This window comes from Pleurodeles waltl, chromosome 10 (assembly GCF_031143425.1).
Source record: "Pleurodeles waltl isolate 20211129_DDA chromosome 10, aPleWal1.hap1.20221129, whole genome shotgun sequence".
NCBI lineage: Eukaryota > Metazoa > Chordata > Amphibia > Caudata > Salamandridae > Pleurodeles > Pleurodeles waltl.
In genome coordinates this window covers 807088618-807232796 of record NC_090449.1, presented here as the reverse complement: position 1 = coordinate 807232796, position 144179 = coordinate 807088618, and positions in this window count along the sequence as shown.

Here is a 144179-nt window from a genome sequence, read left to right as displayed (position 1 = left end):
TTTTCTGGTATTAGGACTCTACATGCTGATGTTATTGAGTACCACTGACTGTGTGCTCTGCCACTAAAATTGTACTGGTAAAATCAGTTTCATCTAATTAGTCTATTTAATTCTCCTTGTATAGGGTGCAGAAAATGCAATTGTAATTTGGTAATTAAATTGCATATGTGGGCTGACTGTGTAATTACACCTTTCACATATATAAAAACAAATATGCCTTCCAAGAGTACCACTCGGCTCTGGTTAGGCTGCTGTTCACATGAACTGCAGTACCGCATGACAGGGAAAAGTGGCTCTGACATATAAGAAAATCATATTTTTGAACATTAATAGGTCACTCCTAAAGTGCATCCTGCAAGTATACAGGGCAGGGTCCTCATATATAAAGATATGGTATACTGCATTTAGGTGTCAGTTTGCTCTCACAGTAAAATAAAACCTCATAAAACTGAAAGTTTTTTTTTTCTCTTTGTAGGCTTTGTGAGATCTAACCTTGAACAATTCTAAGTGGGATTAAGGCCCTCATTACAACCCTGGTGGTCGTGATAAAGCGGCGGTAATACAGCTAACAGGCCGGCGGCCACAAAAATGGAATTACGACCATGGCGGAAAACGCCAACACAGACAGCCACTTTAACACTCCGACAGCCACTGCGGTAGCAACAAACACCGCGGCGGTAACCGCCAACAGACAGGCGGAAGACAATGTACCGCCCACACTATTACAAGGCACCAATCCGCCAGCTTTTCTGGGGTGGTACCAATGCCATCAAAAGCACAGCGGAAACAGTACTTGGAAGGGAAACCACTCACAGCTCGACACTTAACGAGGAACCAGGACGCCATGGAGCCCGAACTACAGGTGTTACCAATGTTGGTGTATCTTCTCATCTACCAGGAGTATCAACGGCATTGGTGACAACCACAGTGAGTACTGCACCTAGCACACAGGGAGGGGAGGAGGGAAAAGACAGTGACAAACACATGCAAAATGCAACACCCCCACCCCTCACCCACAACAACACACACACACATATCCAATAACATTACAGATACACTAGCCCGTCACCCCCTGGAAGACTGCAAGGACGAAACAAAATGAGTTTAACTGGTGTAATATTCAAACAATCAGATAGCTCAAGAGAACGGTAAATAATCAGTATACACAAATATTTACAGCAAGTACACAAGTCCGTACACTGTCCCATGAAATGTCCGTGGACCAGTGGTCCCAAAAAGCACGGGCGAAGCCCACAGATGACACCTGCCTCAAAACGGAGAGAACACTGCAGGGGCATCAGATCGAAAAAAAAACAGGCACCTCAGGGGGAAGGGGAGGGGGGACACCTCATCCAGATGATGGTACGACGCCACTGCTCCTCGAGGGGGCTCCATGCCCACTGCCTGGTCCTGGGAATGCAAAGCCACAGTTTCTCAAGTCTCTCAAGTGGGTACACTGCCCACTGCTTGGTCCTGGGGAGTACAAAGCCACAGTCTCTCAAGTGGGTGGTTTGCCCACTGCTTGGTCCTGGGGAGTGTAAAGCCACAGTCTCTCAAGTGGGTGGTTTGCCCACTGCTTGGTCCTTGGGAGTACAAAGCCACAGTCTCTCAAGTATGTGGTTTGCCCACTGCTTGGTCCTGGGGAGTGCAAAGCCACAGTCTCTCAAGTCTCTCAAGTTGGTAGTTTGCCCACTGCTTGGTCCTGTGGAGTACAGAGCCACAGTCTCTCAAGTCTCTCATGTGGGTGGTTTGCCCACTGCTTGGTCCTGGGGAGTGCAAAGCCATAGTCTCTCAAGTGGGTGGCATCTTCCACTGGTTCTGGAGGGGGCTTTGTGCCCAGAGTGCTTCATCCTGCCAAGGACTGTGTTAGTGGATGCTTTTCTCCACTGGTTATGGAGGGGGCTTTGTGCCCAGAGTGCTTCATCCTGCCAAGGACTGGGTTAGTAGATACTTTTCTCCACTGGCTCTGGAGGGGGCTTTGTGCCCAGTGATGCAGTTCCTGGCGTGTGGCATGTTGACTTTGTCTCACCTGTGTGTCACAGCAACACGATGTACCCGGAACAGGTAGCATGATACTCCATGGAGGCAGAACCACTCTGTCAGTGCTGGAGGTGGTGTCTGAAGTGGCGTGTCCAGGGTCCAGGACGTCCCCTTCAGATTCTGACAGCTGCACACTGGGGATGGGGCCGACATCCGACAGAGTGGCATCGGCTGTGCACGTGGCAACGCTGATGGTGGTGCAGGCGGCGGTGGCTGCCGCGGAGATGCTGCCGGTGCTGGCCGTGGTGCAAGTGACTGTTGGGGTGGATGGCTGATCCTTGGGGAGGATGCTGCAGACTGACGTGGCAGCGCTGGTGAAGGTGGCGGTGCAGGTGGCGGAGCAGGTGGCGGTGCAGGTGGCAGTCGGAGTGGCGGTGGTGACTGGGGTGCATGTGGCTGCCATCCCTGATGATTTGGTGGTCACCAGCCCCTCCCCAGGTGACATCGTGCCCAGAGGTGATGTGCCCTTTGGCTTGTGGCCCTTCCCCATCTTGACAGTCGCTGCAGGGACCTTAGCACTATCCACTCTGTGATTGTGCGAGGCCTTGCTGGGTGGGTGGTGTGACTGTCCCCTGCTTGCAGCAGGTACCTTTTTGAGCTTTGCAGATGGTGGAATAGTGTGATCCTTCTTTTCCGTCGGTGGCACACTGGCAGTTCTGACGGGTGCCACCTTTGACCGCACTGGAGTAGGAGGTGACCACAGCAGATGCAGATTTGGTGGCTGAGGTTCTGGGCTGGCATCCAGACATCCTGGCCCTAGGAGAAGGACAGGGGGGGAGGTGTAGGGAAGAGCTCAAGGTTAGCAAGGTAAATTTTTTTGGACACACTAGGATGGGAAGATGGAGGGGGTTTGGGAGTGGAGGAAGAGGTAGTGGCTGTAGGAGGTGTACGTCTGCTGAGTTTGGTTGAAGGTGCATGGGTTGGAGGCTGTTGTGAGGTGGATGGCTGTTGACTGGGTGTGTGCCTGCGTTTGTGTACTTTGGGAGGAGGGCTCAAAGACACACTGGGAGAGGACACAGGGGATGTGTGAATGGTAGTGGGGGTGGTGATTGCACGTGAGTGGTGTGTAGTGACGGGCGTGCTTGTGATGGAGGTAGTGGCTGAGGATGTAGTGCATGCAGGTGTGAGTGGAGACGAGACAGGGAGGGAGGTGGAGGACATGGAGGACGGGGACACAGTGGAGGCAGCTGATGTTGCTGTGTCTGCATGAGTATGGTGCTTGTGCGAGTGCCTGTGGGATGTGTGGTGCTTATGTTTGCCTGAGCCACTTTTTTATGTGTTGATGTGTGTGCTTGCTGGTCTGATAGTGTGCTTGGGATAGGCTGAGGTAGAGGGGATTGGGACTGGGTAGTGGAAGCTGGGGGGGAGACTGGACACAGGGACAATGGCTGCCATCAGTGCTGAGGCCAGAGCCTGAAATGCTCTGTTGGGCCGCCATGCCAGAATGAATGCCCTCAAGGTATGCATTTGTTTGCTGCAAATGCCTCTCCACACTCTGGATGGCATTCAAAATGGTTGACTGCCCAACAGTGAGGGATCTCAGGAGGTCAATCGCCTCCTCACTGAGGGCAGCAAGGCTGACTGGGGCAGGGCCTGATGTGCCCGGGACGAAGGAGATGCCCACCGTCCTGGGTGAGCGGGCATGGGAAACACACTGAGGGGCTGCTGGGAGGGCGGTGCTGGTAGGGAGGATGCCGGCTGTACATGTTGTTGCGTGGGCACAGAGGTGCCCGCCACCGCAATGGAGCTCCCATCAGACGAGGAGTCGCTGTCGCTGTTGTCCCCTCCTGTCCCCCTCGTGGAGCTCCCCTCGCCCTCCATCCCACTGGTGCCTTCAGACTCCATAGATTCACCCTCATGGGTTCTGTGGGATGCAACTCCCTCCGTCTCCGGTGCCTCTGCTCTTCTGCCGGATGATGCTAATGCACACAAGGACAGGGGCCATCCCCAGCTGGGCGTCCGCCATCTTCTTGCTCCAGCGGCACAGGTCCTCCGTTCTCTTGCGGAAGTGGGTGCTCTGTCTATGATAGACCCCCAGGGTCCACACTTCCTTGGCGATGGCACGCCAAATACCCTTCTTCTGGTGGATGCTGACCTAGAGGAAAGGTATAGGATGAAAAGAAATTACTCCCCAGTCCGGTTCGTCATACTCATTGCCCACCAGTTCCCACCCATGCCCTGACACACATACACACACCATCCTCACATGCAGGCCTCAGCCCCCACCCCCCACATGTATCTTCCATCCACACCACTCCATACATTCATGGCTCACACGCATCATGCTCACAGTGTACTCACCTGTTTGTTTGGAGGACCGTAGAGTAGCGTGTACTGGGGAGTACCCCATCCACTAGCCTCTCCAACTCCTCCAAAGTGAAGACAGGGGCAATTTCCCCAGACACTCGAGCCATTGTCGCTTCCAGACACAGGTCACACCAGCACTTGAAGTGTAGGTCCTCTCCTGTTGAAGGTCAGGTATCAAGTGAGTGAACAGATAGAAAATGGCGGTCACGTCCACGGCGGTGCATACCGTTACCGTCTGCGTACAACATCATTGGCTCCTAGAACCCATAGGGCCCAATGATAACCAATGCTGAATTGCGTGGCAGTCTTTGACTGCCTACTGTGACACTGCACAACGCCAGCGCAGTTACCTAATTTCCACTTGTCCCTCCTTACAGGTCAGGCAGCCGCCATTTCAGGGTGGCACATGGCATGGCACCTAACTGCGTCACAGCACAATTGGGTAGAAATACGGACAGACAACGCCACACACGGATTTACTCACATTACGGCAAAAACACTTGTGCAACCTATGTGGTACATGACCCTCTGCTCACCATTCTCCTCCATAGGGCACATCCGTTGGGGCAGTTGATGAGATGGCGTCATCCTCCGGTGTACAGACCCCTGGTGGACCTGTTGACAATGGAAGACAGACACATCATTATCACCTACAGACTTGATTGTGCCACAATCCAAGAACTGTGTGCCCAATTGGAGCCTGACCTGATGTCAGCTATCCGCCATCCCACAGGAATTCCCCCTCTAGTGCCTGTCCTGTCAGTGCTCCATTTCCTGGCAAGTGGCTCCTTTCAAACTACAGTGGCCATGGCATCAGGGATGTCTCAGCCAATGTTTTCTAACATGTTGACCAGAGTGTTGTCTGCCCTGCTGAAACACATGCGCAGCTACATTGTATTCCCCCAGGTGGAGGATTTGCCCACAGTGAAAGCTGACTTCTATGCCGTGGGACATATCCCTAACATTATTGGTGCCATTGATGGTACACATGTTGCATTTTTCCCCACGCAGAAATGAACAGGTGTACAGAAATCGAAAAAGCTACCATTCAATGAATGTGCAGATGGTGTGTTTGGTGGACCAGCACATCTCCCATATGAATGCCAAGTATCCTTGCTCTGTGCATGACGCTTACATTTTGAGGAACAACAGCATCCCTTATGTGATGGGCCAACTCCACAGGCACCGTGCGTGGCTAATAGGTGAGACCAAGGTCCCCACACATTATGAATAGGTGTCTGGGTATGGGGTAGTCCCTAAGAGTTAGTGTGTGTCTAACAGATTTCCCTTGACATTTGCAGGTGACTATGGTTACCCCAGCCTCTCATGGCTACTGACCTCAGTGAGGAATGCCAGGACAAGGGCAAAGGACCTCTACAATGAGGCGCATGGGCGAACTAGGCGTATTATTGAGCGGACTTTCGGCCTCCTGAAGGCCAGATTCCGGTGCCTCCATCTAACAGGTGGTAACCCTATACTACTCACCGAAGAAGGTGTGCCAGATAATTGTGGCATGCTGCATGTTGCACAACCTGGCTTTTCGATGCCTTTTCTGCAGGAGGATGGGCATGATGATGGTCTTGTGGCAGCTGTGGAACCTGTGGACAGTGATGAAGAGGAGGCAGAGGAAGAACATATTGACAACAGAAATAACATCATCATGCAGTACTTCCAGTGAGACACAGGTAAGAGACTGACACTGCTCATCTCATATCTTTCTACTGTAGGACATTATGGGGGTCATTCTGACCCCGGCGGACCGCCGGGGCCGGGGTCGGCGGTAGCACCACCAACAGGCTGGCGGTGCTCTGCCGGGCATTCTGACCGCGGTGTACCGCCGACTTTCCGCTGCCCAAGCTGCCGCCATGGGGATTCCGACCCCCTCACCGCCATCCTGTTCCTGGCGGTTCCGCCCGCCAGGAACAGGATGGCGGTGAGGGGTGACGTGGGGCCCCTGGGGGCCCCTGCAGTGCCCATGCCAATGGCATGGGCACTGCAGGGGCCCCCGTTAGAAGGCCCCACTTTGAATTTCAGTGTCTGCTCAGCAGACACTGAAATTCGCGACGGGTGCTACTGCACCCGTCGCACATCCTCCACTCCGCCGGCTCCATTCGGAGCCGGCATCCTCATGGAGGGGTGTTTCCCACTGGGCTGGCGGGCGGCCTTTTGGCGGTCGCCCGCCAGCCCAGTGGGAAACCCAGAATACCCGCGGCGGTCTTTTGACCGCGCAGCGGTATGCTGGCGGTTCCCTCCAGGCGGCCGCCGCCCGCCGGGGTCAGAATGACCCCCTATATAAGTCAGCCTCTTAACCTCTGTGTATGGACACTGACAGTTCATTTTGGCTTTCCATTTCACAGATCTGTGTATCTCATTCTGCCTTCTGCTATGTTTACTGCTGCCCAACAACTGTCATACATTGGTGTGTGCAATTGAACATTCACATTGATATTTGTCGAAGAAGTTGTCATTATACATTTGTGAAAGTACAGACTGACTCCAGATTGTTTTGTGATTTAAGGGTGTTTATTGATGTGCTAATGTGTATAGGGGTATGTGGAAGGGGTGGGGGTGATGGTGATGGTGGAGGAATGTCCAGGATAGAGTCCAGTCTCTTGGTATCACAGGCGCAGTGTCCAAGGGGCATAGGAAGTGGAGTAATGGCAGTTAAAGGTGGACAGGGTGACATAGTGGGACAGGAGGGTGACAATCAGGAGAGTCTTATTTCCTGGCGGGGGTCTTGGCAATGTTCTCTGTCTTCTGCCTGGATCGCAGAGACCGTTTGCGTGGTGGTTCTCCTTCTGAAGGGGGTGGGGTGCTGGTGGCATGTTGGTCTTGTGGTGGGGCCTCCTGTCCACTAGCACCGGTGGACATGGAAGGCTGTTTATCGTTTGTGCTGGTGTCAGGGGCCCGGTGGTATGCCACTGTCTCCCTCATCGTATTGGCCATGTCTGCCAGCACCCTCGCAATAGTGACCAGGGTGGTGTTGATGGACTTCAAGACCTCCCTGATCCCCAGGTATTGTCCCTCCTGCAGCCGCTGGGTCTCGTGAAACTTGGCCAGTACCGTGCCCATGGTCTCCTGGGAATGGTGGTATGCTCCCCTTATGTTTGAGAGTGCCTCGTGGAGAATGGGTTCCCTGGGCCTGTCCTCGCCCCTGTCGCACAGCAGTCCTCTCAGCTTCCCTGTTATCCTGTGCCTCTGTCCCCTGAACCGTGTGCCCACTGCCACTGACCCCAGGTCCCTGATTGTCCTGGGTTAGTGGGGTTGCCTGGGGTCTCTGTAGTGGTGGACACACTGCTGATTGACGTGTCCTGGGGACAGTGGCATGGGCCCGCTGGGTGGGTGCTGTGGTGGTGTTTCCTGAGGGGGGGTTCTGTGGTGGTTTGCGACTGTGGCAGGGGAAATGACTGTCCAGAGGTCCCTGATGGGCCTGGCTGGTCATCTTGATCCAGTTGTGCAGAGCTGCTGTTGTCACTGTAGGCCTCTTCTGTGGGAGGGCTGGATATGTCTGGCACCTCCTGTCCGGTGACATTGTGTAGGGGTCCTGTTTGGGTGTAAATGCATTGTTATTGTATCTGTATGTGCCATCTTGTGCAATGGGTGTGTTTCCCTCTACTACTGTGCTTGCAATATTGCCTTGGCCCTTGTGTGAGTGGTGATTGTGTGCCCTGGGTGAGTCTCTCCCTTGGACATGCTTTGGTGATGGGTGTCCATGCAGGTTTGTGATGGGTGTCCATGCATTGGTGTAACATGCAGGGCTTGGTATTGGGATGTGTGGGTTGTGATAGTGGGGTATATGTGAGGTGGTGGAGTGATGGGTGTGAGGGTAGGGGTTGTTGTTTGTGATAACATGCAGGTAGGGTGGGAGGGATATAATAGTAAAGATATGACTTACCAGAGTCCAGTCCTCCTGCTACTCCTGCGAGGCCCTCAGGAACCCACACCATTACGCCAACAGGAATACGCCCACACTATCATGACCCACAAATCCACGCGGCGGTCTTTCAACCGCGGTATTCCATTGGCGGTACACACCGCCGCGCTCAAAATACACACACATTTACAAAATACAACCACATTGGACAATTCCAAATATAGACACCTGATACACATACACACATCACTACCACACACCCAATACAATATAAAACACACACCCACATCACCCACAAACCCCTACAACAACAATTGCGACTGAAGGCCAGAGAGAGACACCACCATCTACAAACGAGCATCCACAAGCACTCAATACCATCACCCAAATAACATCCACGCACCTCACACAACACACCACTAAATATCACCCCACACATCACAACACACACCACCCCACATATCACTCACACCACCCCATGGCACCGCAAAGACACCCCAGGTTCTCTGAGGAGGAGCTCAGGGTCAATGGTGAAGGAAATCATCTGGGTAGAGCCACAGCTATTCGGATCACAGGTGCAGAACACCTCCATAGCTAGGAAGATGGAGCTATGGTGAAGAATCGTGGACAGGGTCAACACAGTGGGACAGCACCCAAGAACACAGGATGACATCAGGAAGAGATGGAACAACCTACAGGGGAAGGTGCATTCCGTGGTCTCCAGACATCACATTGCGGTACAGAGGACTGGCGGCGGACCCCCACCTCCTCCCCCACAACTAACAACATGGGAGGAGCTGGTCTTGGCTATTCTGCATCCTGAGGGCCTCGCAGGAGTAGCTGGAGGAATGGACTCTGGTAAGTCAAATCTTTCACTGCTTCATCCCCCACCCTACCTGCATGCTATCACATACCCCACCCTCGCCCTCACCCCCATCACTCCTACTGCTCACACATGTCCCAATATCACAAACCACCCATCCCAACACCAAGCCCTGCATGGACACCCATCACCAAAGCATGGCCACTGCACATACCCATATACCCAACTAAACCATCATCACACAAGGTCCTACACAGGAATGCAAGCACTGGGGTACACGGTCACCCGCCCATTGCACACCATGGCACACACAGATGCAATAATCATGCTTTTACACCCCTGCAGGACTCCTACCCAACGTCACCAGACAGAAGGGTCCAGACATGTCCACTCCACCCACAGAAGAGGCCCACAGTGATGACAGCATCTCTGTCCAACTGGATCTAGACGACCAGCCCGGCCCATCTGGGACCTCGGGACAGTCGGTTTCCCTCACACTGGCACAAGCCACTACAGGGCTTCCCCCCTCTGGAAACACCAGCACAGCGCCCACCCAGCAGGCCCATACCTCTGTCCCCAGGACACGTCAATCAGCAGTGTGTCCACCACTACAGGGAACCCAGGCTAACCCACCACCCCAACAACAACAGGGACCTGGGGGCAGTGGCAGTGGGCACACGGTTCAGGGGACAGAGGCCCAGGAACACAGGGGAACTGGGAGGGCTGCTGTGCGGCAGGGGGAGGACAGGCCCATGGAACCCACTCTCCACGAGGCCCTCTCCAACATCATGGGAGCCTACCACCATTCCCAGGAGACCATGGCAACGGTACTGGCCAAGTTTCAGGAGACCCAGCGGCTGCAGGAGGAACAGTATTTGGGCTTCAGGGAGGAACTCAAATCCATCAATTCCACTCTGGGCACCATTGTAGGGGTGCTGAAGGAACTCGTCAACACCAGGAGGGACACTGTGGCACAACAAAGGGCCCCTGACACTAGCCTGGGCGATTAACTGCCCACCACCTCCGCCGGCGCTAGTGGACAGGAGGCACCACCACTGGACCACCACACCAGCACCTCACCCCCTGCAGAGGGAGAACCACCCCGCAAACGGTCCCTGAGATCCAGGACAAAGACAGAGAACGATGCCAAGACCCCCGCCAAGAAATGAGACCACCCTGATAGTCATCCATTTGTCCCACCTTGTCACCCTGTCCATCCTTAAACTGCCCCAGCTCCACTTCCTATGCCCCTTTGGACAATGCACCTGTGAGACTAATAGACTGGACTCTGCCATGGACATTCCTCCACCATCACCCCTCACCATTTTATAACCCCCTCCAATATTGAGCACTTAAATAAACTCCCTTAAAGCACAAAACAATCTGGAGTCTGTCTGTGATTTCGAAATAGAGTATCATCAATTACAGTGCCAAAATGCTCTTTCAAATGTACGGTCAACATACCTATGTCACACAGCTATAGTCCATGAGGAAACAAAGCAGATGTCACACAGTGGTACCCACATCTGTGAAATCGTAAGGGAAAGTGACAACTCAGTGACCATACACTGGGTGAAAATGACAGACAGTAGAGAGGTAATAGATTTAAATTAGATGTAGCAGGCAGTGTTGTCTTCTTACCTGTGTCCTCTTCTTCTGCTTCCTCGTCTTCACTGTCCACAGGCTCCACAGCTGCCACAACACCTCCATTTGGACCATCCTCCTGCAGAAAAGGCACCTGTCATCGCAAAGCCAAGTTGTGAAGCATATAGCAGGCCATGATGATCTGGCATACCTTCTTTGGTGAGTAGAATAGGGAATCACCTGTCATATGGAGGCACCGGAACCTGGCCTTCAGGAGGCCGAAGGTCCGCTCTATAATCCGTCTAGTTCGCCCATGGGCCTCATTGTAGCGTTCCTCTGCCCTTGTCCTGGGATTCCTCACTGGGGTCAGTAGCCATGACAGGTTGGGGTAACCAGAGTCACCTGCAAATGGCGAGGGTCAACTGTTAGACACACACTAACTCTTAGGGACATCCCCAGACACCTACTCACACTGTATTGGGTCCATGTCCTCACCTAATAGCCACACCCGGTGCCTCTGTAGTTGCCCCATCACATAAGGGATGCTGCTATTCCGCAGGATGTAAGCGTCATGCACTGAGCCAGGGAATTTTGCATTAACATGGGATATGTACTGGTCTGCCAAACACACCATCGGCACATTCATGTAATGGTAACTCTTCCGGTTTCTGTACACCTGTTCACTCCTGCGGGGGGTACCAAGGCCACATGCCCCCCCATCAATGGCAACTATGATGTTGGGGATATGTCCCAGGGCATAGAAGTCACCTTTCACTGTAGGCAAATCCTCCACCTGAGGGAAAACGATGTAGCTCCGCATGTGTTTTAGCAGGGCAGACAACACTCTGGACAACACGTTGGAAAACATAGGCTGGGACATCCCTGATGCTATGGCCACTGTTGTTTGAAAAGACCCACATGCAAGGAAATGGAGTACTGACAGGACCTGCACTTGAGGGGGGATTCCTGTGGGATGGCGGATAGCTGACATCAGGTCTGGCTCCAACTGGGCACACAGTTCCTGGATTGTGGCACGATCAAGCCTGTAGGTGATGATCACATGTCTTTCCTCCATTGTGGACAGATCCACCAGTGGTCTGTACACCAGATGATGCCGCCATCTCCTCACATGCCCCAGCAGACGGTGCCTATGGAGGAGAACAGCGAGCACAGAGTCAACCAACTCTGAGGTACGTAAACACAGCTTACTCTGAAAATATTCATAATTCGAAATTTGCCTGTGTGAGTGTTTAGGCAAGACCTAGGTATGTGTGACGCAGTCAAAAATAATGCCATGTGGGCCCCTGAAATGGCGGCTGCTGACCTGTAAGGTGGGACAAGGGGATATAAGGTAACTGCGCTGGTGTTGTACACCATCGCGGTAGGAGGGCGAAGACTGCGGCGCAATTCTGCATTGGTTAACATTGGACCCTATGGGTCCCAGGAGCCAATGACGATGTACGCCGGCGGTGACGGTACGCACTGCCGTGGACGTGACCGCCATTTTCTCTCTGTTCAATCACTCGATACCTGATCGTCTGGAAGAGACGATGGCTCGTGTGTCTGGGGAAAGGGCCCCTGCCTTCAGCACGGAGGAGTTGGAGAAACTCGTGGATGGGGTCCTTCCCCAGTACACGCTACTCTACGGTCCTCCAGACAAACAGGTAAGTACACTGTGAGCATGCTGTATGGGCAATGCCTCTGTGGAGTGGGGTGGATGAAAGATAGGGGGGTGAGAATGAGGCGTGCATGAAACGACAGTGAGTGCATGTGTGTCATGGCATGGGTAGGGATGCGGGTCAATGACTGTGTCGGTGCAATTGGTAATTACTTCTCTTTTTCCCCTGCACAATTCCTATAGGTCAGCGCCCACCAGAAGAAGGACATCTGGTGTGCCATCGCCAAGGAAGTCCAGACCTTGGGGCTCTACCACAGACGGATCACCCACTGCCGGAAAAGATGGGAGGGAATTCGCCGCTGGAGCAAGAAGACGGCGGAGGCCCAGCTGGGGATGGCCTCCCAACGTGGGAGGGGTGCCCGTCGCACCATGACCCCCCTGATGTTCAGGATCCTGGCAGTGGCATACCCGGAGTTGGATGGGCGCTTGAGGGCATCACAGCAGCAACAAGGGGGTGAGTACACTCTCATTCTGCTGATTCAGTGCGCATTGTAGGTGTCTGGGTGGGGGAGGTGGGCTGTGGGTTCCCCTAGGCCAGGGCGAGTTTGGTAGTTAAGTTCCCTTCTTCAGGCAGGCCCTGTGGCACCCCACCCCACCTGTGTAAAGTGCCAACTACACCTAGTCAGGCTCCTGTGACATCCATGTGTGCATAAATTGGCCATAGCCTTGTAAGCCATGTCCCAGGGATTGAATAGTGGACCCCAAGTGCGCAGCGTAGTGCAGGGGGCTTCTGTGTCTGTCGTGTCCGCCAACGGTAGCGGTATTGCAGGCACTGAACATGTTTTTCTTCTGTCTTACCCCCCCTTTTTGTGGTCTCCCTGTTCTTGTGTGCACTTGCATCATCAGGGGGAGGAGCAGTGGCACCGGAGCAGGAGGGAGCTGCATCCCACAGGCCCTGGAGGGCGACACTACGGACTCCGAATTCACCAGTGGGGCGGAGGGCGAGGGGAGCTCCACGGCGGGGACAGGAGCTGACATCAGCGATATGGACTCCTCCTCTGATGGGAGCTCCCTTGCGGTGGTGGCCCCATCTGTGCCCCCCGCATCTACAGGTACAGCCGACACCCCCCCTACCAGCACAGCCCTCCCAGCAGCCCCTCAGCGTTTGCCCCGTGCCCGCTCACCCAGGAGGGTGGGCATCACCTTCGCCCCAGGCACCTCAGGCCCTGCCCCAGTCACCCCTGCTGCCCTCAGTGAAGAGGCCATTGACCTCCTCAGGTCCCTCACTGTTGGGCAGTCTACCATTTTGAATGCCATCCAGGGTGTTGAGAGGCAGTTGCAACAAACCAATGCATACCTGGACGGCATTCACTCTGGTCAGGCAGCCCTTCAGCAAGCTTTTCAGACTGTGGCCTGAGCACTGATGGCAGCAATGTCCCTGTCTCTAGCCTCCCCCCTCCAACTTCCTCCACCCAGACCCACACCCCTGTACCTCAGCCTATCCCAAGCACACCATCAGACCAGCATGCACACACCTCAACACATAAGGGAAGCTCTGGCAAACATAAGTACCACACCTCCCACAGGCACTCACGCAAGCATCACACACATGCAGACACAACAACATCCACTGCCTCTACTGTGTCCCCCTCCTCCTCGTCTCCCTCCCAGTCTTGTCTCCACTCACACCTGCATGCACTACATCCTCAGCCACTACGTCCATCACCAGCACACACACCACCACACCCGCTCACGTGCATCCCCGTGTCCTCTCCCAGTGTGTCTGTGAGGCCACCTCCCAAGGTACACAAACGCAGCCACAAACCCACCCAACAGCCATCCACCTCACGACAGCCTCTAGCCCATGCACCTTCACCCAAAGTCAGCAAACGTACACCTCCTACAACCACAACCTCTTCCTCCACTCCCAAACCCCCTCCAGCTACCCATCCCAGTGTTCCTAAGAAACGTTTCCTGTCCAACCTTGACCTCTTTCCCTCACCTCCCCCACCCCTTCAGTCTCCTAGGGCCCGACACTCCAGGTCCCAACCTAGCACCTCAGCCACAACATCGGCGGGACCAGTGGTGCCACTAGTCACTGAAATATGGAGTGCACCAGGGCAGCCAGTGTGGCAAGGAGCCACAGCACGGATAGTACCCCACCTGTCAAGCATAAAAAGTTGGACAGTGCCCAGCGGGAGAGGGGAAAGAGATCAGCCACCAAAGACGCTCCCATGGGTACAGTTGGGAGTGTGGAGACAGCTGTGACACCATCCAAGGTGGGGAAGTGATACAGTAAAACCGGCAAGTTGGGAAGATCAGCACGGCGGACAAGACCGCCAGCAGCCCCGCTGCCCAGGAGACGACTGCCAGCAGCCCTGCTGCCAAAGACAGGACCGCCAGCAGCAGCCCCGCTGCCCAGGAGATGACCGCCAGCAGCCCCGCTGCCAAAGACAGGACCGCCAGCAGCAGCCCCGCTGCCCAGGAGCAAACCGCCAGCAGCCCCGCTGCCAAAGACAGGACCGCCAGCAGCAGCCCCGCTGCCCAAGAGACAACCACCAGCAGCCCAGCTGCCAAAGACAGGACCGCCAGCAGCAGCCCCGGTGCCCAAGAGGCAACCGCCAGCAGCCCCGCTGCCAAAGACAGGATCGCCATCAGCTGAACCGCTGCCCAGGACACTGCCGCCAGCTGCACCGCAGGCCAGGACAAGACCGCCACCAGCTGAACCACTGCCCAAGACAGGACTGCCAACAGCTGAACCGCTGCCCAGGACACCGCCACCAGCTGATCCGCTGCCCAGGACACCGCCGCCAGCAGCACCACAGGCCAGGACAAGACCGTCACCAGCTGAACCGCTGCCCAGGACACCGCCGCCAGCAGCACCGCAGGCCAGTGAGCGCCAATGATTCCGGCGCTACTGAGTCCGCCATGGCCAGGATGAAGCACTCTGGGCACAAAGCCCCCTCCAGAACCAGTGGAGTATCACATCCACTACCTCAGTCCTTGGCAGGATGAAGCACTCTGGGCACAAAGCCCCCTTCAGAACCAGTGGAGAAAGGCATCCGCTACCTCTGTCCTTGGCAGGATGAAGCACTCTGGGCACAAAGCCCCCTCCAGAACCAGTGGAGTATCACATCCACTACCTCTGTCCTTGGCAGGATGAAGCACTCTGGCCACAAAGCCCCCTCCAGAACCAGTGGAAAAAGGCATCCACTACCTCAGTCCTTGGCAGGATGAAGCACTCTGGGCACAATGCCCCCTCCAGAACCAGTGGAGAAAGGCATCCACTACCTCTGTCCTTGGCAGGATGAAGCACTCTGGGCACAAAGCCCCCTCCAGAACCAGTGGGGTATCACATCCACTACCTCTGTCCTTGGCAGGATGAAGCACTCTGGGCACAAAGCCACCTCCAGAACCAGTGGAGAAAGGCATCCACTACCTCAGTCCTTGGCAGGATGAAGCACTCTGGGCACAAAGCCCCCTCCAGAACCATTGGAGAAAGGCATTCACTACCTCAGAGAGACTGTGGCTTTACACTCCCCAGGATAAAGCAGTGGGCAAACCACCCACTGTAGAGACTTGAGAGACTGTGGCTTTTCACTCCCCAGGATTGAACAGTGGGAAAACCACCCACTGTAGAGACTTGTGAGACTGTGGCTTTGCACTCCCCCGGACTGAACAGTGGGCAAACCACCCACTGTAGAGACTTGTGAGACTGTGGCTTTGCACTCCCCAGGATTGAACAGTGGGCAAACCACCCACTGTAGAGACTTGTGATACTGTGGCTTTGCACTCCCCAGGATTGAACTGTGGGCATGGAGCCCCCTCGTGGATCTGGCGTCATGCACTCATCTGGCTGAGGTGCCCCACCCTTCCCCCTGAGGTGCCTGTTTTATTTCTAACTGATGCCCCTGCAGTGTTCTCTCCGTCTTGTTCAGGCATTGAGTGTGGGCCTCGCCCATGCCTTTTGGGCCCAGTGATCCACGGACTATGATGGTGGAATCCCTTGGACTTGTGTTCTTGGTGTATATAATTGTCTATGGTATAAATGTATATATTTGTAAATATTTTTGATATATGTAATTGAATATATCACAATTATTCGATTCATTTCCTTTTGTCCTTGCATTCTTCCAGGGGGGCTTGGGGGGTGTAACTGTTATGTATCAATATGTATTAGCGTGTGTGTTGTAGTGGGTGAGGGTGGGGGTGGGGGTGTTGCATGTGTGTGTCACTGTTTTTTCCCTCCCCTGTGTCGTAGGTGCAGTACTAACCGTGGTCTTCGTCGCTGGCGTTCGTGCTCCTGGTAGAGGAGCAGGAAGATAAAGGCTGGAAGAATCTGGAGCTCGGGTTCCATGGCGTCCTGATTCCTCGTGGGGTGTGTAGAGGTGAGCGTTTTCCTTTCGAAGTCCTGTTTCAGCTGTGTTTTTGTTCACGGTGAATCTGCCCTGGAAAAGGTGGCGGATTGGTGGGTTGTAATAGTGTGGGCGGTACATTGTCCTCCACCTGTCTGTTGGCGGTAACCGCCGCGGTGTTTGTTTGTACCGCTGTGGCGGTCGAAGTGTTAAAGTGGCTGTCTATGTTGGCAGTTTCCGCCACGGTCGTGATTCCATTTTTTTTTCGACGGCCTGTTGGTGGTTTTACCAGTGCTTTAACACCGACCGCCAGGGTTGTAATGACCACCTATATCCCTTCTGGACACCCTTAACGCCACATTGCAGAACAGGAGCTGTTATCTGTTTAATGCCTGCTCCTTTCAGATACCCATTGGTAGGGTAGTCCAGAATAAAGAGGTCCTGTCTTTCACCTTCTCCCAGTAACCACATATTTTCGGCCATTCCCATAATGTGCGGATCAAAGTTTCCATCTGCCCACATCTCTTTCGACAATGGTCATTATCCATCTGTCCCATCTGGTATAGGTGGTTCTTGTGTGGTATGTCCTATGAAGTAGTTTCAGCGCACCAGCAGCAAAGTACACTCAAATAGCTACCTCTTGGGGATATTTGTAGGTTCCCCCCAATTGTCATCCTCCAACCTCCCCAAATCAGTTTCCCACTTAGTACATAGGGCATCAAGGGGAGTCAAACTATACATCATGAGGGAGGCATATATTTGTGATACTGCATGCTCATGTGGCGGGGCACAGTACTTTCCATTTCAGTGGTGTTTCTTTATCAATATCCAGAAGGAGCTCAGCATAGCCCGAAAGGATATGTTTTACATGTTGGTATTGAAGATATTGTCCCCCTGTCAGTCGGTATTGTGCCTGAAGTTCAGGAAATGTAATCATCACCCCGTCCTTTCAGGCATCTCCCACTTTGGATATTGCCAGCATATTCCACCTCCTATGTCCCGCCACACTTTTCACGGCTGCCAACAGCACCAAGTCCCAAATAGGGGTCTCCAGCATTGCTCAACTCTTACCACCTGGGCCGTGGGGCCTGGAAGTAAGTTCCACCTGCCTGCACCAGATAGCCAACTAAGATATTTCCCAGGATCCATTGCCCTCCCATCATTATATATTGCTGCATGTGAAAGCCCAATCATTTATGGCCTGCATTTGGGCCACCCAATAGTACAACTTTAGGTTTGGGAGTGCTACCCATCTGTTCTCTGGCTTCCGAATCAATACGGATAGAGCAATCCTCAGTGTGCCCCCATCCCAAATCATTTGTTGGGTTGTTGCCTCTACATCTCTGAAGAAATTGGGAACCTAAATGTTCTAAAATCTATATGGAAACATAGTAAGAAATATCATTTGTAGAGAGCTGTATAGCTTGTAATCGGAAGCCTCCTCCAGTAGGCCACTGTCCCTTTATAATCATGCAAAAAATGCTGCAAGTTCTCCCGAAAGAAGTTGTCCAGCCTCGTGGTTACATAAATGCCCAGGTACCTGAACCTCGCCTATTCCCAACTCAAGGGACAACTTCCCTTACTAGGTGGGATTGATTCTGTCAAGGGGAAAGCTACATATTTGTTTCAATTATTACGGATCCCATCATGTGCCCCAAACACCTCAAGGATGTGTGACATCCAGACCATCAAGCTTTCCAAGTCAGCCACATTTATTAGGATATCATCTGTGTAAAGTGATATCACATCATCCCATGAGTCCCATCTTAAGCCCCTCAGCTGTATGTCACCTCGGATCCAAGTCACCAGAGGCTCGATCACCAGAGAGAACTAGGGTGATAGGGGGCATCCTTGTCTGGTGCCCCTGCTGATTATAAATTCCCCTGACCTTGTCCCATTTACATGGACCCAGGCAAGTGGACCCCTTTCATGAGCCAAGAGGCAAGCACCTTGTCCAGGATTTTAGTTTTTATATTCATTTGGAAAATAGACCTGTAGGAGGCACAGTACTCTCTCTGCTTCCCTTCCTTGTGGATAAGAACTATGTTGGCTTGCCTCAAATTCTTGGGTAGCATCGCTTCCTGCAGTGCTTCTACAAACATCACTTTCATGTGGCCCACTATATGGGATTTTCCACACCTAAAGAACTCCCACAGGAAACCTTTCAGGCCAGGGGCCATTCGGCACCTAAGCTGGGCCATCGCTTTGAGAATTTCTACTTCAGTCATTTCCATCTCCAGGGCCCTGCTCACCTCCTCTTGGAGGTGAGAACCAGAAGGTGCCTAACAAACTTCTCCCTGTCAGGTAGAGACCTCTCCAGTTGGTCTGTGAAGGCCTGTGCTATTTCATCCAGGGTCTCCACTAGGGCACCCGCCCACCTAGAGTGAACACTCCATGGACCCATCCTTGGCTCTCCTCATTTTTTGCCAACCAATCCAGCATTATCCAGCTTTAATTCCCCTCCCCTTTTATAAAGGATCCGCTATTTATTTATGAAAATTTGCTTCACATCCTATTGGGCCATACTCCGATACTCCTCCCTCAGTGCCTCGAGCCCTTTCCCACATAGTGTGGGACAAACACTTCACATCTCCTCGCATCTACTCATCCTCCAGTTTCCAACATAGTTTCTCTCTTTCTCAATTTTTCTATGACATGGGCTATGAGGTTCCCACCTCAATACTGTTTTATATACCTCCTAAATTGTCATGCTGGAGCTCACTGACCCCACATTGTTCCTAAAATAATGTTTGTTGCTTTGCCTTAACATGTCACATGTGTTCTTTGCCGTCAGTTACCAGGAATATAATCTACAGCCCCTCTCTGGGTGTTCTCGTCTGGAGTGTCATCACCAGTGGGGGGTGGTCTGAGATCCCTCTGGGTAGGTACTCCATCTTCCCGATGGCTCCCACTAGATTGTGCATCACCAACACATAGACCAACGTAGACATTGACTGTATGGAATTCAAAGCATATGACTACTGTCGTCTTTGGCGATTATATGTACTCTATAAATTGGCCATTCTGGTCACAGCCAAAAAAACTCCCAATCGAGTATCCTTCTTTCAGGGATCCCAGAACTAATCAGTCGGTCCATGTCCCCCTTATGAGTCAGATTAAGCTCTCCCCCCACCAGTGGCAGGCCATTTGGAGAATTTATTATCCATTCTCTGAGCCTAGCCAACCCTTTCCCTTCCAGTCCCAGTGGTAGGTACAAGGAGGCAACGCCCAACCCCATGACATTCGACCACCACACAGCAACCCTGGGGGACCATCCTTGTTTTATTTACCTGCAGAGGCAGTGATTTCAGCACCAATACACCCACTTCCCTCGATCCTCTGGATAAGCCTACATGGGCCAGGAGCCAATAGTAATCCTGGCTGAGAAACCTGCAGTTGTTTCTCACCAAGTGCATCTCTTGCAACAAAATAATGTCTGGATCATGCTTGGCCGGGTATTTGGAAACTATTTCCCACTTTAATTTGCTCCTTAGACCATTGCAGAACTTTAACAGGTAGCCCCTCACTGACTCAATGTGTCTTCAGATCAGCCATTACCTGTTTTTGGGAGTTGCCCTTCTCTGTGAGTTCCCTGAAGGCAGTAGCTCTCCCTGTGTACATCGTGCCCTTCTCCCTCAATATCCCACAGGAACTCCCCCTCCCTTCACTCTTGTGCTGCAGGCCTAAAGCTACCTGCTTCCCTGGCTGCCAAGGTGTCTGTTGTCACAACCATGAGAATATTTAACACAAGTAACCCACACAACATTAGTAAGAGGCAGTTTGTGGCTTAGGTTGACCTGCAGAACTGTAAAGGAGCCTCTATGTGCATCTCATGGGCTTTCCTCCCACGCACAACCAGCTGCAGTGTCTCTGAATTAGATTGCATCCCAGGGCCTCTGTCAAATTATCTTGTCTGCTCTCATTGGTGTAACACTGGGGTGGCGGCACATCATCTGAGCCGCTCCCAGACGACACTCAATTCTCCTAATCTTCTGAGTCCCTTGCCAAGATCTCCCACCGGTTGGCCACCTCTAAGGTCTATCTCTGTTGTATGATAGTCACCACCTTTGCCCTTTCTGTTTCTTCCTGGTCCTTTGAAGAGGGGTGTCTGCACACTGTGCTGCACAGGCTGGGCTTCCACCAGCCTCCTTCCTGGGCCACCTCATCCCCTTCTGGCATTGGCTACCTCCCAATCTCCAGCTAGGCCCAAGTCTTTGCTGCTGTTGTGGAGAAGTGGGAGGTTCCTCGGTCAATAGTGTCACCAGGAAGAAAAGGGCATACTGAATGTTCAGACGACAGAGGTACTTTTTAACCCCCATGAAGGATTCCCATTGTTTTTGCTCTGCCATTGTATAATCCAGGTATATGTTCACACTCTCTCACTCCAGGGGCCATGGCCCACATGCCGTACCACCTGCAGGATGTTGTCCCTGTTGCTGAAATTCAGCGACTGGGCTACGATCAACCTCAGAGGTGCCCCAGGTGCCAGGGGTGACCCGGGACTCACAGCACCCATTCCACTATGAACCACTTGGAGATTTTTCGCTTTACCACCAATGAGAAGAGTCTGTTCTTTAGCAGCAACTCCATACAGTGGCCCTTTGCCTTCTCCAGGACCCCAACCAACCACACATTTGCTGTGTGAGAATGTCCCTCAGCATCATCATCTGGTTTGCTCTCCAAGGCTGCCACAGACTTTTCGAGCACCTGAACCCATGGCCCATCCATGGTAGTAACTGGTTGCAGGAGGGAGATAGTGGATTCCACCAATTTACAGTGGTTTGCCCTCAAGAAACATGCATCTTAGATGACTGCGTCAATTTTGTGCTCCAGGGTATCTTCGTTTCTCTTATTGCTGCCAATATTGTAGCTGAATGTGCCCCCGGACCAAGTCTGCACCACCTTGAGTGTGGCCTTTGTCTCCTCCTTTACTCAGACCCACTTCCCCTGGGCGTCACTGTATTGCCACCTTTGACCTCATCATAACGAGGCCACTTAGCACCGGGGCCACTTGTTGTAAAGTGACCAGTCTGTTCGCTTTCAGATCCACTCCAGCTTTTGAGGGATCAACAGGGCCGCCACTGCCTGGGAGCAGCCACCTCGCCATCTCCTCAAGACTGTGGCTTCCTGCAGCCAATGCCCATAGCACGAACACCATACTCCTGGCACCGGGCACACCCCTCCACTTACAGCACCCACAGCCTCACTCAGTGTCACCATATCTCCTCTATGGAAAAGGGGGATGCTGGATTTTCCACCATTTGTGGCTCCACCAGTGACTCTACAGTTCCTGCTGTGTCTGCATGAGCCCCATTCCACCCTAAAATGGGGGTACCCAGTGGGTAGGGGGGCAGAACCACTTACCGATCCTCAAGCCATGCCCCCAGCATCTTTAAGCCTGCAGTGTGTGCTTCTGTAGCAAGGTCAACCAAGTGCCCAAGCTCCTACTCCAGGACACCCATCACCTCAGGGAAAATGGCCCCTCACAGCTCTGTTGACCACGTGCAGGCTGGAGAAGGAAGAGTGTCTCACCTCTTCTGTAGGCCTCCTGCTGTGAGCAATTCCTGGCAGTCCCTCAATGTATCACTCCACTTTCTCGCTGGCTCAAGCACTTGACCTACCACTTTGCATTCCCCTTGAGCCTAGGCTTGCTGCTTCACACTGTCTGTTTCCCCAGGGGGGTTCTTTTCCACCACCAGAGGATCAAGTGTCATCTCAGGCTCCCTTTGAGTGTAGCTCCTCAAATCCTCTCTCCCTGCCTCTCCACTCCAGCGCTCGCCAAGTCTGTCACTGCTGAAATGTTTTTAAAAATACATATAAAATCAGGAAATGCGTTTACCAATGTATCCTTTCATTTTTAGGTTGAGGTCATCGAGATGTCCTGTGGACCAGGCAGGGAATTTTGGACGGCTCCCGGTTTTGGTGGGAGCAGCTACTGAAAAGTCCTTAGAGCTAATGCAAGACCCCTGCGGGGGATCATTTGGAAAAGTAATGCATAGGTAGACTTCAAGGTGAGTCCGGTGGGTCCCCTCAGAGTGTAGCGGTTGCAGAGGGTGGGGGACCCTTAGAACACAGCTGGTTCTCTTGTGCAGTGCCCAGGGAGGCCGGGTGCAGAGCAGATAGGAGAGCCAAGAGCTGTGTGCAATGGTGCCATTGGAAGCAGGAGGCAGGGCACTTTGAGGGTGGATTGCAGGTCAGCAGGGCCACTCTGGGGGGTGGTTTTATGTGTCCTGAAGTTCCTTGACTAGGGCTTGCTCCTGGTCCTTTGAGAGTTCGGAGTGGACTTTTCTTCTAAGTGTCTGACTTTGGTGGTCCAATACCCAGTCTATTGCACAGTTCAGGAACTGGAGATTTCAGTGCCACCAAACTTAGCACACTTTCAGGATTTATCCTCTGGGTCTGTCAGGTGGAATTTGGTCTGGCTGCCTTAACCAATTCCTTGGTCAGCAGCTGGTCAGTGAACTGGAATTCAATGGTCTTTTGCTTCTTTGTTGCAGGGAGTGATGCCTTCACTGATGAGGGAGATCTTTGGCAATTTTGAGAAGGGTGGAGCTCGTCTGGGGTTTTATAGAGTCTGTCCAATGTCCATGCAACCTCTCAGTGGTGATTGTAGAGACCTGGGTGCAGCAGGCAGGGTTTGGCACCGTTTTCTTTGTGCAGCTGGACTACAGTTCTCGAGCCTTGGGTCTTCTTTGTTGCTGACATTCTTATGTCCTTGAAACCTGATCTACAGATCTAGAGGTGCCCACTAAATACTGCATTTAGTGGTCATTTAGGAAAGTCCCTAGTACTGACCAATGGGTCATCTACCTTAGGGTGGCTACACCCAGTATGTGACCACTTCCTGTAGGCAGAGGTCACTTCCCTGTCCCTGATAGACTATTTTCCTACCATGTAAGATGGGGAAAAATTAAATGGAGAGGTCACCTCGCATGCAACACATTAGAGGTGGTGCAAGCTGGGAGTGGGCAATTCCCCATGTCCTTTGTGCATTTTCCAGCCATTGCTCCCACCAAAACTGGGGGTTTGCACTGGGTGTGGCCATCTGCTACTAGCAGCAGGGCTGGAGGTCAAGTTTCAAAGGCAGCAAGCCCTTTGAAGATCGCCTGCAGGACAGTGCACATTCCTGGGGAGGAGGTGTAACACTTCTGCCCAGGAAGGGCTTTGATTTCTAAACCCAGAGAGCAAGTGCTCTCACCCCAGGGTTCCAGAAACTTTTCTAGAGGTGGCAGGCTTGTTGTGACCAGCCAGCAACCACGGCAGGGTAAGTTAGCTTTTGCAGGTGACAGCTCTATGGTGGCCCCTTGGTACCTTTTACAATAAATCCAACACTGGTACCAGTTTGTATTTATTGTTATGAGTTGTTTGATACCAAACAACCCAGGGTTCAGAGTGGCCATCCTATAGATGGAAAACTGGTACTGACCAGTGTCCAGCACATACGTTTAAAATGGCTGCTCTGTTCACTTACTATTTCCCAGGTTTGCCACGGACACAGTAGGGGCATATTGCTCATGCTTTTATGCTCACACATGTAGTATAGTGCACCCTGTCTTTTGGCTGGAAGGCCTGCAAGAGGGGTGGCTTACCTAAATGACATGCAGTGTGTAGTGGACAGGTCACACAGGCTGTGTGCCATGTCAGTTTTGCATTTTAGGATTGCACCAGTTTACTCAGCCTGCAATGGCAATCCTGGGTGCACTTGGATGCATGGTCTCTGATGGTGGCACAATCTGTGCTACTGCCATCAGGGAACTACCCTTAGTACACAATGCCATGGGTACCAAAGTACCATCTACGATGAACTTATAGTGGCAGCTAAAGTTGTTGCCAATTGTGACAAAGGCCCTCATTACAACATTGGCGGTAAAAGCCGCTTACCGCCGTGCAGAAGACCGCCAACACACCACCGCAGCCGCGGAATTCCGCTGCAGCTATTATGACCCACATTTCGGGATCCGCCAAAATTCAGACACCCACACAAGTCCGCCACACCAAAGGTCAGTGATAAACTGGCGAAAACAAAACCTCCACTGTCACGCCAACAGAAATACGCCCACACTATCACGACACACGAATCCAAACAGCGGTCTTTCAACCGCGGTATTCCATTGGCGGTACACACCGCCGCGCTCAAAATACACACACTTCTACAAAACACAGCCACATTGGACAATTCGAAATACACACACCTGATACACATACACACTCCACTCCCACACACCCATTACAATATAAAACACACACCCACATCACCCACAAACCCCTACTACCATAAATTCCGAAAGAAGGCGAGAGAGAGACAGCACCAGCAAGAACAACAGCATCCACAGGCACACAACACCATCACCCACAGAGCTTCCACGCACCTCACACAACACACCACTACATATCAGCACACTTATCACCACACACTCCACCCCACACATCACATACACCACCCCATGGCACGGCAAAGACACCCCAGGTTCTCGGAGGAGGAGCTCAGGTTCATGGTGGAGGAAATCGTCCGGGTAGAGCCACAGCTATTCAGAACACAGGTGCAGCACACCTCAAATGCAAGGAAGATGGAGCTATGGCAAAGAATAGTGGACAGGGTCAACGCAGTGGGACAGCACCCAAGAAATCGGGAGGACATCAGGAAGAGGTGGAACGACCTACGGGGGAGGGTGCGTTCCGTGGTCTCAAGAAACCACCTGGCGGTTCAGCAGACTGGCGGCATACCCCCACCTCCTCCCCCACAACTAACAACATGGGAGGAGCAGGATTTGGCGATTCTGCGTCCTGAGGGCCTCGCAGGAGTAGGTGGAGGAATGGACTCTGGTAAGACAAATCTTAACTATTACATCCCACACCCTATCTGCATGCCATCACATACCCCCACCCTCACCCTCACCCCCAGCACTCAAACTCCTCACATATGTCCCAACATCACAAACCACCCATCCCAACACCAAGCCCTGCATGCGTGTCTTTTTTTTTTTTTTTTTTTAAATCTGTTTATTAAACATAACATTCACATACCAGTACATTGGCTGTTTACAATTTATCGAATTATTTGCTTGCATAAATAATCTTGCACAGCCTCTTTGCACATTAACTGGTATGAAAGAGAAAGAGAAAAATCAAATTATAAACAAACATAAGATAATGCCAACAGAGCAAGAAAAAAGGAAACATACAGCTTAAATACTGTGCGGCAACTACTTGCCGAATATCAATGCAGCGAAGCACGACCAATGTCATTGATAATATTTGCAACCTCAAGCCGAGGTAGGGAGAGGCTAGAGGAAGGAATGCAGCTAATATATGTAAGTGTGTTTAGATCGAAGGACAGAGGTGGGGCAAGGATTGTGTTTTGTGGGGTTCAGCTGGATGCTGAGCCTAATTGGCATTGATCGAACTGGGTTTGACCTGCGTAGAGTCTTGTACGCAGTGGAAACAGCCTGGTTTGTTAGGTTAATACTTTGAGGATTAGAATGAGAGTGTCAGCAATGTCTATAATTAAGATTGAGGCAGTTCAAGTATCCTGCTGATCGTATCCACCTTGCTGTAAGATTTGTGTATGCTGCACTATTCACGGGGGGTGCAGGTCGTCACGCGCTTCTATTGCCACCACAAAGGTATTCCAGACTTCAGGGCCCACTTCGATGAGACCTTTACGTTGCAATAGATTAAGTGTCTGCGCCTCGGCCTGCGAGCGACTATGTAAGTCGCGCAGCCAAACCGAATGGGACGGAACATGTGGAGCCTTCCAATGTGTTGCAATCAGACGTTTGAAGACAACAAACGCTAAGTCTATGAATCTGTGTGTCTGTTTATCTCCCTTAGTGCGGTGACGTATGCCCAGTAAGCAGGACTCTGGTATGGGGGATAATGCGAGGGATGAGATGTCTGCTGTAACGTTTGTAACTCAGTGCCAGGCTGAGTTTATTGAGTGACAACTCCAAACCATGTGGTAAAAGTCAGCTGCCGGGGTAGCACATCTTGGGCACGACGGAGTTGTGTTCGGGTATATTCTTAGAATGCGGGCTGGGGATAAATAAGCATGGTGAATATAATTAAATTGGGTATAGCGTAAGCGAGGATTACGGGATATTGATTTGATTGTTGCAAGAGCTGCGGTCCAGGTTTTCAGTGGTAATGGCGTAGGAAGGACCATGTCCCAGCGTGCTTTAGCGTGCGGCAGGGTAGTGCAAACTGCTGCTAATAGTATTTTGTATATTTTAGTTATGGTACCTTTTGCGCTACCTATTGTAAGGATAGTAGTGAATAATGGGGACTCAGGGGGTACATTATTGCCGAGGCCCCAGGTCTTGTTTAGCAGTCGTTTAATGGCGCTGTATGTCAAAAAGGCCCCATTGTGCATCACCCCAGCAGACACCAGTTCCGTAAAGGAGTACAGCGCGGAATGGGAGTATAGATCGCCCACCTTCAGTGTATTTATATCCCGTGTGTTATGATGTATTGAAATAATTTGGGTGCCCGGCAATTGAAACAGCGGTATCAAGGGTGAGTAAGGGGGGGAGGGGGACTTGCCATGGACATATCTGTACCAGCAAAAGCGAGCTGCTTCCATCAGTATGTGTTTCGAGGGTAAGGAGTGAGGGGTAGATAACAATGTGAGCAGCAGCCCCTTGGGGGCCATACATGACTGCAGCAGTGCGCCCTCAGCGGAAGGGGCATCATGCAGCCATCCAGCCAGCCACGACAGTTGAGCGGCCGCGTAGTATCTTTCGAGGTTAGGCATGCCCAACCAGCCCATTTCCTGCGGATGTTGTGTTATGGTCAACGCTACTCTACGTCTATCTTTGCCCCAGAGTAGGTCGGTTAATATTGAATGTAATTTATTAAAGAAGGAGCGTGGCAGGCACACTGGCAGGGCAGTAAAATAATATAGGAACCTCGGGAGGATAATCATCTTGGTTATTGCTACCCGGCCCAACGGGGATAAAGGGAGTGAGCTCCAGAATGGTATCGAGCCGCGAGTGGATCTCACCACTCTCTCAATATTGCCCTCTTTTAAATCTGTAACAGAGTGGTAAATCTGCACCCGAGGTACTTAATGGTTGTATATGACCACAGTAGTTTATATTGCGGAAGTGTTATATGCGCATCAGTCGGAATGGAGATAAGAGGGAAAATACTGGATTTGGACCAGTTGACGTGAAGTCCAGAGGTGAGGGCGAAGGAGTCCAGCAATTTCAGCACCTCTGACATGGAGGTAGAATGATTACGCAGATAAATCAGGGCATCATCTGCATATAGAGATATGATATATTAGGTGTTAGATTCCGGGATACCCCACATATGCGCGAAGCTACGCAGTTTGATTGCCAGTGGCTCCATGGCAATGGCAAACAGCAAGGGGGATAATGGGCAACCCTGTCTGGTGCCTCTACTTGTGGCAAATGCTTCGGAGACAATGCGACCATTTTTTACACGTGCTGTGGGCTTAGAGTACAGCGTCCTGATCCAGTTTATGAAGCCAGGTCCGAAGCCGAACGCCCTGAGTGTGCAAATAAGATAATTCCAGCTTAGTGTGTCAAACGCTTTTTCAATATCTAGGGAGAGGGCGACCGCTTCGGTGTTCGTGTTGTTATGCATTATATGAAGCAGTCTCCTAATATTTAGGAAGGTGCTCCTGCCGGGGATAAAGCCGGACTGGTCTTGATGTATCAGACTCGGTAGGTAGGGGAGGAGCCTATTCGCTAATATTTTCCCTAGTAATTTGCAGTCTGTGTTTAGGAGGGAGAGCGGTCTGTATGATTTAACATCAAGTGGGTCTCGACCAGCTTTTGGAAGGACCACTATTAAAGCTTCGCGCAAAGAGTCTGGCATTTGCAAATTATGGTACGCCTCATTGAACACTTCAACGAGCGGGGGCAGGAGATGACTCGCATGAGAGTTAAAATATTCCACCGGGAGTCCATCCGATCCGGGGGTTTTACTGCGCGCCATTTGTGCCAAAGCTGAGCGCAGTTCTTCAATGGTAATGGGGCCATCTAGAATATGGGTGTTATCGAGGATAAGTTGGTTTTGAGAGACAAGTTGTAGTGTATCAGTTAGGTGTGATTCCGGCGGAGGGGGAGGAGACGTATAAAGTGTACGATAATATGTGAAAAAGGCTTCATTAATGCCAGACTGAGTGTTAACGATAACGTTGGGGTTTAAACGTATCGCGCCGATAGGCGTTGGCTGTGAGGGCTGTCGAGTCAGCCAAGCCAACAATCTACCGGATCTGTCTCCTTCAGCGTGCTGTCTTGTTATATAATGTCTGTAGTCATGTTTGCCTAGCCTAGTATCTGCTTCGTTATGAGCGGCCCTGAGCGAATTCAGTGTTGTTAGTATGGACTCGTCCCCAACAACCGCAGCCTCCGCATTACGGATTTTTACCTCTAATGTTTGTAGCTCTTTAGTGAGTACTTTTCTCACCCCTACCGTGGCTGCAAGGCAGTGTCCCCTTATCACCACTTTGTGGGCATCCCACTCTATAGAGCGGGATGATGACGAGTTTTTATTTAGCAGGAAATAATCAGCTAATATTTTAGCTATCTCTTTTTGAAAGGGGGGATCTAAAAGGGCTTCCGGCTGTAAACGCCACGTTGGTATGTGGGTGTGCATGTGACCCCAAGCTATTGTTACACATAAAGGATTATGATCTGATATAGTGCGCGCTAAGTATTCAGACCCGCACACCTTCTGAATCACTGTTGCAGATACAAAAACCATATCTATTCTGGTATACAGCTTATGTACAGGGGAATAATAAGAGTATTCCCGTTGGGCAGGATGGGCCGTCCTCCATACTTCGCTCAGGCCATTGTTTAAAGCCCAGCTTGCTAGTGCTTGAGAGGCACGATTGGAAGGAGCTGAGGTAAGCGGGGGGAACGAGCGGTCCTTTTGAGTGTCTAAGACACTGTTAAAGTCTCCTCCCCAAACGCATTCCAACGTAGGGTCATTAAGGTTGCCGGTTGAAAGTGTAGATAGGAAATCTCGCTGGCCTACATTTGGGGAGTACAGTGCAACTAGGGCTAAAGGGGATCCATCTAGTATGCCCTCAACTATCACGTGGCGACCATTTGAGTCACATTGTGTGCGAGACACGGTGAATGGAACCCCGGGGACGATCCAAATCGCTACCCCACGGGCAAATGATGAAGAAGTTGTGCAATGCAATTGCCCCTTCCATTTTGAGCGTGTGTTTTCTAGCGTAGCTTTAGAGAGATGTGTTTCTTGCAATAATGCTATATGTATCTGATGTCTCTTAAGAAAGGCGTAAACTCTCTGACGCTTCCGTGGGGTTGCCATGCCTCTAATATTCCATGTGAGCACTTTGTATTTTGCTATACTCTGATGAGTTTGAGTGGCCATGATATTGTTGTGGTTTTCGTATGCCCAAGGGAATGATTGCCTGCTGACCATGACATAAAAACATTGTGACATGCGCACACTAAGGTTGGGCGACCCACACCAGCGACATTGCGAGCTGCAGTCCTATTGCTATGATAATCATGACATGTACATTTGCTGCTGCATTTGCAATTAACTAACATGTGATAAAACCAACGATTAAATAAAAGGGAGCACACTAAAACAACACACAATAACAACTGAATTGAAAAATAGAAATCTATTCCAGCATTTGCTGGCATGAGAGAATGGTCCATATGGAGCAGGGCGGTGTCGGGCAGCATTGATACAGAGTCTAGGGTTTACATTGCCCTGTTCACTTGTGGTGAAGAGTGTGCCGCCCAGGGGCACAATCGAATCACGCGGCGTAGCAGGTGGATGCCGATGGCGCTCAGAAGGAGGTGTAATAGTATTGTGATACTGTCCACGATCTGTAAGAACCAGTAGGGCCCAGCTGTTTAGCAGATATCATCTGCTGTGCGTGGTGTGAGGGTAGGGCCACGTGTGGATTCAGCTGAGTCAGAGTTTGCATCCTGTTCCTGCTCAACGTCCGCTTGTGTAGAGGAGGCAGTAGGTGACGCGTTAACAAATCTGGATGTGGCTCGCAGAAGTCGGGAGCGTTCAGTTTGCGCTTGTTCAGGCGAGGGCTTCGCGCCTTGTTTCTTGCGCTGTCTGCGACCTGACGTGGAGGAGGGTCTATCGGCTCCCAGAACAATTGTGTCTAACGGATCGGCTAGCCCCTTGGCATGTAGCCAGGTCCAGGCGTCCTCTGGAGAGGTAAAAAAGAGTGTGCGAGTGTCATCTTGTATCCGGAGTCTGGCAGGGAACAACAGCGCATACTTGATGTTGTGTTTTCGGAGACACGCCTTAACATGGTAGAAAGAGTTGCGTTTCTTCTGTACTTCTGCTGTAAAATCTGGGTAGGCTGTAATCACACCATCTTCGAAGCTTACCGGGCCAGATTTGCGAAATAACTGTAGGATAAGATCTCTGTCACGGTAATTAGGGAGTCTTACTATAAGCGGACGTGGTTGTGAGCCAGGAGGGGGAGGCCTGGCAGGGATCCTGTGTGCTCTTTCGACAGAAAAGAACTTCGGGATATTATCCTTCAGAATAGTATCAGTAAGCCATTTCTCTATAAATAGTTCAGCACTGAGGCCCTCGGCACGCTCGGGGAATCCCACCATACGGATATTGTTGCGGCGAGATCTATCTTCTGCATCCTCAGCTCTGCGTTTTAAAGAGTCCACCTCTGTCGATAAGTGAACTAGTTGCGATTGGAGATCTTTCACCGAGCGGGGGATAGCCACAGTATCTCTTTCAAGTTCCGATACCCTATCAGCTAGTGCGTGTTGGTCAGTGCGAAGTATGTTAAGATCTTCTGTTACCGAACCTATTTTAGCTTCCAGAGTAATTTTAGTGTCTAGAATGGCTTGTAGTATCTTTTCGAATTGTGATGTGTGTGATTGTAGGGTCAATTCTAGTTTCTGAAGTGCCACTTGTGTGTTGGCGTAGGGCTCTGAGGAGGATGAGGTGGAGTGTTCCATCTTGCCCAGAGGTGCACGTGGGGTTTTTGGTTTGACCATTTGGCAAGTACAGGAGCTCTTAGACGTTAGCGTGCTGAGAAAACGCGAAGCAGTATGCACGATCTAGTCAAGTGTCACGCCAGTTCGAGCCTAGACGTTGAAAAGGAGCAAGGCCAGGAACAAGCAAGGCTTTGGATGGTATTTTTGCTATCACTTGTGTCACTTAATAATGACAGGGCTGGTATGAATTTATAAGACTGGTGGAATAGGGAGCAATACGCTGTGCATTGTGACAGAAGTTACAGCAACACATGGGAACTAGTGTCCCAAGAGGGATGATTCATGCGTGTGCGCACTACCACACGTTAACTGTCATCAATAGGCACTTCCCTTATAAACAGCCAGGTCCATTATGTGTTTACCCCTCTCCCAGATAGCTGACTTCCTAATGCCTCGGTCTCCCAGAAGTGAAGCATGGGCCAATGCAGGACAAGGATACGTACAGTAGGGGCTGCGGCTGTGGTCCCCTGTGCTGGTGTAGCAATCCGCATTGATTCAGTACGTTTAATTGGCCACAATTTATCATCCAACGTGGCCTGCGACACTGGAGCCAGTTATTTAGTGAGCCTGTTTTCCCGGACTGCTCCGTGCAGGGAGCAGGGATGCCACAGGTCGATGCCGCCCCACAGCGATAACACAGAGTGAGTTTACGGGGTGCGCGCCCCGATGCGACGCGCCATTGCACAGCGCCACCCACGCGCCAGCTGGCCTTTTATGGCAGAGTTAGGCACTATTGTTTGCAAAGGATGCAGAGGTGTTACGTATTGGCCGCCGCCTGTTGGGTCTGTTGATGCAATGGATTAATCAGTAGCCAGAGCGCGGGGCGCTATGCAGCTATGGGTGGGCAGAGGAAACCAGAACATCCACACCGGCTTCTCATCTCGATGATTATGGTGCGGGGGAGGGCCTACCTTGACAGGATTCGGCCCCCGAGGGGCTTCGCCGCAGTGAATAAAATAAATTCCAGCCAGCACAGTTCCGCGTAGAGTTCACGATGGCGCCTTCCGTGCATGCGGCGCAATCCCCAGGCCACACCAACAGGAGGCGTGTTCCGTGCGGTCCGACCTCCAGGACGGCCGCGGAACGGTGTGTTACCGCAGAACAGCAGGAGAGTCACAGTACGGGAAGCCCCATTCACCGGGTGTAAAACAGGTAAGCCTGCTCCGGCAGGGCTTATCTCGCTAAGATGGCGCTGTACCGTAGGTGGCCTGGACGGCACCGCCCCTCCAGAGCGCGCACCCCGGCGCCTCTCACCACCGGGTAAAAACGAAGGTGCTATGTCGCCTCAGCATAACGCGAACCCGTGTTCTGGGACCGGGTCGCGGGTGGTTCCATGTAGCGCTCGCCGCGAGCGCGTTGTCTGCAGCGCGTTCACGGCCTCAATCCAGCCGATCGCCAGCCATGCGAGTAGCGCGTCTCCGGCCGCGATTAACGATGCCGCCCCCGGGCAGCCCTCTTAGCGACAGTCGGACCCGCTCTCGGGGGGGCCCTGGCGCCTCCAACAGGATAATTTACCGGGCCAGGGATCGGAGCTGCAGTTTATGCTGCCGCTCCGGTCGCCATCTTGGCCACGCCCCACCAAGCCCTGCATGCAACAACAAAGCTTGGACACCCATCACTAAAGCATGCCCACTGCACATACCCATACAACCCCCTAAACCATCATCACACAAGGTCCCACACAGGAATGCAAGCACTGGGGTACACGGTCACCCACCCATTGCACACCATGACACACACAGATGTAATAACCATCCTTTTATACCCCTGCAGGACCCCTACCCAACGTCACCAGACAGGAGGGTCCACACATGTCCACACCACCAACAGAAGAGGCCCACAGTGATGACAGCAGCTCTGTCCAACTGGATCTAGATGACCAGCCCGGCCCATCGGGGACCTCGGGCAGTCGGTTCTCCTCACCCAGTCACAGGCCACCACAGACCTTCCCCCCTCAGGAAACACCAGCACAGCACCCACCCAGCGGGCCCATACCTCCGTCCCCAGGACACGTCAATCAGCTGTGTGTCCACCACTACAGGGAACCCAGGATAACCCACCACCCCAAACAACAACAGGGACCTGGGGGCAGTGGTAGTGGGCACACGGAGCAGGGGACAGAGGCCCAGGAACACAGGGGAACTGGGAGGGCTGCTGTGCGACAGGGGTCAGACAGGCCGAGGGAACCCACTCTCCACGAGGCCCTCTCCTCCATCATGGGAGCCTACCACCACTCCCAGGAGACGATGGCAACAGTACTGGCCAAGTTTCAGGAGACCCAGCGCCTGCAGGAGGAACAGTATATGGGCTTCAGGGAGGAACTCAGATCCATCAGCTCCACCCTGGGCACCATCGTAGGGGTGCTGAAGGAACTCGTCAACACCAGGAGGGACACTGTGGCACTACAAGGGGCCCCTGACACTAGCATGGACGATGAATTGCCCACCACCTCCGCCGGCGCTAGTGGACAGGATGCCCCGCCACAGGACCACCACACCAGTACCCCACCCCCTGCAGAGGGAGAACCACCCGCAAACGGTCCCTGAGATCCAGGAACAAGACAGAGCACGATGCCAATACCCCCACCTAGAAATGAGACAACCCTGATTGTCATCCTACTGTCCCACTTTGTCACCCTGTCCATACTTAAACTGCCCCAGCTCCACTTCCTATGCCCATATGGGCAATGCACCTGTGAGACTAATAGACTGGACTCTGCCATGGACATTCCTCCGCCATCACCCCTCACCATTTTACTACCCCCTCCAATATTGAGCACTTAAATAAACACCCTTGAAGCACAAAACAATCTGGAGTCTGTCTGTGCTTTCGAAATAGTGTATTAGCAATTACAGTGACAAAATGCTCTTTCAATTGTAATGTCAACATACCTATGTCACACAGCTCTAGTCCATGAGGTATCAAAGCAGATGTCACACAGTGGGACCCACATCTGTGAAATCGTAAGAGAAAATGACAACTCAGTGACCATACACTGGGTGAAAACGACAGACAGTGGAGAGGTAGTAGTGTTAAAGTACATGTAGTAGGCAGGTCTGTACTCTTACCTGTGTCTCACTGGAAATATTGCTGGATCACTGAGTCCCTGTTGTTCATGTCTTCTTCCTCTGCTTCCTCGTCTTCACTGTCCACAGGCTCCACAGCTGCCACAACACCGCCATCTGGACCATCCTCCTGCAGAAAAGGCACCTGTCGTCGCAAAGCCAAGTTGTGAAGCATACAGCAGGCCACGATGATCTGGCACACCTTCTTTGGTGAGTAGAAGGGGGATCCACCTGTCATATGGAGGCACCGCAACCTGGCCTTCAGAAGGCTGAAGGTCCGCTCGATCACCCTCCAAGTTCGCCCATGGGCCTCATTGTAGCGTTCCTCTGCCCTTGTCCTGGGATTCCTCACTGGGGTCAGTAGCCATGACAGGTTGGGGTAACCAGAGTCACCTGCAAATGGCGAGGGACAACTGTTAGACACGCACTAACCTGGAGGGATATCCCCAGACCCAGACAACCATTCCCACTGTCTTGCTTCCAGGTGCTCACCTAATAGCCACACACGTTGCCTCTGGAGTTGACCCATCACATAAGGGATGCTGCTTTTCCGCAGGATGTAAGCGTCATGCACTGAGCCAGGGAACATGACATTCACTTGGGAGATGTACTGGTCTGCCAAACATACCATCTATACATTCATTGAATGATAACTCTTGCGGTTTCTGTACACCCGTCACTCCTGTGGGGGGGGGGGGGACCAAAGCCACATGGGTCCCATCAATGGCACCTATGATGTTGGGGATGTGTCCCAGGGCATAGAAATCACCTTTCGCTGTAGGCAAATCCTACACCTGAGGAAAAACGATGTAGCTCGGCATGTGTTTCACAAGGACAGACAACACTCTGGACAACACGTTGGAAAACATAGGCTGGGACATCCCTGGTGCTATGGCCACTGTTGTTTGAAAAGACCCACTTGCAAGGAAATGGAGCACTGACAGCACCTGCACTTGAGGGGGGATTCCTGTGGGATGGCGGATTGCTGACATCAGGTCTGGCTCCAACTGGGTACACAGTTCCTGGATTGTGGCACGGTCAAGCCTGAATGTGATAATCACATGTCGCTCCTCCATTGTCGACAGGTCTACCAATGGTCGGTACACCGGAGGATGCCGCCATCTCCTCACATGTCCCAGCGGATGGTGCCTATGAAGGACAACAGCGAGCACAGAGTAAAACAACTCAGAGGTACGTACCCACAGTTTACACAGAACACCATTCATACACAAAAGGTGGCCTGTATGTGTGTTGAGTCTAGGCCTAGGTATGTGGGAGGCAGTTGAAAATGAAGCCATGTGGGCCCCTGAAATGCCGGCTGCCTGACCTCTAAAGTGGGACAATGGGATGTAAGGTAACTGCGCTGGTGTTGTACAGCGTCGCGGTAGGCAGCCGAAGCCCGCGGCGCAATGCTGCATTGGTTAACATTGGACCCTATAGGTGACGCTACGCACCGCCGCGGACGTGACTGCCATTTTCTATCTGTTCAATCACTCGACACCTGATCTTCGACAGGAGAGGACCTACACTGCAAGTGCTCCTGTGACCTCGGTCTGGAAGAGACAATGGCTCGAGTGTCTGGGGAAAGGGCCCCTGCCTTCACATCGGAGGAGTTGGAGAAACTCGTGGATGGGGTCCTCCCCCAGTACACGCTACTCTACGGTCCTCCAGACAAACAGGTAAGTACACAAGGAGCATGTTGTATGGGCTATGCCTGTGTGGAGAGGGCTGGATGTAAGAAGGAAGGGGGGAGAGTGCTGCGTGCATGAAAGACGGTGAATGCATGTGCCACATGGCAAGGGTAGGGATGGGGGCCAATCAGTTTGACCGTGCAGTTGGTAATAACTTCTCTTTTTCCCCTGTACATTTCATGTAGGTCAGCGCCCACCAGAAAAAAGATATTGCGTGCCATCGCCAAGGACGTCCGGACCCTGGGGGTCTACCACAGACGGAGCGCCCACTGCCAGAAAAGATAGGAGGACATTTGCCGCTGGAGCAAGAAGACGGCGGAGGCTCAGCTGGGGATGGCCTCCCAACGTGGGAGGGGTGCCCGTCGCACCATGACCCCCTGATGTTCAGGATCCTGGTGCTGGCCTACCCAGAGTTGGATGGGCGCTTGAGGGCATCACAGCAGCCACAAGGGGGTGAGTACACTCTCATTCTGCTGACTTTGCACGCAGTGGAGGTGTCTGGGTGGGGGAGGTGGGCTGTGGGTTTCCCTAGGCCAGGGCGAGTTCCGTAGGCAAGGCCCCTCCGTAAGGCAGGCCATGTGGCACCCCACCCCACCTCTGTAGAGTGACAACTACACCTAATCATGCTGCTGTGTCATCTATGTGTGCAGATGTCGTCCATGGCCTTGGTCCTTGGCCATTTCCCAGGAATTGAACAGTGGAGCCCAAGAGCGCGGCGTAGTGCAGGGGGCTTCTGTGTCTGTCGTGTCCGCCAATGGTAGCGGTAATGCATGCACTCAACATGTCTTTCTTCTGTCGTCGTCCCCCTTTATGTGGTCTCCCTGTTCTTGTGTGCATTAGCATCATCAGGTGGAGGAGCAGTGGCACCGGAGCACCAGGGGCCTGCATCCCACATGGCCATGGAGGGCCACACTATGGACTCGGACTTCCCCAGTGGGATGGAGGGGAGCTCCACGGGGTGGCCAGGAGCTGAGACCAGTGTCAGCAAACGTACACCTCCTACAACCACCACCTCTTCCTCCACTCCCAAACCCCTTCCAGCTACCCATCCCAGTGTGTCAAAAAAACGTTTCCTGTCCAACCTTGACTTCTTTCCCACACCTCCCCCACCCCGTCCGTCTCCTAGGTCCCGAATTAGTACCTCAGCCACAACATCTCCGGGACCAGTGGTGCCTGTAGTCACCGGAATCTGGAGTGCACCGGCCACCAGGGCAGCCAGTGTGGCACGGAGCCACAGCACAGACAGTCCCCCACCTGTGAAGCATCAGAAGTTGGCCAGTGACCATCGGGAGAGGGGGAAGTCTCCCAGGGGTCCCGGTGGGAGTGTGGAGTCAGCTGTGACACCTTCCAAGGTGGGGAAGGGGCACAAGAAAAACCCAGCAAGTCTGGGAAGAGCAGCACGGCGGAGAAGACCGCCATCATCCCCGCTGCCCAGGAGGCCACCTCCAGCACAAGCCCAGCTGTCCCAGACAGGCCCGCAAGCACAAGCCCAGCTGCCCAGGACAGGACCGGCAGCACAAGCCCAGCTGCCCAGGACAGGCCCGCTAGCACAAGCCCAGCTGCCCAGTACAGGACCGCCAGCACAAACCCAGCTGCCCAGGACAGGCCCGCCAGCACAAGCCCAGCTGCCGAGGACAGGACCGCCAGCACAAGCCCAGCTGCCCAGGAGGGCCCCGCAGCACCAGCCCACCTGCCCAGGAGGCGACCACCAGCACAAGCCCCATTGGGCCATGAAGGACATCCAGCAAAAGCCCCGCTGGGTCATGAAGGACCGCCAGCAAAAGCCCCACTGGGCCATGAAGGACCACCAGCAAAAGCCCTGCTGGGCCATGAAGGACTGCCAGCAGCTGAGTCCCTGCAATGGAGACCGCCGCCTCAAGCACCGCTGAACAGGGCACCGCTATCTCAAGCACCGCTGCACAGGGCACCGCCATCTCAAGCACTGCTGAACAGGGCACCGCTATCTCAAGCACCGCTGAACAGGGCACCGCCGTCTCAAACACCGCTGCACAGGGCACCGCCATCTCAAGCACCGCTGCACAGGGCACCGCCGTCTCAAGCACCGCTGAACAGGGCACCGCCATCCCAAGCACCGCTGCACAGGGTACCGCCGTCTCAAGCGCCGCTGAACAGGGCACTGCCGTCTCAAGCACCGCTGAACAGGGCACCTCCGTCTCAAACACCGCTGAACAGGGCACCGCTGTCTCAAGCACCGCTGGCCCATGGGCGGCAAGGGCACTGACGCAACTGAGTCCGTCACGGGGCGAATGATACACTCTCAGCACAAAGCCCCCTCCAGAACCAGTGGAGACTGTCATCCACTACCTCTGTCCTTAGCAGGATGAAGCACTCTAGGCACCATGCCCCCTCCAGAACCAGTGGAGAGATCCATCCACTACCTCTGTCCTTAGCAGGATGAAGCACTCTGGGCACCATGCCCCCTCCAGAACCAGTGGAGACTGTTATCCACTTGAGAGACTGTGGCTTTGCACTCCCCAGGATATGGCAGTGGGCAAACCACCCACTGTAGATACTTGTGAGACTGTGGCTTTGCACTCCCCAGGATATGGCATATGGCAAACCACCCACTGTAGAGACTTGAGAGACTGTGGCTTTGCACTCCCCAGGATATGGCAGTGGGCAATCCACCCACTGTAGAGACTTGAGAGACTGTGGCTTTGCACTCCCCAGGATATGGCAGTGGGCAAACCACCCACTGTAGAGACTTGAGAGACTGTGGCTTTGCAGTCCCCAGGATTGAACAGTGGGCAAACCACCCACTGTAGAGATTTGTGAGACTGTGGCTTTGCACTCCCCAGGATATGGCAGTGGGCAAACCACCCACTGTAGAGACTTGTGAGACTGTGGCTTTGCACTCCCCAGGATATGGCAGTGGGCAAACCACCCACTGTAGAGACTTGAGAGACTGTGGCTTTGCACTCCCCAGGATGGAACAGTAGGCATGTGGCCCCCTCGTAGATTTGGCGTCGTGCACTCAAGCGGCTGAGGTGCCCCCCCTTTCCCTCCCCCTGAGGTGCCTGTTTAGTTGCTCTCTGATGTCCCTGCAGTGTTCTCTCCGTCATGGTCGGGGATCTTGTGTGGGCCTCGCCCATACCGTGTGGTCCCAGTGTTTCACGGTGTTTCTTAGACCACTACCTGGACTACTATGATTGGTATATATTTTGTACATGGTGTATATATATATATATATTTCTGCCTACTTGCTTTTAATATATTACAATGATTACACTCATTTTCTATTGTCTTTGCATTCTTCCAGAGGGTTTGGGGGGTGTAACTGTGATGTATTGATTTGCATTAGTGTGTGTGTTGTAGTGGGTGAGGGTGGGGGTGTTGCGTGTGTATGTCCCTGTTTTTTCCCTTCCCCCTCCCCCTCCCCTGTGTCGTAGGTGCAGTACTCACCGTGGTCTTCGCCGCCGGCATTCGTGCTCCTGGTAGAGGAGCAGGAAGACTATTGCAGGGAGAATTTGGAGTTCCGGACCCATGGCGTCCTCGTTCCTCGTGGGGTGTGTAGAGGTGAGCGTTTTTCCTTCGGGATTCCTGTTTCCGCCGTGTTTTTATCCGTGGTGAATCAGCCCAGGAAAAGGTGGCGGATTGGCCTGTCATAATAGTGTGGGCGGTACATTGTCTCCCGCCTATCTGTTGGCGGTGACCGGCGTGCTGTTTGTTTGTACCGCCTTGGCGGTCGGAGTGTTAAAGTGGCTGTCTTTCTTGGCATTTTCCGCCACGGTCGTAATTGCAATTTGTTTACCGCTGGCCTGTTGGCGGTCTTACCGCCGCTTTAACACCGACCGCCAGGGTTGTAATGACCACCAATATTCTTATTCATTTTAGGGAAAGAACACTGGCACTGGGGACCTGGTTATTAGCTTCCCAGTGCACTGCAGTCCAAGTTTTCAGAAACCAGGCAAAAAGTGTGTGGGGGGTTCTGCAAAAAGGGGCCAGTTCCGCACATACAGTACATAACAATAAACTATTCACTGAGTAGCACTGAGTAGCAAAAGGTGTCTAAGAAAACATCATCTGAAATGGAAAACAAATAGGCCCTCATTACGACTTTGGCGGTCTTTTTACAAGCCAAAGCTGCGGGCACCGCCATATTACGAATACTGCAGGATTTACGTCACATTTTGGGTGGAAATCCTGCAGTAGTCGTGCTGGCGGTCGGAGGCGCATGGGCGGCTCCACCCTGCCAAAAGGACTCCACCAGCCGCATTACGACCTGTAATATGGCCTGGAGGTGTCCTGATGGCAGGGTGCTGCCAGTAGTGCAAGAACCCATTCCCTGCTGGACGACCTCCTCACCAGACAAGGTAAGTTGTGTGTCCGACAGGGGAGGGGGGTGTTGTGTGTGCATGTGTGAGTGGGTATTGTCTGTGTGTGTGAATGTAAGTGTGTACGTGTGTGTGTATGCATGGGTGTATGTGTATGGGTGTGTATATGAGTGGGTGAATGCATGTATGAATGTTGAAGTGAGTGCATGCATGAATGTCGAAGTGAATGTGAGTATGAATGTTGAAGTGAATGCGTGTATGTATGCTTGTGAGTGAATGCGTGTATGTCAGTGTTGGTGAATGAGTGTATGCGGGGTGCATGAATGAGTATGCGGGGTGCATGTGGGTGTATGTATGCTTGTATGTGTGGGGTGAGGGGGTGCTGTACTAGAAGGATGGGGCTGGGTTGGAGGGGGGCGGTGTTCTGGTAGGACGGGTGGAGGTTCTGGTATGGAGGGGGGGATTGGGTTTGCAGGGTGGGGGTGGGGGAGCCATCTACCTGTGACAGGAAAGACATTTCCTGTCACCGGTAGCCTTTCCACCAGGCTTTTTGTGGCGGTGCTAAAAGCCAACTCCTAATACCACCAGCAGTCTTCATTGGTCCGCCAGGTCGGAGATGCTAATCTCCGGCCCTGTGGGTCCAACCGCCCTGGCGGTACAGGCAGGGATGTGGCGGGTTGGCAGAGACCAACCTTCCAAACTCATAATGTGGCAGCCTTCACTGCCGGCCTGTCAGTGGTGAGACCTCCACCATGGCCCTGACGGTGAGAAGACCACCAGGGTCATTATATGGGCCATAATGTGCAAACAAAACAAGAATTAAATGTGCAGGCTTGTTAGCCTTTAACTTATTATATTCAACATTCAAGAAGGCAATAGAAATGCAGCCAACTTTAAGTAACAGTACATGTTAACTCCGGTGTGGCTCATATGGCTAAATGTGGTCACCTACTACAAATTATATGATTAATATGCATGGTATTTAAAGATGTAAAGCAAGCTTTGATAATCAATGCATTTATTATGAAAATGTAAAATTGTGCTCACCCATGCATAAACACAACTGATGAGAGGCTGATGATCTCAAACAGTATTGAGGAATGGCTTAGGCTATGAGAGAGGATGTGGAGGATAGCAAGAGGGACACAGCACGCATTAACCCGTCTCCATCCTTTATCTGTCCCTTTCTCCTCTGCCTAGGCAAGTTCTGATGTACACGGAATTACTATAGCACAGGCACCTCCACAGGTTTTTGGGCTTTATAGAAGGGCTTTCCATACACTACTGAGAGGGATGCTTCTGTAAATGTAGAACATTATAGTGAAATTGATTTAAATTTAATCACACAGAGTACTTAAAATTTGAACACTATTTGTAGTGATGTTAAATGAAAACAGAATGACACAGTATCAAGTTAATTTTCAAGTCAAGTTAGTTAATTTGTGGAAAGAACCCCACAATAATAAAAGCATGTAGAGGTACTTACATTGGTATGTCTTAGTGCGCTTCTAAAGGCAGCTAAAATTACTCTCAAAAAGTTCTCTAATAAAAGCAGTAAGCCCGGATTTTAAAGTGAAAGGCCAAACTGCTTCCTTTGGAGCCAGACCACATGTAAGAAGCAAATTAGCATGAACACAGTAATGGTTAGTATCACATGTACATTTTCTGCAGGCAACTTGATGAGTGTCTGATACCCATATGCAAAGCAGCCCAATCCATGTCCTTTTAGCCCTTTATGTAGGACACAGAGAAACAGCAAATGGTCGATATCCTCTACTGGACAAAGGGCTAGATTATCTCCACTATACTCCCATTTACTAGTATACCTTACAAGCAGCAGAGTACCCAGCCTGAACATAACGAACAAACTTCTTATTTGAAATGGCACAATGATGTCTATATAAGGTTCAAACGCTGGTGTCAGTTTGTGTTACAGTAACCCATCAGCCAAGCTGTTGGGGTTTGTGTTTCCGTGGCACATTTAGTCATGTAATTCCAAAGGGATGTCTTTACAAAATCCCCAGAACCCTCTGTCAAGAATAACGGTTCACTCCAAAAACTATCAATTTCTAGGACCTATAGGGAATTAGCTCAAGAGTTGACTACTACCTGATCCAATTAAGGAGAGGTTTTAAGACAGCTATTTCCCAAACCCTATTAGGGCCTATATCAAATAATAGGGGAAGGTAGGAGTGTTTTGTGGTAAACTAAAAAGTGACCTAACAAAGTTGTTCTGCTTCATTGTCAATCTTCATACATTCACTGGTACCCATATTTCTACCTCATAAAGGCAGAACGTGCTGTTGTTGCTCTATAACTTTTTATAACTGCTGAGGCTCTAGGTAACAAAATGGACCCACTTTTTTGCATCTGTGATTTCCAAGAAAGTGAGTTGTCTATTCTAATGCCAAGACAATCAAAATTCTATACCGTCTGGAGTGGAACACCCTTCATCGTTAAACCACCTTTGTGTTATCTGTGAGAATTAAAAACCATATCCTACGCTTTATTCGTGCTCACCTCCAAGCCCCGATGCTGGCAGAAATCGAAGAATTTATTTAAAAGGTTCTGCAGACCCACTGGGGTTTGAGAGATTAGAAGGGGGTCATCTGTGAATACTGAAGTGAGTATGGGGGTGCATTCCAGTTTAGGGGAGTCGTGTATGCAGTCACAGAATTATTCAATGACTTAATTTATGTATAGCGAAATCAGAATGGGTGGTAACATACACGCTTGGAGAACCTCTCTCTGAGTTATGAGTTATAATTCATCCCGTTACTGCACCGTTTATCTAAACTAAACAGCAAACTTCTGGGCTCTGAACAATTCTCATTAGCCAACGTATCATGTTTGCATGCATTTTTAAGTGTTTTTGTCAATCATTGCAAAGGTGCTAATATGTTTGTGTTCATTTCTGTGTGTTCATTTACACAAGCAAATCATTGTACATCCTTGAAAATTATTGTTTGCCTTACACCTCCAGTAAGGTTGGGAAAGACATGAGAGGTGTGGGATGTGAAAGCTTGGATGGCTAGAATTTTTTTATTTTATGTTTTGCATCATTTTCTATTGTAAAGGAAAGAAGAAAGGCCAATGGGAGAACTTAATGTAGACCCAGGGCCGGCTGGAAGCCATTCATTACATTGCATTCATGGCAGGTCAGTGTTCTATGCTTAGCCTTGGGTCTCGTCTTGCTTCTCTTACATTATTTTCAATTTTTCTACAAATATAAATGAGTTGCATTTAAGTTATGGGTTTGTGGAAGATGTGTATCTTTCACAGCTGTGTCTGACATTAGGAAGGGTTAGCAGAAACAGAGAAAGCACATGGACATTAATTCAGTCAGTCAGCCAAGTATTCTTTATTCGATTACTTAAAATCATAAACAAGATATATACATCACATGTTAAAAATCTAAAAAAACAATCACCAATATAAACTTGATGACCAGCCAATATAATACAATCTCTTTAAACCATACCAGTTACAAAATATAAGATACATGAATAAAAAAATGCACCACATGTCCAATATAGTAACTGTTCTTAAGGCTCAGAATCCAATGTGGTTAAGCGTTTCTTTCTTGATCACGAGGCCCATACTAAAAAGATGGCTACATTAAAAAACTCTAGCACTTGTTAACATCTGTAGAAATAAAACAGCTGGTATAACCTACGCAAAACCCAACCCTCTTAATAATGGAGCAATATATGTTTGTCTCAAAGAGCTATAATGTTCACAAAACATTTCAAAATGCATAGTATCTTGTGGCGAGAAGTTATCACAGCTACAAGGGCACAATTTGGAAGCCACATTCCAACCTGGCGGGTCCACTAAGGACCAATACAACAAATGAATTTTAAATCTAATAAGTACAAACCTGTGCCGAAGAATAGTTACAATATAAAGATAAGGTTCTACTGCATGGCCCAATTTTAATAGAATGTGTGACTAAACCATGGGTTTTTGCAATTCGTTGGGTTCTCTTTCTGTTTGGGCCAGGAATAAGAAATGTTTCTTCGCCCATTACAGCTCCCTTCTGGAAGTTTTTTCGGGGGAGTTAAACAAATCAGGATGATTCAACTTAACCATAACTGATCTGACGTATTTTAACCATGAGATATTGTTGCCCTTCTCCAATGCTAGGCAATCCTTTAGAACAATATGGTTCAATTTAAGTTTAGGGTTAGCCCATATCCTGATCTACCTGATCACTGGGCCCAAGGTGAGGTCAGAAACATATCCAGCTTCCACTTCCTCATGTACAATATGAGAGGCCACATATTGAGGGACTGCTAACAGTCTTCTCAAGAACGTATTCTATTCCACCTGTGTTCCAGGCATGGGTTTGTATCCCCAGATATCATATCCATAACTGCTCACTGCAATGCATTTCAAGTGGTATAATTTACGAAGGGCCTGGATAGGCTTATGACCCAGTCTTTTAGCAAAATGAAAGACAGCTGCACCGATCCTGCCCATAACATTTTTCTTGACCCTCTTTAGTGCTGATCAAGAACCCTTGTCATCAAATACCATTCCCAGGTATTGTAGTGAATCCTAGTTTGTTTTAATGGGATAACTGGAGTTAGCTTAGCCTTTTGCTTGCAGACTCGTGCCCCCGTCACCTAGTGACTTTTAACCTACTTAGCTTGCTCTGTCTTAACCCATTTATTTATTTAATTCTTCTAAGAGGGCTGCCTTGTTTATAGTTAGGCCACTTGTTATGATTTGCATTAGCAGTGCCACCGCGTTAAGGCGTCAAGATCAAGTGACAAAGACAAACAGTAGGTGTTCACACTTAGGGACTTTCTCTCTCCATGCTTTCGAGGGAATTGTTTATATTAATTGCCGCCCCAAGCATGTTATCTATTGTTTGGAAACACACCTACTTTGGGGTCCAAGTACATCTGTATAAATACATCACACTTCAGACAGATAATCAGAGGAATTCCGACAAGAGGGCATCGCCACCATCGCTGATATCGATGCTGGAAGTCGTCTTGACGCTGACCCAGTCTTTGTGTCCCTACGGAGTCTGAGATAGAGACCTGATTCCAAGGTAACAAGGGTTGGGGGCTCCTCTCATGGACATGGCATTGGCAGATTAGGTTTAAAATACCCAGCTCTCCTTTAGGTAGGAGGTTAGGCCTATTATGATAGGATATTCTGACATATTACACACCTTATGTCTTTTCATGATATTGTAAGATGGTGGGGGTCTTTGTAATAATGTCTCTCGTCTTTACAATTCTGTTTCTTGCACTATTCATTATTCTAATCATTGCAGCTCATGCAACTTATCGCAAATTGCAGTTGTGTTATATAAAAAACATTGAAACTTTACTGCATCTTCGTTATTGCCTGCGTTTGGGTGAGACATGCTATAACTGTGAGAAAGGGGTAATCTCCTTTTAACCACGACACTCCCTGAGATGTCATACTTTTGAGTCCATGCGTAAAGGCTGCCACTAATCACTTTTTACTGTTTGGGTTTTTGGTGAGGTGCTGCTAGTGAGCCGAAAGGGTTGGGACGACAGCTGCGACTTGTTGTAGGATAAGCATAGTCACCTACAAACATATGTACTGTCATCCTTAAACCAGCAGTCTTGCCTAGATCAAGAGTCCAACTACGACAATATGAAAAAAAGAAGTGACCCTAGTTATCTCGATCCCGGACCCAAAGCTTTTCTTCAAGCTCTTGATATTTCATTTGGGGCCCATAATCATAACATGCAATTTTAAATCATTAGTCTTCAGGTCAAGTCAGGTCATAAAATCCACAAAGCTGCACCTCGTTTGGGCCAGTAGACTGGCACTGTCCCCGTAAAATAAGCCAGGGATCAGATATGAACCAATACGTAGAATATCAGCATTAGTTGCACATAACCCAGGGCCCAATTTGTTAATGTACAAAGTAAAGAGTAATGTAGCTAGAATACAGCCCTGCCTAACTGCCCTCCTTATAATGAATGAGGGTGATAGGCTCCCATTAGTACCATACCTCACTGCATCAGATTCATTAAGAATTAAATCAAACAAGAAATTCACTAACTCAGGGGCCATACCCAGAAGCAGGGATTATAATTTGGACCTATTAACTCTGTCAAAGGCTGATGTTATATTTATGGATGCAAGATGTAACTGGCCTCCCTTGATTACTGTATATTTTTCTATTATCAAGTGTAAATTAAGGCATTGATCGAGAGTGCTCATACCTGATCCAAACCCATATTGTAGAATATAAATATATATTTTTTCATCTAGCCAGGAAGCAAGTCTGGCAAGAACAACTCTTCCCATAACCTTGGCCGCAGAGTCAATTAGTGATGAGTATCCTGTAACACTTGGGATAAGAACTGGAACCCTTTTGGGTCTGGAATAATTATGGATTTTGACCAAGAGTCAGGGAGGGCAACTTTACTCACAGCATTCATATCATGGTTAAGGATTCTTGCTTAAAGTACAGGGTCAGACGTGTATAGGTCTGCTGGCACTCCATCCAGACCAGGTGACTTATTGTTAGACATCTGATGATCGCATTGGCAACTGCTTCTGCTTTGAATCTCAGCTCATGGGCTTCCCCAATGCACCCCAACACATCTTTGTGGAGTCCACCTCTCCACCATCATATACCAACTTAAAGTGAGAAGTCCATGTGTCTGGTATGTCTAAACACTCCAAGACACTAGTATCCATACTGGAGAAAAACGTCCGGTGGACAATCTCCCAGAATCTAGAGCTGTTCTTCAGTAACTCTAAGTGAAGTAACTTCTGCCAAGCCTCCTTTCTAATATCCTTTTTTCTCTAGATAAGGGCCTGTTTATATCTCCTTCTACATACAAACACCTCATTTCTATCTCTTGGTTTCTTTTTTTGGGCTAACATGAGTTTTTTGTGTGCCTTCGAGCAACATTGATCAAACCACTTCACACCCCCTGTCTTATGTTTGGGTTCAGCTTTCCTCAATCTCAGGGCTACATGCCCATATATGTGCATAAAGGCACCTAATAAGAGAACTGTGTCCGAAGTACTCTTTAGACATAGGTCCATGTCTGGGGCACATGTGATAAATAAATCGTCCAAAAAGATTCTACTGGGATCTTGCTCCATTTGAACCTCCAAGATTGGTCCTGGGTTGCCAGATTGCTATTTATGGGGCTAGCATCAGTGATTGCAACCTTCTTTCACCTACATTTCAAGCTTAAAAACAAGAGGTTATGGTCGCTAAACTGAGACCATCTTGCCTTGTATGACAGTATCCAAAAAGTTAAAGGAGCTGACAAGAAGATATAATCAACAATGGTATTGGCATCTCGACCCTTAAAGGTGTGGACCTTTTTGTCTTTCCTAATATTCTCAAGACAAACCAAATTAAGGTTGGAGGAAATGTGATCAATACATACCACGTTGAGTGGTAATTTCTAATAGGTCATAATCAAACTCCTCCCCCAAGTTGTTAGTTATTAGTGAGCATTTGGGAAGGTTAAGATGAATATTAAAATCTCTGGCTAGCAAAGTCATACACAGCGAAGTATCAGTAGAGCAGAACAAATTAAAAAAGGATCTAAGATTTTCCATTGCTTTGTCATTTAAGGAGCAAATTTACAACTAATAAAGATGGACCTTTTGTCAAATCTAAAAGCACTGCCAGTGAGTGAATATCCCCTGTGTCAACCTGTCTGTGCTTGCACTCTACACTTAAGAAGATCAGTCACTAGCCCCCCCGCCCCCAGCCCTTCCTGATTGCAATGGTAGGGCAGCAGAAAAATCGGAAAGATATCCATCAAATAAAAAAAAGAGCTGTCCTTATCCCATGTTTCTGGAAGCATCGCTATATGCTGGTCTAAGAGGAGGGATAACCAGCTCTGATAGTCTCTCTTATTGTCCACTCCTGTGATTTTTCAAGACACCACCATTAAGTTAGACCTCACCTTGGCTTCTTTATGCCCCCCTGGAGGCTTATCTTCTAGTTGGACTGCATAGGGCCCCAAGGAGGGAATTCTAGACTATGCGCACTCAGCTTGTTGTTGGGAGCTGTGCGACTGTAATGGAGATAGTCAATCATTATTGTCTATGGAGCTCAGCAGGAGAAATCTATTGGTTGTTGTAATGGTAGCCACCTGAGCTCCCCTACTTTATTGAGTTTGTGGCCCCTCCCCAAATGGTAGCCTGCAACGCAAGCTATGGGTGATTCTTCTTGCGGATGGATAGCAATACCATAAGGATAAGGACTTAATGTGAATATTCAAGGGGTAGACCTGGCCAATAAGATGTAAAAACTGGCCTGCCATAGCTGAGTTATTAAACTTTATGACAATACAATCCCCTTCCAACTTTTTGTTCTGTGTGGCCAATCCAGTTAACTCTTCTTGCCAAATTTATATGATTAGTAATATTGGTCACCGCCCTATTGTTTGTGTTGGCCCAGGGGGTAACTTCCCTAATAAGCTTGGAATACAACTGTTCTTTCTCCCTGGTTGTAAAGATGGAACATTAGCTGAAATAACAACCAAAGGAGCAGACTCCTGGGGGTAGCGGCAGCCTCTTACAGATAACAGGGGCCTGGCCACCAGATAACAAGGTACCCTGGCTAACAGGTGGTTTGGACCCTGCCATAGCATTCTTGGCCCTATCCATATCTAACTGCATCGTTACCTTAAGGACCCCAGAGTTGCCATTCTTACCCATGTAGGTATCTGAGCCCACCTGCATCTCATTAGCACTGCCCACACTAAGAATATTGTCTGAAAGGAGAGAAGTAGATTGTTGCCCCACTTTAGCCTGCCTAGACTGCACCCTGTCCACCAAGGTCTTATCTCCCTTGCTGTTCCATTGGCTGGACAAATTACAAACTGCAGATTTTGGGGATTTCAACTTCCCAAGGAAATCATCCACCATACTTTTAATCATCCTAACAATATTGTTCAAGAAGTTACTAAACAGTGTTCCAAGTCTTTCACCGCACAATCAAGGCTTGTGGTTCCCCCAAAGTCAGGTAAAGTCTGGATTATAAACAGGATTCACTTGGCTTGTCCCAGTTCTCCTGGCGTTGACCGAGGTTGGTTTAATTTTAAACATTTTGGTTTTAGCTCTGACATCCTTGGGGTCTCAGGAGTGAGGGCTCTCTCTTCTATGATAGAATAAGAAGGTGCTAAGGCTTAAGCCGATAAAGGCACCCTGGAGCACTTAAAACAGGGATAAGATCCTCCTCTCTTGCTGTGGGGGAGGATCTAGTAGGGTCTGTGCGATTGGCACCAATGTTAGTATTCCCCATACTGTTTTCCATAACAAAGCCCGTTTTTTTCTCTTTGGACAAAATTTCTTTGATAAAGGCCCCCACTGCTGAAGTGAGAAAAGAGATAATTAACACACACTTGTGAGGGTCCTTCGAGTGAGTAGGGGCGTTGTGGGTAATTGATTTACGTTTGCCCATAGCTTATATAAAGATGCCAGCATTAGAGAGGTGGCCCAGCCCAGCCTTTTCCAGGCTCTGACAGGTGTGGACAGGCCCACCCTTTACCCGGGCTGTGGGACAAAAGAAGGTACTTTATAAAGTGATGGCCACTCCCTCTAGTCAGATGTTGCAGGGCTGCCTCCTGGGACCCTAAGCAGGATGATAAATTAAGGCCCATATTTATACTTTTTTAGCGCTGCATTTGCGCTGCTTTTTGATGCAAAAGAAGCGCAAACGTACAAAAAATACAATTGTATTTTGTAAGTTTGCGCCACTCTTGCGTCAAAAAATGGTGCAAATGCGGCTCAAAAAATGTAAAAATAGAGGCCTAAGTCTCCCTTGGCGATGACCAGTACCAGCTTAATTAAATTTTTGTCTTCAGTTTCCCAGTTTTAGGATTTGTTTCTGATGTTGGTGAAGTGAGGTATGTCAAGAGGAGATGCTTGATGCAAACTCGGAACAAGAAATATAAAAATGCTTAAAGGAGGTAGTCATTTGATAAAGTAGGTACAATTATTCAAATGAATTACAGAAGCGAAACCCTTTGGGGCAAAGATTAAAAAACCCTGGGTAGTACAATTATCAGAATCTACAGGGATATTTTTCAACTTCCCAGACACACCTCACCCACTCAAATCAGTCTAGAAGTCGGTGTAGTTAGTCATTTGCCAGGAGTGCCGCATTCACCTATATATTTTACAGTTTCAAGTCGGCTGATGAGAACACCTTAAATCACAACATCTGTCTGGAAATAACCAATAAATCCCACTCAGTGGCCTGAGATTATCTTAAGAGATCAATTGACTCACTTGGACTACCACAATTGTGGTCCACATAGCCCAGCTTGGAAATCTTCAAAGAAGCTGTTAACAAAACATCAAAATTAACATCATCCTTAAAAGACAGGGCATCATTTGAGAAGCGTGCTCATGCCTGGATGGTGTTAAATAGCTACACCTCACTAAAGCCACAGCAATATCTGGGCAAGGCATTCAAATACAGGTCAAAAAAGCAATTTTGTGAGACGCCATCTTGGCATCCTCCCTTCAAGGTCACATGCGGCTCCATGGTTAAGGGCAGAAGGAGAGGCTGCCCGTAGGATGTGCTGTGACCCAAAGAAGGATGTAATCCACACCATCTGCCTTTGTTGGTCTATGCAAGTCTCCACCGCCATTGGTTGCGGGATTTTTGGAACCAGGCCAGAGTGCATTCTTGCTAGCAAGACATACTAGCCTGCCCAAACTCCAGAGACCTGTGAGCAATCTCTCTAATAGTGTAGTATCTCCAGGAAGTGGACAGGGCTTTAAGGAAAGCACCCGCTCTGCCTGAATAAAATTGCCAGCCCCAAACACCTGCTCCTTCCAAAGATGGGGGCAATTCTCTCTCAACAACCTTGTCCCAATGCCTAAAACACCCAGCTTGGGCTCAGGGGAATCACTAACATAGCATGTTGCAAGGTAATCATCCTTAACAGCTGTGTCAAAACAGTAATCTGTTTAAGCTCTCTTCTTCGCAGAAGAACCTTACTCTTGCACTAACTTTGCACATCCTCTCCTCTCTGCATAAGCACTTTTTAAATACTTTCCTGCACTAGCTCCCTCTCAGCACAAAATCACAGTCACAATTTAGGACTGACAGTTTGCTTCCAAATCGGATTTTTAAAATTTTAGCTGAAAGACAATTATGTTTTCTTTAAAAAAGCTCATTGACTTCCATTCTTGTTGGGTTTTTGTATGTTGTAGGGTTTACATTGTAATGATTTTAATTAACTAAATTTATTCTGTTTGACTTATGTTCTAATGATTTTAATTAATTTAACAATAAAGTTTACTTACTTACTATTCACATGAATTCAAGATGTGTAAGTAATATATATCATAGATTGGTTTGAGCATTAAAAATACAAACTGGCTATTGATACCATATAGTCAACAGTACATGTGCTTTATGCAATCAAATCAAATTTTGCATTTACAATTTAGGCAACAGCACATTACAATAAAGTGAAGAAAGTGCCTGGTACATTATGTGGACATGGGATACATAACCCATCTGAGTTAATTAAAAAATTCCACATGATCAATTTGGTTGGGCTGAGTTTTAATCATTCATCAAATGCATATCATTATTTTTATCACGGTGGCTAAATTAGTCAACAATGTTTTGATCCATACTTAAAGCAAAGGTTATCATCAGGACAAAGGAAGAGTATAGCAAGAGCACAATTGCTTAACCCCTTCAGTGCTAGTAATGGCCAGGGGCCATCCAGCATTATGGTTGGCATTTGCTTCAGATGGTTCCTGGCCATCGCAGAACTATCAACATCAGGGCAGTGCGCGCTCTACGGGCTACTTCAATGCAAAAACCCAGCACTTTCAAGATAACGTAATTTATGCATTGTGATGATATGCTGTTGTTTAACCTTTTGCATTGCAGAGTTTAATCCTGAAGAGTTATTTTCAAGGTGCTTATAAATACTGTTCATTTGCAATGTATTGCTGCAGGCTTTCAGAGTGTGTCAGGGTGTGGTCTCTTTCCAGGGCCTTCTAGAAGCTTTCCCTGCAGCATGCCTGGGTGTGGTTTGTGGGCTGGGCCAAGACTCTATTTAAGGGAGCCAGCCCAGCTCCACGTGCTCACTATTCAGAGGTCCCGGTGCAGAGCAGCAGGAACTTCCTGAGCTCCTGTTCCGGAGGACTACTTTGATCTTCCAGGCCTTGCCCTTTCACTTTGTTGGTGATTCTTGGTCAGGGCGGTAAGACGGAGGTAGGGCTGGGCCCCCGATAGCGTTCCCAAAGGCTTTTGAGTTCTTGGGCCTAATTTGCATGATGAAATATTTTGGTTCTTGTGCGTGTGAATGTGCGTTTGGTGTTTTAATGCCATTTCCATGCTGAACGCTCGAATCGGCAAGATGCGCGATTCATTGCTCGTGTACAACTCTTGATATTCATTGTGCGCTACCATTTTATGGCATTTACAGGGTAGCATTCGAATCGCCAAGATGCGCAATTCATTACTTGTGTTTAATTCATGTTATTCATTGAGCGCACCATTTCATGGCATTCACATGGTGGCATTCGAATAGGCAAGACGCGCAATTAATTTCTTGTGCTTACTTCATGTTATTCATTGAGCGCTACCATTTCATAACATTGACATGGTGGCATTCGAATCGGCAAGACGCGCGATTAATTTCTTGTGCTTAATTCATGTTATTCATTGAGCGCTACCATTTCATGGCATTCACATGGTGGCATTCGAATCGGCAAGACGCGCAATTCATTTCTTGTGCTTAATTCATGTTATTCATTGTGCGCTACCATTTCATGGCATTCACATGGTGGCCTTCGAATCGGCAAGACGCGCGATTCATTTCTTGTGCTGAATTCATGTTATTCATTGTGCGCTACCATTTCATGGCATTCACATGGTGGCCTTCGAATCGACAAGACGCGCGATTCATTTCTTGTGCTGAATTCATGTTCTTCATTGTGCGCTACCATTTCATGGCATTCACACAGTGGCCTTCGAATCGGCAAGACGCACGATTCTTTTCTTGTGCTTAATTCATGGTATTCATGGTGTGTTACCATTTCCTTGCATTTACGTGGTGACATTCGAATCAGCAAGACGCGCAATTTATTTCTTGTGTTTAATTCATGTGATTCATTGTGCGCAACCATTTCATGGCATTTACAAACTCTTGTGGAAATCCGCAAATGTGCGTAATTCATGTTCCTGCATTCTAAGAAACTGAAGTGCTAGAATTCTAGATGTTATATTGTGTGTGCATAATAAGTCCCTGAAGTTAATTTCCTATGGTGTTATAGAATTCATTCAGATTATTTTCTTTTCCTCATGCAAAACACTATGCTTGAATTTGAAAACATAATTCTAGAAGGTTCTGATGTTTTCTAATCAATGCTTAACATTTCAGTTGAGAGGTTCATTCTTCCATGCTTAAGTTATCCATGTTTCTAGTATGACAATGCTTAGAATCATAGGGGGTCATTCCGAACCTGGCGGTTTGCTGGCAGGAACACCGCCAACAGGCTGGCGGTGTCCCGCCAGCAAGTATGACCGTGGCACAAAAGCCACGGCCATACCGCCGGCCCCTCCATTTTCCCGCCAGGTTTCCGCCTGGCGGTCATAATCCCCAGGGCAGCGGTGCAAGCACCGCTGCCCTGGGGATTATGAGTCCCCGACTGCCAGCCTGTCCGTGGCGGTAGACACCGCCATGGAAAGGCTGGCGGTAAGGGGACGCACGGGGCCCCTGGGGGCTCCTGCACTGCCCATGCACTTGGCATGGGCAGTGCAGGGGTCCCCAGGCGTAGCCCCGTCACGCATTTCACTGCCCGATTTTCGGGCAGTGAAATGAGCGACGGGTGCTACTGCACATGCTGCACATCAACATTGCCGCCGGCTCTATTACGAGCCGGCGGCAATGTTGATGTGCCATTTCCGCTTGGCCAGCGGACGGTAACGCTGTTACCGTCCGCTGGCCCAGCGGAAATGTCGGAATAGTGAGCCATGAATACCGCCGGCAATGGTGGTATTCTGTCTCCCCTGGCCTCGGCGGTCTGGAAAAAAGACCGCTGAGGTCGGAATGACCACCATAGTCTAGTAATGATTAATGTGATATAATCTTGATGTTGTGTGTTTTAACCTTTTTGCTTCCTACAGGTCTCCTTCCCAGCTGTTCCCTACCTAATCCCCTTTTCCCCACTTGGACTCTCTTAGACTCTGTGACATTCTAATCAGAGTATTGGAGCTGTTTTGTGGTGGACGTGTTGGGAATGTGCACAGACCCCGAGGATCTGGTGACTCTGACAGAATAGTGAGGCCACAAATTAATAATCCTCCTGGTTTGCGTATGTTCTCAGCATGGCCACATTGGACGAGCTAGTCAAGGCTATTACGTAGCTCCAAGCAGAGGTGGTGTCATCAAAAGATTTGGCAACTAGCCTAGCTGAGAGAGTGAGTCAGTTACAGGATAAGGTAGAGAAGAAGGAACAAAATCCCACAGGTATGTCTTGGCCAGGTCCTTCTTCTCAGACTTGTGGAGGTAATCCAACAAACATTTCCCTCAATGTTCCTTCAGCCATTCCTTTAGCTCTACCAGAACGTTTCTCAGGCGATCCCTTGAAAGCACAATCATTCCTGGTTCAAGTGGAATTACACTTCACCTGCCGACCACATACTTTCCCTGATGCCCAGTCTAAAGTGGCTTTCTTGTTATCATACCTGACTGGGGATGCAGCTACCTGGGCTATCCCTCTTGTGCAGTCCCCTGCTTTACAACTGGAGAAATTTTGTTCGTGAATTTGAACGAGTATTTGATCGTAGAACTGTAACATTGTCGGCAGCTCGTGAATTAGGAGACTTACGACAAGGTAACCAAGACTTAGGGCCTGATTACAACTTTGGAGGAGGTGTTAATTCGTCCCAAATGTGACGGATATACCACCAGCCGTATTACGAGTTCCATGGGATATAATGGACTCGTAATACGGCTGGTGGTATATCCGTCACTTTACCGTCACTTTTGGGACGGATTAACACCTCCTCCAAAGTTGTAATCAGGCCCTTAGTGTCATATCTAGCCAACTTTCATCGGCTGGTAGCCGAGACATCCTGGCCTGAAGAAAAGCAAGCGGCCTTGTTCTACAAGGAACTTAGAGAGGAGTTAAAAGATATTCTATCTCAAAGAGACCCGCAGCCTACAGACTGTCAAGACTCAATAAACCTCATGTTGAGATTGGATCATCGTTTAGCAGAACTAAAGGGAACACGCAAAAGGACTGAAAAATATTCCTGGCATGTTCACAAAAATAGAGAATCAAGAACTCAGAAAGAAAGAACGCCAGAACCTATGGAAATTGGAACAATCAGGAGACCTTTGACCAAAGACGAAAAGGACCTACGTAAAAAGAATAGACAATGTCTTTATTGTGGGCGCAAGGGACATTTCGCCAAAGAATGTCCAATCAAACCAAAGAACAAACGAGGTCCTGTCCAGAAAATTGTAGCCAATGCTCAAGTCAAGTCAGAAAACTAAAACATCCAAGACGTAAAGAAGGGTTCCTCTTGGGTGTTACCGTGGACCCTTCACAATCTAGACATCTCAAGCTGGGCATAAAAGTTTAAGTAAAGAAAAAGACCTATTTCAAGAAAGCCCTAGTAGATTCCGGGGCTACCAGGAACTTTGTTGATGCCCAATTGGTTCATGCATGGGGGATCCCATGTATTGAAAAGAAGACTCCAGCAATAATCCAGGCAGTAGATGGAAAACTCTTGACTGGAGGTCCGGTAACTCTTCAGACTGTTCCCTTGTTGGTGATCTGTGAGGGTAAGAACCAAAGAACTAAACATAAAGAGAAACTCGTCCTTGACGTGATCCATGCTCCCCAGTATGGAATTATCCTTGGCTTACCCTGGTTAACTCATCACAATCCTGAGATTAATTGGGCAGAACGAAAGGTCGTGTTCTCATCAGCACTATGTAAAGAACAATGCCTCCAAAGTCTCAAGTACCAAAAGTCTGCAACTCCTACATAGCCACTGCCGTGGAGAAAGAAGTTCAATTGCCCAAACAGTATTCATCCTATGAAGATGTTTTCGATGAGAAAGAAGCAGAAACCTTGCCTCCTCATGGACCTTATGACTGTCAAATTGATCAAGTCCCAAGTGCGATACTCCCCAACTGTCGTGTTTACGCCCTGTCAGAACATGAAAATCAACATTTACGAAAGTATCTAGATCAATTCTTGGAGAATGGTTTCATCCGCCCTTCTAAGTCTCCTGCAGCCTCTCCTTTGTTTTTTGTTCTGAAGGCGAATGGAGATCTTTGAGCTTGTATCGACAATAGGGGTTTGAACAAGGTCACTATCAAGAATAAATATCCCTTCCCCCTGATTCTGGTCTTACTGGAACAAGTAAAGAAAGCTAAAATCTACACAAAGCTCGATCTATGAGGTGCTTATCATTTGGTAAGAATGAGAGAGGGTGACGAATGGAAAACAGTGTTCAAGACAAGATATGGCCTCTTTGAATACACTGTCATGCCTTTTGGTCTGTGTAATGCTTCAGCAGCATTTCAATTTTTCTTGAATGATGTTCTTAGAGAGTACCTCAACATATTTGCCATAGTATACATCGATGACATTTTGATCTACTCTGACAATGAAAATGAACATGTGCAACATGTCAAGAAAATTCTTGCAGCCCTTCGCAAGCACCATTTATATTGCAAACTAACCAAGTGTGAGTTTCATGTTACCACAGTTGAGTTTTTAGGGGTTATCCTTACCCCTCAAGGTATGGTGATGGCAGAGAAGAAAGTACAAGCCGTATCTGATTGGATCACCCCAAAAACTGTTTGTGATGTACAATGTTTCCTGGGGTTTGCAAATTTTTACTGGAGGTTCATAAATCATTTTTCCCAGACAGTGCCCCCAATCACTAAACTATTAGGAAAGAAAGAAAAATGTGTATGGTCCCCAGAAGCTGATCAAGCCTTTTCAACTTTGAAGGAAGCTTTTTCCACAGCCCCAGTCATGACTCACCCTGATGCGAACTGCCTCTTCATAGTGGAAGCTGATGCTTCAGATGTGGCAATTGGTGCAGTCTTGTCACAACGAAGTAAAGACACTGGTCAACTTCAGCCTGTAGTTTACATGTCTCGGAAACTGAACGAAGCCGAACAAAACTATGTAATTGCTGAAAAAGTGCTTCTGGAGATTTGTGACGCCTTTAAAGAATGAAGACATCATTTGTTGGGTGCCAAAGATACTGTCACAGTATATACTGACCATCGCAATCTCCAGTTCATGAGTTCCCCCAGACTTATGACTCCTCGGCAATTACGCTGGATACTGTTTTTTGTCGAATTTGATTTTGTAGTAAGTTTCCGTCCAGGTAAAGTCAATCGCAAAGCTGACGCCTTGTCCCTCCAAGAGTCTACCACATAGCCTGCAGTTCAAACCTCCAGAGCTATCATTGCTCCAGACAAAGTTCTATGCATCATATAAACTGAAGATTTCTTTGAAGACATCCGTAATTCATTCACCATTGAGAAATGGCAGACATGGGCCCAAGCAGATCCCAAAAAGTCAATCAAGCAAGGACTACCTTTCCATGACGCTCGTTTGTTCGTGCCCACCACCAAACTTTGCAAGATAGTATTTAATTGGTTGCATGTTATACCTTCGGCAGGTCATCCAGGTACTCCTAAAACTCTTGAATTAATCCAACACTACTTTTGGTGGCCTACCTTGACAAAAGCAATGGTAAACAACTGCGAAGTCTGTGCTTGCATAAAAACAAGTCATTCAAAACCGAAAGGGTTGTTGCATCCACTCCCAACTCCAAGTCGTCCTTGGGAGCACATTTCTTTAGACTTTATTACAGGACTGCCAGTGGTTCAACAACATTCAGTAATCCTTGTGATAGTAGATAGTCTCACAAAATATGGACATTTCATTGCCTGTAAGAAATTGGCCACCTCCAGTGAACTGGCAACTATTTTACTAAATAGAGTGGTCCATTATCATGGGCTGCCTAAAATGATCCTCTCCGATCGAGTGTCACAATTTGCCTCCACTTTCTGGACGACATGGTGAAAAAAACTTCAAGTCACATCCACACTATCTACTAGCCATCATCCTCAAACTGATGGTCAAACTGAGATACTAAATCAGACTTTGAAGCAATACCTGCGTGCTTATGCGGAAAAAGCACTTCATTCTTGGACATCAATTCTCTGGTTAGCGGAGTTAGCCTACAATAACTCATTCCACACTTCACTGGCGTTACATCCTTTTTTGGCTTGTTTGGCTATCATCCTGATGCCTTGCCCATCACGATCCCTCAAGAAAGTTCTCTTATACCAGCTGTGTCTGAAACCATCCCACACCTTCATCAAACCCAGAAATAGTTTCAACAACATTTAGAAAAGGCCAAACAAAAATACAAAAACCATTATGACAAGAAACATTGTGAGGGACAGCAGTATCAACCAGGTGATAAAGTGTGGCTTTCTACAAGACATATAGACTTCAAGAAGAAGCACATGTTTAATCCCAAATTCATAGGTCCCTACACTGTCCTTCAGCAAATCAATCCTGTGACCTATAAACTGCAATTGCCAAGATCATTACGGATTCATCCAGTGTTCCACACTTCCCTTTTAAAAAAGGCAGTCCAGAAGGTCCGCCCTCATCCAGCTCCAGCTCTAGTACAGGGGGAACTAGAATACAAAGTCAAGTACGTGTTGGATTCCAAACTGAAAGGGCGTAACCTATGGTACCTGATCTCATAGAAAGGTTATGGCCCTGAGAGTAACTCATGGGTTTCCGCATCTGATGTTGATGCTCCAGTACTTGTGAGGTGCTTTCATCGTTCAATCCAGACAAACCAGGCCCTAGAGCGCATCTGGGAGAGGGGAGTACTGTCAACATCAGTGCGCGCTCTACGGGCGACTAGAATGCAAAAACCCAGCAAAACTTGCGCTCCCCTCATGGGACACCCCCTACACCTCCATGGCAGGGTTGGCAGCAGAAGTGCTGCTGCTGCCACTCCTGGCCCCACCCCATGGCATGCAATGATGTCACACCAACATCATTGGAGGTCAGCCCTCAATGTGTTGGGAGCTATTTGCTTCTGGCGCTTCCAAGGAGAAAGAGGCACATTTTTCCTGGGGGGGGGTCTTACTTAGAACAAAGAGGCATTGGGAGAAAAGACAGGGTTTCCATTCCTCTAATGTCTCTTTGAGCATTTCTGCTGCATGATCATAATTTTTTGCAGAAGACAGAGGGGAACAATGGTTGGTAGACAAAATGTGAGGTCTGCAAAGGATTCTGTGTAAAAAAGTGGTAACAGCCCCACAAATAACCCCATCCTGAATTTGCCTGGGGGTTTAGTTTTCAAAAATGCACGTTTGCTGGGTTTCCCAAGGTGCCAGCTGAGCTGGAGCCCAAAATCTACAGTTAGGCACTTTGTAAAAAATGCGGTCATTTTCAGTAAAATAATTGTGTCCATGCTGTGTTTTGGGGTATTTCCGGGCGTGGACACTAATCCTACCAACATAAGTGAGGTGCCATGTTTATTGAGACTTGGGGAATGCTGGATGGAAGAACGTTTGTGGCTCGCCTCAAATTCCAGAACTTTGCATCACCAAAATGTGAGGAAAATGTGATATTTAGAGAAAGTTTGAGGTTTGCAAAGGATTCTGGGTGATAGAACCTGGTGAGAGCCCCACAAGTCACCCCATCCTGGATTCCTCCTGGTATCTAGTTTCCAAAAATGTACAGGTTTGCTAGGTTTCCCTGGGTGAGCTAGAGCCCAAAATCCACAACTAGGCACTTTGCAAAAAACACGTCCATATTCAGTGGAAAAATGTGATGTGTCCATGTTGCGTTCTGAGGCATTTCCTGTTGCGGGCACTAGGCCTACCCACACAAGTAAGGTACCATTTATATTGGAAGACTTGGAGGAATGCTGGATGGAAGGAAGTTTGTAGCTCCCCTAAGATTCCAGAACTTTGCATCACCGAAATGTGAGGAAAGTGTGTATTTTAGACAAATCTTGAGGTTTGCAAAGGATTCTAGGTAGACAAATATGGTAAGATCCCCACAAGTCACCCAAGCCAGGATTCCCCTAGGTGCCTAGTTAAAAAAAATGTACAGGTTTGCTAGGTTTCTGTGGGTGCTGGCTGAGCTAGAGCCCTAAATCCACAGCCAGGCACTTTGCAAAAAATGCTTCAGTTTTTAGTGGCAAAATGTGATGTGTCCATGTTGCGTTTTTGGGTGTTTCTTATCACGGGAACAAGGCTTACCAACACAAGTGAGGTACCATTTTTATTGGGAGACTTAGGGGAATGATGGGTGGAAGGAAGTGTGTGACTCCCCTCAGATTCCAGAACTTTGCAGCACCGAAATATGAGAAAAGTGTGTTTTTTTAGACACATTTTGGGATTTGTAAAGGATTCTGGAAAGAAAACTCTGGTAAGAGCCACACAAACCATGCCATCCTAGATTCTCCTAGGTGTCTTGATTTCACAAATGTACAGGTTTGCTAGGTTTATGTGGGTGCCGGCTGAGCTAGAGCCCAAAATCCACAGGGAGGCACTTTGCAAAAAACGTATTCGTTTTCAGTGGAAAAATGTGATATGTCCACATTGTGTTTTGGGGCATTTCCTCTCGCCCAAAATCCACAGCTAGGCACTTTGCAAAAAACATGTCTGTTTTCAGTGGAAAAATGTGATGTGTCCATGTTGCGTTTTAGGGCATTTCCTGATGCAGGGACTAGGCCTACCCACACAAGTGAGGTACCATGTTTATTGGGAGACTTGGGAGATTGCTGGGTGGAAGGAAGTCTGTGACTACCCTCTAATTTCAGAACTTTGCATCACTGAAATATGAGGAAAATGTGTTCTTTAGACAAAGTTTGAGGTTTGCAAAGGATTTTAGTAGAAAATGTGGTAACAGCCACACAAGCCCCCCCATCCTGGATTCCAATAGGTGCTAGTTTAAAAAAATGTGCAGGTTTTCTAGGTTTCCCTAGGTTCCGGCTGAGCTAGAGCCATCCACAGCCAAGCACTTTGCAAAAAACGCATCCATTTTCAGTGGGAAAATGTGATGTGTCCACGTTTGGTTTTAGGGTGTTTCCTTTCATGTGCACTAGGCCTACCCATAGAAGTGAGGTACCATTTTCATTAAGAGACTTGGGGGAACACAGGGTAGAAGGAAGTTTATGGCTTCCTTCACATTCCAGAACTTTGCATCACCAAAATGTGAGAAAATGTGTTTTGAGGCAAGTTTTAAGGTTTGCAAGGTATTCTGGGTGACAGAACCCGGTGAGAGCCCCACAAGTCATCCCACCCTGGATTCCTCTAGGTGCTTCGTTTTATAAAATGTACAGGATTGCTAGGTTTCCATGGGTGCCAGCTGAGTTAGCCCCCAACATCCACAGCTAGGAACTTTGCAAAACTGCTTACATTTTCAGTGGAATAATGGGATGTGTCAACATTGCATTTTGGGGCTTTTCCAGTCACGGGAACTAGGCCTACCCACACAAGTGAGGTGCCATTTTTATCAGGAGACTTGGAGGAATGCTGGGTGAAAGGAAATATGTGGCTTCCCTCAGATTTCAGAACTTTGCATCACCAAAATGTGAGGAGAAAGTGTTTTAGACAAATTATGAGGTTTGCAAAGGATTCTGGCTGACAGAACCTGGTGAGTGGATTCTGGGTGGGAAATGTGGTAAGAGCCCCTCAAGTCACCCCATCCTGGATTCCCCTAGGTGTCTAGTTTTTAAAAAAAATTGTGCAGGTTTGCTAGGTTTCCTTAAGTGTCGGCTGACCTAGGGGCCAAAATCCACAGCTAGGCACTTTGCAAAAAACCCTTCTGTTTTCAGTGAAAAAATGTTGTGTCCACATTGCGTTTTGCTGCATTTTCTGTTGCGGGCACTAGGCCTACCCACACAAGTGAGGTACTATTTGTATCAGGAGACTTGAGGGAACACAGACAAGCAGAACAATTCTTAATAACAATTGTATTTCTCTGCATTTGCACCTATGAAATGTAAGACACTGTGTAAGAAAAAAGTCATTTTGAGAAATGCCCTTTAACGTACATGCTACTATGGTTACCCCCAAATTCAGAGATGTGCAAATAACCACTGCTTTTGAACTCCATATCTTATGGCCATTCTGGAAATTTATAGGTGTCACTCTTTATATTTTACAAAACAAAATGCTATATGCTCAGTACACATTGAAATTGAAAGGTGCATCTAATTTATTGATTCTGGGTACCTTGGGTTCTTGGTGAACCAACAAGCTCTATATATCCCCGCAACCACAAGGGTCCAGCAGACGTAATGGTATATTGCTTCTGAAAATCTGCCATAGTTGGAAAAAAGTTACAGATGAAAACGTAGACAGAAATGACTGTTTTCTTAACACAATTTCCCCTTTCTAAATTCAGATTTTATAAACTTTTCAGAAATGTATAGCTTTCCAGGATCCACCACTGGTTTCACACCCATTTCTATCACTAACTGCAAGGAGGATGAAAACGCAAAGAAATTGCAGAAATGGGGTGTGTCCCAGTAAAATGCCAAAACTGTGTTGAAAAATGTGGTTTTCTGAATCTAGTCTGCCTGTTCCTGAAAGCTGGGAAGATGATGATTTTAGCACTGTAAACTCTTTGTTGATGCCTTTTGCAGGCAAATAACTGATGATTTCTTCTGCATCACTTTTTTCAATTTCCCCCCCAAAAACAAATTTTAGCTCTATATTGGCTAATATATCGGTCCCCACAAGGGAAATCCACAAGCCTGGGTACCTTTAGAATCCCCAGGATGTTGGAAAAAAAAGGACGTAAACTTGCCTTGCATACCTTATGTGGACAACATGTTATGGGGCTTCAGTGTGAACTACCCCAAATAGCAAAATAAAGTCTTAGCACAGGAGGGGGAAATGCTTAGCAGAGAAGGGGTTAAAGATATTAAAGAAAATAATAAAATTGTAAGGTTAGTTAAAAAACAAAAATGCGCTTGAGAGAACAAAAGTTGATAGTGTACAAAAAAAAAGGAAGAAGGACAATTTATTGGGTCGGACAATCCCAAATATCTGTAATAAAACAAACTATTATGGGCCTCATTCACAAATATGACTAGTACTTCTGAGTAATTTACACTTTTGTGTAATTTTACTACTTTTGACTATTCACAAACTCTAACTGTAAAGTCACTCCAAAAGTGTATCTCACTTGACTCTACCAAATTGAAAGGTCTGGGGACTATATGAGTCATTACTTAGTGGCCTAAGTTAACTATAACTTGCACCCTCACAATACACTGCTAATTACCCCAGATATTACAGCACTCATGACATCTTTTATAACATCATTGACAATAACATTTGTTGTAAAATTATTCATTAAAAAACTGGGAATGGTGGGGGTGCAAGTTATAGTTACTTTAGGACACAAGTTATAGCTATTTGAAATAACTATACCTGGTGAATTTCTAAAATGTTGTACAAGTAAATTCCGAACTTAACTATAACATCCTTGACTGATAGTGGCTGGCTGCAGGGACTGGCCTGTGGCCAGACTTTGTGGCTAACCCCTTGTAACCACCCAACCTTGTGCTGCATACGGCCTTTGGCCAACCCAGAGAGAGAGAGAGAAATAGTAATTGAGAGGTTCAGAGAGAGAGAGCGATGTAGGCTTTGATGACTGAGGTACGTAGAGTGAAATGTTGTAGAACAAACTAAAATGAAAAGTGTATTTGTCATTTCAATCAAGTGAGATCACCTTTCACTATGAACCTTTAACTTTTGAAGCTTGAAATAAATTAAAAAAGGGAAAAGACCACAGACAAGCCTGTAACAAAACCCTCAACTTTCAGTGTGAGGGTCTGTGACCTTAACCATTACACCACAGATGACTTATTACCCTGCTCTTTTCAAACATACCTATGACAGTCAACATACACATGTGAATAGATAGAAGCATGAATTTTTTATCACTAGGAAGGTTTAACAGTCAAAACACTAGTAAATAAACAAATACACTGCCAAGCAATACTGGGATTTGAAACTTCAGCCCACTGAATAACAGCACAAATCTTTGCTGATTAGGCCAGAAGTGACTATGTTACACTCTGCATCCAAACATAACTATAACATTCATAGCAAACATCTTGCTAGTCTTAATCTTTGAAGTAATTGCATGGAAAAACCATTGTAATGACAATCTCTCTCTCTCTTCCATCCCTTAATGGGATGGAAGAGAGTGACAGAGAGAGTGACAGGACCGTGGGGGGAGCCTCAAGGCCCCCACGGTCCTAGCCAGCTCCCCACATTGTGTGGGAGTTGGCATTACTCCCAGAAGTAGGAAGCTGTTTTAAATAGCAGCTCCCTGCTTGTGGGAGCAATGTTCTAATCTGTTTCACTGCATGCATATTCGCTTGCAAAGAAACAAATGAAAACTCCGCTTTCTGACATTGGGAGCGGTTTGACAACTCCTGCTGTCAGAAAGCGGACTGTGTTTCCTTTTGCTTCATGGGAGCTGTCAGATCCCACCAACCAAAAGCAAACAGCTATGCTCTGGGGATGGTCACCCTGGGACGTAGCAGGAGCCAGCCCTGGGGGCATTGGTGTCCCCAGGGCCATCAATGGCTCCTCAAGGAACCTAGGAATTTACCCCAGGGAGGTGGTGGTACCTGGGACCGGTGGTCTGTAACAAACCCTCTTCCTTCTTCTATTTTAGCCCAGGGGGATGTGGTCTCTGGGGCTGCCGGGGCCACACAGGTCCCCCACACTGTCTTTATTGAAAGCCCCAGGGAGGTGGTGGTCTCCAGGGCAAATATGAGCCTTGGAGATGGGGGTCCGTCCCCGTTCTTATACTTTCAATTCCTCTGGGACATGGCCCACTGGGGGGCTTGTAAAAAAACAAGTGTAGACTACGCTTGTTTTTTTTAGTGTTTTTTTTAAAGTTATTACCATGAAGTTGCAAATTCATGGCAAACATTTTTTTTAAATGGGTTTCTTTGCTCTGGCAGGGTCCCTGTGGGACCCCAACACTAGAGCTAAGAGGTCAAGGCGTATCTACCCTGGCCCCTCTCCCTTTTTTTGTATTTTTTTCTGATCACATCCTCCTTCTGGGTACAATGCCGAGTAGTGGGAGCAGGAGCCACTCAATAATCAAACAGTACATCTGCATCTTGGGAAACACAAACAAAAACACAATCCCAAGGATGTTACACTGGTGATATTTAATTGCTACAAAGAAAGATAAATTGTTTCAACTTGCATCTTTTTCAAAGCAAACATTCACCATAGGCACGAGCCCTTTACCCTTCAAACAATGTGATTATGTCATAAACATAGTGAGCAGACTCTATAATATAACCAAATCAACTGTGTAAAAGTGACATTCTACTTAAAACACATCACTTGTAATTTCATATTATTGCTAATATCACAAAGGCAAAATGCATTCAAAAAAATGGAAGCAAAATATACTGCTCAAAACACATTACATATAATTTCATAATAATACTAATATTGCAAAGACCAGTTTCTGCAAAGTAACAGTGATGTAATCAGAGCAAGTGGCCCGGCATAACATCCTGACACATTTTGCAATGGAATCATGCCAAATCAAAATATTAATAATAATAAAACTGTGTTATAGCCAAGTGGTTAGTCATGTAAGAGTCATGAAATGGTGAGATGCTGAAACATAGTTATAAACAAATACACAGAAAAATGTTCCATACTTGGCAGATCCAAAGTCAGCTTTCAAAACATATTCGTTCCACTGCATTATTGGTCACAGTATTAACATTCATAGAATCAAAATGGCATGCCTTCACCCAGTGGCTTTGCAATGTTTGCTAATCCTCGTGTAACAGGATGACCAATGCCTAGTAGAAATTCACTCATGAAATAAAACATAAAACAACAAAGAAGAGAAATAAATAATAATCATTAAAAAAGTGCATCGTATTCAAAAGGGCACACCACAAAAAAAGGAAATGTTGGAAAGTGGATTATTGGTAAGGGCAGGTAAGTACCTACCCTTAGCAATAGGCCACTAACCCCAGCTAGGTCCAGTCAGGTCTCAATAAATTAATCCCTGCTCAACCCTTGGTAGCTTGGCAAGGAGCGACAAGGATTAACTTTGGGGACAGGTGTGTTAAGCATTTAAAAAACACAAAACAGTAAATAAGTAAAACATAAAACACTATAAAAATCCAACACCAGTTTATAAACATAGAGTATATCATTATCTTTAAAATTACACCAAAACAATTAAAATCAGATAAGGGAACCAGAGACATTAATTTTTAAAGAATAAATGTTTTCTAGCAGATAGAAACTAAAAGCACCAATCTGGTCGCACGAGACCAGGCAAAGCCAAAGTTTGAGGCCAACCGCGATTGAGCCCTGCTTGGCTACAGTAAGTGGGAGGCCTGGGTCAAAAGTTTACATTTAGACTTAGGCCCTCATTACGACTTTGGCTGTTTTCAGGCAAGACTGCCATGCGAAATGCTGCCACTATACTGCTAGTGGTGCGGTACAACGACTGCTAAGACTACAAAGAACAAACCGCCCAAAAAAAGCCACAAAACCAACACCTCCAGGCCGTCCAACGTTGACATGCTGACTGATCTACCGCTGGCCCCACCACGCTGACCGCATTCCGACCACCCTATCATGAGTCATTTTTCAGCACAGGGGCACATGCACGCCAGTAAACCAACAGCGGTCCGCACCGCCACGGTACAGAAATGTACAACCAATAGTAGCCAACACCCCTTTGGACAGTTCGAATACCCCACTCCTGAAACACATACACAACACACACCTGCTCACTGCACCATATAACACCCACCCCCACGCACCAACAATCCTGTGCGATTACCATGACCAGCCAGAGAGACACGAGCCACGAAGCATGCCCCATACTCAACAAACCTGCACAGTGCACATTTTGCACACACCACCACAACAACCCACCAGAACCCACATCCAAACACCCCCACACCACTAATCACCATACACTGCAACCTACCCACACAGCACCCCCCAACATGTCACGCCAGAAGCTCCTACGGTTCATTGACAATGAGTCGCAGGTCATGGTGGACAAGATCATCAGAGTTGAGCCAAAACTGATGGGATTCTAGGTCAAGCAAACATTGGCCAGGAAAACTGAGTTATGGCAGAGGATTGTCAACAAGGTCAATTCAGTTAGCAACTATCCACGTGCAAGGGAGGATATCAGGAAGAGGTGGGATGACCTCAAGGGGGAAAGTCTGTTCCATGGTGTCCATGCAAAGGATCATCCTGAACATGACTGGGAGTGGGCCCCCACTTCCACCCCTTGACTTAACATCCTGGGAGGAGAAGGTCTTCAACATCATGCTTCCAGAGGGACTCACTGGAATTGACGGAGGGTTCGACACTGGTAAGGCAACAATACCTCACGCCAGGCAACAACCATTCCTAACCAGCATGCCTACCCACTACCCACCAAATGCCTATCCACCACATCCAACACTACTGCAACCCCCCAAGCATCCCATGACCCTCCCCTGCATGCCACACCACCCCTCTCCCACCATACCCACACACACCCCCTAATGCACGGATAATGATCACAATGTGAAGAACCACAACCCCTATTATGCATCACACCCCACAAAGCTAAAATTCACTGTACCACTTCACAGTGGGACCCCTGCATGGACAACCATATCACAGCCCACACCTACTGTTTGTTATGACTGCCTCCCAACACATGGCAATGACAGCACCACTATGAAACCACTGCATGCACCACACCATGAAAATGACAGCTATACATCCACATACAAACTCTCCCTATTTCCATCCAAAGGTAACCCTGCCACTGCCACCCAGCAGAGGATGCCAGGATCAGCCATCCATTCCTGTAATGAAGGCCCTAGTGGATGTCTGGATGGGGACGAGTTGCCTGGGCCATCATGGGTGACTGGTCAGTCCACTCCCAGCAGCCCCACCCAGGACACGCTGGACTCCCCATCCCATGTGGCTACAATACCTGTCAGCCCCTCCTCCCCAAATCTGTGCTTCAGGTTTGGGGCACAGGTTTGGGGACGAGAGGTGGGAACCTGATGTAGCTGGCCATATGTTGTAGCAGGGCACATAGGACGTCCTTCAGGATGTTGCGGAACAATCAGAAGTGTGCCCCACAGTTCAGGGGACATAGTCAAGGGCACACACCCCAGACAATGAAATGCCTGGTGCCACTGGGAGTGGGCAACACTGTGCAAGGGGCACAGGCACAGGGGGCTAGTGGCAGTGGGCGTGGATCAGTGGCCCAATGGATGGGACAGACACAACAACTGGCTGCCCAGGGGGCCCTCACCCAAATCCTGGGTGCATGCCACCAAACAGAGGACACCATGGCCCAGATCCTTGCCACTGTGAAGGAGACCTAGACGCTGCAGAGTGAATACCATCAGGAGGCTATGCAGCAGTGGCAAACCCACAATACCACCATGGCCTCCAATGCAGGGGTGCTGAAGGAACTCACCACCATCCTACGTGAGTCCATCTCCCACCAGCAGGCCCCTTCCATTAGCCACATCACGTCTGAACACTCCACAACAGAGGCAACTAGTGGAATGGAGGCCCTGCAACAGGACCCACAGGACACCAGCACCCCTACCCCTGTAGCCGACGAGCCCCAATGCAAGCAAGGACGTCCAACCAGACATCCTGACAGAACGGACTCCAAGAACAAGACCACCGCAAGGAAGTGACCCTCTCCTGAACGTACTCCCTTGTGTGTCACTGAGGCACCCTGATGACTGTCCACTGTCATGTCTCTGTACTCCCATGGCCACCATACTGGACCCCGACTACCCACAGCTGGCCCAAGTAGTCTGAGGAGCCCACCCGCCATGACTCCATTTATCACCCCTTGCACTTGTACATCCCAAATAAATACCATTGACCAAAATTACTGCCTACGTCTTCATTGTCATGACCCTAACAGATACAGCCATTACATGTGCAACAGTGAACCCAATGTCCTGCTAATGTATGTGTGAGTGACAGAGGGGGAGCAAAATGTAGCAAAGATTACATTAGAGCAGGCAGTGGCTGGAGAGATGGTTCAATGGAGTCAACAGGTGAGGCAGGGATCAGAGTGCACCACAACAATGTCTTGAAAGTATCAACAAGACAGGGACATCAATCACTATAGGTGTCACATATGCCAAATCAACACAAATACACTGTAGTTACAGGAAGCCAAGGTTGAGATGGCAAGTCAAGTCCAAAAACATATGGCCATAACAAACCCACATTCACAAGACATACCTCCTAAATGGTCCCTCCCTCACAGCAAACAAAGCAACACTTTAGGTAGTTCACACTGCCATGGACAGTAATGTTGCACCGCCTCCCAATGTCGAATCCCAGGACTGGATGCAATACAGAGGATATTGCCTAGTGTAGCACACATATTGCACTGGATCAGGCAGTTCAGAGAACAATGGTCCTGCACATAGATGTGCACAGTAACAACCCAAATCATGGCCACATGTACCCCCCAACCCACCCAGACTCAGAGCTCTAATATCTCTAGTTATTACAGACAGCAGGTGGTGGCATGGCAAAAGGCAGACAGTAGAACTGCACATATACCAAACAAATGACTCATACCTGTATCTCAGTGGAAGAATTGTCATATCAGCTCTGCTCTAGAGTCAGCTGCATTATCATCCTCATCATCTTCCTCATCATTACTCCCCATGTCCCTGTCATCTGTCACTGGTACAGCTGCCACCTCCTCTGCATCCAGCAATGAGATGTGGCGTCTCAGGGCCAGATTGTGTAGCATGCAGCAAGCAACAATTATCTGGCACACTTTCTGTGGTGTGTAGAGTAGGGCACCTCCGGAGATGTGCAGACACCGGATTCTGGCCTTCAGCAGGCCAATGGTCTGCTCAATCACCCGTCTTGTACCACTGTGGGCCTCATTGTACCTGTTTTCAGCAGCTGTAGTCGGATGCCTCACGAGGGTCAGTAGCCAGGGATGGTTGGGATAGCCAGAGGCACCTGAGTGCACAGAGGTAAGAGACATGGCAGGACCAGGAGGGTGTAGTGTAGGTTTTGAAGAGTGTTGAGGCCAGAGGGGCGCACATATGTGAGGATACATACCGATGAGGCAGGCCCAGTCCCTCTGTAGTGGTGCATGTGTGGGACGGTGCTGTTCCGCAGAATATAAGAGTCATGCACAGACCCAGGGAACCTGGACATTACTTGTGTGATATATTGATCAGCCAGACACACCGCTTGCACATTGGGGAATAGAAGTTTTTACAGTTCCTATATACTTGTTCACTCCTCCTGGGTGGCACCAGGACAATGTGGGTGCCATCTATGACCCCTCTGACATGAGGGACACGTGCCAGATCATAGAAGGCAGCTTTCACAGTGGGCAAATCAGCATCATGTGGGAACCTGATGTAGCTGGCCATATGTTGTAGCAGGGCACATAGGACGTCCTTCAGGACGTTGCTGAACATGGGCTGTGACATCCCTGCTGCCAAACCCACTGTCATCTGGAAGGACCCTGGGGAAAGGAAGTGGAGGACTAACAACACCTGTACTGTGGGAGGCAATAGTTCCGGCTCCAACTGGGTCACCAGCTCCATGATGGTCTGACGGTTTAGATAATAGGTCTGTATGATGTGTCACCCTTCCAGGGTGGCAAGGTCAAATAGGGGCTTGTACACCAGAGCATTCCTCACCCTCATCCTCCCACCATACCTGCAAATGGGAAGAAGTAGAAATCGTGATGAGCAGCATTGACTGTATGGACGCATTTCAGCTGTGTACAGGTAAACAAATGCCACCCATGACGCACTTAAATGGACCCTGAATACACATTGCACATGTAAAATGGCAGCCGCCTGTCCTGCATGCACTGGACAGATGGAAGTGTGCACATCCTGCAGGCGTAAAATGTCATGGTGCAAGGTGATCTAAACCGTTGTGAAACTCCTCATTGGTTAACATGGTTGCCTTTGGGAGACAGGAGCCAATGATGATCATCGCCGGCGTTGACGGTGATGTTTGCGGCGGCCGTGACCCCAATTTCATGTGCTCACGTTCACTTGACTCCTAACAGTCATGCAGAGAGGAGCTCCACTGCGTGTGCTGCTGTGTTCTGACTCTGGTAACCAAGATGCCACGTCCTGCAGGAGATAGGGCCCCAGCCTTCACTGAGGAATAATTGGAGAATCTCGTGGAGGGGGTCCTAGCCTTGTACGGACAGTTGTATGGGGCACCAGAGTAGCAGGTGAGGCCAATATCACTGTTCTGTCTTTGAGTGGTGCATATGGGGATAGGGGCCCTGGGACGAGTCAGTGTGACTGGAGAATGGACATGGGCGAGGAGTCTGAGCCTATGTGGATTGATGACATGTGAGTGTGTTGGTGAGATGTGTGCTGTCCACTTCTGTCGCTGTGATGCCACTCTACATTGATTTGTCCTTCTGACTGTGTTGCCCATGAAGGTCAGCCCCCATAAGAAGAAGGGGATATGGCGTGCCATCGCAAATAAATGCCGACCTTGGGGGTCCATGCCCAGTGGAGTACCCACTGCAAAAAGAGGAGGGAGGACCTGAGACGCTTGGCCCGGAAGACCGCGGAGGCCCAGCTGGGGATGTCCTCCCAAAGTGGGAGGGGTGGCCTTCGGACGCTGGCCCCCTTGATGGCTAGTATTTTGGCAGTGGCCTACCCTGAGGTGGATGGGCACTTGAGGGAAGCACAGCAGAGGGTGAGTACACACTCTCACTTATGATGTGTGTTGCCATTGTGGCTCTGGGTGTGCACTATTAGGAAGCTGTAGCATGGGTACTATGGCTATTAGCCAGCTGGGCTATATTCGCATCATGGATGTGTGGCCATGCAGTCTGTGAATGATGATGCAGTTAGCTCCAATGTGTATCTGTGTTGTCACCTACTACCAAAATGTGCTAGGCAGCACATGCCTCCAAGATCATAGCATCTGTGGTGTCAGGCCATTGTGATCAGTTGATGCCAACCACTGTGCCAGGGGTGACTGCTGAGTCCTCAATCTGCTGCCAGATACTGTATGTGTAGTGAGGTAGGGTGGGCCAAGTTGTCACTGTGCAATTTGACAATGGCCTAGTAGGGATGCCAACTAGCCATGCAGGATTCTGTTGGTTTTGTAGTTCAGGAATAGTGTGTCTCTATGTGTATGTGAAGAGGGCAGGTCCTGGGCAGGCCTGGCGGGTATGCCTCTCATCATGTACACGATTGCATCTGTATCAGCATCAGCTGTTTACATGTGCATTGCTGTGGTTTCCCCCATGGTGTTCCATTGTTGTAGCATGTGCAGGTGAGGACATGGTGTGTCATGGCATGGCATCAGTAGATGTTGTAGTTACTCTGTGTGACTGTTGTGCTGGCATTGACCGATTGCACACTGCCTCTCTCGCCCACTCACCTTCCCTCCCTCTCCTCCTCTGTCTTTCTGTCCATTAGCATCATCTGGCAAAGGAGAAGGTGCACAGGTGAGTGAGGATGCAGTAGCCCACGGGACCCAGGAGGCTGATACCAGCGAAGCCGAGGGGACCAGTGGGACAGAAGGTGAGGGGAGTACCACGGGGGAGACAGGATTAACAACACCATCTTCAGATTCCCCCTTTGATGGATGCTCTCTGGTGGAGGCGGACCCATCTGGGACCATCCCAGCACCCTCCTTGTCCACCACCCTCCCTGTAGCTACCCACCCAGTTGCCCGTGCCCACTCACCCAGGAGTGTGGGCATCTCCTTTGCCGCAGGCACTTCTGCCCCTGCCCCAGTCAGCCCTGCTGCCCTCAGTGAGGAGGCTATTGACCTCCTGATGTTGAGCTCTGTAGGGCAGACTACCATTGTGAATGTCATCCAGGGAATGTCAACCCAGTTGCAGCAGACCCATGCGTTCCTGGAAGGCATTCACAGTGCCCTGTCTGGCCTGCATAGATCATTTCAGGCTCTGGCCTCCTACGTGATGGCAGCTAGTGCCACTTCTTCTTCTGTATCCCCTCCAGCTACCTGTTCCCAAACCAACATCCCTTTCCCCTCATCCATCCATCCATCCAAGGTACAATAACACATGCATCCACATCAATGGACAAGGTACGCAAGGACAGACACAAGCACCACAAACTCCACCACCATCATGCACACACACAACATTAAGATGCAGACATGCCAACATCCACTCCCTTCACCAACTCATCCACCACCTCTCTAATCAGTCACAACACCACTCACATCTGCATTCAGCACCTCATCAGTCACAGATCCTGCCACATATGCCCTCACTTGCACTGTCACCACAATAACAGGCCCCCGTACATGCACATGCATCTCCTCCACCCCTCCTCCAAGTATACCTTAATGCCCACACTCACCCACCCAACACTCACCCAGCACACACATGGCACACACCCACCCACCAGCACTCAAGGCACCTCCACATACATATCTTTCAACCATACCCTCTCCCTCCACTCCCAAATGTCCTTCACACGACCGACCTTGTACCCCTAAGAAATGTTTCTTGACAGGATTTTCCCTGTTCCCCACCACTGTCCCAGTCCCTGTTCCTCCCATGCTCCCTGCTACCCTTCCCAGATCCCTGCCTTCTACCCCCCCAGGCCTCCCTCCACTTCCAGGGCCTGGCCTAAACCACCCCCCTCCTGGCTAAACCACTGCTCTCTAGGCGCAAGGCTAAGGACCCCCCTCCAAACCCAGCCTTAAAGACCCCCAACTCCAAGCCCGTCCCAAAGAACTTCCCCTCCCAGCCCAAATTCCCCTACACCTAAGGTACCTGCATGCCCCATTGATGCCTCTGCCCTGTGGAGGCTAGCACTTTGCAGTCAGGAGTCAAGTTGGGGGCCTCATTCTGTGCCCTGTGTTGTTAGAGGCACAATGGACAATTTGGACTGGCCCTTGGGCCTTACTGTAATACTTTTATTGGTTTTAAGTTACTTATTATATCTGCACCACTGCCCGTTGGTGTCGATGGAGACAACCTTGTCCTGGCTTTCTTTCCACATATATGTGTCGTAGTTATGAGATCTGGCATGTGTATATGTGTGTGCGTGTGTGTTGGTATGGGTGTTTGTGTGTGTGTGGGAGTGGCTTGCCGTGCTGTGTGTGTGTTGTGTGTGTGTACTAATGTCCTTCCCTCCAGTGTGTGCTGAACTGGTGTACTTATGGTTGGTGTCTTGGTCAGAGGTGCTGGTCCTGGAAGTCAATGGCCAGAAGGAGCATTGGGGAGACTTGCAATTCGCGTGCCATGGCACCTATGGACGTGCCTGTGTTCCTGAAAGTGAGTGTTCCCTTTTATGTTGTTAGTTTCCGCCATGATTTCAGTGGCTGTGAGATCGCTCAGGAAATCCTGGTGGTGTGCAGCCTCATAATACAGACGTGGGAAACTGCATGACCGCTGGCCTGGACATGCGTGCCGTTGGCTGCGCAGGTCCGTCCACACTGGCGGTTCAGACAGAAACCTGGCTGTGTTATGCAGTTGCCTTCCCCCAACTCATAATATGGTGGACTTCACTGTCTGTCCCGCGACGGTCTGACCACCACCTTTATCGCAGCAGTCCAATGACCACTATACTCGTAATGAAGGCCTTTGTCTTTGTCTTAAAGATTTTCTTCAGCGGGACAAAGTCACCAGTCCCTGGAGCCCTCTTTGGATACGCATTGCAGGAGACCTCAGAGAAGAATTCTACCTTTGGACTTAGACAATTTTTCAGGAGCAAAATCTTCATCCGGGCCAAAGCAGAATCTTGTTCTGACCTCCCTGGAGCCCTCCTTGGATAAGCGCTGGAAGTCCCAGTCAATTTTTTACGTTCAGACTTTGTCACTTTTTGGGAGCTTTTATCTTCCGACAGGGGTCGACCCTCGTCAGCAAGCTGATTTTGATGCAAGTTCTTCAGATCACCTTTCTAGTAGCCCGCGGTGAAATCCTGGAAGTCTGTGGCTACTGAGCTTTTCAGTGGGACGAACCTGTAAGTCAGGCCGGGTCGAGGTTGAGGTATGCCGGCTTGACTCACCACAGCGGGTCAGTCCCTTTATGGAGCTTTTTCCCAAAAGTTCTCTAAACTTCTCCAAACTTCTGAATGTTGTTCCAGAAGATCTTAGAAGGTATTTTAGGAGTCTAGAACTCACCAAGGTTTCAGAAGCTCTGAGTTGCTCATTGAGGGTTAGGTCTCCAACTCTCAGAATGCTCCTGGTTCAAATCCAAAAATGACCACTAGCCACTGGTCAGCAGCTCAGTTCCTTCAGGTCATGATGTAGGGGACTCTGGTTAGCTATTTTTCACCTGTAGCAACCAGGGAGTCCCTCTTGAACCAGTTGAAGACAGGCAAAGTCCTTTTAGTGGTGAATCCCAAGTATGCAACTGGTGCAGTCCTTCAGAGTGCAGTGTCCAGATGCAGGTCAGGGTTCTAGCAGGGCAGTCCTTCTTTTTCTGTTGTTGTTCCTTGTAGGGATCTGAGGTGGGGGTGTACCTCTGCCAAATTTATTCCTGCTCCTGGGGTAAAAAGCAGGGTCAACAGTCCAATCACAGGCAGGCCACTACCCTCTTGCATGACCACTTCCTTTGAAGTGTTGCAAAAATAATTCCCAGGGAGCAACATTCCTTTAAAAATCCAGTATGGCGGAAGCTGAATTTTGGAGGTTAGGTGTGGCTGAGCCCACCCGCCTGTGTGGCTACAAATCCTTAACACCCTCCTCTCCTACTCTCTCCTAATTTAATCAACGGGGCACCTGGTTGTCTTGGTTTGCAGTAAATGAAGTAAGTCCTGAACTGCCCCAAATGACCTTCCCTCATTTAAAGACCAGTTTGACTGCTCTCCCCCATCCTATTAAACCATCTGCTGAAGCAGATCTCCTTCCCCAGGAACTCCTTTGTCTTCAGCCCAGGCCACTTCACACCTCATCAAGGTTGCCTGGCCAGGTTTCTAGAGGATGGCCAATCAGAGAAGGGCACTACAGAGCTGAAGTTGGCAACTTTCAGGTAGAGTTCTAAAACTCTTTACCTGAACTAGTTATATTGAATCCAACAATGGCAAGTTGTTGCATTTATCATATCAATCAGTTTGAGACCAAACTTGACATAGACAGCTCCTTTGTAGACCGTATTCATTAAAATAAAGTCTCCCCATTTTAGGCTATGTAGCCTATTCACCACAGTGTGGAAAAAATTAATTTGGCTATTTTTCCTTACCAGGGCTTGTAAAACATGTTTTATAAGTTCCCTGGTTAGAGTTACACTGCACCCAACCCTGTGGCCACCTAGGGCACACATTAAAGGTGACTTGTGTGTTAAAATATGGTAGCTTAATACTTTTGATGTACTTTTAATTCCAAAGTCAAATTTACATGTAACTTTAATTTAAAAGTAGACAGCAAGACAAGCCTGCCATTAAAATGACCCTGGGCACCTCAGTAGTGCATCCATGGGGCACTACCTATGCTGGGGTCCTTAAAACTACCTGCCCTTCCTTATACTAGGGACCTATAGGTAGGTTGATGTAGCCAATTATAATTAGCCTAAGTTGCATACTCATTTTACACAGAGCTGAGGCCCTGGGACTGTATGCTTTACCCAGGGCACCATCAGAGTCAGAAAAACACCTGCAAAAAGTAAAAAAAGGGCCACATTTAGAGGGCTTCTGCAATCAGCCCAGTTTTCTCACAGGAAAGTATATATATATATATATATATATATATATATATATATATATATATATATATATATATATACCCATGACAGTGTGGATGTCCCAAAATGATAGTTAATTTCAATAAACCATACAACTTTATAAAGAGACAGAAATTGGTAAGTCATTGGTGAGTAATGTCATATTGCCTTCTTGGGACCTAGACACCTTTCACAGTCCTCAAAAACTAATCTCCTAAAACTCAGACAATAGGTACATGTCATTCTTCATCCTGGTTGATACCCCCAGGATATTTGCTGTGAAGTTTGATGATATATTTGGATTCCATTTCAATCAAGGTGCATTCCTTATCGCCTCCTCTCGCACATCCAACCACCCTCCCAAAAAAGGAAACCACATCAGTCTTAGGGTTGTGAAACCGATGGTAGTGTCTTGTAACTGGGTAATTGTGGTCCCCATTCCTTATCGCATGTAAGTGCTCCAAAATTATTTTTTTCACCAGTAAGATAGTACTCCCCACATATTGCAAACCACAGGGACATACCAAAACATAAGCAACTAAAGCACTCTTGAAATTTATGACTTTATGTATCTTAACATTCCTTCCAGTGGGCAATGTGTATGTCTTCCTATTGTGACTACGGGCACAGGCCTTGCACTGTCCATACTTGTAAAAGCCCTGTTGTTCTCTCAACCATGACCCTGACACCTTCTGTCAGTTGCTATAATAGCTATCTACAAACATATCTATTAAGAAGCACTTTTCCTATAGGTTGTCAAGGAATGTGGGCTCACCAAATGCCAATACTTTCTCAGTACACTGCTGACACAATGATATTCCCCATCATAAGTGATTATTAACCACACTTCATGAGTGCTCTGATCTTTTACATTAGGTACAAATGAACTGTCTTTGTTAATCTCTGAAGTTTTCTGACATGCTGCCTCAATCACTTTCATTGGATAACCCCTTGCTTTATATCTGGAAATCATCCTGTTTTGTTCCTTCTGAAAGGACTCGCATATGCTATTGTTATGCTTCGCCCTTAATAGCTCTCCATAGGGGATGCTCCATTTAAGCCTAGGTGGATGATGGCTGTGTGCGTGTAAAACACTATTGCCTGCTGTACTCTTCCTGAAGAGACTCATCTGGATGGCCTCCCCTTCTACCATAACCAACACATCTAGAAACTCCATAGAATGTTGGTGTGTTTTGGGAGTGAATTTCAAATTAATGTCATTTTTTCCTGGTCAATTCAAACATGTATTCAAAGTCACCTGTGGCTCATCGCATATCATGAAGAGATCATCAGCATAGTGTGTCCAAAATACAATGGTGGTCATTATGACATTGGCGGTGACTGTTAAAGTGGCGGTAATACCGTCAACAAACTGGCGGTAATTACTATCAAATTAAGACCATGGCGGTGCGAACTCCCATACACAGCGAATGTACCGCACCATCGTCAGGGCCATAACACAACGTACCACGGCGGTTACCATCAACAGCCAGGCGGAAGACAAAGTACCGCCCACCATATCATGACACTGCAAACCGTCATGATTTCCAGGGCAGTACCAACGCCATCAAAAGCCTGTCGGAAACACATCACAGAAGACCAAAGACTCACCAACAGAGACACAAAGAACATCCACGCTGCCATGGAACTGGAACTTGAAGTCTTCCAGATGCTCTTCTACTCCATACTCCATGCTTCACCTGGAACACCAACGCCAACGAAGACAACGATGGTGAGTAAAGCCGCATAGCACACAATGGAGGGAGGAAAAGGAGAGTGCCACACACACACACATGACACAGACCAGACATACACACACACCATACACACAACCAGCTGCAGACGTAAATCAATGGCACAGGCCACACGGCATAATAATACAAGGACTAGAGGTCGATAGTAGGTAAACAATTGTCCAGAAAGGGCCAATGCCAAGTTCAAAGTCCACAAGGACCTCATGGCCATAGGGCACAGTCCAAGGCCCAACTTGATCCTGACTAACTACGCACAAACTGTGAAGGGGCAACATCACGGAAGTGGACAGGCACTTCAGTGGGAAGGGGGGCACCTCAGCTGAAGTCGAGAACTTGCCCACTGTTTCTGGAGGGGTCTCCACGTCCATTTCCCAATGCTGGGGAGTGAATGGTCACCTTTTCTGAGGTGGGGAACTTACCCACTGATCCTGGAGGGGGCTCCATGCACATTTCCCAATGCTGGGGAGTGCAAGGTCACAATCTCTGAGGTGGGGAACTTGCCCACTGACCCTGGAGGGGGCTCGATGTTCATTTCCTAATGCTGAGGAATGCAAGGTTAGGGTCTCTGAGGTGGGGAACTTGCCCACTGGTCCTGGAGGCGGCTCCTTGTACAACAGTTCCTGGAGTGTGGCTTACGTGCCGTCTGCTGGAGGTGAGGGCTCTGTGACCACTGGTGGTGGTGGTACCCTGCCAGCCTCTGCTGGAGGTGAGGGCTGCTGTGTTTCAGCTGGGGAAGGTACCTCTTGGGCAGGCTCTGCTGGAGGTGAGGGCTGCATTGTCTCTGCATGGGGAGGTGTCTCCTGGGCAGCCTCTGCTGGAGGTGAGGGTTGCTGTGTCCCAGCTGGAGGTGAGGGCTTCTTGTCTGTCATTGGTGGCTAAGTGGGAACCTCTTGTGGTTGAGTGGGAACCTCTTCTGTCATTGGTGGATTAGGGGGAACCTCTTCTGTCATTGGTGGTAGAGTGGGAACCTTTTTTCCATTGGTGGTTGAGTAGGAACCTTTTCTTGCATTGGTGGTTGAGTGGGAACCTTTTCTTGCATTGGTGGTTGAGTGGGAACCTTTTCTTGCATTGGTAGTTTAGTGGGAACCTTTCCCCTCCTGGTTTTTGGAGTGGGATCCTTCCCTTTCATGGCTATTGGAGTGGGATGCTTACCTTTCCTGGCTGGTGGAGTGAGATCTTCCACTGTCTTGCCTCCACGACTAGGAGGTGCCTCCACTGTCCCCATGGACTGTTTGGCTGAGGTGCCGGGCTGGGTCCTTGGGACCCTGCTCTTACGGGCAGGACGGGGGGAAGGGGAGGGAAGAGGTCAAGTTGGGCAAGGAAAAGCTTCTTAGGGATGGTGGGTGGGATGAGGGAGGAGGGATGGGAGTGGAGGTTGAGGAAGTGGTTGTTGGAGGAGTACGTCTGCTGGACTTGGGTGCTGGTGCATGGGCAGTGTGTTGATGTGAGGTGGATGGGTGTTAGGTGTCTGAGTGCCTGCGTTTCTGTCCTTTAGGATGGGGCAGACAGGGTGGAAGAGGACACAGGGGACACATGGATAGATGTTGTGGAGGTGTCTGCTAGTGAGGAGTGTATGCTGCTTGGTGTGATGATGCTGGTGGTGGCTGTTGAAGCAGTGCATGCAGGTGTTAGTGTGGATGTGACTATCAGGGAGGTGGAGGAGGAGGAGGAGGGGGAGACCCTGGAGGCAGTGGATGTGGATGTGTGTGCAACTGTCTGTTGGTTGTGTGAGTGCTTGTGGACTGAAGTGTGGTGCCTGTGTTTGACTGTGCCACTCTTGTGTGATGTCTTGTATGCATGATCAACTGTTTTTGTGCATGGGATGGGTTAGGGTTTAGGAGAATGGGACTGGGAAGTGGTAGTTAGAGGGGGGACAATAGAAAAAGGGACAATGGCTTCCATCAGAGAGGAGGCCAGAGCCTGAATCGATCTCTGTTGGGCCATCAATCCACTGTGTATGCACTCTAGGAATGCATTGCATTGCTGCATCTGGGATGCCAGCCCAAGGGATTGCATTCACGATGATTGACTGCCCTACAGAGATGGATCTCAGGAGGTCAACAGCCTCCTCAATCAGGGCAGCAGGGCTCACTGGGGCAGGGCCTGAGGTGCCTGGGGCGAAGGAGATGCCCACCTTCCTGGGTGAGCAGGCACGGGCAACTGCGCGAGGGGCTACTGGGAGGGCAGTGCTGGTACGGGGGTGGCGGCTGTACCTGCCGCTGGGGTGGTCACAGAGGTGTCAGCCACCACCAGGGAGCTTCCATCAGAGGAGGAATCAGAGTCAGTGTTGTCACCTCCTGTCTCCGCTGTAATGCTCCTCTCGCCCTCTGTCCCATTGGTCCCCTCAGCGTCGGTGGACTCTGCCTCCTGGATACTGTGGGATGCAGCTCCCTCTGTCGCTGGTGCCCCTGCTCCTCTGCCAGATGATGCTAATTCACACATGAACAGGATGACAGAAGGAGAAAGGGGGGAGGGAAAGAAACTGAGCACTGGGTCAATTACAGCACCAACATTACAGTTGGCATACAAAGTACTGTCACACACAGGGATCAGGAATGAGTACTTTGCATTGCATTGGCATTCAATTGATTAGATGCCACAGCAAGATGAGGGATAACCACCGCCAACTGCACCCCTCCTGGGACCCAGAAAGCCCTGACTGATATGGATTGCAACCGAGGTAGGTTACCTGAATTTGCTAGACACACATTACCCTTGAGCTGGATCATGCTGTAAACTCTGAGCTGGCATTAAGGGGCAACCACTAACTCACACCCACCCCCTGGATCTCATGCCACCTACCAATTATTGTAGTAATGCCAACTGCATGCACCCCTTTGTGGCTGCTGTGATGCACTCAAGCACCCATCCAGCTCGGGGTAGGCCACTGTCAGTTTGCGGGCCATCAGGGGGTCCAGGTTCTGATAGGCACCCCTTCCTCATTGGTAGGCCATCTCCAGCTGGACCTCTGCAGTCTTCTGTGCCCAGCGTCTCATGTTCTCCTACGATTTCCTGCAGTGAGTGCTCCGCTTGCTGTAGACCCCCAGGGTCCACAAGTCCTTGGCTATGGCATGCCATAATACCTTCTTTTGATGGGCATTGACCTGCAGAGGTAATACAGACAGGAGGACACCATTACACATAAATTCCAGCCTGTCACACATATGGCCAAGAAATCCTGTTTCCAACTCCATTGGCACACACATTGTCCGGCGCCCACCATGTACACTACCAACAGACATACCCCCACAAATGACATGATGATCAACCTTCCCACATGCATCGTACCCAAGGTGTACTCACCTGTTGGTCTGGAGGCCCACACAGCTGTCCATACTGGGGTAGGACCCCATCTGCCAAGAGTTCCAACTCCTCCGAAGTGAAGGCAGGAGCCCTTTCCCTGGTCACACGGGCCATGTTAGGTTCCAGACACAGTTCGCAGCAGCACACGCAGTGTAGGTGTTCTCCTGTGGAAAGTCAGGAATCAAGTGGGGTTATAGACAGAAAATGGTGGTCTCGTCCACAGCGGTGTACACCGTCACCACCACCGCTGATCCCCATTGGCCACTGTACTCCATAAAGCCCCATATAAGCCAATGAGGAATTGCATGGCGGTTCAAGACCAGCTTCCACCACGACACCCAACATCAGCAGAGTTACCTCAATTCCACCTGTCCCTAGATACAGGACAGGCGGTCGCCATTTCATGGTGGTGGACTACATACAAATCTTCCATAACTGCGTCATTGCCGAAAATTGCAGATACTTTGCCATTCGCACTGTCCCATCACATTAATGCTGTGTGCACACTGAGGTGGTGGTTCCATTGTTCAAATTGTGACAACCTACTCACTCTTTTGTCCCTTAGATACCTATCTCTGCGGATGAATAGGAACAGGAGACAAACCCCTGTGTACAGACTACTTGTGGACTTGGCTACGCTGGAGAACAGGCACATAATACTCAGCTATAGACTGGACAGGGCCACAATCACAGAACTGTGTACCCAATTGGAGCATGACCTGATATCAGCTATCCGTCATCCCACTGGGATCTCCCCTCTTGTGCAGGTTCTATCAGTGCTCCGTTTCCTGGCAACTGGTTCTTTCCAAGTGACAGTGGGCTTGGCAGCAGGAATGTCACACACATTCTCAATCATGCTGGCAAGGGTATTATTTGCCTTGGTGAAACACATGTGCAGCTACATTTCTTTCCCCCAGGTGGAAGATTTGGCCACTGTGAAGGGCCGATTCCATGCAATGGGACATATATCCAATATTATTGGGGCGATTGACGGTACGCATATTGCATCTGTCCCCCCCCCGCCAGAATGAACAGGTATTCAGGAATCGGAAGAGTTTCCTCTCACTGAATATGCAAATTGTGTGCCTGGCAGACCAGTACATTCTACGTCACTGCCAAGCATCCTGGGTCGGTGCATGACGCCTTCGTTCTGAGGAATGGCAGTATCCCAAATGTGATGGCCCAGCTACAGAGGTACAAGGTGTGGCTAAAAGGTGAGCCACAGTCCCCACCCACTGTATGTCAGTGTATGCCTTCAAGTGTTATCCCCATAGGATTGCGTAAGGCTAACTTTTGTCCCTCAATATTTGCAGGTGACTCTGGCTACCCAAAACTATTGTGGCTCCTAAACCCTGTGAGGAATGCTAGGACAGTGGCCGAGAACCGTTATAATGATGCACATGGGTGAACCAGGATAATAATCGAGAAGACCTTCGGCCTCCTGAAGGCCAGGTTCAGATGCCTCTATCTGACAGGTGGATCCCTGTGCTACTCACCCGAGAAGGTCTCCCAGATAGTAGTGGCATGCTGCATGTTGCACAACTTGGCCCTCAGACGAAACGTGCCTTTTCTGCAGGAGGAGGGGACTGGAGATGACCCTGTGGCAGCAGTGGACCCTGAGGACAGTGAGGATGAGGAGGCAGAGGATGAGGATGTGGTCAACAGAACATCAGTTATACGTCAATACTTCAAATGACACACAGGTGAGACAGTGCACCCGACCATTACTCTGACTATTGATGTTTTCTGTTTGGCTGTAGCATGAAGGCATTCACGTCCTTTGCTTCTCAACTTATTGTTACCTGTGGCTTGTCCTTTTACAGATGTTGGTGATATGACAACAGTATCCTGGTGTGTTTACCGCAGACAGCTACAGGCCATTATTTGTATGCTATCACAGTGTTCAGATCATTTGCACTAGATGTGACTGTTCCCATAAATGCACATTTTAAACACATAAAACGGTGTCACTCAAATTGTGTGCAAGGGTGTTTATTGTAGTGCAAATAAGTGACTGAAAAGTGCAATAGAATGGGGTGATGGTAGAGGAAAGTCCAGGGTATTGTTCCAGTCTGTTTGTAGCACAGGTCCAGTGTTCAAGGGGCCATAGGAAGGGGAGCTAAGGAAGTTCAAAGTGGATAAGGTGACAGGGTGGGACACAAGGGGGACAATCAGGAGAGTCTCGTTTCCTGGCAGTGGTCTTGCTCTTGGCAAGTGTTTCTAGCTTCTGACTGGGTCGCAGGGAACGTTTTGAGATGGTTCACCTTCTGCAGGAGGAGGGGTGCTGGTGGCCTGTGGGTCCTGTGGCGGGGCCTCCTGCCCACTAGCTGCAGCAGAAGTGGAGGGCTTGTCAATAGCTAGTGGTAGGGGCCCGCTGGTGTGCTGTCCGTTCCCTCATGATGTTGGCCATGTCTGCCAGCACCCCTGCTATGGAGAACTTGGTGATGTTGAGAGCCTGCAAGTCCTCCCTGATCTCCTGATGGTGTTCCTCCTGCAGCCACTTGTTCTCCTGCATGTTGTTAAGGATCTGGCCCATCGTGTCCTAGGATTGATTGTAGGCCCCCAGGACATTGGTGAGTGCCTCCTGGAGAGTCGGTTCCCTGGGCCTGTCCTCTCCCTGGCGCACAGTGGTTCTCCCAGTGACCCTGTGGCACTGTGGCTATGTCCCCTGAATGGCGTGCCCACTGCCACTGACCCCAGGCCCCTGACTTGTGTGTGAGCTGTGGGCTGTGGTCCCTGTACAGGTGGGCACACTGCTGATTGATGTGTCCTGGGGACAGAGGTGTGGGGATGCTGGGTGGGTGTTGTGGTGTTGGATACTGATGGGGGAGGCTCTGTGGTTGACTGGGAGTGGGCTGGGGTGGCCGACTGACCAGTGGTCCCTGATAGGCCAGGTAGTTCATCCAGATCCTGAAGTCCAGAGTTACTGTCATCACTGGGGGTATCTTCTGTTGGGGTACTGTTAGTCGTGGCACCTCCCCTCCGCTGAGATTGGCTGAGGCACCTGTGGGATGTAAGTGATGTATTATGCTTCATGTCTGTGACATATTGTACATCTCTAGCTTCCCCTCTAATGTTACTGTTACCCTGCCACCTTTATTTGTCTATGGTGGTGTATTGTGGGTTTGTTAGTTCTCCATGCTGTGCATGCTTTTGTGATGGGTGGCCATGCATGGCTGGGAGGGCTGTCCATGCATTGGTATGGCATGCAGAGCTTGGCATTGGGGTAAGTCATATGTGTAGGTGCAGTGTATGGGATGGAGTGGAGTGATGGGAGTGAGGGTGAAGGTGTGAGATGGCATGCAGGTATGGGGGTTGATAAGAGGTAAATGTTGAGTCACCAGTGTCCAGTCCTCTGGCAACTCCAGTGAGTCTCTCAGGATGCAGTAATGCCAAGACTTGCTCCTCCCATGCTGTGAGCTGTGGGGGAGGAGGTGGGGGCCCACCGCCAGTCCTTTGGATGCCGAGCTGGTACCTTTCTGCCACAGAGCGTACCTTCCCCCATAGGTCGCTCCAACTCTTCCTGATTTTGTCCCTTGTTCTTGGGTGCTGTCTCACGGCGTTCACCCTCTCCATGATTCTCCGCCATAGCTCCATCATGCTGGCAATTGATATTTGGTGTACCTGTGCTCCAAACAGCTGTGGCTCTACCCTGAATATTTTCCTCCACCATGACCCGCAACTCTTCATCTGTGATACAGGGGTGCCTTTGTGGGGACATGGGTGTTGTGTGGTGTGTGTAAATGTGTGGGTGTGGGGTACTGTGGTTTGGTGTGTAAAGTGGGGTACGTGAGGGAAGTATGGGTGTATGTGGTGTGTGTGTCTAGTTGTAGCAGTGGTCTTGGTGTTAGTCTAGTGGCAATAATTTGTATTCGTAAAGGGTTGTGGGTAATGTGGGTGTGTGTTTTATAGTGCTGTGGGTGGGTCGGTGTGGTGTGTGTGTCAGTGTCAGGTGTGTGTATTTGGCCAATGTTGTGTAGTTTAGTATTTGAGTGTCCATTCTGAGTGCCCCGGTGTGTACCACCAATTGTTTACCGCCATTGAATGTCCGCTGTGGTGATTTGTGGGTCATGATGTGGTGGGCGTTGTTACGTTGGCATAACGGTATGGGTGTTGGTAATGCCACTTTAGCACTGACCTTTTGGCAGGCGGATTTGTGTACGTGGCAGAATTCTGTCGGATTGGTGTGTGTGTGTCATAAAATGGAGAACAGATATTCGCCACCACAGCGGCATGTTGGTGGCCGTCACCGTAGCTGGAAGTGGGGTTTACTGCCAATGTCATGATGAGGGCCAATATGCCGTGTCCACCCCTCCTTTGCCTCTGTCCATACATACTCAGCCACCCACCAGCCCACGAAAATGCTGGCATAACATGGAGCAAAGCAACTTCCCATCTCTGTCTCTGTTAGTTGCCTGTACCATTGATCGTTGAGCAGGAAAAAGTTATGTTCCAGGCAAAAAGGTAACATTCTCATTAATATAATGGAGTGATCATATAGGAACAGGGGTTTGCCTCTGAAAAAATATTTGCACGCCTTGATCCATAATGCATGTATACAAAGACACCACATCTAAAGTGAACAAGATAAATTGTTTTTCCGGGGAATATTCTGGATTTTAGTAATAAAATTCATGCTATCCGTACAGTATGATGGTAAACTTAAAATGTAGGAGCACAAGAAAAAATATAGATGAATAGATGTGTTTTCCAGCAACCTATTATTAGCCGATATGATGGACCTCACTTGTGGATTGGTGTTATGCTGTTGAATCTTGGGCAACATATAAAAACAAGGTGCAATAGGTTTGTTCACTATCAAAAATTGTTATTCTTCTGCATTCAGAAGCCCCTGTTCATACCATTCAAGAAGTGAAATATGGTATATAGTCACTGGTTGTTTGTATGCACCCTCAGAAGCTCGCTCATAGCTCTCTGAAAGTATCAATTGTCCATTGGCTTCCTGTTGGTACTTATAGATATCCCACAGCACTACATTGCCCCTTTTATCATAAGGTTTAATGACAAACAAGGTTACCTGTCTCAACATATTAGGATACAATAATTGTCCTCTAGTAAGATTCATTGCAAACAAATTTTTGCTGTTGTGACAAATTTTCATCAATTCCTTACTCACCACTTCATACAAAGTATCAATATTATCATGGGGTGAAAGGGTTACATTTTCATATAAATATTTTCACAAAAAAAAACAAAGGTTACAGAGACATTATGGCCCTCATTCTGACCCTGGCGGTTTGTAACCGCCAGGGCAGAGGGCAGAGGAAGCACCGCCAACAGGCTGGCGGTGCTTCCGGGGCAATTCTGACCGCGGCGCTAAATCCGCGGTCAGAAAAGGGGAACCGGCGGTTTTCCGCCGGTTTTCCCCTGCCCCAGGGAATCCTCCATGGCGGCGCTGCATGCAGCGCCGCCATGGGGATTCCGACCCCCTTCCCGCCAGCCTGTTCTTGGCGGTTTACACCGCCAGGAAGAGGCTGGCGGGAACGGGTGTCGTGGGGCCCCTGGGGGCCCTGCAGTGCCCATGCCACTGGCATGGGCACTGCAGGGGCCCCCTAACAGGGCCCCATTAAGCAGACACTGAAAATTGCGACGGGTGCAACTGCACCCGTCGCACCCCAGCAAATCCGCCGGCTCCATTCGGAGCCGGCTTCATCTTTGCTGGGGCTTTCCCGCTGGGCCGGCGGGCGATCTTTTGAAGATCGCCCGCCGGCCCAGCGGGAAAGTCAGAATGCTCCCCGTGGTCATTTGACCGCAGGGCGGAGTTTGGGCGGTTTCCGCCCGGCGGGCGGCGCCCGACGCCCGCCGTGGTCGGAATGACCCCCTATGTCTCCAACTTGCAAAGGTATTGTTAGAGACCAACTAAAAAATGCAGATGAGCATTTTGGTGCAAGGAAGGTTTAGTTAGTGGCCAGAAAGAGAGAGGGGTTAATCAGGAATTTAATCATGCACTGGTTTCATCATTCAATGCTTTTATTCATTTAACACAATCTAAAATGTTGCAATGGTCTTTAATATACTATTAAAATATATGCATTATTATACCAGTTAAGTTTCATTATCTGTTCATATAGTCTGATAGATTAGGACATTCATTCATTTTTTTAAGCAACTTTTTATTTGAAGAGAAGAAGAATAGAAAGCTTTATTCGGTCAATTGACCATCAAAGTAGCACAATACAATGAATAATCTCAATTGAATACCATTGTCTATAATCAAATATAAAACGTTCATACATATAAATAAATAAATTCAAGATACACCTAAAAATTCAGTCTAAAACATCTTCATTAAACCTTGATTTTTAAAATACAACAACGTATATGCCATGCAGATACTAAAAACTTGCTAACTGCAATAATCAAGTCATGTGAACTGTGGCTTTTTAAAATCCTTAGTGCAGAGCCACAACTGTTCAATCCCATGTCTCGACAAATTTTACGAATCCATCTTGATCGTGGGGAAAAGTATGCGGGACAAAAAAACATAAAATGAGCAACAGTTTCTGAGTCACTTCCACATACAGGACATGTATCAGGAATAATGGACGGCCCCCAGATACTGGTTAAAGACTGCAATGGTAGAGTTCCAAACCGAAACCTTGCGTACAAACTCTTACCCTGCAGATCTGGTATAATATCTAAGTATGGTTCATATTGCGGGAGCCATTTAAAATCGATATAGAGATTCGTCAAACAACCATGTGATTTGCTGATTATGTAATTGTCACTTACATAAGACCAGTAAACTGATTTTAAAACATTTTTGTGACGTCTGTCTAAATTGTTAGGATTTTCCCAATAATCACCCAATCCCAGCACACGGAACCAATGGGACACGTGTCTGATCCATGGAATTGTGGTAACATTTTGGCTTTATAGCAAATCAAGTAGTGAAACCTTATATATTTCCAACTCAGGAGTAGTCCATATCCTTATCCAGTATAGAAGAGGTCTTAAAACAACTATATCGGCTGCTCGATTTAACCCCAAATCGAAAAAGAGAGGAATCAAGGGTGTACTGCGGGGACATGCAATTAAAGCCCTCGCAAAATTGTTTTCACCCAATGATATCTTGTTGCAATTACTGTATCCCCAAACTTCCGCCCCATACAAGGCAGCTCCCTGCGCTTTAGCTATGTAGATTTTAATCGTAGGGGATCCTGCCTTAGTTATAGAGCTTCGATAGAAGCGCAGTATGGGCGCAGCTCTGTATTGTAACAGCCCCGCACTCTTCGTAATCTGGTTTTGCCAGGATAATTTGCTGGTTAGACTGACACCCAAGTAATCTATGGAACTAACCTTATTCAAGGGGAGTCCATCAATATTGATGGTACATCTTTTACTAGGGCCAGAACAAAGCACCATCAATTTTGTTTTACTGATGTTTACCTCCAACCCATATTCACTACAAAATAGCTTAAATCTGTCAACTAATGTTTGCAACCCCCTTGGTGTTTTAGAAATGAGAAGTGAGTCATCTGCAAAAAGGAGAATATGGATCTTTTGTGCATTCATTGATGGGACATCATTCTGGCGATGATTAAATCCTTTACCACCTCATTAATAAAAAGGGTAAACAATAGAGGGGCCAACACACAACCTTGGCGAACTCCCCTTTTAAAGGGGATTTTTTCGGTCAACTCGCCTTGCTTGCCCCACCTCACTTGTGCGTAGGTGTTTTAATGAAGTCGCTTTAGCAAAAGAAGTATGTCGGCTGGGACCCTCAATCTATTTAACACTTCCCAAAGTTTAGCTCTGGGGACCAGGTCAAAGGCAGATCGTAAATCTATAAATGCTACATATAAAGGCTGTTTTAGAAGAGCAACATATTTCCAATACAAAACGGCCAGCCTAAATACCTGGTCCACCGTGCTTGTTTTTAGGCGAAAACCTGCCTGAAGTGGAGAGAGTACCTGGTGGTCTTCAACCCAGCCGGTTAGCCTCTGGAGAAGTTGTTTAGCAAAAATCTTTTGCAGATTGTCAATGAGGCTGATCGGTCTATAGTTTATGGGAAGAATAACGTTACCTTTTTTATAAATTGGTATGATTTCAGCCCCCTTCCATGTGTCAGGGATTGGCCCCCCTGCAGCTATACGATTTCAGATAACATTTATATACCAGGCCCATATCTTGGGTTCTGATTTATAAAGATCTCCTGGGAGCTTGTCCGGCCCGGGGGCTTTGCCGGGTTTTAGAGAATTAATAGCATCAAGAGTTTCGTTAATTGAAAAAAAGATGCAGTCATCAGCGGTATGGGCACCTCCCTCTGGTGTAGGCAAACTAGGACATAAATTTATTCTCACTGCCTGAGGGTAATCTTCGTCATATACCGTCAGATCTGCAGGGAGAGCATAAAGGCTGGAAAAGTGCTCCACCCAGCTTTCTAGTTGTATATGATTATCTGGAGAGTTCCTGCCACCATTTTGTCTTTTGGTCAAAAGTCCTTAAAAGTACTTGTTATCATTAGATCTTGTAGCTTGTAACAATTCCTGCCACAGATGGTCCACCCACAGTCTTTTTGCTTGCGCTATAGTGTCTTTGTATAAGCGTCTAGCTTATTGAACCTCCTCCTGGGGGCTTAAAATAACCGCTGCTCTTAACCCGGACTTTGCCCTTGAGCAACTCTCGTCGAACCATCCCTTACCGACTACTTTGCTTCCACTATGCCTAAGGCCACCCGTTTCGTAATAAAAAAACCTCTTCAATTGATCGACCAAGCATTCATGAATATTGAGAATTGGAATGTTAACAACAGCCTGATCCTCATACGCCGACAGATTGTCTAAAAAAAATTTATAGATCCCTTTTAACAAGTGTGGGTTGGACATCACTTTAGGCCAGGCAACCTTCGTGAAATTGTTGTTCCAGCGTAGTAATGGAACCGGTGTATGTAAATTATTAGATGTCCTCCTAAACATCTTCCCAGACAATGTGAGGAGCAACGGAAAGTGATCACTCTCTGATCTCTCTTCCACTCTCATGTCCCTCAAGTGAGGCCACAACCTAACATCCACAAGAAAATAATCAATGGTGCTTGTAGACATACCCTGTTTAAAAGTCAATGCAGTATTTGGACCGAAAATGTTCTACCATTACAAGCCCTCAGTCCATACTTTAAGCATAAGGTGGCCCATTGTGTGGCCACTCGAGAACATATGGCAGATTGGGTACTAGTTAGCTGTGGTATTCCCCATAACTCATCTTCATCGTCTGTTAGACCACTAAGCGGGGGAGGGTTCAAAGGTACAATTTATATCGCCGGCGATAATTTAAAAAGTGGACGGTTGAAGACTGTCCAAAAAATCGGACAATATGACCAGAGTCTGGGACTCAGTGCCTCGTGGAACTGAACGAATATACACATTAACAATAACAATTGTAATTTCCTGTTTAAACTTAATTTGTACACCCATTAGGTCAGCTGAGCCAATGTCAAATATTGAAAAATCGTCATTGCAATCTCACATTTAGAAGTAACATCAACCCGCCTTTAGCACGACCCCGTCCCTTCTCAGAAGGTAGGGCAGGAACACAAAATGAATGGAATCCATCTAAATTATTAGGACCCTCAACCCAGGTTTCCTGGAACAGGCAGATGTCTATATCTTTGATATAAGCAACCCATTTGGGATCTATCAGTTTCTTTCCTAAACCAGCTACATTCCATGTCAGTAAGGATAATAGACTTTTTGCTGAGTCATTTCCAGGTGACAAACCACCTAAATCCCTCATGGCCATATCGTTGTCATGACTACCCAACAGCGACACCCTGCCATTCTCCTGGGTTTGTAAATCCTGGGGGCTAAACTCCATGCAAACTGGCGAATTAGTATCCAGTCACAGAGTATCAGGCAACTGGCAAGGATTGATAAGTACCTTTGATGTAGCATCAGCCCGGGGGCAAATTGGACCTCCTGAGCCTATATCCTGACAGGCATCAAGTGGGTTCAGTGTAAGCCTTATCCCCCCCCACTCAATGCTCCATTTGAACGTGTTCGGGTATCAAAATCCATAAATTGGGTCACCAGAATCTTTTCTACAAGCTGAACAGAAATTGTATCAAAGTTAGTGTCTGGGTTACTGCTTCTCACTGCGGCTAATATATCTGAATGAATGACAGAGAGGCAATATCGTCGAGAACGCAACCAATGTATTACCTTATTGATTAAGGAATCATGGTTCTCGGCTAAGCCTGGTGGCAGTTGTGGAACATCAGCCAAATGGATAACATTATCTCCACCCCCAATACCTATGGCCACCTCTTTGTTAACTATACCACCAGTATCGTTGAAGGAGGGGATTTTGTTGGTATGAAAAGATTTAAAAACCTTAGTTAACGGTGGTGGAAATCTGCTCTCCTGGCCAGCTATTTTCTGGGGGTTAGCTCCCCTCGCCCTTTCACTATTTACATCAAAGGGGTCGGGACTATATGTCCTAATCCCTGGGTGATCTCTACGTCTGAGTGCTCTATCAGGCACTCCCCTATATCTCCAATTGTCTTTGGTATAATTTGGGTGATGGCCTTCTCCGCCAATTGGGGGCAATTCCCCACGGTCAGAGGAGGCCATAGCTCCCCCTACCACTGCTCCCTTTGATGAACTGACCCGAGTAGGGACTTTATTATCCCCCACATTCCCACTAGGTTCTTGGCATTTGCATCCACAGTGGTGCGATAATTTCCCCTTCATTAGGCTAGTTAATGTTCCTGACTTCCTCCACCCTCTGGAGGACTAGAGCCAGATTAATACTACTATCTGGTAACTCATAACCTTCCAGATTGCACAGGAGGGTGGGTGAACTGGCAACCGGAATAGCAAAAGGAGGCAGGGATTGAAGCATGTCCGTGGGCACAGGCTGATACCCCATTCCTGACAGTGGCTCGAAACGATTTCGGCATAATAATGACGGAGCCACTTTGATCACCGGGCTCAGTGGTAGAAAAGGTGGCGTAGTTGCCTCAGAAGGAAGCCCCTTTCGGGGTACTAGAGGACAGGGTACATGGTGGGATAAGGGCACCATAGATGCTGCTTCACGGTGCCCTTGAGTATGCAACCCCTTGCCTCCAACGGACTCTAATGGGGTATCAGGAATTGGTCTCCTTCCCTTTTTAACAAATATATCCGGTACTTTCTTGAAGGAACCCTTCTCAAGGGGCCTCGACCCCACTGAATTGGAGCTTAATATGGATTTGACCTCCTCGAAGAGGAGGTCGATTGCATCAAATGAGTTAGGCCCACTCAGGGCAGCTGGAATTGAGGATTTCTCTAAACGATTTTTGGCTTTCTTGGTTCCCTTCACTGGGACTGATATATCATCTGCCTTTCTTTTCCCCATATTGCACAATAGTCACAAATAGTCAGAGAAATCACCGAAAAATGGATATACAAATACCCTTACTTGCGTGGTCTGCTCCCTGGAATTGAAACAATCAGCCCTGTCCAGCCTTTTGATAATAACACGAAAATACACACGCCTTTAAGTCGGGTCAAATCCTTTTACTGAGGGCTGTAATCCAATTGCGTAGTCACGGGTTTCAGCCAACCCCGCCTATCCCAGGCAGTAACAGTGTTATCTTACTGCTTCTTCCCAAAAGTTTCGCCAATTCAGCTGTAGAATAAAACCCCAACCCACTGGATTTGGCCACTAAAATGGATTGCCCAGCCCGGCCTTTGCCGGTCTTTGACGGGCTTAGATGGGCCTGCCCTTGGCTGGTGCTTCGCCCTGGTGCGTCCCACGCACCGGGCCGCGCAGTGCGTTTTAAACGCCTGTGACGAGTCCAGCCCCCTCCAACCAGCAGATGTCTCCTGGGGCAGCGAGTCCCACAAGGAGATTGGGGCGATGGGCAGCTGTCAGAGGGCGGCGCAGCGCATTTTAAACACCCGTGACTGAGTCCAGCCCCCTCCAACCAGCAGATGTCTCCTGGGACAGCGAGTCCCACCAGGAGATTGGGGCTATGGGCGATGGGACTTTTTATTTATTTGAAAACAAACCACACATTCCTTTTGAGATACATATTCAAGCACAGAATAACATTACATCAGCCTCCCCCTTGGGTGGCACTTTGGATAATTTCACATTGTTGGGCTAAGACCATCCCCTGCCCGCATTCCCATTTGGGCAAGGGTTTATGTAGGGGATTTCACTGTTGTTGGTCATGTTTCACTGTAATTGTCTCTAGTTGTCTTTGTGACGTCCAATGTAACGCTTTTATAGTCTGCCTACCAATGCCAGATCTTCCCTTGTCTTTGTGGCACCCTCGTCCATGGTATATTGGTCTCGAGGGTCATCTAGTGGTTCATGCTGGTAGCCCATTTGGTGGGTGGTGGGGCTGGGGACCATTTCCAGTTTTGGAGAATGTCTCTCTTGGCTGTTGCTAGGCCTAACCATAATAGTGCTTTTTGTTATCTGCTGTTCTCAGCGCCATCACAATGTGCAATAGGATCAGCTTGGGATTTTTGGGGATTGGCCAACCCTGCACCTCTCCCTGTGTTTCCAGAATGTGTGACCAGTAGGCATAGATGGCAGGGCACTGCCAGAAATTATTTAGTAGGTCGCCCGACCTGCTTACATCTCAGGCATTGACCCATTGTGATCAGGCCCATTTTGCAGAGTCTGGTGCATGTGTAATGTATTCTATGTAGAAATTTGAATAATGTGAGCCTAAATTTCACTGATGCAATGATCTCTCTCACGGGGCAGCCAACGCTTCGAGCCAGTCTTCATCATCTTGCGGCCCCAAGTCTGCTTCCCAGGCCTCCCTCACCTGAATCATGCAGTTGTTTGCATTGTGGGTCATCATTCCATAGATATTCGACACTTTGTGCTCTTTTATGTTGGCTAGAACTATTTTGCCTTCTAGAGGGAAGTATTCAGGAATGTCCCCATCGGAAGGTAAATATTATTGTAGGGCATGGCATAACTGAAGATATCTGAAGAATTGTGCGCAGTGGAAATGGTATTTGTCCTGAAGTTCCGTAAAGGATTTCAAGACCCCATCTTGCAGGACGTCCCTGAGTGTCAACAACCCCTAAGATAGCTCAGACTGAAAATTCTTTCAGGGACACAACCTGGGGAAGTCTGGCCTCTTGCTATAATGGGGTCCCTACTGTAAACTTGAAGGCCCAACCCATGTCTCGCATAATTTCTATCCACACCCTGAGCACTGTGCTAGTGGCTGAAGGTGTTTGGTCCAGGACGCCTCCTCTGTAGAGCAGGTGGGGCAAATTTGTGCGCCCTATGATCCAACCCTCCAATATATAGGCCAGGTCATGAAAGCCCCCAAACCACCAGCCATTTATTGCTGGGAGGTGTGCTGCCCTGTAATAGGAAAGTATGTTGGGTGTGGCAAGGCCTCCCACAAACCTGGGTTGGTAGCATTTGTCTAGGGAGACTTGCAAGCTTCCCCCGTTCCAAAGCAACGCTCGTAGTAATGTGTTGGTCTTTGCAAAGAAGGATTAGCTAGTCAGAAAAGGAAAGTTCTGGAGTTGATAGAGCACTTTAGGGAGGGCCACCATTTTGAATATGGCTGATAGACCCACCGGGGACAGTGGCATAGAGCACGAGAACTTTACATCCTTCTCTAGTGTTTGACTCATATGGGTCAGGTTGTGGTAATATGCAGTGTTTTTGTGTGGGGTAAAAAACTCCAATTATTTACAACCCACTGGGATGACCTCTATCTAAGAAGCCCAGGGTGCCAGACGAGGGCAGTCCATTGGGTAAATAGCCGACTTGGCTTTATTCATACGGAGTTCAGAGTATATTCCAATAGGTCTGCAGCATCTGGAGGGCCCGCAGGCCCATTGATTCTTGATTATCCAGGGACATCAGGATGTCATCCACATATAGTGAAATGTTGTCTGTCACTCCCTCAGACCCCTGTAGACTGTGGCATAGTGCGTCCACTCTCATCCACGCTGTCAAAGATTCAGTGGCCAGTGCGAACAAGAGTGGAGACAGGGAGCCTCCCTGGCAAGTTCCATGCTCGACCTGGACAACCATCCTCTGTTCCACACCAGAGCTCTCAAGTGGATATACAGGAGCCCGATGGAGATAATGAAGCGAGGGCCAAAACCGTATTGACGTAGCAGGACAAACAGATAGTCCCAATCAACTGTGTTGAACGCTTTTTGGAAATCTACAAACAGGAGTGACTGTTGGCCTGGTATACTCTTGCACATCTCCAGGGCCTTAAACACCCTCCGAATGTTGTGTCTAGTGGCTCTATGTGCCATGAAGCACGATCTTAGGGAGTTGCAAGCACAGGGTGGTAACTGGGGTAGTGGCACATCAGCAACTAAATGCTCCAAGTATTCAGGTGGATCTTCTGGCTCAGCAGCACAGGGTTTGCCACAAAACTTAGCAAACACTTCTGCAATCCAGCCTCTGCCCATGATGTGAGTGCCATCATTCCTCTCTAAGAACGCCCCTGGGGAACCAGACTGCCGGGGTGTACAGAGCCAATGCAGTGTTTTGCAAGACTTATCGTCCCATTGATATATGATACTCCTTCCACGTTTCTCTCGCCTCTTGGGTGAGTTTCTGTTTAGGGAGTGATTGCTCATGGAGGGAGTCTCATAGTATCATGTCTTGCTGTGAGGGAGGTATTGTTTTTCCAGGCTGAGCACCCATGTTTCGAGGTCTTCGACTTTTTAGTTGAGGCCGGTTTGCGTCCCTTGCAGTAGCTAATTATGTCTCCTCGTAGGGTGGCCTTCTGAGACTCCCATAGGACTCCCAGGGAATCTACAGATCCCATTTATAATTCTGAGAATCTCTGACCCATGCCCTGAACTCTTCTTCCTGTAGGAACCCCCCATTTAGTTTCCATCTAGTGGCCTCGCTCTGGGGACCACACTCCATCTCCATCAGCAGAGGCGAGAGGTATGAGACTCCTCAAATCAGCATGCTCGCACTTCGCACACGATGGCCGCTCATAGGGAAATAATGAAGTAGTTCAGCTGAGAAAAGGAATGGTGGGCCCTGAAATAGAATGTGTACCCCCTTCATGACGGTGGTGAGGCCTCCAAACTTCTATTGCAATCATGTTGAGCAGGAAGCCTGAGAGCAGGATGGGGCTATCTCCTCGCTTTCGGCCGGATCGGTCCAAGTCAGGATCGCATACCCCATTAAAGTCCCCACCTATAAGAAATAGTGCTTCTGGCATTTCCCTTAGGAAAACTTCCAGGAACATCGCACTTAGGGTAGGGGGGCATAGACACTAATAATGGACAATGAGGAACCTCCCAGGGAACCAGAAATCACCACATACTGGCCCCCTCTATCATGCCACACCTGTGATGCTGTCATATAAGTCCGCTTGTAGCTCAGAATGGCCACCCCTTGATCCCCAATAGAATCCTGCATGGTTGACCCAGCTGTAGCCCGAGCGGGCCAAAAAAGGGCATTTATTGCCCATTAAGTGTGTCTCTTGCAGCAGAAGAATGTCTGCCCCTTGGTGATGAGCTGATTTGAACACTGCCCCTTGTTTAAGCCTATCTAGCAGTCCAGTCACATTCCAAGAAAGGAACCATATGGTTTGTGGCTTTTCCATGCCAAGGCTTTCCTCCATGTAGGGCGTTGTGAGTATTTTGTAAATGGAAAAGGCTAGGCCGTTGTAAGGAAGTTCTGATCAATTTGTGCAGTTCCCCATTTTGTAGTTCAAAGTGTGGTTGTGTGTAAAAAAGGTAACTGAGGAATCCCCCCCCGTAACCCTCTGCATACTTAGTCAACTAGAAGTACCTGTTGTGTGCCTTCAGGGTGTCGCTTCTCTTGCTACAATGAACACCCCCTATACCACCCTCCCTCCTTGAACTAGAATTAAACTGTGAACCTATAACATGCACTAAGACTTCCTTAAAGTAGTAGCTGTCAGAGTGCAGGGGTTGATGTAGATGCAAGGATAGTGAAGTGTGCCTGCGCCTTGTGTGAGGACATAACTGTTTCATGGGGATAGTGCTTTATTGTCTATATGTGGTTAGGAGGCTCAGTTTGGGGGCAGCCTATGGATGAAGTGAATGTCTGCTTCCCCATCACCAGGGCAGCATTATGTCTCTCAGAGCTCTCTGTTGGACCCAGTGGTATTTGTTTGCCAGCTCCCAGCCAGATCTCTCAGACCTCCTCCCAACTCCCTACCTTCTTGTCTCGCTTCATCTCTGCTTCCTTTGTGAGAGCCCCCTCCACCACAAAGGGCAGGGTGCACCTCCATCTGGTCCCAAGCTGCTTCTGGTGAGTCAAAGAAGAAGGTCGTGTCTTGAAAAAGCACTTTTAGTATGGATGGGAAGAGCAGCATGTATTTTAGATTCATAGCTCTGAGCTTCCTTTTGACCCCCAGAAAGGATTGCCGTTGTTGTTGGACTTTCTGGGTGTAACTGGGGAAGATCATCACGGGGTGACTGGAATTTCAGGAAGCCCGTTTCTCTTGCCGCCCGGATGATTGCATTACGGTCTAAAAAGTTCAACACCCTGGTGATAAAGGGTCGGGGGAGCCCCCACAGAAAGTTTTGCCAGCAGAGCGCCTCAAGCCAACTCCACCACAAAACAATTTGAGAGAGCGGTCGTGGGCACCCAACTTTTGAGCCAGTTTGTGATGAAGGGTGTGAGTAAGAACCCTTCCAGTCCCTCAGGGATGCCCAAAGTGTAAAGATTATTGTGTCAGGATCTTCCTTCTGCATCCTCCAGCCAGGTCTCCAGGAGGTTAGCTTGCTGCTGTAGGACTCCGAGGTGGGTGTCGTGTGATTTAACCATGTCTTATGTTTTAGAGACCCTGGTCTCTACTTCGGTGACTCTGTGCATGGTTTTTCTTAGGTCCTGGCGGGATAGGGGAAGGTTGATCTTCAGCTCTCTTTCCATGGTGTCTTTGAGGTCCTTAATTGCTTTCAAGATCACAGAGTTTTGAGGGCTGCCTTCTTGTAGTGCGGTGCTACCTGCTGCTCCTGCTTCATCAAGTTCTGAGGCCCACTTGGCGAATTCGTCTATTTTGGTTTGCGATGATGCAGCTTAGGGTTTGTCCCTGACCATTGCTTCTCTATTGTTCCTTCCGGGAAATGCAGTCAAGGTATTGTACAGTAATTCTCTTTGTGTCTTAGCTTTCTTCTCCTGGTCTTCGTGGGGGTTGTGCTGGGGTCAGGGATTTCCCTTCTTTCCCTAACCTCATTGACTATCACATGAGGTGGTTCAGGCATTGCTGTTGGTGCCCTGGGTGTCACCTGGTAGACAGGGCCCGGACCATTGCCCCCTCATGCTGGCCCTGTGATCACAACTCACTGTTCCAGGATATCCTAGCACCAATAGCCGCACTTCTTTTCTGCACCTCTTTCTGGCCCCCTGGAACCCTGATGGGATTGCTGGGGTACCCTTGCATGACCCCTACAAATTTGCTTGCATTGATTCATGTTCTGGGCTGTTTTAGTGTTTACTGCCAGGACCGGGGGCCGCCCTTCTTTTGCAAACCTACCTGCTGGTTCTATCGCAGTCTCCTGCTGTCTCAATGGCCTTTTACACTACTGCCATGCTCATAGCTGGTGACTGCACACAACACCAAGGGCCATATGTACTAAAGCTTTTTCCCATACACTCAGAATGGGTAAAACCCTTTGATACATCTGGCCCCAAGCTGCTTGTTGTATGCTTTGGATGGGGCAGGCCCCGTGACATTACCCCAGCAGGCATCACCTGAAACAGCAGAAATGAATGTCCTCCAGCAGCTCTGTGTATTTTGTAGCTGGTGCGGGCAGTTCTCAGGGAGTTGGCAAGACCTTGCTAGTGATCCACAGGCCCACTGTGTTGTCTCTCTTCTAGCCGTTTATACGCAGTCTGAGCCACCAGGCACTGTTCAACAGCCTCTGACACCGCGGCTGGTTAGAGGCATCTTCGGCCAGTCCTTATTTGTTTTGGGTGCCATCCAGTGCCAGAAGGGGTAGGATTTCCCCCATAGCCCCCTGTCTGGTAATGGGGTTTTAGTCTGCAGGGTCTGGGCTGGCCCGGGCTGATTCCGACCCTGCATTTGCTAGGGAGTGGTCACTGCCTCAGCCCTTGCGCAGGCCATGCAGTCACCAGGTCCCGGTGCACCCATGCCTATCCAACGGACGATCCTCCGTTTGCCCTTAATTACCACGATTATGCTTGTCTGCACGACTGCCATGTTCGGCTCCTCAGCCATGCCCCATTAGGGCATTCGTTTTTAATTAAGGCTTTTGAAATACATACTGTGCATTTCTTGTGTGTGTTCACCCACAGAAGAAAGAGGTTATAGAACTCACTAATACAATTAATCCTGTAGCTCACAGGACTGATCGTTACCACATTTGCAACATCCTCAAGCAATGGGTGGGAGGTTTGTGGCTTACAGTTTGCATGATTTTCTATCTCAAGTTAGGAAGTAGCCTAAGCATCTTCTTTCCAGATATTTCTGAATTTCTAAAACTGGGCCATATTTGCTACAAAGCCTGTAAAAATGTATCAACTGCCTCATGGTGTAAAAAAAACATGGAGGTGGAGATTTATCTGCACCTCCAGTGAAAAGCCTATTCATAACTGGTCCATCTCATAGCACGGGAAATCAACCCATTAATCAAAGGTCTGATATGTTGTGTGCTGAAGTAAACACCACTCCACTTTTCCAATTCTCCATTTTGCAGACCACTGTGACTGATCTGGCTGCATGAATATTTAATTTGTTCATTGAAACAATGATTGAAACAGGCAACATAATAATTGCAAAACATTCAGGACCTCAGCATCTTACCCTTAGGCTCCAAGAATAAATCAAATACAGCCAATGCAAAATAAAATGAAAAGACCCATGCAGTTAGGCAGCACAAACAAACGCCACAAAATAAGTGGCAAAAAGGCCTCCAAAGAAAAATAATACAAACTAGGCAATCAGGGAAAGCCAGTATATTCTGCACTGCCCATGCCATCTGCTCTGCCAACTCCTATCTTTGAAATACTTATTTGTAAGGAAAAATTGGAAAGGAAAAGAACAAGCGTCACTCTATGAATCAGCTTCAAGTCATCATGGGCATGAAAATAAGTCTCTCGGTGCTCGTTTTTACAAGTGCCATGCCCCTGGACTGATTACCCTCTCTCAGAGATCCTCACAAAACCATGCAATGAGTTATTTTTTTTCATTTTTTGTGTAATTGCATTCAGTGTTTTAATATGTGAACAGACCACCACCTATGAATTGAACCCACATGTACTGTACTTGTAGTGTGCACTGCTAGAGTGATGTTTTTTTTTCAAACAGGTGGGCCATACTCATCTGGAAATAATAATGTGGTAATGTGCACCTGATCTGCAGGCAAGAAATGGAAAAAGGAGCACATAATGAAATCGCTGTTCGGAAGGATGGGTGTGTGTGTGGAACCAGTGGTTTAAATACTATGCCATTTGCCCTTGAACATTGTTTTGTGTATATACTAGGTACTGTGTTTTTTGTTGATGTGATTTCAAGTGATGGAATGCAGCAAATATGGCTATGTACTGGGATCTGGTGACTAATGGGGAAAATCTGAATATGCATTATTGACTGCTGAGTGGTGGTGAAAATATTATGTGCCACGTCTAACGAATGCTGTGCAAATGCAGACTTGCAGTAATGTCTTCTAAGTAATGGTGCAAATCTGGCTTGATAATCAAGATGTTTGCAAGCAAATCTGAAAAAAGCATTCAAGGAAAATAAGTGATAGTGCATGGTTGAACTTGAACTGAGGATAATTGAATAATGAGGCAAATCTAAATACGTAATTAGCATTAATGAGTAATTGTGCACATTATGCAAATCTGAACATGCATTAACGATGACTGAGGCGTGGTGAAAATGTGAACATATGATAGACATTCTCTGCATGATGGTGGCCACTCCTGCCTAAAGCCTGCACTTGCATAAAGATGTAATTTTCGGAAAATTTTATTTTGGCAATTGTATTCTTCCCCACAGCTTAGCTAATAACTGTACACATATCAAATTAATACAATGACATGGTAATGTCCAGTTGCATAGAACTGTAGCAATTTCAGTCATTGGTGTACTGATTTAGAGTTTAGCAGGGGGGGTACACCGTCACGAACATAACGGATATCCCGTTAGGTATATTACAAGTGCATTAGGATATAAGGCCTTTGAAATAAGGCAGACAGGATATCTGTCAAGATTGTGACAAACTCCAGTTCAGGTCTCATGTATAATAACAGGGAACGTTTAGTATGAAGCATGCTGAACTAGACTTGCTGCTCGAATCTGACAGAATATGGTAAACAGGTTATAAATTATTTAGCATCTTATATCCAAAATGTGGAACACTCTTCCCACCCACTTGCGCCAGGTTCAGGAAACTTCTCAAGACCTGGCTGTTCGAGCAGTAGCAGCACCACCCTCTCTTCTCCCCCCTTGCCGCTTCAGCGCCTTGAGACCCTCAGAGGTGAGTAGTGCGCTTTACAAATTCCTGATTGATTGATATCATTATTCTTACATTCTTTAAGTACTGTAAATAACATGTATTACTATTGCCCAAATTAATCTTCTGAAATCAGTGAACACAGACACATGATAGGATGTATATTTCATGCTGGAATTTAAACTCATGGCTTCCAAATGACACTCATTTTCAGTGTCAAGCGTTTATCTGATTCCCATCTTATGAGCGCTAATACTTGCTTCAGAAACTTTTAGTCATAATGGAACTATAGGCCTGAAGTTCAAAGACACTTTGTAGTGGCAAAGCTTAGGACTCTCAAAATCTAACATTTTACTTTTTATTATGTATTAAACCCATTTACCAAATCTGAAAATGGTTTTAGAAAACAAAAATAAATCGATATTAAGATATGCATCAATGTTTTAGACAGAAATCCAGTTGCAAAAGATTGAACTTTTACCAACACCTGAAAGGAAGCCAAAGAGGATGGTGCCCCATTGCAACATCCTCAATTCTTTCCCGGCTGTATATGTTAAGAAAGATTTTGTAGGTAGGGCAGTAGGCAGTGTCTATGGACTACTATCAACTTTCAAACAAACAAAAATCTTTTTTAAATGCTGCACTGTTTTTTTTAAGGAAAACAGGCTGCATTTTTTAAAAAGTTGACTTTATTTATAATGCGATCACAAACATGGTGGTCTGCTGACCTCAACAGGCTTCCTTCATTCATGGCATTCAATCTTTGTGAGCTGTAATTTGCGACCATCTTCATCAATATATTTTTTTCTTTGTATTGATTTTATTCAACTTTGAGCCATACACAGACAGCAACATACTCCCAAAGTACAGGCATCACAAGGATCTAAAAATAACATTCATGCAATTGCATAGAATATACTTCATAAGAAGCTCACCAGGTGGTAATATAGATAACAATTACACAGAGATCAGCTTGTTTAGGACATTGCCTGGAGTCCACCAAACATTAAGGAGATTCAGCAATTTCTGATTCGTTCAGCATCAGGAGGTAGTCTCTCAGGGGTTGCCATATGTCCTTAGGCCAGGATGTAGGTGGCTGCAAAGAAGCATATAACTTGAGTGTACTGTCACAATATATGAGGCTGTTCAGATAGGTTTTAGTTGTGGGTAATGATTTGGAGCCCCATCGCAGCGCTTTCTCACATTTGGCTAACAGTAGGGCAATAGCCACAAAACGTCTTCAGGGTTTAGGGATGATCTTCACGTATCCCATCAATTCCATCAGGGGATCCGAGGTGAGGGGATTGCCTAGCATCAGGGCCATCCTATCATACATGTCCCCACAATATGCCACAATGGTGGCACAGGTCCAAGTCATGTGTGAGAAATCTGCAGTGGATGCCCCACATTTGGGAAAACTATAGGGGCGTGTTGGGTCTATCTTGGCCAGAGTTGCCGGGGTCATGTAGGAATTTATAATGTCTTAGTTTGTGGTGATGATTAAGGGAGACTGAATGCGTTTGCACACAACAGGCATACAACACCTTGTCTAATATTGCATGTCTGAGGTCTGCCTCCCAGGCCCCACTAATTCTCTGATCTGAGACCAGGAAACGGTCCAGACTTGTTCGATATAGTTTGAATACTAGTTGTCAGGAATAAGGCTATGCGCGGTCCAGGTCCCACCCGAAACGCCACTGCGCGTATTTGCGGCGCTTCATGTGCACCACTTGTCATCTCCTCTTGTTCTAGAAGTGGTTATCATTGTCGCCTGCCCTGGGGTAAAGCTCATGTAGCTGCAGGGTCAGGACATTGGTGGACAAGATGCACTTATCAGTGCTATTCTAAGAATGGATTAGAATTCCCAGGTTTCTAGAGGCAGCGGCCATCTTGTGCTGTGGCAGGCCTATAAAGCCCAGCCACACCCAAGCACATTGCTCACTATTTTGGACATGGACAGGAGTAGTCTTGGAGACCTGGCCAGTCTCCAAAAGGCTTGCTCAGTTTCCCAGGTCTGAGAGGAGGGGGCACACCTTTGTAACGAATGTAACAGGCTGCAGAGAGTCAGATTCGAATCTGCCGGACCTCGTGCTGGAGCTTGGCGCAGGCTGCCAGCAATCCCGTGTGGGTAGATGAATCTCTTTCTCGCGGCTGACAGGGGTCATCAGCTTGCAGACCTTAGAAAGATGAAGCTGTAGATAGTTCCCACACGGTGAAGTATTTGTTTTGCTTTGCATTCAATATCTTATAAATATAACCTGCTGTGTATATTGCAAACTGATATATTTTGTTTGATTAACGCGGACTTGAAAGCTACTAATTCGTCATTCATAAATATTGTGGTTGGTGAAGAATTAACAACAATAAAAGTCTTCTTTGACCTCAGAAGTGCATTTCTGTTGTGTTATGTTAGTGCTTAGAAACTAGATAAGAGGAAAGCACTACACGCCGTGACCTTCGCTGGAACGCGACGCTCTTCGCAGGCCCGATGCCGCTGCAGCCCCGCTGAAGTCCACGACTCCGTGGAAGTCGCCGCACCACGTTGTGACCGACGCCGCTCGAAGTGCGCGGATTCAACGTTTCGCACAGACGCCGCGATCCCCGACTTCGTGCATTGGCTTGTTTTCACTCTTCACCAAAGGTAATGTACTTGGGGGTCTACGCGACTCCGTGTCCGGCGGCGCTGGTGTCGGCTTGTTGGGAATGACTCCGTCACGACGCTGTGTTAACACCTCATTGAAGCATTTTTGTTTCTAAGCGCTATTTTTGAGTTTAATCTTTAAAAATTCATAACTTGACTTGTGTATGGTGGATTTTTGCCGTTTTGGTCTTGTTTTGTTTAGATAAATATTTCCTATTTTTCTAAACTGGTGTTGTGTCATTTTGTAGTGTTTTCATTAAGTTACTGTGTGTGTTGGTACAAATACTTTACACCTAGCACTCTGAAGTTAAGCCTACTGCTCTGGCCAAGCTACCAAGGGGGTAAGCAGGGGTTAGCTGAGGGTGATTCTCTTTTACCCTGACTAGAGTGAGGGTCCTTGCTTGAACAGGGGGTAACCTGACTGTCAACCAAAGACCCCATTTCTAACACTAGCAATTCGCAATGCTTTCAAAGAATAGAGACATTATCTATTGGGAGCAAAACACACCATAACTGTATACTCTGACCATAGAAACTTACAATTTATGAGCTCTGCCAGGCTACTAACTCCCAGGCAACTGAGATGGATGTTATTCTTTGCGGAATTTGATTTTATAGTGACTTTTAGACCAGGAGTAGATAATCGTAAAGGCATTGTCTAGACAAGATTCTTCGATCACACGTACTGAACAAAAACCCATGCCTATTATAACGCCTTCAAAAGTGTTGTGTTTAATAGCAGCCGAGAAGTTCTTTGATCTCATTGGTAATCATTTTCACATCACCAAGTGGCAAGAGTGGTTACAACAAGACACCAAAAGGTACATTCAACCAGGCCTACCTCTACACGAATCTTGAGTATTCCTGCCTACTGAGGAGTTAAGAGAGACAGCTTTTCATTGGTTGCATCCAGGTCCTCAAAAAACACTAGAACTCATGAAAGGGTATTTTTGGTGGCCTTCATTTGTTCATGACTTAAAGCAAATGCTACAATCATGTGAAGTATGTGCAAGATGCAAAAGCGAACATAGCAAGCCTAAAGGTCTATTGATACCTCTACCCGTTCCCAATCATCCATGGGAACATATATCTATGTATTTTATTACTGGTCTTTCTCAAGTAAAGCAATTTTCAACCATTTTAGTGGTGGTGGATAGTCTTAGCAAATATGCTCATTTCATTGCATGTAAAGGTCTCCCAACATCCAACACCTAAGCAACTACCATTTTAGAAAACATTGTTCGCCTTCATGGACTCCCAAGAGTCATCCTTTCTGATAGGGGAACACAATTTTCTGCACGTTTTTGGCAGCAATGGTGCAAGGCTTTACGAATTGATTAGACTTTATCCACTAGTTATCATCCACAAACGGATGGTCAAACAGAGAGATTGAACCAAACTCTAAAACTGTACTTACAATGTTATGCAACGAAGTCTCCTAAAACGTGGCTGGATCTCTTGTGGCTTGCAGGACTGGCTTATAACAACTCTCACCACTCTTCAATAAACTCAACTCCTTTCTATGGTTTATATGGGCGTCATCCGCACATTTTGCCAGTTACGCTACCTGCTTCTACTCAAATCACTCAAGCAGTCATGGACATGTTAACACACATGAAGAAAGTACATTCACAATTGCAAACAAATCTACACCAAGCAAAGACATAATATAAAATGCAATATGACAAAAAACACCAGCCTGGTCCTCAGTATACAGACAAAGATAGAGTTTGGTTATCTACGAAAAACTTTGTATTCAAAACTAAAAATATGTTTCATCCAAGATTCATAGGGCCCTATGAAGTTCTGCGACAAGTGAACCCTGTAACATATAAACTAAAATTGCCATCGTCCTTGAAAATTCATCCGGTGTTTCACACTTAACTTCTTAAACCTGCTTCGCCCTCAAGTGTCACACAACCTGCTCCTCTATTAGTCCAAGGTCATTGGGAGTATGAGGTGCGATCTATCTTAGACTCCAGATATTGTGGGTCTTCCAGTGTCCTGGAAGGGATACGGACCGGAAAATGACTCATGGGAACCTGCAAGACATGTCCATGCACCATGGTTGGTGCGAGGCTTTAATCTCCTCCATCCTGATAAGCCGGGCCATGGACCGCGCTTGGGAGAGCGGTTTAATGTCATTAATAGGGCTGTGCGAGGTACAGGTCCCCGAAACTCCACTGCGCGTATTTGCAGCTCTTCATGCGCACCACTTGTCATCCCCTCTTGTTCTAGAAATGGTTATCATTGTCGCCTGCCCTGTGGTAGCTGCGGGGTCAGGACATTGGTGGACAAGATGCACTTATCAGTGCTATTCCATGAATGGACTACAATTCCCAGGTTTCTAGAGGCAGCAACCATCTTGGGGTGTGGCAGGCCTATAAAGCCCAGCCACACCCATGCACATTGCTCACTATTTTGAAGACTTCAGTGCAGTCAGACCTCGTGGGGGTTCCTCTGAAGAAGAGCAGATTTCCTGCATGGCAGACTGACAGCAAATCGGAGTATGCTTGTTTCCATGGTGAATTCAGATACGAGTAGGTCGGACTCATAGTGGTAAGGTCTTTATGAGCCCAATCTTGAAGGGAGTTGTTACTTCCAAAAGTAAAGCGCCCCTTAGCACAACGAGCAAAGCGCTTTCAGTCCAAAGAGTAAAGCGCCCCCTTAGCACAACGAGCAAAGTGCTTCAGGTCAAACGTGTAAAGCGCCCTTGGCAATACAATCAAAAGCGTTTCAGGCCACACGAGTAAAGAGACCTTGGCACGACGGTCAAAGCACTTCATGCCACAAGAGTAAAGTGCCCCCTTAGCACAACGAGCAAGGCTCTTCAGGTCACAAGAGTAAAGTGCCCTTGGCACCACAATCAAAGCGTTTCAGGCGCATGAGTAAAGCGGTCTTGGCACGAGGATCAAAACGCTTCAGTACACATGAGTAAAGCGCCCCCTTATCACAACGAACAAAGCCCTTCAGGTCACAAGAGTAAAGCACCCTTGGCACGACAATCAAAGCGTTCCAGGCCAGATGAGTAAAGCGGTCTTGGCACGAGGATCAAAACACTTCAGGCCACATGATTAAAGCGCCCCTTAGCACAACGAGCGTAGCGCTTCATACAAAGCAAGTAAAAGCGCTCTCTGGCATAATGAACAAACAGATTCATGTATGATGATCAAAGTGCTTCATGAACAACAAACAAGGCGCTTCTGCCCAACAAACAAAGCGTTTCAAGTTCAATGAGTAAAACTTTCAGGCCTTAGTAGTAAATGTGAAAACGTTTTGGAGATAAGCAAATTATAGTTTCATTGTTTTTTGGGAAGCATAATATGTGAGATACATATTTAAGTCTTTGAGAATTTCTAGGCTGAGATCAAACGTTTATGTTATGAATGCATAATTGTTACATGATTGATATTCAGAGTATGATCATAGTCCAAAGCTCTTGCCATCTCTAGGTTCAGAGTTTGCAGTTTGTTCTTGTTCCATGATTGAAAGAAGGGGCTATCCCCAATTCACAAAGGGTCTCAATCTGATACCACAGAGACACCTTTATTCAAGAGTCTATTGGTGAGTTTATACTGTTATGAATGAGTATATTCAAATTTGTTCTAACCATTTCTTTTCAGATCTCTCTCCCTGCAGTTCCTGACCCTAATTCCCTTCCCCCCACCTGGCTTCATCATAAATCTGTGCTCTGATAGCTTTCTGAGTTGGTGACGCTGGGAGGTGGGCCTTTTGTTCAGCAGCGTGCAGATTCTGAGGAAAGGGCACTGTGACACTAGTCTACTCTTTGTGCCTTCTGTGATAATTAATGTAAGTGGGGAGAATTTGTCCAGCAGCAGTGGCTATGAAGGCATAAGTGAGCCTAGTGCATTCTGTCAGTGATGCAATGTGAAATGATCCATCTATGTGGCCAAAGGGAAATGCTCGTCCTCCATACCAGAAAACACTTGGTCATTGGGGAAGAGATCCCCAAATGTGTGTAGGGAAAATGAAGAGAGAGTACGCTTGACCAGCACCTCTTGAGTAATTTGGAGCCATGGGTTGTCGGCTAATTGCATCACTGGTGAGTACAGAAGGATACAGATCAGGAAACGTGCCAATTTGCACCAGGCTCAGCTTTTGTGGATAATGCTTGTATATCCCTGGGGTCCATCAGGTGTCCCAAAGGGAGCAGTGAGCGCAGAGGAGTGGAATTAGCTAAGTCTTTCTCAGGAATGACATACAGTAAGTGGGCATCTGAGTGGTACCAGTGGTATGCATATTGACACTGGGCAGCCAAATAGTAGAGTTAATACGGGAGTGTTAGGATTTCCCAACAGATTTGGGGGCACCTACCCACCCATACAAGTCACAGCAAAGAGCCCCTAAGAGTTATGTAAAGGGAGTTAAGTTAGTAAGAGGGATCGGGATGTTTATGAATAGATAGAGGAAGCGTGGCAGGACCACTATTTTGATAATGGCGATACAGCAAGCCATAGAGAGGGTGAGCCATAATCAGCAGTCTATCTGAGCATTCAGTTTTTCAATGGCAGGTCTGTAGTTGAGTCCAATTAACTGCTCCCTGTGAACAAAAATGCACAGATATTTAACGTGTTCTTCCTTCCAGGCAAAGGGGAACTCACAATGGACGGGTGACATTGCCCCCATTAGAGGGAATAGTTCTGATTTATACCAGTTTACTTGCAGCTCAGACAAGTTGCCAAAACAGATCATCTCATGCAGTACCGGTGCTAGATTTTCAGCTGGATGCCTAAGAATCAGCAGAATGTCATTTACATAGAGGGAAATTAACACAGGCCAGTATGGAATTGCAAACCCCTATGTACTTGCTTCTCCTGCAGGTGTTGCACTAGGGTGTCCTTTGCAATAATAAAAAAACAACAGTGATGGGGGCATCCCTCCTGGGTGCCTCTAGTAATGGGGAAGATGGGCGTGAGGATGCTGATGATTCTTATCTGAGCAGTGGGATGGGAATATAGAAGCATGAAAAGGGATATAGAGCCATGTGGAATGCCGAGTTTTCAGAGGGTTGCTCCTAGAAAAGGCCACTCTAGTGAGCTAAAGGCCTTCTCCATGTTCTACAGGGCCACTGTAGCGGGGATAGTAGGAGCTATTCTATGCAGGGACACAAAGATCATGAATATCTTTATGGATGTTGAACGATGAGGAACAAAGCCCGACTGTGAGGGAGAGATGATTTAGTCCATTAGTGAAGATAAATGGTTTGCCAGTAGTTTGTCCAAGATTTTATTATCAGAGTTGAGTAATGATAGCAGGTAGTATGACCCACATAATCAGGGGTCCTTGTATGGCTTTGGTAGCAGTGAAATTACTGCCTCTCATAGCATTGGGGGAATTTACCGCAGTCAAGGGCCTCCCTTTACATGTCTAAAAGGAGGGGGGCTAGTATATGCTTGCATGTTCTTGTAGTGAAACTGTTTGACCCGGGCAGTTTAGAGGCATATGGCGATTCAGTTGCTAGTGTGATCTTGTCACTAGTAAACGGTTTACTGCGGAGCTGTTGTTGTGCTCCACTGAGCCAAACCATAGCAACCTCCTCAAGGTATTGTGTCACTGCGGAGGGGCAACCGTTTCCCTGCAAGGATTAAACCTGTGTATAATACTTAAGAAGCTCCAGCCACATCTCCCCATTAGTGTAGGCTGTAGTCCCATATGACTTTTGCAGTTCAGGTATGTATGAGGTGCTGTGGGATGGGAGTAGCAGTTGAGACACAGTCTGGTCTATCACCCTTGCCATAGAGGCATGCTCTATCATATTCACAGAGAAAGTGCAATTTGCACTCTGCCAGCTCCCGAAATTCCTCCATGAGAGCAGCGCCCTCTCAAAAGCACAGACCTGTTTGCAATGACCCATCCTCTTGGCCTAGTGTGGTCAATGTAACCTCAACCCATGGACTGCTCAGAAAAAATGTCCTCATGGACTCCAGAATGTTTGGCAATACAGGTTCCTCCGATATAGGTCTTGAAGGCATCCTATAGTATGGCCTGAGAGGAAACTGAAGACCTCATTACAAGTTTGGCGGTCAGCCCGCCAGACCACCATATTGGTGGTCCTGAAAAGACTGCCATGTTGTCAGTCTTGCAGACTGCCCTATTACAAGTTATAGAGACAGGACTGACAAGCAAAAAAGGCAGACCGACAATGGCGCAGAGGCCTAGAAATAGGTGGTCTGACCTCCAGTGCCGAGAGCACCGCAGCCAACCAATGACCGTATTATAAGCACACCGTCGCCAGGGCAATCCCCATGGTAGTCAGTCAATGGCGGTCCAAACCACAGCGGTCTTCAGTCACTAAAGTAATACATAACTGCACATCAGATGAATTTGAAAACAACACTACTGACATACATTGCCACACTGGGCATACGTGCAAATGACACTATAAAACACACCCCTTCACACACCACAATCCTTTGTATTATCAATGGCAAACACTGAAGCCAGAGCACCTTATTTCCAAAACACTGCATAGATTAGATGCCCCTTTTTGCCATCCCATAGAGCAATCTGCACACACTTTTGTCCAGGTGCACCCTTTTACACTCCCTCTCTTAGTAAGTCATTGTCACACTTTATTTTTTTTCTCCATCATGTCACGTTCCAAAAATTCCCATTTTTCTGAGGATGATTTAGGAGTCATTGCTGATTAAATCTTAAGAATAGAGCAGCAATTGTTTGGGGCACAAGTCCAACACACTCCTCTCAGTGTGAAAAAAGAAATGTGGGACAGGTTCGTCAACAGAGTCAATGCTGTAGGCACCACCCTCCACACAAGGGATGACATTAGGAAGAAGTGGAAGGCCACAGGGGAAAGGACTGTTCCCTGGTCTCCAGGCACCAGCTGCAGGCAAAGAAGACTGGTGGTGGCCCTCCTAGTGCCCTAGTACATCTCTTTCCCTGGGAGGAGAAGGTCTTGGCCATCCTGCATCCTGAGGGCTTGGCAGAAATACCTGGGTCAGTGGAGTCGGGTAAGTTATAACACTGTCACCAAAATGCTATGTCATGCATGCTCACAGCTCACCTTTTGCCAGTCCAGAGAACTCTATTTGGCAACCCACATTTGAAGTCTACTCACTTGGAAAAATGAATTTTGTATAGTGTGTGTAGTACAGGGACTCACATGACTATAATTCCCAACAGACACTGTTGTATAACTCCAAACATCAAACCAGTGGTCACTTCTCCAAATATTCCTGTTTGGTACCCATCAATTTAAGGGTACACACCTAGGGAGATAACATTTGTCAAGTGTGTGTGGTATAGGCACTGACATGACTACGACTCCCGGCAGGTACTATTCCTGTAACTACAAACACTAGCACAGTGGAAACATGCTACAATACATCTGTTAGTGAACTCAATTGTAGTGTACTTACCTGGGGAGAGATCATAGGTCAAGTGTGTGTACTAGAGACAGTGGCCTGACTGCAACTCACAGGAGGCTGTGTTTCAGCAACTCCAAACATCAGAACAGTTGTCACTTATCTAAAGACCACTGTCTGGCAACTCACAATTTATGTGTACACAGCTGGGAGAATACATTTTGTCAAATATGGGAAGTAGAAGGAGTGACATGACTACTAAGGCCAGGAAGACCCTGTGCCTTTTAAACCCAGCCCAGTGTTCTCTAGTCCAAATACTATGGTTTGTGATCTCTCACTTGAAGTGGGCTCCCCTGGGAGGATAGCATTTGTGTAGTGTGTGTAGGATAAGGATTCACATGGCTGCAACTCCCAGTAGCCCTTGTGTCTGTAACTCCAACCACCAGCACAGGATTCATTTGCCCAAATTCACCTGTTTATTATCTCTCCAAGCTCTTCACTCACCTGAAGTATACCATTTGTCAAGTGTTGGAAATTAGAGGGAGTGACATGACTGCAACTCCCAGCAGACCCCGTATCTGCAACTTCAAACACCAGACCAGTGTTCTCTTGTCCAAAGACCCCTGAATCTTATCTCTCATTTGAAGTGTACTCACATGGGAGCATGACACTTGTATTGTGTGTGTAGTATATGGAGTTACCTGACTGCAACTCCCAGAATGCATTGTTTCAGTAACTCAAACCACCAGTCCAGTGTCCTCTCCTCCAAAGACTCCTACCTGGTAACTCACACATGAATTGTCCTCTCCCGAGGTGATAATATTTGTATGGTGTGTGAAGTACAGGGACTGACATGACTCCAACTCCCAGCAGGTCTTGTTTCTCTAACTCCAAACACCAGCACAGTGGTCACTTGCCCACATACCCATGTTTGTCAAATCAGATATGAAATATAATCACCTGGGGGGAGAACATTGGAAAAGTGTGAGAACTAGATGTAATAACCTGACAGCAACTCACAGGAGTCACTGTTTCAGCACCCCAAAACACCAGAACAATGTTCATTCATCGAGAGATCCCTGTTTGGCAACCCTAAACGTACGTTTACTCAGCTGGGAAGGTAACATTTGTACACTGTGTGTAGTAGAGGGACTGACATGACTGCTAAGGCCAGGAGGGTTTGACACTGTTACTTCACTCACCAGCCCAGTAGCCTCTCCTCCAAAACTCCTGTTTGTTAACTCACAAATAAAGTGTACTCACCTGGGGGTGGGGGGTTTCATTTGTATAGTGTATGTAGTGCAGGTACTGACATGACTGCTAAGGTCAGGTGGCCTTATTTCTGTTACTCCAAACACCAGCCCAGAGTTCTATTGTTCAAAGACCCCTGTTTTGCAAATCACTCCCAAATGAAGTTTACTCACCCGGGGGATACCATTTATCAAGTATTGGGGAGTACTGAGAGTGACCTGACTGCAACAACCAGGAGGCACTGTTTCTGTAACTCCAACCACCAGCACATTGGTCACATGCCCCAATACAACTGTTGGTGAACTCTCAAATGGAGTTTACTCATCTGGTGGGAGAACATTGGTCAAGTGTGTATACTGGAGAGAGTGACCTGACTGCCACTCCCAACAGGCACTGTTTCTGTAACTCCAAAGACCAGCAAAGCAGTCAAATGCCCCAAAACCCCTGTGTCTCAACTTTCAAATGAAGTTTACATATCTGGGAAAATAACATGTGTATGGTGGTGGGAAGGAGAGGAAGTGGTCGTACTGCTAAGCATAATGGGCTCTGTATCTATAACTCCAACGACTAAAATAATGTTCACCTGCCCAAATCTATCTTTTTATGAACTCTCAATTGAAGCTTACTTACCTGGGAGGATACCATTTGTCAAGTGTGACATGGCTGCAACTCCCAGGAGGCACTGGTTCAGTTACTCCAAACACCAGAACAGCAGTCACTTGTCTAAATAGCCTTGCCTCCTAACTCTCAATTGAAGTTCACTCACCTAGGAGGACGAATATACAGATCATCCTCAATTCTGAGATGTTCCTGCCTCCCTAGCTCCAACTTGACCAACTAACCCAAGATTAAACGATTGAGGAATTACAGGAAGGACAGCTTACCCAGTGTGTAAGACAATGATTCCAAAGGCCTCAAAATGAATCACCAGAATGGTATCGGCAGCAGACACATTCACACTGCACTAGATTTATGATTACTCAAGTCACATACACAAAAAACTCCTGGGACTGCCTGCATCACATTCAACTAGGCCTCCAAATGGCCAAAGACATATCTTACCAAGCCACTGCTTTGCTTGTACTGGTGACAAGATGGCATTCTCAGGACATCCTCCCAAGGGCTAATAATCTATAAATTTTAGCAGTTGCTTGACTTAGATGGAATTGGCATACTTCACAAATGTCAGGTCAATACAACAATAAGACTGACTGCAAAAATACTCTTTGTACAAGGTCTATGCATAATGTAACACTACATTGTTGGAGGTAGATGTCACAATCCAACCAGTAATATTGTATCTTTCACATCAACAGGTTGAGCTGCCACTGGTCATACAGAGGCCCCAGAAGAGACTGCCACTACCCCACTGGATAAAGCCTTCAGTTAAGCAGAAACTCACAGATGTGAAGGATAGTTCTGACCCATCTGGGCAATCTGGTCAGACAACAACAGTGAGTCTCACTGTGGCCACATCAACACTTCCCAGACTGGTTGCCTCTACATCACAGGCAACCATTCGCCCCCCCAACCTGTGTTCTGAACACAGTATCTACCATCTTGTCCCCCAGTCCTAGATCCTGAGTTGCAGCGCAACACTTCTGACAATGAGGGTCCAGAAGCTAATGGGAGAGGGTACCCTCTGGCAAGGGCTGTGGGGGTAGGATGTATAGGAGGGATGCTGTGGGCCAGCAGGGTTAGGCCACGTTTTGGGGGGTCTATCAGGTCCAAAGGCATGCTGGGCCAGGTCTTGACCGAACTCCGGGAAATAAAGCAGCTACAGAAGGACATCCATAGGGATATGAATGAACAGTGAGAGGCTCACAATACCAACATGGCCTCCCTAACAGGGGTGAAGGAGGACCTTAACACCACCCTGAGCAGGGCTCTACAACACCATTCTTGCCCTTCCCTTGGCGTATCAACACCAGGCACTTCTTCATCAGTGCTAGCCACGGGAAGGGAGGCCCTGCCAGAGCAACAAGCCCCAGACACCCCTGCAGCAGTAGATAGTCCCACCCACCATTCAAGCGGGGACTTCCGACAAAGAGTGCAAAAGGAGCGGATGGCAAGACACCCACCACTGCCAGCAAGTGACCTCTTCCTAAACTATCTCCTTTGTGTGCCACACATTCACTCTATTGACTGATCCTGAACTATCCACCAGTTCCAATGGGAGAAGTATTCTGGACGTTGGACTCCCAGTGGTGTGGCATATACTCCAGTGATTACATTCACCATGACTGACACCTTCACTTCATTCTTTTGTATTTTTTACTGTCCAAACTGTATTTACTGCATCAGCACTGTAGTAAATTCACCCATCACAAACTCATTGTCTCCTTGCTTAATCTCAACAGTTTGCTATGTAGAGATGTAAGATCATGGGAACCATATGATAAAGACATGATTACATGTGCAAGGAGAGATATGTCATAGGTACACAGTATCCTACTCAGGATTACAGCCATTAAGCACAAACACATTAGTACAAGTGTCTGGGCACAACGGACATTTTATTCCAGTGTACAGTATATAGGCTGTCCATATGTCTAGACATTTGTGACATAAGAATGTGTGACTCATACTGAGACAGAGTACATATTCCAGGGTACAGCCCCCAAGACCACAGAAGGGAGGGATTTGTCAGACATTGACCTGTAGAATAGGCAAATATTAAAGTGGATGATGTCAGCAGCTTGAGTCTTATCACATACCATGCCAAAGTAATCCTATATCACATAATCCAAGATACAGACAAATGGGAGTACGCCAGTCGCAGCTCACAGGCCCATCATAATCCAATGACCGTGCATCTGGTGGTACGACACAAACATGTCAGTGTTGTGGCATAGGCACTGTGGCCTGTAATGATGAAACATCTACAGCTACATACAGCTCATACAAGAAGAGTGTTTAGCCAATGTGAAGGGTGAATTCCTTGCTCGCAATTGATGACTACATATGTCCTACCTACATGATAACAAACATGATGCATTGGGCCCAACACAGCACACAAAACAAGTCTAACGTGCACTTCTGACCTTCCATCAAAACACTGTTCAAACTGCCTTGGCACAGGTCTAATATACCCCAAATCTGTGACCTACATTATCTGGGGCAATCTATGCCCACTTTGTATGTCAGAACAGCATCAGATACCTGCCAATGTCACAAATCTAAAATGCCCACTTGAGGATGTCATGGTGAAGGCACCTGTACAAAGACAAAACAAGCATTATAGACTTGAAAACATACCTATTACACAAATCACATAGCAAGCATCTGGAAATGAAATTTCATTGCAGTGAGACTGACTCAAACAAAGCAGCATCATCAAGGTGGTGATATATCAAAGGATAACTCTTCAAGCAGCCTTTGGCTTAATATTGCAGAGTATGAGCTTCATAGTTTTTGCTAAAACACTCAACTCCACACAGTCTCACAACTAAAGTTGATTGTACAGTCACAGTCATTACATCAAGTAACATACTTACATTCATGAAAAGTAGATGTTGATGAGATCTTCCTGCAAGTCCGTTCCTTCTGTTGTGTAGCCATTTTAGCTATAGCTCCATGCACGTTATTTTAACATACTAGGCCAAGCCGATGTGCACCTTAACCTAGATATATTTTATTCGGCTTCATTTTATTATTGTTACAATAGCCACTTTTATAGTCTTGTTTTATTTTGTGTTTATCTAACTGTTTTCACCTAGGCCAGCACTCTGTTCTCAAACAAGACATTCTTGATAACTCTGTGCTTCTTCTTACATGTTAGAGGGAGATTCCAGCCAGAGAACCATGACTGCATGCTGTATGCTAGTCTAAGCTGTGGGAGAGCCACTGTGGCTATGCAACTCTGGCACTGTGCTCACTCCCTGTGCATCAACGGATCCTGTCATGTGGCAAATATGATGCTCTAGTGGAAAACCTGCCCTGAAAGCCTTATTTATTTCACTAGATTAGGAATGGGTACACAGGTAAATAATTACATAGTCCATATGGGCATTTAGCATCATTGTCAGTGTGTGTTTTGGACTCATGACACGCCCTTTAATCCCACAGCTCTTTTAACTTCGCACAGGTCATATTTGTCCTGTACAGGAGTATTGCATAACTGAGAGTCCCATAGTGAAAACAGGGTATTGAGTCCTGGGAGGCCATGATATGTGACTCAGTAGGCTGCTCACATAGCAGAAAATGTGCAGTGGTACAGGTACATACCACAGAAGCCGACTCCCTGAAGTGACATGAGTCTGCATTTGTTAGTCTACATGTACACATGGACAAGGAAGACACTTTCTGTAACCACCATGCCAGTCCCTTCATTGATACCCATGTGTAATGATGATTGTACTCTGGCAGTTGCCTGCAGGGACTGAATGCAGTGAGGCATTCTTGCAGAGTGTGAATGTGTTGGTCTATTCATGCCTAAGGAGTTCACCCTGCAGAAGCCACATAGGTGTGCAGCGTTTCATTTTGGCTCACTTCACAGTACAGGTTGTGTTACCATGGGCTACCTGATGCCAATAAGCTTGCTTAGTCATTGTAGGCCATGAGCAGGGTAGTGGGTTAGTCTGCATATGGAAATATATATGTCTGTAGTCATGTCCCTGCACTTATTGGCTTGTGTGCTTCACACTTGGGGAGAATCGACAAATGGAAAAGTTCTAACTTGATGTTACTGACATGTATGTGACTCAACCATTTGTGATGAAACCTGTAATTAAAATCTCTTGATTTGTGTTTTGCATCCATGCAAGTCAGTGCCCATCAATAGAAGGCACTATGGAAAACCATCGCCAAGAAGGTGTGGGCCCTGGGGATCCACAGCCACCGGAGCACCCACGGCAGTAAAAGGTGGGAAGACCTGAGATTCTGGGTGCGGAAAATTGCAGAGGTCCATCACTGTCTGTCCTTCCAACATGGGCAGGATACCTTTGGACCATGACCCCCTAATGGCCTTCATTCTGGCGGTGACCTATCCAGAGATTGATGGACATTTGAGGACAGCACAGCAGCTACAAGGGGGTGGGTACAGGACATATTCCTGCCTGTCACATTACCAAGTGACTGTGTTAGGTTCTGACAGCTCCACTTGACTATTAGGGATGAGCCATGTATCACACAGCAGATAAGTGATTGCGTAAGCATGTCATGTGTTGTATACAGATGTACCTTGCCTATGGCCAAGGGACCTAGGACACAACTGTGGATAATCCACAAACAATTTTCTCTCCTACGACAACATATGGCTGTGTACAATGATCAATCTAGGACTGTTTGCTGTTGTAGTGTGTGTAAATTCAATGCAACAGCCCACTCCTCAATGTTACAAGCCAAAGGTAAGTAAGTGATGGATCACTGTCCTCAGCTATGTGTCTGGGTAAATGAGTATATTACCATCTGCCACCCAGAGGCTTGTTGTCTTCAGTGTATGACAGGTGCTGATGCCTCACTGCAGTCTGTAATGTGAAGATGGCCATCATGTCCACTGACATGATTTATGTGCCATCACTGTTGCCAACATTCCTTGTGCCTCCATGTCAGCATGTGTCCCTTTCTCATTAGCAAAACATTTGTAAGCTGTTGCTTCCTGCATGGTCTACCTGTGTTGATGGATGATGTCTGCATTCCCTCACATATATGTCCTTGGCAATGTAAGCCATTTACAATGGGGGTACATTTCATGTTGAGCCACATACAGGAGTGTGTCACCATTGTTTATTGGCTGACACATTCCCTCATGCATCATAGCATGCCATTTGGTATGTACAACTGCAGTAGCGATGAGGGACATGACAGGTAGGCCTAGAGTTTTGAGCCACAATGTGCAATTCTATTCCATTGAAGTGGCAGCATATAGTAAAGTACTTAGGACATGTGTAATGGGTAAAGTTTGTAATCTAACTGTGGCATGCATGATGGAGTGACTTTCAATTCTGTTGAAATTACATGTATTTGGGTACAAGCATTCATCCACAGATAGACATCTGGGTCTGCATGACCATAATGGAGACAAGGGTGTAGCTTCCAGTTGGGCAACATGTTGAAGGAATTCAACAACTACTTGCAAATTTTAGGGCCTCTCTAACATCCAAGGGACTAATGGCATCTACTGATGCACTCAGAGTATGTCATTGTAATGGGTGCCAGACATTAGTGGTGATTACCCATGCGGCTTGCTGATTCATTTTGTTGTGGATTTTGGGGCCATCTCTCCCTGACATATTGCACATGATATCTATTCTGTTCATTTCCATGAGACATGTTTGGCCTATCTGAGCAACATTAGTAATACTTCAATGACTCTATCAAGACAAATATGACTTGGTGAAGTGTGTATTTTGGAACTGCTCCAGTGTGACATGAGTATTTCCACATCACCTTCTCCAGGCTAGTGTACTTTTGTCAGCAACATGACAGGATTTTGGAGCATCATTTCTTATTGTTGAGTCATTATTTATGTGACAAATAGAAGTGTGCATGACCTTGTAAGGGATCTTTGGGAATGGACTTGGCATTTGCCTACTGTTGTATGATAACAGGTAAGTGAGGCCTGCTACATGGGGCACAGCTTTTAGGATGATGAGGTCTGCTACTAGTTTAATGGTTACTGTGAGTTTACAACTTAAACCATGCAATTGTAGTTCTCCGAAATCCTAATTGCCCTGTGGGCAACTGTTGACAGTTCAGATGGCATGCATGCATATGGTATCTCAAATGTATGGGGCACTTAGGTGTAGTTTGTTGCTGGGGCCTACTTGACATCATGGTAATGTTTAGCAATCAGAGCTATTGTTCAAGTGTGGTCATTGACATGTGATGACCCTATTTCCCTTTGTATTTGCAACCTCAGCACCAGCAAATAAAGGAGACAGGGCACAGCCGAGTAGGGGTGTATCTGGCCTTGGGACTCCAGTTCAAGATACAACAGACACAGAAGGATCCAGTGGCCAGTAGGGTAGGGGGAGTGCCATGGGGGGGGGATGAGACTGGAAAATCAAAATCTTCCTCCAGTGGACACTCCCTAGTGGTGCCAAACCCATCTGGGCATACCCCTGTACCATCTTTGTCCACTACCTCCCCCAGCACTGCCACCTCCCAGCACCCAAGACACACAAACGCACACACTCACCCACCCAAACACAAGCATACCTTCCACATGCACGCTCCCATGACATCCACACTAACACAGCTGACAACCACTCCCTCATCCTCCCAATCCCGAATCCCTTCTGCTGCCCTTTCCCGTGTCCCTAAGAAAGTTTTTCTGTTTGACCTTGACCTTTGCAATGTTCCCTCCATCCCATGCCAAACCAAAGAAGCTCCGATTCACCTCCCAAATCCTCCCATCCACCTCTCAGTCCTCCCCAGTCAACCCTGCCTCCCCTGGAAGCACCCATACCCCTGCCCCAAAGAAGGTCACCTCTCCCAAAAAGCAGTCCACCCCTCCCAAACCCAAGACCAAACCCACCCATCCCAAATTCACCCTCCCCCAAAGATGATTCCTGAGGTGTCTGCATATTTTATGCCCCTTCCTGTGGTGGTTCCCTGGCAGTTATGAGTCAAGTCACAGCACCATGATATGCCCGTGCTAGGACAATTGGCTAATGGCCTTGGACTTAACTAAATTTGCAGTTAATAAACCCAAAGAGCTGTTTTCTTGGATATACATTTGTCCTGCAATTCCTTTTCTACATTTATGCTGGTCGTGAGTGACTTGTGTTGTTGGCCTACAGTTCTGCGTATTTCAGCCTGCTTGGTGATCCATTTGCTGTTGTTTGCAGTATCTGACTTTGTGAACATTGCTGGTGCCCCCCAAGACAAGGGTATATGTTGACTGTATGTGAAGGTGTGTGTACATGCAATAGTGGTGTCATGGCATTGTGTACTGTTTGGTATGGTTAGTATTTCATCTGGTGTTGTCCAATGTGAGCATGTATGGTGTTAGACTTGTCCACCTCATATGGATTATGGATTCATCTAATGTGTGGCAGCTTGAGTTTTGTTTGTGCAGAAATGGAGTGTGTACAATTGTGCTACCATTGTTTGCATTTGACTAAGCATGTGTCCATTTAGCTGTGTGTACCTTGCAGCTACATCATGTAGAGGTATGTCCTATCTAATTGGATTTGTATGTGCTTTGTTGCCTTGCACTTCCACATTGTGCAGACAGGCATGTAATTTGAGTTTAGCATTGTTTGTCTCTGAGATACATGTAGGGCCAGTTCCTGTGCAAATGTTGTTTAAGGGGCATGTGCAAAGTGGTATGTGCACCAGTGCAGCCTCCTTCCCTGAGTGTTCTAGATGCCCTATCCCTGTTGTGCGGGAATTGTTTGCATAGTGATGTTTGTATATTTCTCTCCCTATCTAATGTGCATCCCATTGTCCTTCCATTGTCTTGCAATGTGGGTGATGAGTGTGTTCATCGCAGGGCTGTTTGATGGTAGTGGTGTTTGTGTTCCATGCCACATACACAAATTTATGGGGGTAGGGTGTATAGGAGGGATGCTGTGGGCCAGCAGGGTTAGGCCACGTTTTGGGGGGTCTATCAGGTCCAAAGGCATGCTGGGCCAGGTCTTGACCGAACTCCGGGAAATAAAGCAGCTACAGAAGGACATCCATAGGGATATGAATGAACAGTGAGAGGCTCACAATACCAACATGGCCTCCCTAACAGGGGTGAAGGAGGACCTTAACACCACCCTGAGCAGGGCTCTACAACACCATTCTTACCCTTCCGTTGGCGTATCAACACCAGGCACTTCTTCATCAGTGCTAGCCACGGGAAGGGAGGGCCTGCCAGAGCAACAAGCCCCAGACACCCCTGCAGCAGTAGATAGTCCCACCCACCATTCAAGCGGGGACTTCCGACAAAGAGTGCAAAAGGAGCGGATGGCAAGACACCCACCACTGCCAGAAAGTGACCTCTTCCTAAACTATCTCCTTTGTGTGCCACACATTCACTCTATTGACTGATCCTGAACTATCCACCAGTTCCAATGGGAGAAGTATTCCGGACGTTGGACTCCCAGTGGTGTGGCATATACTCCAGTGATTACATTCACCATGACTGACACCTTCACTTCATTCTTTTGTATTTTTTACTGTCCAAACTGTATTTACTGCATCAGCACTGTAGTAAATTCACCCATCACAAACTCATTGTCTCCTTGCTTAATCTCAACAGTTTGCTATGTAGAGATGTAAGATCATGGGAACCATATGATAAAGACATGATTACATGTGCAAGGAGAGATATGTCATAGGTACACAGTATCCTACTCAGGATTACAGCCATTAAGCACAAACACATTAGTACAAGTGTCTGGGCACAACGGACATTTTATTCCAGTGTACAGTATATAGGCTGTCCATATGTCTAGACATTTGTGAAATAAGAATGTGTGACTCATACTGAGACAGAGTACATATTCCAGGGTACAGCCCCCAAGACCACAGAAGGGAGGGATTTGTCAGACATTGACCTGTAGAATAGGCAAATATTAAAGTGGATGATGTCAGCAGCTTGAGTCTTATCACATACCATGCCAAAGTAATCCTATATCACATAATCCAAGATACAGACAAATGGGAGTACGCCAGTCGCAGCTCACAGGCCCATCATAATCCAATGACCGTGCATCTGGTGGTACGACACAAACATGTCAGTGTTGTGGCATAGGCACTGTGGCCTGTAATGATGAAACATCTACAGCTACATACAGCTCATACAAGAAGAGTGTTTAGCCAATGTGAAGGGTGAATTCCTTGCTCGCAATTGATGACTACATATGTCATACCTACATGATAACAAACATGATGCATTGGGCCCAACACAGCACACAAAACAAGTCTAACGTGCACTTCTGACCTTCCATCAAAACACTGTTCAAACTGCCTTGGCACAGGTCTAATATACCCCAAATCTGTGACCTACATTATCCGGGGCAATCTATGCCCACTTTGTATGTCAGAACAGCATCAGATACCTGCCAATGTCACAAATCTAAAATGCCCACTTGAGGATGTCATGGTGAAGGCACCTGTACAAAGACAAAACAAGCATTATAGACTTGAAAACATACCTATTACACAAATCACATAGCAAGCATCTGGAAATGAAATTTCATTGCAGTGAGACTGACTCAAACAAAGCAGCATCATCAAGGTGGTGATATATCAAAGGATAACTCTTCAAGCAGCCTTTGGCTTAATATTGCAGAGTATGAGCTTCATAGTTTTTGCTAAAACACTCAACTCCACACAGTCTCACAACTAAAGTTGATTGTACAGTCACAGTCATTACATCAAGTAACATACTTACATTCATGAAAAGTAGATGTTGATGAGATCTTCCTGCAAGTCCGTTCCTTCTGTTGTGTAGCCATTTTAGCTATAGCTCCATGCACGTTATTTTAACATACTAGGCCAAGCCGATGTGCACCTTAACCTAGATATATTTTATTCGGCTTCATTTTATTATTGTTACAATAGCCACTTTTATAGTCTTGTTTTATTTTGTGTTTATCTAACTGTTTTCACCTAGGCCAGCACTCTGTTCTCAAACAAGACATTCTTGATAACTCTGTGCTTCTTCTTACATGTTAGAGGGAGATTCCAGCCAGAGAACCATGACTGCATGCTGTATGCTAGTCTAAGCTGTGGGAGAGCCACTGTGGCTATGCAACTCTGGCACTGTGCTCACTCCCTGTGCATCAACGGATCCTGTCATGTGGCAAATATGATGCTCTAGTGGAAAACCTGCCCTGAAAGCCTTATTTATTTCACTAGATTAGGAATGGGTACACAGGTAAATAATTACATAGTCCATATGGGCATTTAGCATCATTGTCAGTGTGTGTTTTGGACTCATGACACGCCCTTTAATCCCACAGCTCTTTTAACTTCGCACAGGTCATATTTGTCCTGTACAGGAGTATTGCATAACTGAGAGTCCCATAGTGAAAACAGGGTATTGAGTCCTGGGAGGCCATGATATGTGACTCAGTAGGCTGCTCACATAGCAGAAAATGTGCAGTGGTACAGGTACATACCACAGAAGCCGACTCCCTGAAGTGACATGAGTCTGCATTTGTTAGTCTACATGTACACATGGACAAGGAAGACACTTTCTGTAACCACCATGCCAGTCCCTTCATTGATACCCATGTGTAATGATGATTGTACTCTGGCAGTTGCCTGCAGGGACTGAATGCAGTGAGGCATTCTTGCAGAGTGTGAATGTGTTGGTCTATTCATGCCTAAGGAGTTCACCCTGCAGAAGCCACATAGGTGTGCAGCGTTTCATTTTGGCTCACTTCACAGTACAGGTTGTGTTACCATGGGCTACCTGATGCCAATAAGCTTGCTTAGTCATTGTAGGCCATGAGCAGGATAGTGGGTTAGTCTGCATATGGAAATATATATGTCTGTAGTCATGTCCCTGCACTTATTGGCTTGTGTGCTTCACACTTGGGGAGAATCGACAAATGGAAAAGTTCTAACTTGATGTTACTGACATGTATGTGACTCAACCATTTGTGATGAAACCTGTAATTAAAATCTCTTGATTTGTGTTTTGCATCCATGCAAGTCAGTGCCCATCAATAGAAGGCACTATGGAAAACCATCGCCAAGAAGGTGTGGGCCCTGGGGATCCACAGCCACCGGAGCACCCACGGCAGTAAAAGGTGGGAAGACCTGAGATTCTGGGTGCGGAAAATTGCAGAGGTCCATCACTGTCTGTCCTTCCAACATGGGCAGGATACCTTTGGACCATGACCCCCTAATGGCCTTCATTCTGGCGGTGACCTATCCAGAGATTGATGGACATTTGAGGACAGCACAGCAGCTACAAGGGGGTGGGTACAGGACATATTCCTGCCTGTCACATTACCAAGTGACTGTGTTAGGTTCTGACAGCTCCACTTGACTATTAGGGATGAGCCATGTATCACACAGCAGATAAGTGATTGCGTAAGCATGTCATGTGTTGTATACAGATGTACCTTGCCTATTGGCCAAGGGACCTAGGACACAACTGTGGATAATCCACAAACAATTTTCTCTCCTACGACAACATATGGCTGTGTACAATGATCAATCTAGGACTGTTTGCTGTTGTAGTGTGTGTAAATTCAATGCAACAGCCCACTCCTCAATGTTACAAGCCAAAGGTAAGTAAGTGATGGATCACTGTCCTCAGCTATGTGTCTGGGTAAATGAGTATATTACCATCTGCCACCCAGAGGCTTGTTGTCTTCAGTGTATGACAGGTGCTGATGCCTCACTGCAGTCTGTAATGTGAAGATGGCCATCATGTCCACTGACATGATTTATGTGCCATCACTGTTGCCAACATTCCTTGTGCCTCCATGTCAGCATGTGTCCCTTTCTCATTAGCAAAACATTTGTAAGCTGTTGCTTCCTGCATGGTCTACCTGTGTTGATGGATGATGTCTGCATTCCCTCACATATATGTCCTTGGCAATGTAAGCCATTTACAATGGGGGTACATTTCATGTTGAGCCACATACAGGAGTGTGTCACCATTGTTTATTGGCTGACACATTCCCTCATGCATCATAGCATGCCATTTGGTATGTACAACTGCAGTAGCGATGAGGGACATGACAGGTAGGCCTAGAGTTTTGAGCCACAATGTGCAATTCTATTCCATTGAAGTGGCAGCATATAGTAAAGTACTTAGGACATGTGTAATGGGTAAAGTTTGTAATCTAACTGTGGCATGCATGATGGAGTGACTTTCAATTCTGTTGAAATTACATGTATTTGGGTACAAGCATTCATCCACAGATAGACATCTGGGTCTGCATGACCATAATGGAGACAAGGGTGTAGCTTCCAGTTGGGCAACATGTTGAAGGAATTCAACAACTACTTGCAAATTTTAGGGCCTCTCTAACATCCAAGGGACTAATGGCATCTACTGATGCACTCAGAGTATGTCATTGTAATGGGTGCCAGACATTAGTGGTGATTACCCATGCGGCTTGCTGATTCATTTTGTTGTGGATTTTGGGGCCATCTCTCCCTGACATATTGCACATGATATCTATTCTGTTCATTTCCATGAGACATGTTTGGCCTATCTGAGCAACATTAGTAATACTTCAATGACTCTATCAAGACAAATATGACTTGGTGAAGTGTGTATTTTGGAACTGCTCCAGTGTGACATGAGTATTTCCACATCACCTTCTCCAGGCTAGTGTACTTTTGTCAGCAACATGACAGGATTTTGGAGCATCATTTCTTATTGTTGAGTCATTATTTATGTGACAAATAGATGTGTGCATGACCTTGTAAGGGATCTTTGGGAATGGACTTGGCATTTGCCTACTGTTGTATGATAACAGGTAAGTGAGGCCTGCTACATGGGGCACAGCTTTTAGGATGATGAGGTCTGCTACTAGTTTAATGGTTACTGTGAGTTTACAACTTAAACCATGCAATTGTAGTTCTCCGAAATCCTAATTGCCCTGTGGGCAACTGTTGACAGTTCAGATGGCATGCATGCATATGGTATCTCAAATGTATGGGGCACTTAGGTGTAGTTTGTTGCTGGGGCCTACTTGACATCATGGTAATGTTTAGCAATCAGAGCTATTGTTCAAGTGTGGTCATTGACATGTGATGACCCTATTTCCCTTTGTATTTGCAACCTCAGCACCAGCAAATAAAGGAGACAGGGCACAGCCGAGTAGGGGTGTATCTGGCCTTGGGACTCCAGTTCAAGATACAACAGACACAGAAGGATCCAGTGGCCAGTAGGGTAGGGGGAGTGCCATGGGGGGGGTGAGACTGGAAAATCAAAATCTTCCTCCAGTGGACACTCCCTAGTGGTGCCAAACCCATCTGGGCATACCCCTGTACCATCTTTGTCCACTACCTCCCCCAGCACTGCCACCTCCCAGCACCCAAGACACACAAACGCACACACTCACCCACCCAAACACAAGCATACCTTCCACATGCACGCTCCCATGACATCCACACTAACACAGCTGACAACCACTCCCTCATCCTCCCAATCCCGAATCCCTTCTGCTGCCCTTTCCCGTGTCCCTAAGAAAGTTTTTCTGTTTGACCTTGACCTTTGCAATGTTCCCTCCATCCCATGCCAAACCAAAGAAGCTCCGATTCACCTCCCAAATCCTCCCATCCACCTCTCAGTCCTCCCCAGTCAACCCTGCCTCCCCTGGAAGCACCCATACCCCTGCCCCAAAGAAGGTCACCTCTCCCAAAAAGCAGTCCACCCCTCCCAAACCCAAGACCAAACCCACCCATCCCAAATTCACCCTCCCCCAAAGATGATTCCTGAGGTGTCTGCATATTTTATGCCCCTTCCTGTGGTGGTTCCCTGGCAGTTATGAGTCAAGTCACAGCACCATGATATGCCCGTGCTAGGACAATTGGCTAATGGCCTTGGACTTAACAAAATTTGCAGTTAATAAACCCAAAGAGCTGTTTTCTTGGATATACATTTGTCCTGCAATTCCTTTTCTACATTTATGCTGGTCGTGAGTGACTTGTGTTGTTGGCCTACAGTTCTGCGTATTTCAGCCTGCTTGGTGATCCATTTGCTGTTGTTTGCAGTATCTGACTTTGTGAACATTGCTGGTGCCCCCCAAGACAAGGGTATATGTTGACTGTATGTGAAGGTGTGTGTACATGCAATAGTGGTGTCATGGCATTGTGTACTGTTTGGTATGGTTAGTATTTCATCTGGTGTTGTCCAATGTGAGCATGTATGGTGTTAGACTTGTCCACCTCATATGGATTATGGATTCATCTAATGTGTGGCAGCTTGAGTTTTGTTTGTGCAGAAATGGAGTGTGTACAATTGTGCTACCATTGTTTGCATTTGACTAAGCATGTGTCCATTTAGCTGTGTGTACCTTGCAGCTACATCATGTAGAGGTATGTCCTATCTAATTGGATTTGTATGTGCTTTGTTGCCTTGCACTTCCACATTGTGCAGACAGGCATGTAATTTGAGTTTAGCATTGTTTGTCTCTGAGATACATGTAGGGCCAGTTCCTGTGCAAATGTTGTTTAAGGGGCATGTGCAAAGTGGTATGTGCACCAGTGCAGCCTCCTTCCCTGAGTGTTCTAGATGCCCTATCCCTGTTGTGCGGGAATTGTTTGCATAGTGATGTTTGTATATTTCTCTCCCTATCTAATGTGCATCCCATTGTCCTTCCATTGTCTTGCAATGTGGGTGATGAGTGTGTTCATCGCAGGGCTGTTTGATGGTAGTGGTGTTTGTGTTCCATGCCACATACACAAATTTATGGGGGTAGGGTGTATAGGAGGGATGCTGTGGGCCAGCAGGGTTAGGCCACGTTTTGGGGGGTCTATCAGGTCCAAAGGCATGCTGGGCCAGGTCTTGACCGAACTCCGGGAAATAAAGCAGCTACAGAAGGACATCCATAGGGATATGAATGAACAGTGAGAGGCTCACAATACCAACATGGCCTCCCTAACAGGGGTGAAGGAGGACCTTAACACCACCCTGAGCAGGGCTCTACAACACCATTCTTACCCTTCCCTTGGCGTATCAACACCAGGCACTTCTTCATCAGTGCTAGCCACGGGAAGGGAGGGCCTGCCAGAGCAACAAGCCCCAGACACCCCTGCAGCAGTAGATAGTCCCACCCACCATTCAAGCGGGGACTTCCGACAAAGAGTGCAAAAGGAGCGGATGGCAAGACACCCACCACTGCCAGAAAGTGACCTCTTCCTAAACTATCTCCTTTGTGTGCCACACATTCACTCTATTGACTGATCCTGAACTATCCACCAGTTCCAATGGGAGAAGTATTCCGGACGTTGGACTCCCAGTGGTGTGGCATATACTCCAGTGATTACATTCACCATGACTGACACCTTCACTTCATTCTTTTGTATTTTTTACTGTCCAAACTGTATTTACTGCATCAGCACTGTAGTAAATTCACCCATCACAAACTCATTGTCTCCTTGCTTAATCTCAACAGTTTGCTATGTAGAGATGTAAGATCATGGGAACCATATGATAAAGACATGATTACATGTGCAAGGAGAGATATGTCATAGGTACACAGTATCCTACTCAGGATTACAGCCATTAAGCACAAACACATTAGTACAAGTGTCTGGGCACAACGGACATTTTATTCCAGTGTACAGTATATAGGCTGTCCATATGTCTAGACATTTGTGAAATAAGAATGTGTGACTCATACTGAGACAGAGTACATATTCCAGGGTACAGCCCCCAAGACCACAGAAGGGAGGGATTTGTCAGACATTGACCTGTAGAATAGGCAAATATTAAAGTGGATGATGTCAGCAGCTTGAGTCTTATCACATACCATGCCAAAGTAATCCTATATCACATAATCCAAGATACAGACAAATGGGAGTACGCCAGTCGCAGCTCACAGGCCCATCATAATCCAATGACCGTGCATCTGGTGGTACGACACAAACATGTCAGTGTTGTGGCATAGGCACTGCGGCCTGTAATGATGAAACATCTACAGCTACATACAGCTCATACAAGAAGAGTGTTTAGCCAATGTGAAGGGTGAATTCCTTGCTCGCAATTGATGACTACATATGTCATACCTACATGATAACAAACATGATGCATTGGGCCCAACACAGCACACAAAACAAGTCTAACGTGCACTTCTGACCTTCCATCAAAACACTGTTCAAACTGCCTTGGCACAGGTCTAATATACCCCAAATCTGTGACCTACATTATCTGGGGCAATCTATGCCCACTTTGTATGTCAGAACAGCATCAGATACCTGCCAATGTCACAAATCTAAAATGCCCACTTGAGGATGTCATGGTGAAGGCACCTGTACAAAGACAAAACAAGCATTATAGACTTGAAAACATACCTATTACACAAATCACATAGCAAGCATCTGGAAATGAAATTTCATTGCAGTGAGACTGACTCAAACAAAGCAGCATCATCAAGGTGGTGATATATCAAAGGATAACTCTTCAAGCAGCCTTTGGCTTAATATTGCAGAGTATGAGCTTCATAGTTTTTGCTAAAACACTCAACTCCACACAGTCTCACAACTAAAGTTGATTGTACAGTCACAGTCATTACATCAAGTAACATACTTACATTCATGAAAAGTAGATGTTGATGAGATCTTCCTGCAAGTCCGTTCCTTCTGTTGTGTAGCCATTTTAGCTATAGCTCCATGCACGTTATTTTAACATACTAGGCCAAGCCGATGTGCACCTTAACCTAGATATATTTTATTCGGCTTCATTTTATTATTGTTACAATAGCCACTTTTATAGTCTTGTTTTATTTTGTGTTTATCTAACTGTTTTCACCTAGGCCAGCACTCTGTTCTCAAACAAGACATTCTTGATAACTCTGTGCTTCTTCTTACATGTTAGAGGGAGATTCCAGCCAGAGAACCATGACTGCATGCTGTATGCTAGTCTAAGCTGTGGGAGAGCCACTGTGGCTATGCAACTCTGGCACTGTGCTCACTCCCTGTGCATCAACGGATCCTGTCATGTGGCAAATATGATGCTCTAGTGGAAAACCTGCCCTGAAAGCCTTATTTATTTCACTAGATTAGGAATGGGTACACAGGTAAATAATTACATAGTCCATATGGGCATTTAGCATCATTGTCAGTGTGTGTTTTGGACTCATGACACGCCCTTTAATCCCACAGCTCTTTTAACTTCGCACAGGTCATATTTCTCCTGTACAGGAGTATTGCATAACTGAGAGTCCCATAGTGAAAACAGGGTATTGAGTCCTGGGAGGCCATGATATGTGACTCAGTAGGCTGCTCACATAGCAGAAAATGTGCAGTGGTACAGGTACATACCACAGAAGCCGACTCCCTGAAGTGACATGAGTCTGCATTTGTTAGTCTACATGTACACATGGACAAGGAAGACACTTTCTGTAACCACCATGCCAGTCCCTTCATTGATACCCATGTGTAATGATGATTGTACTCTGGCAGTTGCCTGCAGGGACTGAATGCAGTGAGGCATTCTTGCAGAGTGTGAATGTGTTGGTCTATTCATGCCTAAGGAGTTCACCCTGCAGAAGCCACATAGGTGTGCAGCGTTTCATTTTGGCTCACTTCACAGTACAGGTTGTGTTACCATGGGCTACCTGATGCCAATAAGCTTGCTTAGTCATTGTAGGCCATGAGCAGGATAGTGGGTTAGTCTGCATATGGAAATATATATGTCTGTAGTCATGTCCCTGCACTTATTGGCTTGTGTGCTTCACACTTGGGGAGAATCGACAAATGGAAAAGTTCTAACTTGATGTTACTGACATGTATGTGACTCAACCATTTGTGATGAAACCTGTAATTAAAATCTCTTGATTTGTGTTTTGCATCCATGCAAGTCAGTGCCCATCAATAGAAGGCACTATGGAAAACCATCGCCAAGAAGGTGTGGGCCCTGGGGATCCACAGCCACCGGAGCACCCACGGCAGTAAAAGGTGGGAAGACCTGAGATTCTGGGTGCGGAAAATTGCAGAGGTCCATCACTGTCTGTCCTTCCAACATGGGCAGGATACCTTTGGACCATGACCCCCTAATGGCCTTCATTCTGGCGGTGACCTATCCAGAGATTGATGGACATTTGAGGACAGCACAGCAGCTACAAGGGGGTGGGTACAGGACATATTCCTGCCTGTCACATTACCAAGTGACTGTGTTAGGTTCTGACAGCTCCACTTGACTATTAGGGATGAGCCATGTATCACACAGCAGATAAGTGATTGCGTAAGCATGTCATGTGTTGTATACAGATGTACCTTGCCTATTGGCCAAGGGACCTAGGACACAACTGTGGATAATCCACAAACAATTTTCTCTCCTATGACAACATATGGCTGTGTACAATGATCAATCTAGGACTGTTTGCTGTTGTAGTGTGTGTAAATTCAATGCAACAGCCCACTCCTCAATGTTACAAGCCAAAGGTAAGTAAGTGATGGATCACTGTCCTCAGCTATGTGTCTGGGTAAATGAGTATATTACCATCTGCCACCCAGAGGCTTGTTGTCTTCAGTGTATGACAGGTGCTGATGCCTCACTGCAGTCTGTAATGTGAAGATGGCCATCATGTCCACTGACATGATTTATGTGCCATCACTGTTGCCAACATTCCTTGTGCCTCCATGTCAGCATGTGTCCCTTTCTCATTAGCAAAACATTTGTAAGCTGTTGCTTCCTGCATGGTCTACCTGTGTTGATGGATGATGTCTGCATTCCCTCACATATATGTCCTTGGCAATGTAAGCCATTTACAATGGGGGTACATTTCATGTTGAGCCACATACAGGAGTGTGTCACCATTGTTTATTGGCTGACACATTCCCTCATGCATCATAGCATGCCATTTGGTATGTACAACTGCAGTAGCGATGAGGGACATGACAGGTAGGCCTAGAGTTTTGAGCCACAATGTGCAATTCTATTCCATTGAAGTGGCAGCATATAGTAAAGTACTTAGGACATGTGTAATGGGTAAAGTTTGTAATCTAACTGTGGCATGCATGATGGAGTGACTTTCAATTCTGTTGAAATTACATGTATTTGGGTACAAGCATTCATCCACAGATAGACATCTGGGTCTGCATGACCATAATGGAGACAAGGGTGTAGCTTCCAGTTGGGCAACATGTTGAAGGAATTCAACAACTACTTGCAAATTTTAGGGCCTCTCTAACATCCAAGGGACTAATGGCATCTACTGATGCACTCAGAGTATGTCATTGTAATGGGTGCCAGACATTAGTGGTGATTACCCATGCGGCTTGCTGATTCATTTTGTTGTGGATTTTGGGGCCATCTCTCCCTGACATATTGCACATGATATCTATTCTGTTCATTTCCATGAGACATGTTTGGCCTATCTGAGCAACATTAGTAATACTTCAATGACTCTATCAAGACAAATATGACTTGGTGAAGTGTGTATTTTGGAACTGCTCCAGTGTGACATGAGTATTTCCACATCACCTTCTCCAGGCTAGTGTACTTTTGTCAGCAACATGACAGGATTTTGGAGCATCATTTCTTATTGTTGAGTCATTATTTATGTGACAAATAGATGTGTGCATGACCTTGTAAGGGATCTTTGGGAATGGACTTGGCATTTGCCTACTGTTGTATGATAACAGGTAAGTGAGGCCTGCTACATGGGGCACAGCTTTTAGGATGATGAGGTCTGCTACTAGTTTAATGGTTACTGTGAGTTTACAACTTAAACCATGCAATTGTAGTTCTCCGAAATCCTAATTGCCCTGTGGGCAACTGTTGACAGTTCAGATGGCATGCATGCATATGGTATCTCAAATGTATGGGGCACTTAGGTGTAGTTTGTTGCTGGGGCCTACTTGACATCATGGTAATGTTTAGCAATCAGAGCTATTGTTCAAGTGTGGTCATTGACATGTGATGACCCTATTTCCCTTTGTATTTGCAACCTCAGCACCAGCAAATAAAGGAGACAGGGCACAGCCGAGTAGGGGTGTATCTGGCCTTGGGACTCCAGTTCAAGATACAACAGACACAGAAGGATCCAGTGGCCAGTAGGGTAGGGGGAGTGCCATGGGGGGGGGTGAGACTGGAAAATCAAAATCTTCCTCCAGTGGACACTCCCTAGTGGTGCCAAACCCATCTGGGCATACCCCTGTACCATCTTTGTCCACTACCTCCCCCAGCACTGCCACCTCCCAGCACCCAAGACACACAAACGCACACACTCACCCACCCAAACACAAGCATACCTTCCACATGCACGCTCCCATGACATCCACACTAACACAGCTGACAACCACTCCCTCATCCTCCCAATCCCGAATCCCTTCTGCTGCCCTTTCCCGTGTCCCTAAGAAAGTTTTTCTGTTTGACCTTGACCTTTGCAATGTTCCCTCCATCCCATGCCAAACCAAAGAAGCTCCGATTCACCTCCCAAATCCTCCCATCCACCTCTCAGTCCTCCCCAGTCAACCCTGCCTCCCCTGGAAGCACCCATACCCCTGCCCCAAAGAAGGTCACCTCTCCCAAAAAGCAGTCCACCCATCCCAAACCCAAGACCAAACCCACCCATCCCAAATTCACCCTCCCCCAAAGATGATTCCTGAGGTGTCTGCATATTTTATGCCCCTTCCTGTGGTGGTTCCCTGGCAGTTATGAGTCAAGTCACAGCACCATGATATGCCCGTGCTAGGACAATTGGCTAATGGCCTTGGACTTAACAAAATTTGCAGTTAATAAACCCAAAGAGCTGTTTTCTTGGATATACATTTGTCCTGCAATTCCTTTTCTACATTTATGCTGGTCGTGAGTGACTTGTGTTGTTGGCCTACAGTTCTGCGTATTTCAGGCTGCTTGGTGATCCATTTGCTGTTGTTTGCAGTATCTGACTTTGTGAACATTGCTGGTGCCCCCCAAGACAAGGGTATATGTTGACTGTATGTGAAGGTGTGTGTACATGCAATAGTGGTGTCATGGCATTGTGTACTGTTTGGTATGGTTAGTATTTCATCTGGTGTTGTCCAATGTGAGCATGTATGGTGTTAGACTTGTCCACCTCATATGGATTATGGATTCATCTAATGTGTGGCAGCTTGAGTTTTGTTTGTGCAGAAATGGAGTGTGTACAATTGTGCTACCATTGTTTGCATTTGACTAAGCATGTGTCCATTTAGCTGTGTGTACCTTGCAGCTACATCATGTAGAGGTATGTCCTATCTAATTGGATTTGTATGTGCTTTGTTGCCTTGCACTTCCACATTGTGCAGACAGGCATGTAATTTGAGTTTAGCATTGTTTGTCTCTGAGATACATGTAGGGCCAGTTCCTGTGCAAATGTTGTTTAAGGGGCATGTGCAAAGTGGTATGTGCACCAGTGCAGCCTCCTTCCCTGAGTGTTCTAGATGCCCTATCCCTGTAGTGCGGGAATTGTTTGCATAGTGATGTTTGTATATTTCTCTCCCTATCTAATGTGCATCCCATTGTCCTTCCATTGTCTTGCAATGTGGGTGATGAGTGTGTTCATCGCAGGGCTGTTTGATGGTAGTGGTGTTTGTGTTCCATGCCACATACACAAATTTATGGGGGTAGGGTGTATAGGAGGGATGCTGTGGGCCAGCAGGGTTAGGCCACGTTTTGGGGGGTCTATCAGGTCCAAAGGCATGCTGGGCCAGGTCTTGACCGAACTCCGGGAAATAAAGCAGCTACAGAAGGACATCCATAGGGATATGAATGAACAGTGAGAGGCTCACAATACAAACATGGCCTCCCTAACAGGGGTGAAGGAGGACCTTAACACCACCCTGAGCAGGGCTCTACAACACCATTCTTACCCTTCCCTTGGCGTATCAACACCAGGCACTTCTTCATCAGTGCTAGCCACGGGAAGGGAGGCCCTGCCAGAGCAACAAGCCCCAGACACCCCTGCAGCAGTAGATAGTCCCACCCACCATTCAAGCGGGGACTTCCGACAAAGAGTGCAAAAGGAGCGGATGGCAAGACACCCACCACTGCCAGAAAGTGACCTCTTCCTAAACTATCTCCTTTGTGTGCCACACATTCACTCTATTGACTGATCCTGAACTATCCACCAGTTCCAATGGGAGAAGTATTCCGGACGTTGGACTCCCAGTGGTGTGGCATATACTCCAGTGATTACATTCACCATGACTGACACCTTCACTTCATTCTTTTGTATTTTTTACTGTCCAAACTGTATTTACTGCATCAGCACTGTAGTAAATTCACCCATCACAAACTCATTGTCTCCTTGCTTAATCTCAACAGTTTGCTATGTAGAGATGTAAGATCATGGGAACCATATGATAAAGACATGATTACATGTGCAAGGAGAGATATGTCATAGGTACACAGTATCCTACTCAGGATTACAGCCATTAAGCACAAACACATTAGTGCAAGTGTCTGGGCACAACGGACATTTTATTCCAGTGTACAGTATATAGGCTGTCCATATGTCTAGACATTTGTGAAATAAGAATGTGTGACTCATACTGAGACAGAGTACATATTCCAGGGTACAGCCCCCAAGACCACAGAAGGGAGGGATTTGTCAGACATTGACCTGTAGAATAGGCAAATATTAAAGTGGATGATGTCAGCAGCTTGAGTCTTATCACATACCATGCCAAAGTAATCCTATATCACATAATCCAAGATACAGACAAATGGGAGTACGCCAGTCGCAGCTCACAGGCCCATCATAATCCAATGACCGTGCATCTGGTGGTACGACACAAACATGTCAGTGTTGTGGCATAGGCACTGTGGCCTGTAATGATGAAACATCTACAGCTACATACAGCTCATACAAGAAGAGTGTTTAGCCAATGTGAAGGGTGAATTCCTTGCTCGCAATTGATGACTACATATGTCATACCTACATGATAACAAACATGATGCATTGGGCCCAACACAGCACACAAAACAAGTCTAACGTGCACTTCTGACCTTCCATCAAAACACTGTTCAAACTGCCTTGGCACAGGTCTAATATACCCCAAATCTGTGACCTACATTATCTGGGGCAATCTATGCCCACTTTGTATGTCAGAACAGCATCAGATACCTGCCAATGTCACAAATCTAAAATGCCCACTTGATGATGTCATGGTGAAGGCACCTGTACAAAGACAAAACAAGCATTATAGACTTGAAAACATACCTATTACACAAATCACATAGCAAGCATCTGGAAATGAAATTTCATTGCAGTGAGACTGACTCAAACAAAGCAGCATCATCAAGGTGGTGATATATCAAAGGATAACTCTTCAAGCAGCCTTTGGCTTAATATTGCAGAGTATGAGCTTCATAGTTTTTGCTAAAACACTCAACTCCACACAGTCTCACAACTAAAGTTGATTGTACAGTCACAGTCATTACATCAAGTAACATACTTACATTCATGAAAAGTAGATGTTGATGAGATCTTCCTGCAAGTCCGTTCCTTCTGTTGTGTAGCCATTTTAGCTATAGCTCCATGCACGTTATTTTAACATACTAGGCCAAGCCGATGTGCACCTTAACCTAGATATATTTTATTCGGCTTCATTTTATTATTGTTACAATAGCCACTTTTATAGTCTTGTTTTATTTTGTGTTTATCTAACTGTTTTCACCTAGGCCAGCACTCTGTTCTCAAACAAGACATTCTTGATAACTCTGTGCTTCTTCTTACATGTTAGAGGGAGATTCCAGCCAGAGAACCATGACTGCATGCTGTATGCTAGTCTAAGCTGTGGGAGAGCCACTGTGGCTATGCAACTCTGGCACTGTGCTCACTCCCTGTGCATCAACGGATCCTGTCATGTGGCAAATATGATGCTCTAGTGGAAAACCTGCCCTGAAAGCCTTATTTATTTCACTAGATTAGGAATGGGTACACAGGTAAATAATTACATAGTCCATATGGGCATTTAGCATCATTGTCAGTGTGTGTTTTGGACTCATGACACGCCCTTTAATCCCACAGCTCTTTTAACTTCGCACAGGTCATATTTGTCCTGTACAGGAGTATTGCATAACTGAGAGTCCCATAGTGAAAACAGGGTATTGAGTCCTGGGAGGCCATGATATGTGACTCAGTAGGCTGCTCACATAGCAGAAAATGTGCAGTGGTACAGGTACATACCACAGAAGCCGACTCCCTGAAGTGACATGAGTCTGCATTTGTTAGTCTACATGTACACATGGACAAGGAAGACACTTTCTGTAACCACCATGCCAGTCCCTTCATTGATACCCATGTGTAATGATGATTGTACTCTGGCAGTTGCCTGCAGGGACTGAATGCAGTGAGTCATTCTTGCAGAGTGTGAATGTGTTGGTCTATTCATGCCTAAGGAGTTCACCCTGCAGAAGCCACATAGGTGTGCAGCGTTTCATTTTGGCTCACTTCACAGTACAGGTTGTGTTACCATGGGCTACCTGATGCCAATAAGCTTGCTTAGTCATTGTAGGCCATGAGCAGGGTAGTGGGTTAGTCTGCATATGGAAATATATATGTCTGTAGTCATGTCCCTGCACTTATTGGCTTGTGTGCTTCACACTTGGGGAGAATCGACAAATGGAAAAGTTCTAACTTGATGTTACTGACATGTATGTGACTCAACCATTTGTGATGAAACCTGTAATTAAAATCTCTTGATTTGTGTTTTGCATCCATGCAAGTCAGTGCCCATCAATAGAAGGCACTATGGAAAACCATCGCCAAGAAGGTGTGGGCCCTGGGGATCCACAGCCACCGGAGCACCCACGGCAGTAAAAGGTGGGAAGACCTGAGATTCTGGGTGCGGAAAATTGCAGAGGTCCATCACTGTCTGTCCTTCCAACATGGGCAGGATACCTTTGGACCATGACCCCCTAATGGCCTTCATTCTGGCGGTGACCTATCCAGAGATTGATGGACATTTGAGGACAGCACAGCAGCTACAAGGGGGTGGGTACAGGACATATTCCTGCCTGTCACATTACCAAGTGACTGTGTTAGGTTCTGACAGCTCCACTTGACTATTAGGGATGAGCCATGTATCACACAGCAGATAAGTGATTGCGTAAGCATGTCATGTGTTGTATACAGATGTACCTTGCCTATTGGCCAAGGGACCTAGGACACAACTGTGGATAATCCACAAACAATTTTCTCTCCTACGACAACATATGGCTGTGTACAATGATCAATCTAGGACTGTTTGCTGTTGTAGTGTGTGTAAATTCAATGCAACAGCCCACTCCTCAATGTTACAAGCCAAAGGTAAGTAAGTGATGGATCACTGTCCTCAGCTATGTGTCTGGGTAAATGAGTATATTACCATCTGCCACCCAGAGGCTTGTTGTCTTCAGTGTATGACAGGTGCTGATGCCTCACTGCAGTCTGTAATGTGAAGATGGCCATCATGTCCACTGACATGATTTATGTGCCATCACTGTTGCCAACGTTCCTTGTGCCTCCATGTCAGCATGTGTCCCTTTCTCATTAGCAAAACATTTGTAAGCTGTTGCTTCCTGCATGGTCTACCTGTGTTGATGGATGATGTCTGCATTCCCTCACATATATGTCCTTGGCAATGTAAGCCATTTACAATGGGGGTACATTTCATGTTGAGCCACATACAGGAGTGTGTCACCATTGTTTATTGGCTGACACATTCCCTCATGCATCATAGCATGCCATTTGGTATGTACAACTGCAGTAGCGATGAGGGACATGACAGGTAGGCCTAGAGTTTTGAGCCACAATGTGCAATTCTATTCCATTGAAGTGGCAGCATATAGTAAAGTACTTAGGACATGTGTAATGGGTAAAGTTTGTAATCTAACTGTGGCATGCATGATGGAGTGACTTTCAAATCTGTTGAAATTACATGTATTTGGGTACAAGCATTCATCCACAGATAGACATCTGGGTCTGCATGACCATAATGGAGACAAGGGTGTAGCTTCCAGTTGGGCAACATGTTGAAGGAATTCAACAACTACTTGCAAATTTTAGGGCCTCTCTAACATCCAAGGGACTAATGGCATCTACTGATGCACTCAGAGTATGTCATTGTAATGGGTGCCAGACATTAGTGGTGATTACCCATGCGGCTTGCTGATTCATTTTGTTGTGGATTTTGGGGCCATCTCTCCCTGACATATTGCACATGATATCTATTCTGTTCATTTCCATGAGACATGTTTGGCCTATCTGAGCAACATTAGTAATACTTCAATGACTCTATCAAGACAAATATGACTTGGTGAAGTGTGTATTTTGGAACTGCTCCAGTGTGACATGAGTATTTCCACATCACCTTCTCCAGGCTAGTGTACTTTTGTCAGCAACATGACAGGATTTTGGAGCATCATTTCTTATTGTTGAGTCATTATTTATGTGACAAATAGATGTGTGCATGACCTTGTAAGGGATCTTTGGGAATGGACTTGGCATTTGCCTACTGTTGTATGATAACAGGTAAGTGAGGCCTGCTACATGGGGCACAGCTTTTAGGATGATGAGGTCTGCTACTAGTTTAATGGTTACTGTGAGTTTACAACTTAAACCATGCAATTTTAGTTCTCCGAAATCCTAATTGCCCTGTGGGCAACTGTTGACAGTTCAGATGGCATGCATGCATATGGTATCTCAAATGTATGGGGCACTTAGGTGTAGTTTGTTGCTGGGGCCTACTTGACATCATGGTAATGTTTAGCAATCAGAGCTATTGTTCAAGTGTGGTCATTGACATGTGATGACCCTATTTCCCTTTGTATTTGCAACCTCAGCACCAGCAAATAAAGGAGACAGGGCACAGCCGAGTAGGGGTGTATCTGGCCTTGGGACTCCAGTTCAAGATACAACAGACACAGAAGGATCCAGTGGCCAGTAGGGTAGGGGGAGTGCCATGGGGGGGGGTGAGACTGGAAAATCAAAATCTTCCTCCAGTGGACACTCCCTAGTGGTGCCAAACCCATCTGGGCATACCCCTGTACCATCTTTGTCCACTACCTCCCCCAGCACTGCCACCTCCCAGCACCCAAGACACACAAACGCACACACTCACCCACCCAAACACAAGCATACCTTCCACATGCACGCTCCCATGACATCCACACTAACACAGCTGACAACCACTCCCTCATCCTCCCAATCCCGAATCCCTTCTGCTGCCCTTTCCCGTGTCCCTAAGAAAGTTTTTCTGTTTGACCTTGACCTTTGCAATGTTCCCTCCATCCCATGCCAAACCAAAGAAGCTCCGATTCACCTCCCAAATCCTCCCATCCACCTCTCAGTCCTCCCCAGTCAACCCTGCCTCCCCTGGAAGCACCCATACCCCTGCCCCAAAGAAGGTCACCTCTCCCAAAAAGCAGTCCACCCCTCCCAAACCCAAGACCAAACCCACCCATCCCAAATTCACCCTCCCCCAAAGATGATTCCTGAGGTGTCTGCATATTTTATGCCCCTTCCTGTGGTGGTTCCCTGGCAGTTATGAGTCAAGTCACAGCACCATGATATGCCCGTGCTAGGACAATTGGCTAATGGCCTTGGACTTAACAAAATTTGCAGTTAATAAACCCAAAGAGCTGTTTTCTTGGATATACATTTGTCCTGCAATTCCTTTTCTACATTTATGCTGGTCGTGAGTGACTTGTGTTGTTGGCCTACAGTTCTGCGTATTTCAGCCTGCTTGGTGATCCATTTGCTGTTGTTTGCAGTATCTGACTTTGTGAACATTGCTGGTGCCCCCCAAGACAAGGGTATATGTTGACTGTATGTGAAGGTGTGTGTACATGCAATAGTGGTGTCATGGCATTGTGTACTGTTTGGTATGGTTAGTATTTCATCTGGTGTTGTCCAATGTGAGCATGTATGGTGTTAGACTTGTCCACCTCATATGGATTATGGATTCATCTAATGTGTGGCAGCTTGAGTTTTGTTTGTGCAGAAATGGAGTGTGTACAATTGTGCTACCATTGTTTGCATTTGACTAAGCATGTGTCCATTTAGCTGTGTGTACCTTGCAGCTACATCATGTAGAGGTATGTCCTATCTAATTGGATTTGTATGTGCTTTGTTGCCTTGCACTTCCACATTGTGCAGACAGGCATGTAATTTGAGTTTAGCATTGTTTGTCTCTGAGATACATGTAGGGCCAGTTCCTGTGCAAATGTTGTTTAAGGGGCATGTGCAAAGTGGTATGTGCACCAGTGCAGCCTCCTTCCCTGAGTGTTCTAGATGCCCTATCCCTGTAGTGCGGGAATTGGTTGCATAGTGATGTTTGTATATTTCTCTCCCTATCTAATGTGCATCCCATTGTCCTTCCATTGTCTTGCAATGTGGGTGATGAGTGTGTTCATCGCAGGGCTGTTTGATGGTAGTGGTGTTTGTGTTCCATGCCACATACACAAATTTATGGGGGTAGGGTGTATAGGAGGGATGCTGTGGGCCAGCAGGGTTAGGCCACGTTTTGGGGGGTCTATCAGGTCCAAAGGCATGCTGGGCCAGGTCTTGACCGAACTCCGGGAAATAAAGCAGCTACAGAAGGACATCCATAGGGATATGAATGAACAGTGAGAGGCTCACAATACAAACATGGCCTCCCTAACAGGGGTGAAGGAGGACCTTAACACCACCCTGAGCAGGGCTCTACAACACCATTCTTACCCTTCCCTTGGCGTATCAACACCAGGCACTTCTTCATCAGTGCTAGCCACGGGAAGGGAGGCCCTGCCAGAGCAACAAGCCCCAGACACCCCTGCAGCAGTAGATAGTCCCACCCACCATTCAAGCGGGGACTTCCGACAAAGAGTGCAAAAGGAGCGGATGGCAAGACACCCACCACTGCCAGAAAGTGACCTCTTCCTAAACTATCTCCTTTGTGTGCCACACATTCACTCTATTGACTGATCCTGAACTATCCACCAGTTCCAATGGGAGAAGTATTCCGGACGTTGGACTCCCAGTGGTGTGGCATATACTCCAGTGATTACATTCACCATGACTGACACCTTCACTTCATTCTTTTGTATTTTTTACTGTCCAAACTGTATTTACTGCATCAGCACTGTAGTAAATTCACCCATCACAAACTCATTGTCTCCTTGCTTAATCTCAACAGTTTGCTATGTAGAGATGTAAGATCATGGGAACCATATGATAAAGACATGATTACATGTGCAAGGAGAGATATGTCATAGGTACACAGTATCCTACTCAGGATTACAGCCATTAAGCACAAACACATTAGTACAAGTGTCTGGGCACAACGGACATTTTATTCCAGTGTACAGTATATAGGCTGTCCATATGTCTAGACATTTGTGAAATAAGAATGTGTGACTCATACTGAGACAGAGTACATATTCCAGGGTACAGCCCCCAAGACCACAGAAGGGAGGGATTTGTCAGACATTGACCTGTAGAATAGGCAAATATTAAAGTGGATGATGTCAGCAGCTTGAGTCTTATCACATAC